The sequence below is a fragment of the Eutrigla gurnardus genome (genome assembly GCF_963514095.1).
Source record: "Eutrigla gurnardus genome assembly, chromosome: 9".
NCBI lineage: Eukaryota > Metazoa > Chordata > Actinopteri > Perciformes > Triglidae > Eutrigla > Eutrigla gurnardus.
In genome coordinates, this window is record NC_139923.1 from 14575537 (window position 1) to 14700203 (window position 124667).

Consider the following 124667-nt stretch of genomic DNA (forward strand, 5'->3'; position numbering starts at 1 on the left):
AGATCTGTGTGTGTGATCTGTGATGTGTTCACAAGGGAACTGCTATGTCAACAGACGTATGGCGTACAGACTGGGATGAAATTACATTACGTGCATAGATCTCCTCTACAGGCATCCATACTGTAGCGGGTAACAATTAACCAAACCTACTTTGTGTGTATGACCTAGTACCAATGCGAGAAACACGTTGATGGATTTCTTCAATGCTCTGAAGTTACAAATGCAGAAAACACCCTGTTGAAAAACAAAATGTGACGTATGAATTATCATTGGCAATTGTACGCTACATTTAGTCACGCAGAAGGGTTCCATGCCAGAGTGCCAAATTCAAAGGCCTTACACTCATTAATATCGCAGATGACCTTTGTGTCATTGTGGTTGCTGGAACCCTAAACCACTCCATAGTCATGCACGGAGTCGAATGGAGCAATGAGCAGGCAGAGATAGAATGATGTTAATGGGAATGCAGGCAAACACATTGTGACTGTCACCAAATTAGAAAAGTGCCTTTTGACGCCTTAAGTCCTTTTCCCCATGATGATGCCTCAGAGCAACTGGATAATTAATTCTCTGAATCTCTTTTCTTAAAATTTGAGTGTAAGCAGGGACAGTGGTTTGGGAACAATGACATACAGATGTGCTCTGGAAGTTTGAGCTTTGCCATTACAAGCCCATAAATAGTATTTCTATCAAAAAAAAAAAAAAAAAAAGAAGTTTTTTTCTCATTGAGCTCAGGCTAAAACAATTATAACTTTTACATTGTCTCTTAGCGGCTGATTTACTCTTCGCTTCCCTTGTCAGTTTAGGATTGTCTCAGACTTAGTACATTAGCGGGCTTCTTTTTGTCTACTTAAATTTGTGTCAGACATTTGTGTTATGATTTTGCAATTCCAAAACAAGATCTTTTCTTCGATTTTATACGTAAGGTGTTAACTAACATATCTCTCGGCTAATAGGAACTCAGCATAACAAACCTTGGTTCCTTACACAATCTGTTTGTGTGATTATATAATGGGTGTGATTGTGACCGCTGTAAGTGATGATTTTAAACATTAACTGAAAGGGCAAGTGCAAACTAAGATTACAAACTTGACACCTCAGATCAAAACATACATCATGTTATGGTTTCCCTTGTATCAGAAATGCCTAAATCCACTGACAACTCCGTGTTTACAGAGGAGATCTCCTTTCTACTGATGTGTTCCCTGCCTGGTCAGTGCTGTGAGATCCAAAGACATATGACACGGTGCAAGGTGTCCACCGAGGGGTGACCGTTGGGTGTGTGTACTCAGCCACAGACAAAACAACACTTTGGCAGACACAGCAAACTCCAAGCTCATTTGAACGCACAATGAAAGCTCAAACATTTGAGCTCCGAAGGCCACTTATGTCAGTTAAGCCTTTCGCAGAAAGTCCGTGTTGAAATAATGGTCATTGACAGAGTATATAGCTCAAGTCCTTAAGGGCCAAGTCTGACCGCTGTTTTTACAGAGCTATGACGTAGGTTGGATCTGGGACTAGAATCCCCTTAAAATCCATCTCAAAATTGCACTAAAACTGAAATAAAATGGCATATCAGCCGTATCAATACATACCTATCAGTACAATGCATTTACTTCCCTAAAATGTTATGGCTTTAGATAATAAAAAAAAAGACAAACTCTTGTAGGCTTTTTTTTTTTTTCAAGAAACCACTTTTTGAAGTGTTATTTCCCATTGTTGGGTATTTTAATCTCATAGCCAGAAGAATGGATAGATTTTCCTCAATAAGCAATGCACTTTTTATCCTTTATCCTGAGAACACATTTGTTTTAAATTATCACCATCTTGCAACAGGCAATAAAACTTTACCAAATATGAAACAAATAAATGCTGCATTACAATCGCCCATTTCATTTCAGAAAAAATGACTTTTCAGTCTTAGCTCAGCGCCTATTTTAGGTGGCTATCACACCACGTTTAGTTGTGGTTGGATTTGTTTCCTTTCCTTCACTATGATATGCATCCACTTTAGCACTATGGACGTCACAGTGTGTTCCGAGCTGCTTGTAACAACAGAGAGACTGCACACTGAATTTTCATGAGTGCAGCCTTGGTCTATATTCCCAAATGTGATTGATCCACTGTGTACTCTGGCAGCAGGTTGAGTTCAGTAGTGGTTGTAAATGGTTACGTTTAAAATCTGTAAGTTATGGAGGGCCACACTTGTGTGCTTTGTGTTTTTCTTTGGGTCAAGGTGGAGCCCCTGTATAGTTGGTGGACTGTCTATCAACATAAAACTTCTAAAGCTTTAATTGATTTAAGGCGAGGCAATAATAGGAGTCCCATATCACAAAGGCTGAACTTGTCATGAAATATAGAGTTGTGGAGCCAATCATTTATGATCCTATTTTGGGTGAAGGTCCCAGTAGATATTTGTATAACATTCACATTAGATTCTCACATTGTTTTTTGTGCAATCCAACACTTTGTCAGGCTTAAGTTGGAATCTTATAGGATTTGAATGTTGTACTATTTAGGTCCCAAATGGATATTTAAAAAGGATGGGCAAACATTTCAGCAAGGTTCAGATTTTATTGCAAAATCTGTCCTACGTGATGGAAGGCTAGATTCATGAGGGGATTTTTTTTTACTGAAAAATAAAAAGAACAAAAACATTGGTCTTAGGTTGTCTGTTTCTGCCATCGTAATGTAAGGTGGTGACAGTTGTCCAGGGAAATATATTATTAAAAGTCTCTCGCTGTGCAGTGTTGTGTTGTATATGTCTGCCATCTATTGGGCTTTCATGAAATACCACTTTGCAAATTCCTTTAAAAGTGCAGAGAGTGAACAGTTTTTGACAGACTGGTGAAATATGTCTAAAATTACTCATCAGTGGAAATAGTAAATGGTAATTGGTTTACAGTTTATTCAGATTTATAGCATGACAGATAATCCATGAGTCACGTTTGGAATAGATGGGCATCTAGAAAATATGTACCACTGTCTCACATTTTAAAGATGTAAATTAACCCACTATCTTTGTGAACATGAAACATACTGCAGTGGGGAATCTCAGTGAGACAGGAGCAAAACCACGGCAAGTTGGTAGTGCCCATTGAAAAGAAACATTTTTGTGTTTATGGTAATGAGGAACAGTGGTTTGTAAAATAGAGGAAAAAAATAAATACCCCCAAATTTATTAAAAGAACTCACTTATATCCTATAACATGTGTTGCGGTGGGAGCTAGGGTAGGACGCCAGGAAAAAGAGGGAGTGGGTGAGTGCAGGAGTCGGCCGAGCACGTGCCTCCTGAGGTCCTCTGGTCTCTGTCTGGGATCAGTCCGCCTCACCAGTCCCTGGGCTAGACTCCCATCATCCCCATACCCCGTCTACTCTGGGCCAGACACCGCCATGACCACTTGTATTGAGAGGCCTGACCACCATTGTGCCACAGCAGAGTACACAAACAAACAGTGCAGATACACACAGGTCTGCTCCCCTGCCATTACGTAGACTCATCAAGCCCACTCGGCTTAGTCATACCATAGGCTTCCAGTGCAAGCAGCTCCCTCTTGGCTCTGAATTGAGAATCTGGCAGAAGATATTTGCTCATTTGTCCCCACACATGTATGTGGTTTGGTAACGCTGCTAGGGACTGCTGCCCCAGCCTTTCGTACTGTCCAAATTCAAAGCTAGCCAGGCCTCTCCTGGGTAATGTCCTCCCACGCAGTCTGGCTATATGGCTTTCTGTTGCTCATATTCAGCTGTTTACATCCTTACAATGTGTTTTTTCTGTGGGTTTTTTGGTATGCAGCAAGGATGAGCCAAAATACGTAGGCATTGTTTCGTCTCGCAAACTACTCAGATTCAATTTATGTGGATTTTGGTCTTGAATATAGACTATGTGTTTTTGTTTTTTATTCTTATTTGCACAAATAAAGGCTTACTTCTGCTAGGTGTATCTCTCAAGAAATTGGACTCATGGTGTTTCCTCCGTTACTTTATGGGGCTGTGCAATTGTCCCTATTTTGTCCCAAGAAAGGGCGAGTCCCCGTCATGTGGTATGAGATGTTTGTCCCCACATGACAGGTAAAACATGCTCACACACACACACACTCACACAGTATTTCTTCCCTCTTTTCATGTCGACCACAAGTCTGACCTGCTGGCCTCTATTTCCTCTGAAGAGGATATCCCTCTTCAGTAGAGCCTTAAAATCCATCATAGCAGACGACTTGAGATCCTCATGTATGCGCTTCTCCACTATTGTCTTTGAAGCGTTGGGAGGCTTTGGCTGGGCCCAGCCACAGTGATGATTACAGTCTCATAGTTAGGCCGTTACTGACATGTGCTCAGCTCACTTTCTGTATGATGTCCCCTAATGTTTGATGGAGAGAGGAGTTCTGGTTCACTGATAAATGTAATTGGGAATGTGGTTGTTGGTATCCATGCCCACGGTCTAAAACTGCTGCTGCCACCTTGTTCCCCTCCTCAGTTACTCTACCAAAGAGGATTTTCTGAAAATCCTTCCCCAGGCTCCCCGAATGACAAAAAGACCACGAGTGAAACCCACAGTCAACATGTTTACACGCATGCACCGAGTATCTTGAGTAGAAGCTTATGTAGACTACAGTCATTCAAGTGAGGGCATTCTGAGGACAAGCTGTAAATATAAGTCTTAACTGCCTCTCAGATATTATTGGGTGCAAAGTAAACAGAATGTTTTAAATGTCACCATGGAAACGGACGTTCCATGGATAATACTATTTACACGTCTGAGTTTGCAAGCTAATATTGACATGTCCAAATTATCATAATCCAGTTTCCTGTCATTGAGTTATGACTTGCATCAGGGTATTGGCTCAAAAACCATGATGTTTTCATGACCAGGGTTCACCAAGTATAACTGTAGCGAATACTCAATGTGATAAAAACATTCTATCATTTTTCCATAACATTTTTTAGGCTATTGGTAAAATAACATTTGAATTTGTTCATTATTATAGACACTCACAGACACAAGTAAAATGAGATTGAGACACTGTGAATGATTAGGAATATTAGGAATATAGCTATATACAGTATACAGACATTAAGACTTGGTTTGTAAAGTAGATTCCCATGCCCTCTTCAAAATGGAAAAATTAGAACAGTGCGTCACATACGGGAGAAGCACCAAGCACAAGTACAACAATTATATTGACAAATCCCATTCAGCTACATGAGGTTTTAAATAATAAGTAAGTACTTATACACATTTGATCAGCTGCCTTGTATTTTTGAACATGCCAAAGGACCATCAACAGGCCAGGACAAAGAGAAATAATGGGGCTCAACAAGAACTTGAATTGTGGTGTCTGTGGAAAACTGGACCGCTCTCTTGGTGAGTGAGTAGCACTTGGTGAATAGCTTACCTACTCTATAGCAATAGTGGAAGTGATGGGGCGCCACCCATGCAGTTACAAATGGTCCTGATTTTGATAGTCCATACTGAACTCATATTTGGAGAAATCTAATACTCCCTCAAATGACCCCTTAACATAACTGTTTTTCATCACAGATGCAGCAGCTATCTTTTCACCGAGCCCATTTTCTCTTTTATTTCTGTTATGGCTTGCAAAATATATACATACAGATGTGTTCTCCCTTTTCATTAACTTGGAAATTCAGAAAGATATCAAACAGTGGTCCTCAAATGTTACTGGGAGGAAATACGATAAACAATACTATAACTAAAATAATGTTTATTCCATAGAAAAAATACCTCATCCAATGCATACAGTAAGGAAGGAAAAGTGAATGTTACAAAGAAAGGCTTATAATGTCATGAAAAGAAAATTGTTGAATGCAATCATCCTATTCTTTAATGGCCTTTCAAAATGCATGCACTTTCAATTAAAAATACTTTCTGGATGTCTCAGTTCTTAAGAGATTTTTAATAACATAAAGCTTCTCCACATTTAGCTCCATTATGCCAGGTGCAATGACTAGCTTGTCATCAAAAGAAAGTGTGCTCTCATCAGAAGCAGCTAGTAGCCTTTCATCTCAGAAACTATCAAAAAGTAATCAAACGTAAAATTAAAACCTTGATGCTGATCTATGCACTGATTTACCCAAAACAGTGTGTATAGTGATGACAATGATCTCTTAACACGTAGTAAAATGTGGCATCCACCTCTCAGAACCAGAACTCCGAAACAAAGACATGAACGTTGATGATGTTCTGGCCGGAGTCGCCTTGAGCTGTCAGGTTGCGCATGGACAGTTTCAATACTGTTGTCAATGGACCAATCAGAGACTTCACCTGACGAACAACACCTGAGGGAGACGAAGAAAAACAATATCAGTGACAATATGTCCTGTAAATACATAGACAAACCTCTGGCTGGCTTTCTGACACATATACATTTGTCGATTTTGTGATTTTTTCAGAAACGTAATGCTTTTTTTAGGAGCAGCAGTTAGCAAAGATAAGACTGTCCTTGTGCTTGTTCATTTTGATTTGGAATGTTTGAATTCATTTATTGCTATTAGGTTTAAAGGGCCACCCAAACAATGTTTCCTCACTTAATCCTAGTGGTATCTGGCAAAGCAGATAGTTTTTGGTTTTAAGTGCTGAGGTTTTGATTTCAAAATTCTGCTGCAGCTCCAACAGAATAGAGGATAATGGGATATTGTTTGTGGTGCTCAGTTCATTCAAAAAGGACATTTGTCTTTCAACAGCAATGCTTCAGAATAGTTCTTCTGTCTCACGCATGTCTGACAGTCCTGTCAAATTTATATATTATTCAATTGTATTCAATACTGCTGACTACGTTCATTGTGTAATGGCTTTTATTCTGACTACAAAATAATCAGTCAATTGTCAGCAGCTTGATTTCTTTGGTAGAACACTTTTCAAATAATTACTGACCCTAACAACAATAAATCTCTGAAGGGGAACATGTGAAAAAGTCACTTTTTCAGTGCTTGTATAACGGGCGGTGTTGGACTCAATGGCAGTGCAGGAAGACTCCACAGGGGAAGATGGCGACGGTCTTCAAGGCAAGGAAGTCAGTCGATGAACAGAAAAACAGACAGAATGCAAACAGTTCGGGAGCTCGTACAGAAAACTGTGACTGAGGCGTCTCACTCAAGGTGCTACGGCAGCACAGTACGGAAGCGTATTGCTGCCACACCAGAAAAAATTAAAACTGATCCGTATCATGAAATAACATGTTACTGATCCTGAAATAATGTGAAAGTTATCATGTTATTACATGATGAATAATGGTCTTGGACGGAGGTATAGTCCGTGTCCTTCCAGCTGATCAATGAGAAATGACATTATCTCCAGAGGGTCGGATTCAGTTTTCCTTGTGAACAGCCCCATGGATTTTAAAATCCTTCTTAATGTACGTATACTTATTGTAGTGGCTTTAAGTTATGTGCACTATTGTAGTGTTGCCATTCGTGGGTTAGTAACTTAATCACTGATATGTACACAGAGGCAAGGATGCGGTACCAGCTTATCATCCATCGTGCTCAATAACAGCAGAATCTCTCCGTGTCTCAGCCCAAGCATGAAGTAGAACTTAATCAACGTGTGTACATGAGCCATATTCCCCAAGCCGTTCTACGAACACTGTTCCATAGATAAATTTCACGTTTATTCATGATACGGATCCCGTTTTTTTTTTTCTTGGTGTGGCAGCAATACGCTTCCTTAGCAGAGAGAATCACCAAAGGTGCACCATATTTTTCTTACAAGCCAATCAGAGCAGGATGAGAGGGGAACCAAGAGGGTGAATACAGGAATATACATACAGACAATATGAGGAAAAACAAAGTGGTTTTTGAACATTGAAGAATGTAACATATTCCAGTAGAAACCAAAAAGTATAAACCTGAAAATTAGCCTGATATCTCCCCTTTTAGGCAAGGGTTTTGGCAAAAAAAAAAGTTATTTTCCCAGTCTTTTGCTTGCCGGCATCACTTACTACTTCCCTGTCTCCAGGTGTACCATGGTGTCTGCTGGTGAATGTGGACGGGCATTTAAATGTGTAGCGTTAACAAGCGATGTTTGGACTGTCCATGACAATCTGAATTGTATTCTTCCCTCCCACCTTCCACCATCTCCATGGATAAGAGACACCCCTCTATCATGGAAAAACAGATGGGAGAATAAACACACTGCAACAGAGCATTACTGAATGGCCATGGAATTCATTGGGTGCTCTTTTTAAGTGAACATGCGATTACACGGGAGAAAAAATGCCAGTGTTTATACAGGCTGTCAGCAGGCCTTTTCTCTGCAGAGGGCTGGTGACATTTCAGCTCTGGCCTGTTTGAACAACAGCCATCGCCAAAGTGCAGTCAGGCAGCACAATCACCACACTGTGCTCCTATCACTCCTTCAGCCATACTCTTTTTCTCATTTCCTCTCTTATTCATAAGTGAGTCAGTGAAGTGTTCAAGCTTTTGGTATGATTCGTGGGTTTAACTCATCGTGGCTGAAAATGACGACAGGCAGACGATGATCCATTATGCGGCATCCGCTGCGTCCTTTGGGACACTGGGATTGTATGATGGCAGATACACCCCCCACTCCTCCTCCTCCTCCCCTCTTCCTCCCCTCTTTTCTCTTCCTGAGGGGGCCTGGTGTTTGTGGCACCATCGCTGTGGTCCACAAGGATAAATGAGTCCCATGTGTTTGATGGAGGGGAGCAGTCGCAGTCACGCGATACCGCCATGGAGGCATTCCTCCAAGAATCCATCCTTAACTGTGGAAGGGGCGAGCAATAGTAGCTTGAACTGCTGTCTCTCTCTGTCACTTTATTTTGCTCTCTCGTCCCTCTCCAAGTCGGATCTGTGGGCACACAACAGATTCCAGCAGATTCCAGCAGATTCTGGCGATAAGCGCATGGAGGAGTGTGGAATGGGGCCCATCCAGGGTTGCCCCCTTGTTTTGGTGTTTTGGGATTCTGTTGCGTAGTGACACGAGAAAGAGCGGAGTGGGACCGAGATTTTATTGTTTCCAAGGCGTCAACTCCATCAGAAAGAGCTAACCTTTGCCTAAACCTAACAACAGCCGCAACGTTAAGAGAATAACCAACATGGAAAAAGAGATTGAATTTTGAGTCTGAAAAATATTTTCAGACATTAAGTAAATTGAAATGGCACTCAACTCTGACTTGACCGATGCAAACTCAAAGCAAGTTCAGAAGGTTCATACTTAAATCAGACAAAATCAATTCAAAAAGCTACGGTTGCGGGTTCAGCAAGCACGCAATGAAGATGAGTAAGATATTATAAGCACTATATGGACCACCGCAATGACAGATGGGATTCAGTCACATTAAGATTATATATAACGAGGCTTTACACTGAGGTCAACTGCGGGTAAGTTTTCCACATAGAAAATCCTAAAAATTGTTTCGATGGGAAAAAAAATCTGAGCAATCTGGCCGCATGATGAATTAATAACGAAAACAGACACATATCACATTGAAATGGAAAATTGATTAAGGACATCTAAATAGTGCAATATGTGGAATGTGTTTGTTTGTTTTGCAAATTTATTTGTGGTCTAATTAGCACACGCAGAGGGCACAACTGTGCTCTTAGGAACAGAAATTCTGGGATAGTGCCGAACACCTCCTCTAAATCGCAGAATTCCCTCCAAACTCACTGTTGGTGATTTGAAACTTAACTCAAAACACAGTTCTAGTTTTCCTCACCTCAAAACTCGGCGTCTGGGTTCTGTTGGGCGTGATAACAAACCAAGGAATGTATGTTAATATGTAAGATGTATCACAGTTACTCTAGTGATTTGTGGCATTGTAAGAAACCCCTCAATTGTCGAAACATGTTTTATACAACTTCTAGCCTTTGTTTAACTTATTTTTTGCACAGCCTTGAGGGCATGAAGAAGGCAATTGTGTTTTTACAGCGTGGGTCCAATTCTGCACAAAGGAGCTTGATTCTAAAGTCAGTGTATGTGGTATCCTCAATGAGGAGAAGGCATCAGCTAACAGCTGGGCCTCAACATACTCTGTGAACCTGAGGTGAAACCACAACCGCATACTCATCTTTAACATTTCATCCGGGCTGTGAGGCAAAAAGCCAACAGCCACAAAACAGGTTGACTTTGATTGGCTACCACCTGAGATTCAAATAAATAAACACAGAGAGGTTTTTAAAACCCTACAGCTGACAATTTGCCCCGTGACTCGCTTGCAAGGTCATGTAAGCTGAGGCCGGAAGTTCCTGAGCAGGAGATCCAGTTGTAGTATTGGGAAGGTCTGTGGTATCTTTCCATCTCGCTGAGGTATCTCCCACAGGGTGCAAAGGTGACTGCGCTGGCTTGAACAGCCACCATCAAACAAACAGCTGTACAATCTGCTCTCTAAAACATTCCGCCACACCATAAAGTAGCCCCTTAAGTAGAAAATAGCCTTAAATAAATGCATGCTTGTAGCAGAGACACTGCCACAAAACAAAGTGAAGCAAATGCCAGGAGGCATTTGTCATCCTTCATGGCCACGAGCGCTGCAATATTGAAGGGTTACATGTAAACAGTACAATTTCTGGGTTTTCTGGTTTCTACAACTCAGTGAGGAAGTGTATGACAAAATCCCAAATGAACGGGTTTAACACCAGAGACAAACGAAAAATATGCATTGGCCTCACCACAGTATTGTATAATGACACACTGGTTGTAGCGCTATGCATGCTCACTACAGTGAAACCATTGGAGAGAATCCAGTTGGTGTACAAAGTTCCAGTATGCAAAGAGGGTGTATTGGAGGGCATTCTTCTGCATCATTATGTCTATAACTGTGATATATTTTGTATCTCACCATATCACCGAGGTAGAGCTGAGCCCTCAAAACATGAACACAGCAAACAGTGTTTTTTTATTCAATTATTATTTTTTTTAACTATTTCTCTGAAAAGTCCATAAAAGCTAGGAGACATGCCAAAGAAATTGCTAACTCGCTCCCTTGTTACCCTGTTAGCAAAGAAAGCAATTACAGTTCCCATAATCCAATCAAATATGCAACATAATTCACTGTACGTAGACCGAGCCCCTTGGGTACCTGATCTGTTTACGGCTTGGTCACTGGTCACTGGTCACTGGCACAATGAACGCTAGTCAGGTCAGGCTGTCCAAACACAACCCTGACCACTCCAAAGAGGGGGTGGGAGCCCTGCCCACCCCTGCTCTAGAAGGCCAGCGCATGCGGCTTGATATTTTAAGGTCAATTAACAGCGAGTCATACTTACAGATCTCTCAAATGGCCCATGGGTCATTGTTGGACCGTGTCGCAAACTGGTTAGTGACATCACTGAAAAGTAGCCATAAGGAATTGGTCGGTTTCTTTTCTTGGTCTTTCTGTTTTAGCAGTTGTGGGCCAGAGCAGCTGAGATGACATAACATGGACCATTATCTTTACCACAACCTTTGCACTATATTACAAGTGACCTTTCAAAGCTAAGACCCATAACTAAGAAGCAGAAAATAGAGTTGACAATGTAGACTAAATGGAAAGGATATGAAAACCTGCTTTGTTTGCATTGTAAATCAGGATTTGATATTATATCCTCCATCTACATTATAAATTGAGGAGAGTACACGGCGTCTTGATAGGCTGTTTAAGTACTTTGCCATATATTTTTGGTATATTGCCACATCAAAGTGGATAAAAACCAGCATTCGTTTTGTGAAATGAGCTATTACCTTAACAAAGTTCTTAAAATCACAGTGCCAGACGGCAAAGAGTAATGACAAGTATAAATGAAATAGATCACCAACCCAAGAGAGATAAGTGTATCATGGTGAATTATTAAGACAGTTTTATTGCGAGTAGTGTGTTCTTTAATGTGTACATACCAGTATCTTTTTGAGCGTGACATATCGCTATCTCTTCATCAGAACATTGGTGGTGGAGGACCACCCGAGGAGAGCGCTGTGCGTTTGACTGTGGAGTTGTTGAGTGGAGAAGACCCTGTTTTGATTAGCTGTACTAATGTCTTGCAGGGCAGACAAGGATTCCTCATGGGCTTGGCGCGCTCTAGTGGGCCCACTGCTGCCATGTCGTTTTTCATCCAAATGACAGCCTCTCAAACGGAGCAAGTTGTCTGCTTATCTCCACTGCTGTCCTCAGCTCCTCACCAGCACAGCCACAAGCCAGAGCCACAAGCTCCGCTGGTTCTGAAGTAGTCACGTCTCACACAGTAGGCTCACATTCCACCAGCCACTGTGGACGGTTTGCACTGAGGACCATGACTACCTGCATAGAGACAAACTGTCCACTTCCTCCGCCATTCATCTTACTGGCTACCTCACCGGCTGCCAGCTCCGTGCCAACGGCGATGCAGAAAGGGATTTATTCTCTGCAATAGGATATAAACCGCAGAGGCACATTTCCACCTGCATTTCAAAAATGAATGGAATTTAGCTGCGAGGTCTCAACTGTCCATTTTTCTCCAGAGGATGGCTATAATTCACAAAGGGAAGGTACTATATTATCTGTTGCTGTCCAAACATAAATATGACATAAATCAGTTGTTCCCGCTGAAAAGAGTTACACAGCAGTGATTAATGGTAAGGTAAAATCCTTCCATGCCCAAAAAATTACTCATGAAGAGTCATTGGACACATTCAAGCGATGACTAAACATGTGCTTACTGTTTGATTTCGCAGTTGGCTGCTGTGTCAAGTAACAGTCACATAATTCCTCACATAGTGTCGCCACTTATAGCTTCCCAATTTGTTATCTTTATACTTCATGTGACGAACAGGAAGAAAATGAGCTTAGCGGGTTGTCACATTGTTTCCCCACATAATAGAAACATACATAATTTCCACAACTGCTGTACCGAGTAACAAAAAACAAAGCTGAAAGAATCCCAGCACGCTCAGGAAGCAGACCTAAAGCAACACTAGCCTATGATCCCTCAGTGGGAGTGGTTAAAGACAATATTGATCCCCACAATGATGTATGTCACCAAGCGATACTAAAACAGGGAGACCACCGGCATTTTATCAGAGGTGAGAGACTCAGCACAAGACTCAGCCCATGCTTCCAGCAGAGACCACAGAGCCAGTGTTTTCAAAGGGAGGACCATCCACCTGCCGACTGCCAAAGTCAATTACCCCTCTATCAACCCCATTCAAACAACCTGTCCTTAATCAGAAGTGGATGTCAGCGTACGCATGAGTAATGCATTCTTGGACTGTTTGCGTTTCCAAATATGTGTACGATGTTATGAGGATGATATCACTCCTGCTAGGCGTCTGCATACCTGCAGGGATTTCCGTTTAGTCGGATGCCGCTGTGCTACTGTGGTCGTCATGGGAATCCGTAACTGTTTGATTGGTTCTGATCATGTTTTCCAAGTGTTGAGGGCTTGTTGTGTTTGCACAGATGTGTGAGGCTGTCAGGGTTGTCTTCCAGATGTGACAGTGCTGAGAAAGCCAATGATGGATGACCATGAACTAGGAAAAAAGAATGGTGCATTTCTCACACAATTTGGTGCACTGTCAGCCTCTTATGTGTGTGTGTGTGTGTGTGTGTGTGTGTGTGTGTGTGTGTGTGTGTGTGTGTGTGTATGTGTGTGTGTGTGTGTGTGTGTGTGTGTGTGTACTGTATGCACATATGAAAAACTAAGAGTCTTTTAAGGCTTTAAAAGAGTGCGTAATTGAGCATAACGAACCTCTCAAGAATCACTTTTTTTTCCAAGTCAGCAATAGATTCTGAGGATTCCTAATTGCCTCTTTTGTCCCTTTCAAAAAACACAAGAAGTAGCCAAAAATAATGTCCAGAGTTAGTTTGAGTTTGCACACTTGTTCATTAGTGGAGCCTCAATGTCTGCTACTCTGCACATCCCCACCAAGCTGTAATACCACTGTTGGAGACACTGGAGATACTGGAAACTAAGCTTCCTTAAGTGACACGTCAGCGAGCCTCGTACAATAGTTACGCAACAGCAGCATCTGTGGGCCAAAGCACCAACAGCACAACCCACTAAATAAAACCAAAGAGGGGCCTTCATCGCGGCGTGGACACCACACTTCAGTGTGCAGTCAGGGACCAAAGGCTCCAGTGCACGGGGGCCTCAAATTTGGATATGTGATGGTGCTAACATGCAAGAACTGCATCCAATAACCATCCAATGGGTTTGGGAGAGAAGTGGCTCCTCACAAACAAGCCTTTCATGTGGTCGTCAGTTTAAGTGCTCTAATGCTTGGCGAGACACTGAGGCCGAGCGTGGGGAAACGGAACAATACTTTTAACCACATGAATCAAAGCGAACCAGGATTACTTCTGCACATATTTCTCTCTCTCTCTCTCTCTCTCCTCTCCCATTGAATCACAGTCTCTCACTTTGTCTTTATCCCTCTGCAGTTTAATTCCCCCTCCATACTTGCCCTTGCAAATGAGCACCACTATAAACAGGGAATTTCTCTCTAAATCCTCTTCACACACAAGCACACACAGCGGATGATATGTTACAAAATAAGGCTTATCACTGATAATTACACCATGGCCCATTCCATTATAAGACAGTACGATATAATTATAACTGCTTTTTGTGGTGACTTATGTAAATTATTGCCGGTTATTAAAAAAAAAAAAATTCTTATGTCTTTGTGACATTACGTTTGCTAAGCGCACTTCTGTTTCTTCACAAGTCTACAAGAGAGGAACAGTCGCGCCTACAATCCCGCCTTGCAACAGCGGCACGCTCTTTCCTCCTCCAGCCCTCCCTTTTCATTCTGTAAAGACAGACGTGCATACTGACGGACCTTTATCAGCGAGAGAAGAAGAAGACGCCTTCTTTACACTATACTGCCCTGCCTGCGTCCCCAGCACAAAACACCAAGATGGACCCAAGCATGTCATCCTTGGGCTCCCAACACCCTCATCCTCCGAGGGCCAAGGCTCAGTTCAGTTCTCCCACAGACCTGCTTCTTCTTCGGCTCTTTTTGCATGCCGGCTGTCACTTCACAGGTAGTTACAATTAACTACTTGTCAACTGCAATCACTCGTGCCTACACAAGTATGGATTTATGCACTCTGTTCCAGTACATTCAGACCGCCGCAACTTATTGTGGAAAGTAATTATCTGCTTGGGCTACGCATGGCCATAGATAAATGAATAAGATGGTACTTTGTTCAACCACAGGACCGTGGAAATTTATGCCAAATATTTTGCGAGACAGAAACAGGCCTTCGTCTGTCTCAAAGAGCCACTCAGAGGACAACTCTCCAAAGACGCAGACACCAAGATCCCCCATGAAGACGATGACAGCTATGTGATGCCACAACACTGTGAAGAACGTAACTAGCTATGTCAGATGTACTTATGTCAGGACCTCCAGACATTCTTTATGGGATATTTTGGGGCACTTTGTCCTTTCTCAGTGTGCACATGTGAGTTTGATTTGTTAAAAAAAAAAAAACATATATTTCATACATTTCAAAATGAGAAATTAATTAAGAAATCCCACCCCTTTTCAATAAGAAAATGACATTTCCAGTCATCGATACTGGTCCGGTGGTTCAGGCTCTATTATAAAGCTGCAATTGTCACATGTTTGCAATAGTTTGGAGCACTCCACAACAGAAGCAAAGTAAAACCCCTGTACTCACCCACATACATTCCATTCTCTACCCGCTTGACGATGTCGAAGGCGTTCTCCACGTTGCCCTCCAGGATGTCAAACTTGACGTCGTAACTGCCTAAGTGATAGGACCCGTAAGCCGGCACTGTGGTCCTTAGGAAAACAATCTCTGTTGGAAGATAACAATTAGACACAAAAAGCTTTTGGAGCCTAAAGCCTCATAATCACACTGGGATTGTGCAGCCGAGCCAGTGCCAACTGTTGCTTTTTTTTTTTTTCCTTTCCAAGAGAAAGACAATAAAATGGGAGATGGAAATGTCTGTGTTTATTGTACACTGAGAGGGTCACAGGGAGGTTGAGGCTTTTCAATGCTGTTGTTCAACTGAAGGGCCTCGAGTCCTTTACACCCCAACTCAGAGCTTATGAGAAATGACAAGAGCTTAACTCCCCGTGACGTTGAGCATGAGTGTGTCTGAAACATGCACTGCATGTCAGCCAATAGATGCTTGCGAGCTGTCACTGTCTGCAAGTGATTACCATGGTTACTCATATCCCACCAGCATGGCACTTACTCTCTGGTGTGGGCCAGCCAAGCCGGGACTGCATGAAGAACATCATGGAATAACTAATTTGGAGGTCAGAGGTAGTCATATGGATTCTGACAACTGCAGGGAAATGCAGTTGATGGGAGCTCGGAGATTAAGGGAGATAAAGTGGAGCTAACATGGGGGAAAAGACTGAGGACCACATTGACACTAAAATAAACCCACAAGTTATCATGCCGTCTTCAAATTCGTTGTTTCCAAAGATTTTAACTGGACATTCTGTCACAAAATGAAGCCTCAACTATGAGCCTTTGTGGGATTGCGGTGAAGAGTGGAGGGATATACAGAAAAAAAAATTGGGGGAGGCTTAGATGATCAGTCATTTTTGAAGCAACATTTCAACATGTTGGGAAATACACTTAGTTGGATGAGAAAATCCCCACTCTTACAATAAATATGAACCTACAGCCATCAACTGGTTAGCTTAGCTTAGCATAAAGACTGAAAATAGGGGAAAATGCTGTAAGAAATCTGCCTATTTACTCCTCTAAAGCTCAATAATTCATGCTCATTTGTCACCTTTACAGTTTTATGTTTTGTATTAATCACTTAACATAGTTCTAGAGGTGCTGTTACTGTAGGTGAGTTATATGAAGATGGAGAAAGCCAGGCTAGCTCCCTATGTTTCCAGACTTATGCTAATATGACCTTCAAATGCACATCAAATTAACTTTGACCTACCCTCTGGCCTCGTGAACTCTCTGAAGGTGGGCAAGGAGATGAAGGTGTGGGACACTGAATGCATGGGGTCCAGAACACAGGCGACGTCATTGGGCTGACAGGTCTTTATACAGCGAATGGTGTCAGAGCGTTGAAGCCTCATCACTCTGAAGGAGAGAATGAACAAACACACACCCACAAAGAAATAAAACACAAACAAACACACACACACACACATATCCTCTGACCTTTAGCTAATGTCTATATAAAGCCTTCAGTCAACCGCCTTTGGTTTTCCAAAGCTCACAATAACAGGGTATCCTTGGGAGCAGCCCACTACATAATCACGAACTCAGTGGGACAACTCCAATCGCGGCTACACAAACACTATCTGAACAAGACAGCAGGGATTCTGGATATAGCAGTCAACATCAAAACAATCACATTCTGTGTGGCTTGGAAGAATAATAAACCAACAATGGCCAAAGATCATGCTGAAGCCAACCTTTTGTAGCTGGAGACTAGCGCTGCCATTGATGCTTTTCTGATGCACGATTTCAAGCTGTGTGGGAAATGAATTACTACACTCACAGAGAATGATCCACAACCTGCTCAGGGGGGAAAATTGGGATTTGCTGAGCATCCCCGGCTTCACATCAGATAATCTCTTGAGGGGGATTTATGGGCTAAGGGAGTGTTCTAAAAGACTCCTAAATTGTGATCAACATGACTAGACAACTCCCCAGCCTCACCCCAGGGCAGCTCTTATCCTATTATTTAGGGCTTTGTTTATTCCACAGACTAATCAGTGACAGGTCGGAGGGAATGGAGGGCCTCTGCTGGCTCCGTAGGCTAACGCCACCTGAAGTATCGCTATTCACTACCTGTCTGCTACATAAGACTTTGAGAGATGTTTCTAAGGCACTAACAACCTTATAAATCAAGACGTTGTCTTTGAAATGATGAGAAACTTGCGATCACGAGGGAGCCATTGAAACAAAATAAAAGCCTCGACTTTGACATTCAAGATGTTAAATTTACGCTTGGTATTCACAAAGGAGACAAGTCAGTACACGGTTATATTAAGTTATGAAAACAGCCAAGTTGCCATGTATAAGTCCAGTTAATGTGCGTGGCAGCCATATAGCCACATTGTGAGTCATGGGCCGTGGATCTCTGGCGTTCCTCACGGGACCTATACGCTGCAGCCCAAAGCCCAGGCCCGACTTGGGTTGCAGGGCTCCTTCCATGGAGAGTGAAGAGAGAAGCCCCTGACAAAAAGTCAAGCCACCACTGGGTAGGGGCTTGTAATTAGCAATTAGCGGGTGGGTCCAAGTTTTGCTTTGGCCCACGCCAAACCCACAAAATGTTCTCCTAGTTTATAATACCACAGCTTGTGCTGCAGAAAGACCCGAGCAGGGCTCTAGAGGACAAGGTGAAATCTCTGTTGGGGTAGAGAGTAAATTTACGAGAAGATAATGACCCAGGGTGAACTGCCCCCTCGTATACAGACAGGCACTTCAAAGCAGGAGGGGGCAAGTGGTGCTAATTACAGCTCCATGTGTGTGTCGAGGCATACCGTATGTCGGCACTGAAAACACCTATATGCGTGTGTGTGTTTATTTGTGCGAGGGTCTCATTGTGCATGCAAAGATGCTTGTGGATATGTGGATTTGCGTACATGCACAGATCTACATCTTCTTCATCTCCCCCATGCCTCACGTGGCCCAGCCCAGGAGAAAAACCCCCAATACTTTCAGACCAGAAAGAAAAACAGACTTTTTGGATGAAAGTCCTCTGGTCAAGCGTAGAGCCTTTTATTTTTTTTGGTAATTATTATTTATAGTCGGCACATTGATAACGACCCAACACAAACACGGCAGGGCATCATTCATTCTGTGCGCGGTGATGTTGCTGTACCACAAATTGTTCAGACCACCGGCCAGAGCCCAGAGCTCCATAACTCAATGTCAAAGGGGAGGAAAAAACTTTACGTGCACCACTATTTCTTATTTTAAGGATATCCCCGCTAGGGACCAAGTGCATCCTTACTGGCCTGACAGCTCAGGACAGGAGGTACATAGGACATCTGAATTTACAGTTATTATAAGCCACAGCCCTCGGGCAGCAGCCTCACAGCATGTCAAACTATTTATACTCTCTCCTGCTGGGGCACATTTCCCTCTCTTTTGCCACTGCATCCCATCGCGTGTCACTTACTCAGCCTTCATTTGGATTATCTGTCTGCTTTGGGGTTTACACCCGCAGTATGCAGTGGAAATCTGTGCATTTCACATTAAGCCTAAAATGTAATGGGAGCTAAAGAGATGTGCATGAAAATAACTGCCACAGAAAGACGTATTTGCGGTGCAAGGTAACTGATTTTCGTCAAGGGGGAGTAACAATGCATTAAAAGGCCCAGCCTGGCTCATTTTTGACTGGAATTTTGGAGGTGTGGAATTACTTAATGGACTTAGTAAATTGTGAAATTTGACATATGCATATATAATTGAAGGCTTTGACTTATAGATGATACATTTGATTTGTATGTGTTTCTTGGCTGAACAGGAGGCATTAATGTGCCATTTATATGCCATTTATAACTAATATTATATTATATAATATTATATATATATATATATATATTAATAAAACTATTGTTTTTTATGAGTATGAGACTACCTTGTGTATCGATGTTTGCAGTTATGTACCTTTTAACATTAAATGTATGCATTACTAGATATTTGAATGTACCAGTGTATTTCCTCTCCACTGAAGCTTTTGGAATAATAGTAAGATGAAACTATGCGAGGAAGTCACATAGCCTCCATCTGTAATTTGGCCTCACATTCCAGCTGCTCCCTTTGCTGTATTTGATTAATCCCCACAATGCACCATTATCAAGAACTGGATATGACTTGAACATGTGTTATTTCTATTTCAATTTTAATAGAAAACTGTTCATCCAACACATAAGCCATAAAATACTGCAAAGCGTCAGACTTTATCATGCGACCATCATCAAATTACACTCAGTTGTAGGCAGGCTTGGGTTGTGACCATTTTATGATTTACCCTGACCTAGAACGCCACCTAGCGGCTATCACAATGCCTTACATCCAAGAAACAATCAATTGGATCTAATTCATACTGCTAAATAGTGATCCTCAATTGAATTTTAAAAAGTACAAAATTACAAACTGTGCTTTTCTCTTGATTTTGTGTTGTTTTTTTCCCACTCCAACATGATGTGTCATCTTCACACACATGCTTAGTGTCAATTAGAGTAATTCTGCAGTCATTTATTACCAAAAAAAGGTGAAATAGAAAAGGCACGGTAATTGATTGGACGATCAGAAGGATCAAAGTCCCTGAAAGCCTCAGAGTCAATAAGGTTTGTAGTATTTTGATGCATTGAACATTTGTGGGAAGGAATAGTTTGACATTTTATCAACACATCATCACATCAACATAGACAGTGTGAAGTGCATGTCGTTACCATAACGTCACCCATTGATTTGAGGACAACCGTTTTGAAGCCTTGCGTCATTTTGGCCATCACCATGGTGATTTTGTTTTTTGTAACAAGAGGGTGAAGCTAAGGAGAACAGAATGCTTAATTAGACATTCATGGGTCACCAAAATGCTACAATCAGCTTTCATGAACTGAAAACACAGTGTGAAAGGGTTTCAGTACTAACACGCTCAACTCCAGACAACACCGTGGTAGCCATGCTATCTTGTGATTGATAGGACAGCTGTATTGATGAAGACCTGAAGTTTAAGCCTCTTCCCCATCGGATTCACTTTCCAGAACCTGAGGTTGTCGCCTGATTATCAATCTACCCATCTTGTTTCAAAAATGTCAAACTATTCCTTTAAGAATATCTACTTATTCACAGTATCACGTGAAATTGGCTTTTTCATAAAAGTCTACACTGTAAATACATTTGTATATTTTGAGGAGACAGGGTAATTCACAGATACTGTCGGCAGGGCCTTTTAGACAAGCCGACACCTAATTGCATAAATCAATGAACTTATAGTTATTAAGATGAATAACGCTCTTATAATGGTCATTAATTGGGAATCATGATATAATGTACTATATATTTACCTCAATACATATATGCAGTGTGCTACATACAGTAATCAATATTGCATCATTATGCTTTGCTATCAACATAATGTATGGTTATGTTTATTTATTTGTTAAGGATGAGCTTTATCTATGAGCTTTATCTGTTTTTTTTTCTTTGAGACAATACATTTCAAATGAAACATCCTATTTAAGAGTGCAGTAACTTGTGTGCCCCTCCGTAACTCCTGTGTTTATTCGAGCAGTGGATTGTAAGCTACTCTGGGCTCCTCCTGGGTAACAAACACCAGCACTTTAGCCAGGTATGTGCTGAGCGTGCCGTAGCGACGCAGCCTTAGCTCCAGAGACAGCTCAAAGTCCTGTGGCGCGTTGATGAGCTTTGCCACCGACATCACGCCGCCGGTGGGCACCTGCTCCGTCTTGAAGAAATCGCCCTCGTTGCCAGCGGTGATAACAATCTGGATGTCATCGCCGGCCACGGTGTGAGAGGGGCCCATGCGGAAGATGTTGGTGAAGACGGGGATGTTGGTGGGGAAGGTGAGGTAGTAGTAGGTTATTCTCAGGGGCATGGCCAGGCACTCGACAGACTCATTGCAAAGCAAGCGTTCACATCGACTGCAAAGAGAGAAGAGGTTTGGGGGGGCAGGGCGGGACGGGACAGAACACAACAGGCACAGACAGAAGAGAGAGAGGGGGAGAGAGAGAAACCAGGTGTAAATTTGATTTGCCGTGCATGGCATGCAGTGGAAGGCACATCAGTCTCGGCAGCATAATACATCACAGGCCAGTCATGGTGCCCTCTGTGCAATCATGCAAGAAGTTCTGTCACTGGTGCCTGCAGAGGCCATACGCAGCCTCTACTGTAACTGAGCCAATGAGAAAATATCCATATGCATTTCATCATTCTAAAACAACAGAACATGCTACAGCCGAATCTTTACAGAAGTCATTCCAGCATTGAGCATACTGGACATGCAGGGTCTTGAATAAAAAAATGAGGTCGGGTTCGAAGGCTTGAAATTGTTAACTGTTGTGCTCAGAGCTCTTGGTAGGACGATCAATTAGACCTGACTGGGCGGAACAAAGACCTTGCTCTCTGAGTGTTTCTGTGCGTGCGCCGTATCTAGTCTCTTTTCTTCACATATTGTTATGAGCACGGAGGACACATTTGAATTTGTCCTGTTCAACAACAATATATACAGATACTCACGTCTCTCCAACGCGCCGGTAATTGTTTGGACACTCGAAGGACAGGCATTTGAATCCTCCCTGTACATTAAAGCAGCTCTGATTCACTGTGCACGTGTGTGTTCCCGCCACACATTCATCAACATCTGAAAGCAAAACGCCAAAGGTGTGATTTTTAAACCAGTCATCAAACTAACATTCAAAGAAGATTGACACAGGCCTGCACTTGTAGGATAGTTTACCCTGGCAGCTGCGCCCATTGGGTGACAAGGTGTAGCCGCTGACAGGACAGGAACAATGGAAGCTGCCAGGGGTGTTGTGACAGCGATAGGAGCAGATGTGACCTCCGGTGGGCAGGGCACACTCATCTATATCTAAAAGTGTGACAGAGACAAAATCAAGTCAGACGAGTTCATTTGCTAAACATATTTTAACTGCTGAGGATTGACCTGTTTCATATATAATGCAGTTTGCTATATTGCATGCTTACTTATAGGCTGCTATAAGCTTTTAAAATGAATTCTAATCAAAATTATCATATCAAATACAACGGCATAAAAGAAAAATTACCTTCATCCTTGGAAGACACAGAAGAAAACAAAATAAAAAAATTGCAAAATAGGGATGTATTACTCTAAGTACCTGTTCGAATGGTTCACTCTTACCTTCACAAGTTATGCCATCTATGTCACTGAGCTGGTAGCCACGGCGACAGTAACACTGGTAGGAGCCATACACGTTGGCACACTCTTGACTGCATGGGTTGCTCTCACACTCATTCAAATCTACGCAGAGAAAAGATGATTACAGCTCATTCATTGACTAAGGAGTAGAAGAACTAGCTCCGGGTGAGCGAAGTACGGTGGTAAGTCAGCCAACGCACACCACTGTGGTCCCGCATGGATCCAGCAGAGCTCTCTGATGTGCTCTGCACTACGCTCACCTGCATTATCATTGGACCCACATAATATCAATATTGAATTCTGGCTGCATTTTGCGTGAAAAATGGATTAATATAATTTATGAGCAGAGGTCCTGCCTGAGGAGAAGACAGCAGGAGCCTGTCCTCCTCTGCCTCCGGCTTAGACTTTCCTGCCCTGCAGGTGTCACTGTTGATGCATTTTTAATCTGATTTTCAATATTTTTTTAATACATCATACTCCGATTCGGTAATGGTGAATTTCAACAAATTAGTCTCTGACATAGTCTCCGCTGTGCTGGACCCATCAGCCTCATGTTTTATGACTGTCTGCTCAGGAACCTCTGAAAACATATTTTGAGTCCTGCTGTATGACACTATGACATATCAACTGAACCAAGAGCTGACGACAACGAAGCGTGCCTTCACATGTCGGCAGGAGAGTTAGTTAGCTGTTAGCAGCTGGTGTAATTGGCAACAGAGCTAACAGCTAACAGAACCAAACACAGCAGGACTTAACATAGTCAGCATGAAGCATCACACAATGAACTGCAGGTTGGCTGCACGGAGCCGGTGCAGAACGCAGCATCTGCATAGATTATAATGTGAGCGTATATCTTGCATGAGACGTGGGACTGAAAGACACAGAATGGATGGTGAAATACTGTCTGCTCTGATGAAGTAGTGTAAGTCAGATATCAAACGGCTGTCTCCAACTCGATAAATGTGTGGTTGGACTGTCAAATCAACAGCGACATTGATGGAAATAAATTGGGATCTTATAACGCTATCCCTTGCAAAGTCTGACATTTTGTATTTTTTTTAAATATATTAGAATTTTTACCAATTTACCAATCAAAACAAAACAGTTTGATTTCATAGTAGGTAGTAAAAACAGACGCGTAATAAAAGATTGTCCATATTGGAGTTGATCAGGGGATTCTATTGTTCCAGTCACTGGGAATACATGCACCGGGATGCCTTCAGGGCAGACAACACAAACTGTACAAAGTATAAAAGTTCACCTGATTAAGATATTTTGTCTTACCATCACAATTCCTGCCATCAATGGCTAGCTTGAAGCCATTGGTGCAGCTACACTTGTAGGATCCCAGAGTATTCTCACACTTATGAGCACACAGGCGGCCGGGGTAGTGCCTGCATTCATTAATATCTAAAAACACACGGTCCACAGTTAGAAGTTTGAGTTCTCTCTTGCACATTTTGACCAGAATATACATTTTGTCTATTCCTGCAGAGGTTACAGGTGTATGCAGCTACTTATGCAAGAACTTCAAGCGGTATCCACCGGCTGCTCACCCTCACAAGTCCGGGTGATGCTGTTGAAGATGTAGCCAGTCTCACACTCGCAGCGGTAGGAGCCTACGAGATTGATACAACCATGACCCGCACAGACTTTTTCAGGGCCCTTACACTCATCAATATCTGTGGAAGGGAGAAACACGAAACTCAGACCACAATGCTATGCACCTCAGGACCTCAGGTAGGTTGGAATGATTATTTTGTTATCAAGGAATTCGTTTTTCAGCCGTACCAACACAGCCTCTGCCCTCTTCATTGGGATGGTATCCTCTACCACAGTTAATGGAGTTCCTCTGACAGAAGTAGGAGCCGTCCGTGTTGATACAGACCTGCCCGCGGTGGCATGGGCTCGTCTGGCTAACACATTCATTAATATCTGCCAACACAGACACAGATGACATTGTTAAATGATGAAAAGGTTGCTCTGACAGGTCCGTGCATGTAAACTTTGGCCTAAAGGTGGCTCTAGACAAAGGCTATGAAGTCATTACAACGATCCTAAACATTCATTAACTTTCCTGCTCTGTGTTTTCCTTTGATACTTACTCTCCCTGTAATTACAGATCCAACCACTCCCTCCCTTCTGGCAGTAACCCCTGTTTCTTCCTCTGCCGACTTAGTCACCTGCTCTTCATATCCCTGGTGAGCCTTGCAGGATCTAGCAATCCATCTTTGCTTGATTATCTAGTGTGCGCCCGCCTATTTCTTAAATCCCAGAAATACTTTTACTCTTGCAGCTGTTGTCAAGGGTGGTTGTAGTACGGTGCTCACCAATGCAGTTGCCGAGGGCATCCTGGATATAGCCGGCATCACACTTGACCTTAGGGAGGCAACGGAAGGACCCCTGGGTGTTCTGGCACTCAAACTCTGGACCACAGTTATGGATGCCAGTCTCACACTCGTCAATATCTGGATATAGAAATCACAGGAGAATTGCCATTGAAGAAACTGCCACTTCACCCCTTATAAAACTCACATACGCAGTAACACAGTCAAAATCAGCACAGTTGGACTGACCTTTGCAGTTGTTGTCATCAGTGAGTTCGTAGCCGGTCCCACAGCTGACCTCTCTCTGACAACGGAACGAGCCCTCTGTGTTGATACAACGCTCTCCCCCCCGACAGTTGCTCGCTCCCAGCAAGCATTCGTTGATATCTGAGTGTGTTTAAAAGCAGATGTTCTCTCACTGTGCTGATAGTGACACACAGTATTACTCTTTTTGTCTAGAAAAACACATGATCTGTTCTATGTTCAGACAAACGGAAGCATTCTGGGTTGAAGAGGGGGAGGAGTACTGCCTACCCTCACAGCTCTTTCCATCTGGCTTGAGCTTGTAGCCTTTTAAGCAGGTACAGGTGTCATTGCCCACGCAGGTATGAGCACATTTCCCTATAAAAGAAACACAAACATGTCGAAAATCTATCACTGCATTTGCCAGATTGGATCAGTCAGGTGAAAAACATGTTCACTGGTGTATTATACTATACCATTGCACTGATCGCTTAATACTGAATTATCTCCACTGTCGCTGGTTTTATCCTTGTCTGGTACTGCATGAGAGAAAAGAAAACATGCCATAAACCATAAAAATGCATTTATTGCGACAAAAGATTATGAATGATTGTGAATTTAGCTGTGGATAGATCTCTAAATAATGAACACTCTTTTTAACTATAACCATAAACTATAAAAACGAGTGTTCTTGAGCATCACACTAAATCCCTAATCAGTGTCGCCTCCCTTGAAAGCAACGACCAAAAACCAATGGCCTCATACATCCAGCAGGGGGGAGTGTGGGCTTATATTTGAACACCAGCTGCCACAAACGTGTCTTCATTCTTGTGCTCATCCTCCATTATTTTGAGACATGTCATGGGTTTGGGCACAGGTTTTCCCATGGGACTTTCTCTTTTTCTACCCTCATGTTAGTTCTCCGCTTGGAAGCAACCAAACATGGCAAAGATGTAATGTTTGGCCAACTTCATGCTTGATTTGTTTCACCCACGTAATGTTTTTGCTTCGGGTGTGGTCTGGTTGTCTGGGGCTCCATCCACGCAGCAGGCCCTGGACACCAGGCCACACTGGTAGCCCACCAACAGGTTGTGGTCACAGGGTAGGCCCTGTTCCTGGTACGCCTTCCCCAGAAGACAACAGTCACAGCACATCTGCACAACACAGAGAAGAATACAATAGAAAAATCCTAATGTGCTTAATGCGGATTGAATACATATATAAGTAGAGGAAAACCACTTAGTTATAGAGAATTATCACCTAATGCGCCAGGGTAAGTGAAATCAAAACAGCGAGTAAAAAAGAGATCGCGGGATGATGTACGAAACATGGTTTTACAGGGGTTTGACAAATGAGGAGGTTTTGATTAAGAAAGACAGCCCAGCTCTCAATCAACCAGACAGACACAATGAAGGCTGATTGAGAAGACGTGCCAACTGAATTCCGGCTTCAGACGAAAAGCAGTTTTCAGTGAGCAAGATGGACAGACAGACAGTGATGAGATGACATCATCCCCTGCAGCTGAAACATGCTCAATCAATCATTATGGCAGCCTGGTAATGCCAGTTGGGGAGGGGGATGGAAGGTGCAGAGCATGGGGGATGGGTGTGTTTGTGTCTCAGGTTGGGCAATAAGAATAGGCTATAGATGTGAAATGTACCTCTGTGGTGTGATGGTGTAGTGATGGTGATAGGACGACTGGACACATGACACAAGTCATTCAGATATCGCAACTCTATTCATTATCAATAGACATTAACTGCTAATCTGATTGTTTATATATTATTACACATTTGTAAGGTAGAAAGTCTAGATGGCAAATACAGATTTCCATATTTGGACCAATGTTTCCCGCAGGACTAAACGTAAAACAAAAACAGGACTAAAAGAAAAGTATATCTTCCATTCAACAGATGGTAAGAATTATGATACCAAATGAATGCTAATGTTGTAAATAAGTAACCTAACAAGTCAGCCATATCAACTGAAAGGATGATAGCATGTCAGCGCTGTGTTTACAGTTTGCTTCAAAAGCTAAGTTAATAACCCTTGCAATATTACATGAGTTGATGCTACCTCACCGTTAAAGAAATTGTTGAACACTTTTAAATGAGACTTTTTCACTTGCTTGACGAGAGTTAGATGAGTCATGTCTGTGCATTCGGTACCAAACTGGAGCCAGGAGACAGTTAGCTTAGCTTAGCATACAGACGGGGATACAGCTAACATGGCTCTGCCCAAGAGTAACAAAAATAGCATAGGCTAGTATTGTGTAGTTTGTGCTGCACTATTTCTTGCAGGGACTTGATGACGTCTGCGCTGCATAATGACAGACTTCTGAGACAGGAAAGATTATGAGTTAATTGTCACACCTACCAGATGCCAGTAGGTGTAAGAAAATACACTTACTGGCATCCCCTCCTTGGCACATTTTGCCATGTGTTGATGTGCAGTATGTTGTGAAACACATAAAGGGGCACTCTCAGGGGTGGGTTGAAGGAATGAAAACTTAAAAAGGTTGAAAAGTGTTTGGACGTCAGCCTGCAGAAGATTCTAGAGTCGGAGCTGAATTTATTATCCATCTGACAGCAACAAACTCCACTCCTCCCCAGAATGACATGCCTCATCCTGCTCAAAGTACACACACACACACACACACACACACACGCACACACACACAAACATCATCGCTCTCATCAATCATTGGCTTTCAAACTGGTTGTCCGGCAGGGTGATGTACATTGATTGAGTAGAGGGAGATTTTTGGGGCACAATGTGATTTAATTCCCTTACAACAAACGTACAAACACACCTTTGTAGTCTTGGCCGCGCAGGTGTTTGTGAATAAAGAATCGCAGGCTCCCTCGTCTTTAGCCATGTTGATTCCAGTGGTGCACACGTTATCCTCAAGTACTGTTACACAGCACTGCTCCTGCACTATCCTGTGAGCGAGGAGAAAAACACAAAACACAGGTGGTGCATTTATAATCTCCTTGGTGAAATACAACTCTGCTGTAGCCCATTAAAATGAGCCTGGGGCAAGCCTGATGGGGATCTTAGAGTTGTCGCATTAAAAATATGTGGATGAGTGGGTTGAGTAAGCCCTCTGTGGATTCCGAGGAGGGCATTGTACGGTTTATTGTTTTGCAATGCTCAAATCACTGGACTAAAACTGGGTTGAGCAAGCACTCTATTTAGGTTCCAAGATGAACATTTGTCCACCTCCACATGTACCTCACTCAGGGTGGGAGAATTAATCCTATTATAATATCACAAAAACAACCCCTTCTTTCCTGTAATAGAATGGAAACAAGTTCCCCACTGATCGGGTGACTAACAAGTACATGCAGTTTGCTTGGGGTAAATGACATCAACACATCCCACTATTTCCTTAGAAATCAGTGATGGTATGTTACAGTTTTGAAACAAAGTACAAACTTAACCTCTGTGCAAACCATCTGTGCAAATGACGATCATCTCCACAGGGATCAATAAAAAATGGTTTCATAATATGATGGCTGCTTAAATGTCACAAGCAATATATTGCTTCTGACATTTAAAATCTAGAACAAGCACAGCCCCTCACATGAGACCACTATCACACTATCAAAATATCAGTTTCTCAATGTTTGTTCAGAGTACATTGAATTGTCTAAAATCCGATGTCTGTTAGTGCACTCCAATCAGTTAAGAGTGGGTGTTTCTGTCTGGTCTGGATATCTGTCTCACTGCAATTTTACAAGACAGAAAGCAGAAAAGCCCCACCTCCCCTTACCTCTCCTCTCTCATTTCCAACCAGCTTCTTTATCAACTTACCAGAAACCTCTCTCCAAATAAACTGATCTCAAATTCACAACAAGACGCACATCTCCTCTGCAGGACCTTTTAAGGGCACAGTCGCCCTCCTGTTTTTCTTTTCTCTTCTCTCCCCTCTTTTTCTTTCACAACTTTCCCCCTTTGGTGTCTGAAGTAATCGTTCAGATTTCCTGTTATTGCCTCTCTCAATCCTCCCTCTATGTCGCGTTTCACCTCAAAGGTATTTCCTCGGTTTCGAAACAGCCCCTGTTCTGACGCCCCCCCTCAACCCTTTTCCACCCTGCTCCCCCACAAACCTCTGCCCTTTTCCTCTTCTCCCCACACACTATAATTTAGACAAATTTGGGATCACTTGGGGTGGCTATGGTAAATGTGTTTGCCATCAGTGTTCACAGCAGAGAGAACTCCCTGGCTTATGGGCCCTGAACCTGTGGCAGCACACCCTCTAGGGTTACCAGCAGACCCGTTATTATCCCATCACTATTAGTGTTTCCTGCTCTCACGTGAAGTGAATAATGTGTCTGGCGATTTACGGGAGGAAGGTAAAGTGATCTCATATTAAGGGCCTGCAGGCATCCCATACATGGTATGGGCCAAATCCCTTGAGGGCAATACTGCAGACGCCTCTGTGGTGCGAACAGAAAATGTAAGGATGTGACAAAGGGTGCAACAGACGATGGCTTGTGAGTCTGGGTATCCCCAGGCAAATCTCCTCACCAACACTTACCTGACGGTGCCTAGATAAGCGATCAGTGAGAGCAAAGTAGCAGATAGCGCCCGCTCACCTGCATGTGATTGACTCGGAGATGAGAGGGAGGGATGCACAATCCTCGTTATCACTGCCACGCTTCTGGCCATCTGTACAGCAGTCATCTATGGACATCTGTTCTGCTCCTAGAAACATGCAAAACGACACAAAGTGTGTCTGAAAAGTCAATGTGTGCACATATTATTTACTGTGCGCTGTCAGATTGACATTTTTATATCTGCCATTGTCTGGTTTACTGCAGTGAGGAGACCCCCCACCCACACAATCCCTGCAGGAGATATCTGCAATCATCACACCTGCCTGCATACTCACAAGGTGGTGAACACGCTTGCCTTGAGACTAGCTTCATGCCCTACAGCTGCTTTTGACAAAGATCAAATGGCATTAACATTAGCATTGTTTTATGACATTAAAGGTGGAATGTGTAGAGGTCCCAGTGTTGACGTTATGTCAAAGATAGTATTATGTTGCAGAGATACCTACTCAAATGAGCAAACCACACAGCTAACCCCAACCGCCCTGCTTGTAATGCCACTTGTTCCCTGAGAGGCAATAGTGAGTCACCGTAGCGTCCAGTCTTCCCTCGGTCCAACATAAGAGCACAAATGTGTAGAGCTGTACCTCATATTGAAGGTACAGGTAACATCGTGATAGGCTACAAGACGCAATGACAACAAGTGTCTTTGAATGCAAGCTGTCCTAAGAAGTGTACAACTTTTACCTTTAACGTTGATGTAATAATACCTTATACAACGGTGTCTAGAAGTTTGGGAACACTAAGTTTAGCCAAACATGGTGAAACAAGTAACGTCAGCTGGGTTAATACTGCTTAGCTTACGTAGCTAACATTATCGGGCTAAAGACACATGTCTAGGGGTGGGGTGATGGTGGCACTGCTAGATGGTGGACAATTCAATGCGGCAGAAATGAGAACGACTCATGACTTTGTATCATCCTCCCTGCCACAGGCTTTGTCTGATCATGGACAGTCCTGACTTAAACTAAAATTCTGGCCATATCAAACACATTGTCTCTTTAAGCAGCTTTATCTTTAGACAAACACATTTTCTTTTGGCAAAAAAACCCCCCAAAACAAAACACATTGGTTGACATGGATTACGATGATTAAATGTGGAAATCTAACCCAAACACAAAGAGGCTATTGCCATTGTCCTCTAAGGCAAGTTGCCATGGCGCTCTCCAAAAGATGGAAAACAAAATAAAAAACCTGTTTGCCAATTTAAATTGCCTGTAGGCCTTTTTTTGTGCCAAAGACAACGAATGATGGATATGTTGTTGCAGACAAGAGATGTTTTTTTGGTTGTTGTTTTTTTCCACTGGAGCACAATCAACTGTGTGATCCGGCTGTTTATTCATGTGGATTAGAGAGTGTGGAATGCCTCCACTCTGTAAACAACAGCCGTACCAATCACATCAAGTCTATTCATTTGACTGTGGCTGGTGTGATCTGCCAAACGTGAAATAGCTTTGGCAGATTGGCTCCTTTGACTTTTTTTTTTTTTTTTTGTCTTCGGCTCAAACCAGGAAAAGTGCATCAACTTGTTATTAACCATAAGTCCCCAAAGATTTTTAAAAAAAAGGAAAACTAACTCACCGTGAAACAAATTTTGTGAACCCATCGTAAAAGAATACAAGGTGTTGCTGGTTAGTGACTGAATGCTCTGAATTATTGGAAATAGTGATTGTGAAATGCACTGAACGGATCCATCTGTTCGAGACACAGCGTCTGACGTGAACGGTCTGGCAACAGGCAACAACTTCAGATAATAAGTTAGATTATGTTGGGAGGACAAGTGTCTGGAATAGCAGTCCTCGGTTTTAGAGATTTGCTGCTTTCTCCCAGAGGGGCAGGGGGGAATTTTATTTTAACAGATAAATCAAAGATGAAGCACAAGCAGGAATATTCATCACCACAAACCTTTTTTTCTGCATCGAACAACTTCGTAGGAACACAATGTAAACATTGCAGTAGAGCTCCTCAGCTCTCAGAATAGTTTACAGGGTTTTTTCTATAAATCTACAGCACAGAACTAAAGAAGCACAAGAAACATCAATAACTAAGAGTTTATTCAAATCAACACATCTGTTTGTTTCTGAAGAAGAAAGGCTACAGAAAAACAAAGCACAGATTTAAAACATTGGCACCATTGCGCTACTACACAAAGGATGAGTAAGCTGACATAAAGGAGTGAATATGAACAGAGGATTTATCACTAGACAGCCACATTAGCTGACTCACTACTGACTTCTGAAAGTCTGGCAGATCCCAGAATCCTCTGGCCAATAAACCTTGTAGCAGCTGGATGAAATGAGATGGCATTTTAAAAGCTTTTCACATGGGTCGACCAAGTGGGTCCTCTCGAAGTCTCTCTGTCTGTGTCTCTGAATGTTAACAACCTCCATCGGTTTGCAAAGTAACACAAGTATGTTCCAATGGGTCTAAAATAACACATTTAGCTTACAAAGGTATGATAATATGGATATAAGTTTGTACAAAGTGCCATTAATACCTCATATAAGGGTGTTGGTAAGATAATGATTAGTCCCACAACAGGGACATTTACCAAAATTCAAATATTTGAACATTTGAAAAGACAGTTGGTCTCACCATGTATCTGCTCGCACTGCTCTAAAATATTTCTCAGTAGCACTCTGCTGATATCTAACTCTAACCCACAAGGCATCACAGAGTCATTCCAACGCCACCGCCGTCTGCTGCTCCCAAACCTAAATTGAAAGACCAGAAGCGCCTTTAAAAACTGTGTGGTGCCGTTTTTATCAGAAGAGGCAAACCAGGCACGGCCGTGCTCCAGCCAGAGACGCAGTCAGTCACGCTTCTGTGTCTCTGTGATGCATTGTCTGTCTGGAGAGGGCTGATTTCCATCTTGGATGGCGGTGCTGGTTGTGAGGGCCATTCTGGCAGAGCAGCACATGGCTCGAGTGCGTCTAGACGCCTCATGTAAACAAGGCTTAATGAGCCCACTGGTGGAGCTCCACCCAGGCAGAGGGGTCGGCCTGAGCCAGAAATCACAGCAGCAGTGAGCATCTCTTTCACAGGCTGCGCTGGAGGGTTCTTATTAGAGGTTTGTATCTATCTATGTCTGCGTTAAATTCTAAGTTTGAGGTCGTGTAACAGGCCGAGCTGCCTTTAACCCCAAACTGACCTGTGTCACAGACCCCCTACGGACAAAGCAGCTCAGAGAAAAGTGGCCCTGCTGACTGTGAAAGTTGCCCCATGTGTGACCAAGAATACCATGAGCATTTGGATTTGTATAAATCACTTTTCTCTGTCCAGACCACCCTGGCCTGGTGAGACACTGCTCCATCTGACCTCAGCATAGCACACCAAGGCACTTGGCCTTTGACTTGCAGGGCAGAAAGTACAGACATGAGGGGCAGGGAGAACTCTTTATGCCATGTGACATCTTTTGTTTATCACTTTATAAATAAGCAAGGTTACAGCATAAACAAATAGAGAGTTAAAATCACACTTTTTAATGACATTTCTATAGTTATATTATCCCAGACAATGCAGTGGGCAAAGCTGCTACAAATGCTTTTATGTCACACTTGATATCATTACATTGTAAGTTGGGAGGGGAAATAATGGCAACAAGAAAAACTTCACAAGCAGTAATTTGGAGTGATGAAAACTTGATGTCACCCTGCCAGCGTTGTGAGCTGTGCTTTCATCACATGCCCCGACTAGTTCTGTGACAAAACCATCGCACTCTTGAGCCTTTATCAGCTTCATTCTTACACCGTCAAAAACCAAAACAAAAGAAAACGCTATAACACCCGCTCATGTGAGCATCGGCACATTTGTGAGCTTGTAGTTTGGATCTGAACTGATTGAAAAGTCGTCGCGTATAGCGGTGATGTGGAGTTTGTTCCGGTGAGGTAACTTACCTTGGCCAAGGAGAACTCCGAACAGAGAGCAGAGCAGCACGACGCGGGGACCCATTGAATGAAAGGAGACTGAACTTTGCGGGTGAAAAGAAGGGCAGCTGGCCGGTGCTGGTTATTCCGCAGTGTGTACGGTGTGTAAATAAAGAGCGGTGCTCAGACTCCTGACTCCGCGGGGAAAGAAACGGACGTGATGGAGCGGAGTGAGTCGCAGCTGCAGCGTGACTCAAGAAGCGAGCGTCCACTTGTGACAGCGCGAGGGGCGCGCGGCGCGCGAGGGGCGCGCGAGGGGCGGGCTGGGACCACAGACCCGCACACACACACACACGTCTTATTGCTCATAAAAAAAGAAAGTTGTTTTGTTTTTTCTCCTCCCGGTATAAACTCCATATTAAATTCATTATACGTGAGCTCATTTTATTACAAATATATTGGGGACTTACAGAGTGTGTTCACTATGAAGTTAGTAGCCTGTAATTCATTACTATATCCCGACAGGAGTGTTAATGCAAAAATAAAGAGGCCTATCCTTCTTTAAATGTTGTATATAACTGACACGTGTATAAGGAAAGTATGGTTAAGAGCTGAAATACTACCTTGGGAGATGTGGGCTATGGGTGAAACTTTTTTTATTGCCTAAGGGAGGAACTGTAAGTGACTTCAGGCTACTGTGCTGTAAGGTATGCATGCACACATGGAAATTGTCTTCCCATCAGTGAAGTAGACTTTTTTTTTTCTGTCTGATGACTAATGATTGTACTGATTGCTCAACATCTGGAGCTGGTTTCGGGGTATTTTGAAATTTTTCTTCAGGCTATGTCCAGACTGTAAGCTATGAACTTTTTGGATATCAATAGGGGGAATTAAAAAATGAATATTGTTACTGCCACTGCCTGCAAATAACTGTGTTTTGACAGTTACATTTTGCTACACCTTATGGAAAACGGTGGATACAATTTGAAACTGGCTCTGTGCTGTTGCACGCTCCTTAATATTTTAATCTTCTTTCTGCGTGGTGGTGTTAAAGGTCCCTGTTGGCCTACCGCTGAGCCTACTTTTCTCCACAGTTACTTAAGTTCACAGCTGTACCAATGAAAATGAGGCAGTTTCCCCTTAAAGTTAATGAATTAAAGCTTTTGTAACAGTGCCACAGATGTGGGTACACCATCAGCCAAAGTGATCATGAACTGTGAGGCGCTGGGTATAAACAAGCCACACACCCGCACACCCGCAGTCTACTGGAATTGGCAAGGAGCGGAGAAATAATTGCTGGACTGCATTATAAACATTTTTGTACCAACTGAAGCCCTCTGCAAATTCAATCAGTCTACTGACTCTGGGCATGGTGACAGAGAGAGGTTAAATGATCTACTAATCAGAGCCACATGTCTCCACCACCAGTCTGTGTCTAGAAACATCACCAAAGATTTGATATCAGGACGCCACAGGCACACAGGAAAGCCCACAAGTATATGGCAGTTATAAATGAGTAACTGCACAACGGTGACAAGCCGTGCCTCAATCTTTGTGCTCTTTGGTGCAACATAGTCTACATTTTATTGTCGGTAATGGCTCTCTGTTAACAATCTTTCTATAAAACCACATTTTAATAGGTGTTTTGAATGCTTTGGTTCATAATGCACACTCATGAATGTTATTTGTTCCAGCAGCAGTGTCACCATTCATTTCACTATTGCAGAGCTGGCTAGGGATATTGGAGTGGGAATTTAATTTAAAAGTTTATGTTATTGATATTCCTTAATGCAACTTTCCTTTTTATTTTTTCCCAATAAAAGCCACGTGAAAAAACAATCCCACTATGGTGTAAAAGTGAGTTTGCAGAGAACTTACAGAGAATGTTCATCTCAGTGAACAACATGTTTGCTTTTACTTTTGTCTTTTACTTAAGAGTTGCATGGAAAAGCAAAAACAATATATCTTTTGGAATCGATATGCCACACTAGTGATTTAACCCCGACAACAACAAAAGCAGACATGCTGTTCATTGTAATGAATTAGCAGGTTTTCTGTAAATTGCTGTTGCAGTTAAATGAATGAAGGTAAAACACTATTCACAAATCAAACGCACTACAAAATACTTTGAAATGTGATTTAAAGTATATTAAATTAAGTAACATGTGCCAAAAACACTCGAAACAAACTGTGCAGTGGAGCTCTTTAAGTAGGTTTAAACTAGACTGTTGCTATAGCAGCACAGATGTGGTTCCTGCAGACGTTTATCAGTCAAGGATGTGGCAACCCCCCTTCTGTGGTACTACAGTTATTACAACAACAAAGAGCCTGCCTTTACTGCTGCCCTTCATCTTATCTCTGCCTTACATGTAAAGGCCATATAACAAATGAAGAATGCCCAAAATGAAAGTCAGAACAGAGCCGGGCTAAAGCACAGTGAACATCTGAGGGCATCTCCTCTCCATCTCCAATCTACATGTGGGCTTTAACAAGAACCAGCAGCGTGAGCTGACCTCCTAGCTCAGAGGTGGAGGAAATCGGAGTGGCCGAGGTCGCATTCAAACAGTGTTAATCTTGTTGACGGGGGTGAAGTACAGTTTCCTTTGAAGTTCAACAAAGCAAGCCATGTCTGTGTCAATCAGCAGAGGGCCACTAACACAGCAGAGGCCTGCCCTGTGGGGCCCAAAGGGCTTGTTCACCGTTACTCAACACGACTGGAGAGACTTATTAAAGGAGAAAGGGTTTTTGCTTAACAGTAAAGCTCAAGTTGAAATAAGTCAAATAATACATTTCTCATTCTCAAGTAGGACATTAATAGACTCCATTAACATTCATTTATAGGAGGTTTATGGCATTAATCTTTCACAGAATCATTACTCAGACGTAGGCGATCAGATTTTATTGTACCCTGTAAACACCTGCAAGTTGACTTGCATGCAAGGAGGTTTGTGGCTCAATGTGCTGGCTCTTGGATCTAGAAAACCATTCAGTATAGTGAGAGTATGGAACAAACTAAAAGTCACTGAACTAAAATGATCTGGGGGGGCTCACATTTGCACTGTGCTTACTTCTTCACAATAAAATCAGAAAAAACATATACATAACATTTAGCTTTACAACAGTAGATAGTAGTTCTGCGCTATAAAAGCCGACCAAGCAGAAATATTGTGTAATGAGGTGTACCGATGTAAAACCTTAAACAGTCAATCACACAACTCTGACTCCTTTGTCTTCATTTTACTGGCCTCGAGGGGCCCCATACCACTTCTTATTTCATAAGACAGACCACAAAAATGATCACTTCTATATTTACACATGGAGAGCTAAACAGAAAATGCACCAGACTCGGCCGACCACGCTGTCTATTAGCTCAGTGTCGATCAATGTATAAGCAGACTTTGAGAGAGCAAATAGATAAATTTAATTAATAACATAACCAAAAGAGACTGCATATATATTAACCCTGTAAATACCTACATTTGCTGCATGTGTGCACTTTTTGCATGAATCCCAGCTTTAATGTTCAAGCTTCAATCCAAGAGGGAATTTTAGTTAAATCCATAAAACTGAACTAAAAGTTGTTTTCTTGGGATATGACTTAGTCAGTAAAGATACAAAACATTTTTCTGACCTGAAGGTGATTTTGTAGCATAATGTTATGTAATATGGTGTAAAGTACCACATATTAGCTGGTGCTGGCAGTGTGGCCAAATGTCCAAATGATCAAGAAGATTTGTGTTTTCATCCCTCCTCCCCGCTGGGATGGCTTGGTATATCCTGGGAGTCTGAAAATGTGCGCTGCCGCTTAGCATGCTGGGATATATTGTCAAGAGATGAGAGTTGAGAGTCAGGTGGGGCAGTAGATACCATCTCCATTTTGATTTCTGGAAAGGTCTGGTCAGGGAAGATGATTCCCAGGTGCTCTTCAAACAATTCTTTAAGCTTCCTGGCTGCCATGGCGACCTCTGTGTCAGCCTGCCAAGCAAGTAGATGAAGAAGAAAAAATAGCAGGTAAAAAGAACTGAATAATACTGAAAAAAACTGCTTTTTGCAAAAAAAGTATTTCAACAGTACCTCGCTGAGTACGGCAAAATTCCAGAAGACGAGTCTGACGTCTGATACAAACTCTGTGGGACTTTGGTAGCACAGACTCTGCTTAGCCTCCAGTCGTTTTTTCACAGCAGAAAAACTCATTGGTCTCTTTATAGTCAGTCTGTTATTAGCACATACCTACAGTATTAAGAAAGGGAGAGATAATAAAACAATGAGATGTCATGGAAAGATGAAGTCAAATCATGATTAATACCTCCTATATATAAAGTATTACATGTAAGCATTGTGCACAAGAGGTTAAGGATTTTTTTTTTTACAGCATTTAGGGTTTCGTTAACGTTTATTTTAAGCCAAAAGTGCACACTGTGGTTTAGTGCCACACACGAGTATAGTGTACCGTACTTACTGTAATGTGGTTTATATTATAATCTACAATTGTTGATGTTCATCCACTCCCATTCACTATGCGATATAAATACTACAAGCTCTGTCAGCAAGACAAATCCCTGGATATTTACAATACCTGATTAAAGTGGAATAATGTCTGTATTTACTGGAAAACACTGCATATCACACATCATTAAAATTACGGTTACGGTAACTCCATGTGGCATTAATCCTGTTTTTCGCCTGTAGTCAGCCAAGCTTCCAGACTCACCGAGGGGAATATATGCCGTTGAATGTCTGAACTCAGCTCGTTGCAAAACAAGTGCAGCAACAGCCTCTCACAATTCTGCAGAGGTTGAAAAAGACAATTGACTTCATATATGACAACTGATAACCAAATACATTTTGTCAATCTCCATCTCTATCGTCTGCACCTTGAACCTGACATACCATATTGGTCAGGTTTGCCTCTCAGAAATGATTGGATGTTGATCAGCTTTGTGTCTTTCACTCATTCTTATCTGTTATTAAATCACTATAGAACAGTGGCAACATTTTGTGTTTTAAATACATTGCCTCAGATACCATTGTATGAAAAAAGTGTATGCCCAAATTCTGTAAATCTGAGATATTTTTCATTTCATTTCATTGATTGCAAGGCAAACAGTTACTGTTTTGTTTCAGTGATACTCCACCCAGAATCACTATAAACATTAGGTATCCCCCACTTTGACTTGAAATATGGCTGTAATGAGATTGTAGTTTTTTCCTTCAAGGAGCATGCTAGCTGTGGCTAACTTTATTTCAGTGGTTTACAATGGTTTCCTACTGTGTTTACAAGGTGTCAGAGAAATCAGAGAAACTTGTAAAACCACTTATTTGCTGCCCATCCATATGCTACACATGGAGCACTCACCTCCTGCTCCTAGCCAGGGGAACTGAAGGTCATGGTGTTCAAATTCATAACAATAAACAAGGAAGGTGCAAGTTTGTGAGGCTAGCCAATGAGTGAGCTAGGATTCGGAGGGATTCTGCCCAGTGAAGGAACAGGAGGAGGGTCGTTATGGTGTAAACTACCATATGCAAAGCAAGGATTGAGAACAAATTTGAGGTTTAGCCATGAAATATGACTGTTTGCCACGGATGAAACTACAAACTTCCAAATGAGGTAAGATGAAAAATAAATATAATAACTATGATTCTATAATCTATAATCTTTACTGTAAACAAATTACTGTCATCATTAAAAAAAAAAAATAGTACTGACTCGTTTGTCCACAGGGGGAAATCCTCCTTCAGAATCAGGCTCCTTTTTTACTGTTTTGGCTTCAGGTTTGCTTTCACAGTCATACTCCATCTCAGGCACTAACAGGTCCCGGCAGAGAGAGCAAAACCATGCGCCACTAAAAAGAGAAAGTCCAGATACTCAATACAACAGTCAGCAAACAGGAACATACGTTAATAAATGCACAATGCTGCTATCAGAAGAAAACATTAAGCCAAAACGTGAAAACAACTTGTCAAAAACTGCTGCATTGTTAATAGCTGAAGAGGTTTCATTCTACTAAGGACCACAATTCCTATTTTCATCAGAGACCATATTTGAATTAATTTCCCGCCTGAGCTTGCCTTGGAGATTTGAGGAGAGTTGGAACATGGCACGAAAGGTGAAAAACCTTGAGACACTTATCGCAGCACAGCAGTTCTCCCCCAGTCCGACACGCAGCACACACGCCTTCATGAGAGCCTTCCAGCGGAGCTTGGTGCTGGTCTAACTGCTGTCCTCCTCCCAGGGGACGCGTGTGGTTTGGAGCATTCGTGTTACTCTGGTCCCGTGGGCTGCTTGGAGGCTGTGAAGGGTCGTGGGGTTTGTCGTCTGTGCTTTGAAGAGGAGTCAGAACTTTGTTTCCCTCACCTTGGGCACTGATTTGGGGTTGGTCACCTGTGCTATCAGGGAGGCTGGCTCTTTGGTTGGTTTGTACCTGAAATTCACAAAAAAAACAAAAAAAACCCTGAATTATTCTCACCAGTATGTAATAAATTGACTCATTGGTGTAAAATGATTGCCATAGTTGAGTCTGCACTGACTGCACTTCTGTCCAAGAAGGGATTATTCCTGACATTTCAGATGCAATCCCTTTTTTTTTTTACCTCCCAATAATGAGGTTTAGAAAATCCGACTAACCTTTTGGCTTGTGTACAACCTTCCTCACTGCTTATGTTTATTGCCCCATCTGACAGATAATCTCTGTCTTTCCAGATCTCATCAATAACTGTGGTGGATATAGTGTTATTAAACCAATTTCTAGATATTGAACAATGATGGCCAAGTTGTAATAAACCATTATTTTCTTTAAACGTCATAGTCTATGTTAACCCAGTGCAGGAGCTTATGAGCTTTGGATAAAAGCGACAGATTTCTAATGAAATTATTGGACTGATATAATAATCGACTTTCTCCTTACGTAGGTACTGTCATCATCTGGCTCATCTTTGATGACAATGATGGGCCTGGGTGACAATCTTCGTCTCTTTTTGACAGCTGAACCCACTCCTCCACTAGCCTGGTGTGTTTCTGGAGGTTTCCAGGTAACAGTCCTTGGGAGCAAAGCAAGAACCAATAAGGATGCAGTGAAATCCACAAAAGAGACTAGTGGAACAAAAGGAAGGTAGGGCTGTGTCCCTACCCCGGTTCCTCCTCCTGGGATACAGCAGCGTACTCTAGTGAATTCTGCTGCCCTTGTACTTGAGAGAAATAAAAAGCTGTTTAATTTGATCTAGAATACAGCGATGCATACAGTCTACCAAAATACAAATGACACTGATGGCACAGACATACCGTTTCTTTGCATACTGTGGAGCAAAGAAGGTGGTAGGCTCTGGGGATAGTTTGGTTTCAGCATATACATCTGACCACCTGATTCGTTCCTCCTATTCAGATATGAAGGCTCAATCTAAACACAGCATTGCATGCCGTTAACTACATGGTAAATACAATGCATATCAATATGGTTTACATGAATGGATGGAGTCACTTGCCGTCTGTTGTAATTGAGGCGAACTGATGCCACCATTGATGGGCAGTGGTGCTATATGGGTGTACACAGGTGAAGTGGAAAATACGTCCATAGGTTTGGGTTGGTAGTTGGTGCTGCTTCCCATCCCCCTCAAAGGCTACAAGACGGAGAAACAGAAGGATTCATTTCCATGTTGTGTTTCTGTCAGCGTTTGTAAGCAAACCCAATTCACAACTTTACCATAGAGATAAACATGGTTACAGCTGGGTACAAAAAAATGGTTTTGGTCCATGTAGCTAATTTCTCCATTCATGACAATTACGGAGCGTGAATTTTTATGTCACTTGTTGGAATTATAATAAGGCTTAACGTTTTGGGCGTGGCCGCTTTGAGTGAAAGGTGGGTGCCTTACCAGCTGGCTGGCTGCTGGCCGGCTGGCTGCTAGCTGGCTGCTCTGCTGCGTCAACCAGCTCCACCTCAGCTACACCAATGATCAACCTCTTTAGCTGACAGAAATGCTGCATTTCAGATAACTTTTTTTCCATTTTAACCTCCCACCTCCAGGCGTTCCAGGTGCACAATTCCAAACGTAAACGACAAACTGGTTTTATGATATGTGCTACCCACTACACCACCGTGCAGCCCCTATAGTATGTATCATTTTAATTAAATTCTGGCAAATATACTAAACGTTTAGTTGATGGTTTACCATTTAAAAAGTGCCATTTAGTTTATTTCAAAACAGTATGAAAATGAACTTGCCCCATCATGTCAGCTTTCCTATTCATCGAAATTACATTAAAGCTTAAAGAGGGATTTTTTCCAAATTAATCTGCACTTACAGTTGCACTACCAAAAAGACAAAAGCTGACATTCTGTATGCTTAAAATTCTTTACTTTACAATTATCCTTAAATCTATATTAGTATGCAGAAGCTGTCTGTTCTGTAAAATACTCAGCAGTATCATTAAGTATGAATGTTTTATAGTAAAGCATGCAAATCACTGACTGCTTTACTAAGGAGACCATTTTAGAAAACAGCTTATTCACATCAGTATGACACAATTTATGTGTGCACTTCACGTGCCAGTATTGTCCTGTGACTGAGCCTTTACTTCAGAGCTGGAACCAAAACACCCTCTGAACTAGACTAAACAACTTGGATGACGAGATATTATCAACCCCTGCTTATGGAACCTTGGGTCGGCTCTCTTTGACATGTTGGATGCTGTTGCACCGCAGATTTAGCTGTGTTTTATTTTATAATTTCGAGTCATAAGCATCCAAGACTAAAATCCAATGAGACAAGTATAGACATAAATTGCCCAGGATGTGAAGGCTGTCAGCTCTATTTAGGACAATGCCATCCGCTGTCTGTGCTTGTTAAAAGGGCTTGTCTGTCAAACGGACACATGCACACTTACACACAGAAACGTGCACTAACCTGGGGCGTAAACCCAGGGCTTGGTAAGCTGGTGGATTGGCCGACGTGGTTGGGAGGAGGCGCCATAAACCGGCGGACTGGTTGAGGAAGCGGGATATGGGAGGGTGAGCCTCCTCCTTGCAGGGGCCCCGGGACAGTTCTCTGTAGTCGGACACTCTGGTACCATGTCCAAGGTGGAGGAGGTGGTTGTGGCTGCCAGTTGGCCTGTGGATTTAGCTTTTCCACCTGCATCTGGAGCTGAGCCAGAGTATTATGGGGTGCTCCCAGGACACCATTGTGGGGTGAGCCTGAGGGGCCATGCCCAGGGTGGGAGAGCTGTTGAGGGATACCCTGAAAGCCACCTAGCTGATGGACTGGTACACTCTCCACCACTAAAGAGCCTGAAGGGAACACAGAGACAGGATGAGCATAGCAAGTTGAAACTAGAGTGCGACCTATTGAAACGGGGATTAATACACCAATACACAAGACGTGTGTCTACTGTTTAAAGTTGAAATGGGGATAGTTTCTAGGTGAAAGTATGCCTGAGCAGAAGACGTTTGAAAAACTCCAATGATTTCTGTTTTTTGCTCTCTTTTTTTTTCGGCCCGTCCCATTCACTTCAATGCAAAATTTTGCGCAGTTTTTCGAAAAATTCGTATTCTGTTGATAAAAGTAATAGCACACCGATCCCGATCGAACCGCACGTTTTGATATATAATTTAGTAGCGAATGGAAATTTGTCCGGAAGATGAAAGAAGAAAAAAATAATGAGTAGAAAAAAAATCCACAGCATAACAATAGTTGCCCCGAGCACTGGTCCCTGCAGCTATTTCATAGCTGTAGGGGCCAGTGCTCGGTGCGCTTGCCCGTGGCCCTTATGAAAAATGCACAAAACTGTGCAAAAAACTGAACTGTGGAAAAGAGAACATTTGGGCAGTAATGTGGTGGAGAGGTTGGGAGACGTTGGCGATTATTAAGGGGGAGAATGTAGGGATCTAACTGATGTATATGTTGAAAACATTTGAGATTAGATTGAGATATTTAGAGTTATAATGACATATTGAAAATGTTGCTCAACAGTCTCCAGAACCCATTGTCATATGACCAAATGCTTTGTTTTGACATTCCAAGACCCAAAGATATTTAATTTACAATGATAGAAAACTAACAATACAAATCCTCTCAATGAAGAGGCAGGACCCAGTGAATATTGTGATTCCTTCTTGATAAACAAAAATTAGTTTGACATGAACAATTATTAATAACGACCTGTTGACTCTTCAAAAATATTTCAGTACAATTATCAGGTTCAGACGAACTCCTCAACATGTTTGATCCTGTTAAGCTCTGAACCCTTTAAACCTTTATGCGCCTTCTCCCCAATTCAGCATTTTTCAGCCAAATGACGAGGGGGAGAACCAACAAATCGCTGGTGAGCTGGTGTGATTTGCATGAGGAGATGAGGAGAAAAGTCCCATACTCTGTATGCAAGCAACAATAAAAGGGGATTTTTGGAGGGCAATGAAATATAAACGGGACTGCTTTGTGGTGGAAAAACATATTTTGCTGCGGCGTCTAGGCACAGAGCATGTGTAATATTCACATTTCAATTTTGATGTTATCCAGAGTGTGTAACTATTGGATCATTGCATTTTTAAAGTGAAACAGGAGACTCTCAAGGGACAAATAAACATGGCAAAAGGCAAGTGACTGATGGAACTAGCAACTAGCTGTACATTCTTTCTGCAAGGTTTGCCATATTAACATTGTCTGCCCTCATCTTTTTTTAATCCATCAAGAGTCGCCTTAACTTGAAACATTTGTGGAAATAATAAGCATGGCTATTAACTTGTGGCATGAGGCTGCGTGGCAGTTACCAATTTTATTAAAATTAGTCCATAATAGGTTTAAATACAGCGAAAAAAAAACCCACACAAAAACATAAATGATAAATCCATTGTAAGAGTTCTTGAGTAGCTTCTATAACATGGACATTTGTTTACGTCTTACCCAGATCAACATTTGAGGCCCAGTAAGAGGATCGACTGTGGAAGCGTACTGTGGTCTGTGGTATAAACGAGGTGCTACATTTTGCCCGCAGGAGATTTCCAATCTGAAACAGAATCTGCAACAGAAGGGATGTGATTAATAATTTTTAGAGGAGGTCACTAATGTGTTACAAAAGGCATATGTTCCCACTTCATCACGTCACAAGATAGAGGAGCCTCCTTACTGGCTTTCAGAGCTAAGCTCGGTTGTTATGATAGTAAAAGAAGTCTGTGATGAGATAATGGATAAATGATCGGACGAGTCTTACCAAACGTTTACAGTGCAAGAGGGCCGTGCCTCCATTCCTGGCTGTGGCCCATTTTGTGAAGTTGATGACATGATCCAGGTGTCTGGATAGATAGCCAATGTCCTCCTGTTGTTTTCGCAGGACACTCTCATGGTCCTTTGTTACAGCCTGGAAATCATGAATAAATGAACATGCGCAGTGTTCAAACAGCTTGAGGGTATGCGCTATGGGCCTCGGGGGTAAACAGTCAACTGAGTTTGCATGCATGTTCTTCTGGAAACAACACCACAGAAATCTACAGGCCTACAGCACAGCATGCCACTGATAAACAACATTTATTTTAATATTTGGTATATATTCAAAAGCCTTTGTCCTACCTCAAGTTGATTAACTAGCATCTTGCCCTTTTTGTTTATCTCGAGGATCAAACTGCAGATGGATTTCTTGATTTCATTGTGAACAGACGTACGGTTCTGATCAACCTGAAGAAGTCTGAAAAGCAGACATTACAGCTATCAATTAGTATTCAAATGTGAGAAATTATTAAGTAAAATCAAACAGCAGCTGATTCAAAACACCTTTTGGCGACATCTCATTATTACATATTATGTATGCTTTGAGGGTAACTTTAGGATTTTTCACGTTTTTGTGTCTAACTATCTAATAGGGACAAGAATTTCTGAAATTGGTCCAGTATTGAAAGAGAGAGCGCCACTTATAGGCTGCAATGTAATCATGAAAAAGTTGTATTTTTCTGCAGGTTCCCTTTCATGTTGCCTGACAGCTTTGATAACAATCTGACCCTGTCAGTGGCAAAAACAAGCACTTTGAGTGGACGTTACATTACATTGATGCTGCAAATTGCCCACGTAGCTTGTTTCACAGCTGCAGTTACACCACTTGACCACAATACTGGACCGATTCAAAAAAAGGTTGTTCCCATTAGTAACTTAGAAACATAAACATATATAGGGGAAATAGGGTCCACGTTGGAAAATACTGACGTTGCACTTTAAACTGTTGTTCCTGTCTATGAGATTCAGAGGTCATGTCAAACAGTTCTATAAACCTAGAATGCGTAACATTTGTCTATATTTTGCATATTTGACACATGGAATCTTGTGGTATGTGGAAATACATACCCATTGTTTATAGAGTTTGAAACCTCTTCAATCAGTTGCTTTTTCTCCTGCAGCTGATGGGTCATTGTCTCCATGTGATGTTTGTGGTTCTTATAAGCATCTTCAAGGAACTGGTAGCTACTCCAAAAAGAACACTGAGTCAGCAGATGCAATATATAAAACAAATGTTCTCTCAGCTGGCTGGACGCGGATGATGGGATGTGCAGCGGAACTCCTAAAACTAACAGGGGCTTAATGAAAATCCAGCAGAGTGCACAATAAAAAAACGTGTTTATGTTGTGATGTAAAAAAAAAAAAAAAATGTATACACAGGTTTATAACCTGTTATATGATTATCCAATATTATTATATTGTAAATAGTGAGCGTACTTGTGGTCTTTGTGCTTTACTAGTTGGCAGTCACGGCAGGTAAGCAGGTCACAGGTCTCACAGAACAACTTCAGCGGCTCTTGTTTGTGGGTGTCACAAAACATCGGCCTCAGAGCCGACACATCGTGGACCTCTGGAGAAAAACAGATGGTTCCTCATTCCGTTTGTCATTTTGGGTGATCGGCAAATACTGTAACTTCTGGTCTCCACTTGATAATAAGGCTTTTGGCTTCCGCTTCTTTAATAACTACACTTCTCATTGTTTTTTGTGTGGTCCTTTATCACTAAAATCTGATCTTTGCTAAACCCAGAGCAAAGTCTGACATCTGCAGCACTAATCACATAATACCATTTCCTTTGTCAAGGAAGCACTACATTTTTTTTTACAGAAGAAGAACAATTTGATAAGGCCACTGGTTAGAATACCTTGTGATACTTCTGCTTTCTGTCTGATGGTGTGGCCTTTGGTGAATTTGACTCTTTGGTGGGCCTCCACACAGGTGGCACAGAGGTACTCAACACAGTCCACACAAAACCCAGCAACTTCAGTGTTGTCGTCACAGGTCATACAGAGCTACAGGTAGAGGAGACAAGCATCAGAGGCACATACATGTTATAAGATTTCCAAGAAGTGCTGGGTCCTGTTTCTAAAATAATGTGCAAAAAATATGTCACAGTGGACAAAAGACATGTAGAAGTATTGCTACACCTCGATTTCAAAGCCTCAGGGCACATAACCTTGCTCATCCAGCAGGAGGATACTATTCCCATGGCCATACAAACTAGCTACAAGGCTGCCCCCACATGGTAATGCATTTTGCCACTAACCTGGACTGTCCTCTCCACTGTGCTGCTGGGAGCCTCAACTGAGTCCTTCACAAAGACATTATCCATCACATCTGCCTCCATACACTCCTGTCTGCACACCAGACAGCGGATCACGTTCACTGGAATGAAACAGAGTCACACATTAGTCGAAATCGGTAATGTGTGTAGTGTATGTGCTTTCTTGATTAAAAATAAATAAATAGCTGACACGTGACAGAAATGATATTCAGTCAAAAGGCAGTCTATGTGTGTCGAAATGTATGCACCTAAAGACACCAGCCCTATGGAGCCACCATGAATTGCATGCAGGGAAGGTGAGGACCCTTCAGTCGATCTGCGGCCATTGTTTGTAAACAAAGTGACTCACGTGGTTTGGACGCGCTGTCAACCTGGGAGTTTGGCGGCTCTGCCACGGCCAAATTCCTCGAGGGCGAAGGCAAACATTTCTTGCAAAACGAGTGGAGACACGGCAGAAGTTTGGGCTCTCGACTGTGAAAGTTAAGGTGGCAAACGGGGCAAGTATCCAAGTAATTCTGTCCGGTTGCGCCGGACTTTTCCTCTCGCACCTGCTTGCTCTCCGCTTCGTTCTCAACGACGGTGGCGGCGGCAGCAGCAGCAGCAGCAGCATCCTCCATCTCCCGTCTTTCTCGGCGTCCATCCATTTGCTGCACTTTGAGCCTTCAAGGCGAGGTGTATCCGCGTGAAGCCTGTGAGATGTACCTGTGAGTCATTTTCCTCCCACACTTCGCAAAAAGAGCATCGTCTCTCACACCTGCAGCTCCTTCCTCACTCTCAGCCAGTGTTATCCCTTTCACAGCGCCGATTCTAGATGAACAATTCGGCTAACATGTTAGCTTTCATTACAACGACAACATATCCACCGGAGTACAAACCTGTGGAAGGTTGCGAAGGATGAAATAGGCTACAATACCTCCGCGGGATCTGGGCTGTCGCGTGAGATGACTCGCTGGTCAATTTGCTCGCGAGCTCGTTGCGGCACGAGAGGGGTGTGGTCAAACAGCGCGTTTGTTACGCTGAAATGTAGTGCGTTATAAACCAGTTAATTTGTGTTTTGGTTGTTTTGTTTTTTTAATATGTATATCATTGGTTTATTTAATTTGACAGGTTGTAGTCCACTGGGTTACACTTCTGGTTACATTACCTTTTACACTTCATCCCTCTGACCCTTGAACTGAACAGTTCAGTGGGACTACCTAAACGTGTAGATTAAGAATAGATCATTGTGTCATTATTTCAACCATTATAGCAACCTATAAGCCTGAAATAGCTCAAATTTAAAGTATTAAACATGTTTTGACATTGCAATGTCATAGCACAATTTACCACACAACACTATGATTGATTGGATATTGTTTTTGTTTTTATGTGTAATGCAATAAAGCTGCACTATTCATCCATTGTGATCACTCAGTTGGTTACTAAAAACAAAACATGACATTCTTTTGTTACCACTTTAAATGATGTATATGAAAACACAACAGTAACAGAACTATAATATTTAGGCTACATATGATTTTAAGAGGGGGTAAACATTTCAGATTACTGATGGAATGAACTCTTTGACTTCATCATTTTCACTCACTGAAAACAATTTGTAAGACCTGTTGAATCAGTACAATGTTTGGGTTTGACTAGCAAATGCTCTCAGTAAGAATTAACTTAAGTCAAACATCAGGGTTCAAGGTTCATAGTCTTCCATTAATAAATGACCCGGTAGGCAGGCAAGAGAGCACTTCAGTATCCACTTTTTCACACACATGAATCTGACAGCCGAAAGCCACAGGATCCCCCTCAGTGATGGGAACCATATTCCACTGCTGGGATTGGGCACCTATGGGGACCCACGAACGGTGAGAAATAGATCTTAAGTGAAGGAGGACTCTATATCAGTGTCAGTGTTTACTACTTGCAGTGACAGGATACAAATCAACAACAAACACACGTGGACATTTATTGGTTCTAATGCATGTTTGTCTAATAATCTACACCGGGTCAAATAATATTTTCTGTGGATTTATGATAGACACCCAGAGGCACGGCACTTGAGTGTGTCAAGCTGGCCATAGATGTGGGTTACAGGCATTTTGATGGGGCATTGGTGTATTTCAATGAGCATGAAGTGGGTCAAGCCATTCGAGAGAAGATTGCTGATGGAACCGTTCGAAGAGAGGACATCTTTTACTGTGGAAAGGTAATGCGTTCTGTCATATGTCAGGTATTTCATTCATCTTGATACAGTTCGAATGCTTTCTAATTAGCTCTGTGTATTCTTCCTCAGCTCTGGAATACCTTTCATCCACCAGAGTTGGTGAGGCCTGCCTTGGAGCAGACACTGAAAACCTTAAAGTTGGACTATGTGGATCTCTACATTGTTGAGCTTCCTATGGCCTTCAAGGTATATGTACACTAATAGATTGCAGTTTACTGTCTGAACATTGCCCTTAGATATGTCACACTGATAGTGTTTGGTTTGGATAACGCTTTTATTGATTAACCCTGTCAAACAGGATAGTTGAAGTGAAGTAAGAAGGTACTTTAGTTTGTAAAAAATGATGTGCAGATTGAAAACAAGTTGTAGAATAGAATTAGAAAGTATGGCAAAACAAACATTCAATCTAATTTTTCTTTTTTAAATTTGATACCAAGACAATTTTATTAGATATTTATATTTTGGCATATTTTTGCAAGATAGTCGCATAACACATCTGTGAAATGTGGCTCATGTTTAGTTTAAGGTTTCAGAAAATATTAGACAAGGGGTGTGTTTGGTTAAGATCTGGCAACTGGAACCATTTGGCTGTGTTTACTGTTTGCACAAGTGGACAGAAGTCACAGGGCATCTTGGTCATAGTTGGATAACTGTACAAAATAGTGAAGTTGAAGCTAACTGCACCTTCACACCGTCACTATGTGTGGTGTTTTAGCATGCAACCAGAATTGAAGTGTTAATGCAAATTATTGAATTGTGCTTGAATTTTAGCCTGGAAACGAGTTCTATCCAAAAGATCAGGATGGAAAATACATCTACCACCATACCGACCTTTGTGCGACATGGGAAGTGAGTACGGTCCTGCTATTTCATGACTTACTCCTCCTTCTTGTTTCCTGATATATTGTTTTTTCAGTTAATAGTTATTCATTTTTTGTTTCCCTTTTGCTTGTTTTTAGATCATATGACGCTTGTTACATGTGGATATGTATTTATGTGATAGAGGGGATGGAAAAAATATGATATTATTATTTAAATATGAAATACATATAAATCAGTATTACAGCCTGGAAAAAAATAAGAATTTAAACTGACTGTTTGGACACGGTTTTAACAGACAAAGTCTTCACAGTAGTAAAATAATTACCCATGGCTCTTGTATTGTTTTGCTTGAGGTTGTGTCAAGTGAATTTAATGTAATTTAATTCAGGTGTGCCTCCTTCTCCAACTTGACGGATCTGCAGTTTTTTCGGAGCATTTTTGTGAATGTCTCGTGCACCAACATTAAAATGACGAATCAAGAGAAACCACATGTGATATTCCATCATATTGAAAGTTGAGGCCAGAACATTCTCTACTGCAGCATCAGAAACTATCATGTCATAAACAGCCACGCTCTGTTTTTTTCCCCCCCTCTTCACTGTGCACTTTTCTCAGTCTCAAAATCTGTAAAGATAATCACTATCAGTCTTTGAGAGGATGTAAATCTTTTCTTCTCCACAGGCTTTAGAGGCTTGCAAAGACGCAGGCCTGGTTAAGTCTCTGGGAGTCTCCAACTTCAATCGCAGACAGCTGGAGTTGCTGCTGAACAAACCCGGCCTCAAACACAAACCTGTATCCAACCAGGTGACTCTAACTTGTCTCTTTAGGCCCCCACTGAAATCTAAAATAGCATAGTAGTGTAGTAGTTTATTGTGCAGTAGTATATCATGCAGTAGTATTATAATAATGATAACGATAATAATAGGCAATCAACAAGAAGTCAGTGCTTAACTTTTCATTTTTTATTTAAGTTATCTTGTTTAAATGCTAACATTTCAGTAGGTGGCGCTGTATCTATGTATGGTTGCTTTGCTTATATAGTTTGCTTAATACTCAAAATACTTACACGGTCGCAAAATAGGCAAAACTATCTTAAAAGACAACTTTCATTTCACTTTGGTATTAAAAGGATTGGATCTTTCCTCTCGTTTCCTATCCAATTTGATTCCAGTAAGAGTTCCAATGTCAGACCACATTGAGCCAGTTTTCTTCTTAATATTTGTGTTCTTACTTGTCTGAAGGTTGAATGCCATCCATATTTCACACAACCGAAGCTTTTGGAGTACTGTTCTCAGAATGACATTGTGATTGTTGGCTATTGCCCAATTGGCTCCTCCAGAGATGCATCCTGGTATGTAGATTTTAAGAGATTTTCTTTTTTCTCTGACAGCTATAATTTATAATGTGTTGTTCCCACTTGTATTGTATTCATGGAAAGGGTGAAACAAAACACTAGCATTTTTAGACATCACATGACACTAAAAACTAAAATCTCAATCTCAACAAATAAATATATCTGTGCAACTGTCAGCCTTGTATTTGACAAAGCAGGACTGCTCAAGATAAAAACTCACTCTGGTTTAGGGTGAATGTGAAATGTCCTCCCCTGCTGGAGGACAAGCTGCTTGTATCCATTGGAGAAAAATACAACAAGAGTACTGCCCAGGTGGCTCTGCGCTTCAACGTCCAGAGAGGAGTCGTCGTGATCCCCAAGAGCTTTAGCCCCGAGAGGATCAAACACAACTTTCAGGTGGGTTTACCAAAGTGCTAAAACCATACAATGTGTACACTGTATGTAGTGTGTAAGGAAGTTTTGGTTATGATGCCAAAATTTCTATTCTGTTACGTTTTGATGAATCTTTTTCAATTATTTAAATAAAGACAAATCATGTATTGTTCCAGATATTTGATTTTTCACTCACTGATGAAGAAATGAAAGCCATTGAGGCACTGAACAAAAACATTCGCTTTGTGGAGCTGCTGATGTAAGTATAAGCTTTGATAAGAGATTATATAAAATCAAAAGTGGGTTGAACCTAATCATACAGTACATTGTAGTTTGTTCTAAAAGAAGTCATCATCATCATGCTTTTTTGTTTTGATACAGGTGGAGTGACCATCCAGAGTACCCATTTCATGATGAATTTTAATTGACTTTTTATTTATTACACCAATACGGTCAACACTGGTACATTTCCACAGTGAACACTAGAGGGCTCTAGCTCACAGTGAAAGAAAAGCAAATGAATGATGTTAAGGAAAGCATACAGCTCAGATGTATGAAGGCAAAGTTGTTGCTTATGAGTTAATGTGAGAGTCACATAAGGCTCATTTATTATTTTAAGAGACTTCATGGTTCATTGTAACTGAATTGAAATTAACTGATGCCGCTGCTGCTGTGAATAAAGTTTGGTCTGAAAATATGACACTGTGAATCGAATGTGGCAAAATGCATCATGTACATTAGTTGATGTGGATAGTTTCTTCTCTGGTATCCATCCAGGTTTGTTTTGACAACACTTCTCAGATACGGTGGGTGATTAAGTTTTCAGATGAGGGTAACTTAAAAACAATCAAAGTTGACTAAAGTCCTGTGCCTTGTTCAAGGTAAGAAAGAAAAGCATACACCATAGATCTTCAACAGGTGGTCCGTGACCCCTAGGGGGTGCACAGAGTTTCTGCAAGGGGTCCCCGAAATGATTTCAACTGAAACTTTTTTCTTCCAAAAATTTGAATGTCAAAAAAAAAAAAAAGATTAACACGTATACAATATATATGCAAATATAAATCTTCCAATTTATTAAATGTTATATTGTGAAATTGTGATGTAGAAATGGCAACATAAAAAAATATGTTATGTTCTATATATTATTATTTTAATATTAGCATTGTATCATTACAAAGTACTTTTATACATGGCACTATGGCACTACATTATTATTTGCCTGGTTTAATAAGCAACACAATTTTATACGATATGGTAGGATTGCAAAGGGGTGGAAAATTCCCGGTAAATTTCCGGAAAGTTTCCGGTAAATTTCCACGGGAACTTAAGCTTGGGACTTTTGGAAATATTCCATATTTGGAAACTTTCCATGCAGGGAATAATGGGAATTATGGGAATTAATGGGAATTTAGGGGAACTAACTGGGAATATATTATATCCAAGCATAAATATGAACAGAAGTCATAAGAAAACATCCATACAAAATGTTTTTTACAGATATTTCAACAGATTTATTTGAAAGTAGAACAGAACATGTTTTAATTAGTTGTTGGTGAAGTCAAAAACAGGAATGTTAGGTTCAATACTCCCAACCCCACTCATTAAAAAATGGACCTTAGACTTTCTGGTACTCTAATCGTTCAGTGGCTTGCGAGAGTGTATCTCTCTTTGTCTTTGTGTGAGCCGTTATCTAGTTGGGTTTTCTGTTTGTTCTGTTCCTCCGTGCCTCATTTATGGTTAGTCTGTTTCCTTTTTTATTTTAGGTTCCTACCTCATGTGTCATGCTTTGTTCAACTTGTTTTTACTACACCCAATTCAGTAGTGAATTAGTTCCTAGCAAATTGAATCTACTTGTTATGTTTCAGAAAAGAGAACAAGCCAAATAGTCCTGCATGTTTAAAGTGAACATATCAAGCTCATTTTCAGGTTCATAATGAGCCTGCATGTGACTTAGGAAGGGGAGCCAAATCTCAAATCTGCTGGTTGAATGATATCCCTCCAGGACCTACTCGTAATACTTAGTGATCTTCGTAGGGACTCTTACTTGTTAAGAGTAAAATGTTACTGATAGTAACAATACCCCAAAAAATGCAAAAAGAAGAATTTATGGCGAAAAGAAAAAGAAAATGAAACAAAATTAAGTGAAGAGGAGAAGCCAGCCGCATCAGCTTTGACCTCCTTCAACCTCCACTTCAACTCGTCAAGCTATTGTAAACGCCCTGTTTTTATGCTACACGCAGTGGCGTGATTTTAGTTGAACCGGATCCCGGTGAGGGGCCGGTCCTGGAGGGTGTAGAACTATTTGTAAAGTGATTCCCTAATTGTATTTCCTATGCTGATCACATACAATCCTTATGATCAAATTTGGCTCCTTCTAACACATTGCATATAGTTCTCACACAGAATAATAGGTCAAAACAAATGAAACATTAGCTGTAAACATTTCTCTGTACAAATCATTTTGAACTAAATATTTTTGGTAGTGTTGACTTTGATCCAACACACATGAATGCAAACCTATCAAGTTAGCCCAAACAAGTTTGGCCCTTTGTGATGCGGGCAGATTAATATATTTTACTTCCAGGTCCATCACAATGACAATGGTAAGTTTGGCGTTTTAGAAACTTCACTGACTGTCATCGTAGAAAGATGGGAAGTTCGCCAGCATGCTTATAATTCCTTAATGATTATTACGGATGGTTTTCAACTAAATGTTGAACGGACATCTCATCTTTTTCTTAGTTGGATCTAAATTCGAACATGGTTCTTGGTTAGTTCGTGTGGATTCCCTCTGACCCTTGGTTTCCACAGACCAAGGCGTTAATTAATGACTCTAAGAGGGGAGGAAGGGTCTTCACCCTGACTTGGGACAAAGAAGGGACATCATAAAACACACTTATATAAACACTTTTATGGCCTGGGAAAGAATAGGGAGGTAGAGATAACGTTCTATCTTTTCACTCCAAGGTTCTGGTCTAAAAGAAGAGTTAATCCAAAACCCAGTTTCTTCCTGTGGGGGTTTAAATGACAAGTCTTCTCCCAAGAGGAGGGGAGAGCACAACTCTTATTCATGAGTCTGATTATTTTCATTGTTGGTCCATTAATAAAATTTTTCCTGATAAGTGAGGAATTAGAGGTATTGATATATTCCTACAGAGGTGAGCAGGGAAGGTCATGGACGACTATTTGAAACACCCCCCTCCAGCAAGAGGCTAAGGGCTGTCAATTAAAAATAGCAGACTGATATAGCTTTGCAAAATTAGATGACTGTCAAAAAGGAAAATGTTGGAAAATGAGAAGTTTGAATTTTCTTGGACAAACAGCAGTAGCAGATGGAATATGCACATTATACCATGGGAAAGTTTCATTACATATATTCCAGGATTCATATGAAGTGTTTGCCAATGTTATAATCTGTCAGTAACATTATTGAATCATTATAATTATTCAATTGAAACAAGTAAATCACAATCAAATCTCAACTGAGTTAAATTTGGTCATTCTTGTGCCTAACCTAAATGGTTACATCACAATTTTCCTTTAAAATACAGGAGAAAAAAAAGCAAAAAAAACGTTTAATATTGTAATTACCCCTTACTTGACAAGTCCCCTCTTTAAAATGTTTGAGTAACTGTTCATACAGTTGTAAAGTGTATTAATCTGGTCCAGCATCCATCGGTGCCTCCAAAAGCTCAAATCATATCTTCATTCATCATTAACAAGTGTGTGAGTGAGCCCCCACAATGTCTGCGTTGCTGTTGACACAAATTGTAATTCTCATGCCAGGAGATCTTACACAAGAAGCTTTCACACATTTCATTTAACAAGCCTATTTGAGTTTGATCTGAAGAGACAGGATGAACCAGTTAGAGTACAATCTGAGCGGTGACCTGTGGCTGTGCAGTCATAGAACAGCAGGACGCTTCAGAGAGAATCAGAGAAGAAATACGGTTCATTAATGAGCCCCCTTGTCATAATCTGCCCTGCTCTGTTTTTCCTTTTTGTTATGCTCATTCATTCATGGCAAGTGTTTCCTGTTTTATTTTGTTACTCACCACTCCTCGTGTCTGAACATTTCACTTCCTTAGTTTGTGCATTTTCCCTACAGGTTTGGTTGTCTGCTCTGAAGGGTTGTCAAAAAAACTCAGATAAAAAACTAAAAATGTGTCATATTTGATTTCAGATTTTATACTAATTTGCAAAAATAGCAATACCAACAGTTTTGTCATCATCATTACATTTTAATTTCTTCAGAAACAGAGTTTTTTTTTGCCAAGTACATTTTCACATATAAGGATTTTGCCTTGGTGTTCAGTGCGCACAATAATTGAAAAGAGTAATATAGCCTATCGTGACTCTATCGTAAATCTACTGCCCCACCCTCAGGAGGCCTTTCCCTATAGCCTACTACCAACCCTCCTCCTTTCAGTCTTTTTCAGTTTGTCATAGTTGTTATGGTGTTCAGTGTGACGGCCTAGTGCAGGCAGGCCAGCGACTGAAATAACCCAGTTTGAAGCAGTATCACAACTCCTAGAATAAGACCGTCAAATGATTATTTAAGTCTAAGGAGATGTAAATGTCCTCGCTAATGAGAAGAGAGACGTTTTTTCCTTCCCTGTTGTTGCACATAAACATTCAGTTTAAAGCAGCAGCCTCATGATTAACAAATAAAAAATAAAACAACAATAGAACTAAGCAGTGTTACCACTAACAAAAGAAACAAAACTAAGAGGTAAAACAGAAGTGAAGGAGCACATCACCTCCGGGCTCCTTGCCACGTTTACCCCTCCCAGTTAGCTGACCGGCCAAACCGCTCCACTGAGGATGCCATCTCCACCGCTCTTCACTTGAGCCTTGCACATCTGGAGGAGAAAAACACTCATGTTCAGATGCTGTTCCTGGACTTCACTTCAGCGTTTAATACCGTCATTAATTTCCACAGCATCTGAAACGGACAGAATTGATAAAAAAAAAAAAATGTTTTTGCCTTGGGTGTCTCTTCTTAAATCTTTTTCAAACCGACCTCAGTAATGGCCTGTTATGTGTAGAATCTGAGTTGCCACCTCAATACTCCTATTTGCGTCTCCTCTCCCCATACTCCCTGGTTGCTCTCTGGACAGAAAGGCCCTGGGAGAATGAGTGTGTCAAAAGGTTACGCAATCAGCCCACCATGCTGAGACAGCACAGACCTCTAGTGTGCTGAGGGTTGTGTGTGTGTGTGTTTGGGGGGGGGGGGGGGGGGGGGGTCTGAATGGAATTGGATAAAGGGAGGGGGTCTTCAAAGAGGGAGAAACTCTCACTGTGGGCTGCACCAAACATTGCAGTTTCTCGGATCTCCACCCCTTGAAGAATATATTTGTGAAACCAAAACGGCAGCAGGCCTGCATTTGGTGGCCCACTCTCTTCTTGTACAACATCATGAAAGGTGAGTGCTTTTGGATGTTGATGCAATTTTATGTTTTTCCCGATCAGAGATGGATAATAAGTGAAATTATTCCTTTTTATGAGATGTAATCCATTACAGACATCTTACATTCCAATTTCATTGTTTCTGCTACTTATTGGCGGTATAGCTTCGTGAAGACTGTTGTTTTAAATTATTTCTGTCTATAATGGTTTCCTCGAGGAATAAACCATGCATGATTTTGTCCAGCTATTGAAATGCATGCAGTAACGGACATGCTCCAGTGCAACTTTTGGTACTTGGAGTATTAAGCAAATGTTCATGCAGCACAGTTCGTTCAGTGCTGAGATCAAGCTGTAACCAGAAAGCAATTGAAATGGGACTGCTGGATTTAAGACGAGTTGTTTGTATGGAGTGTTGCCTAATTCATCCTCAGTGATAAATAACTCGGAAAGCCAGTCATTTTCATAATGATAACCTGGGACTGGCCATCTGACAGACCCAATAGGCCAGCGTGCCTTTTGGGCGGATATAGCTGTCTTTATTTCCTTTTTGTCTGTCAGGCCCAGAAAACAGGTGCCAAGATTTTTGTTGATAAATTTAATAAGAACAACAGAGCAACAGGTGAATCTGTACACCGCAGTCAGACTCAGGGTTTACAACAGGTTAGTAGTGAGCACAAGCTCTAGATTTCACGATGTCTTTATTATATGTCATGTAAAGAATACATACACTGTGTTACTCATTAAACAGTCATTAAATAGTTCACTTTTGCTGAATGTTGACTGTTGGTGTGATTGTGAATGAGGCTGATGATGATCTTTGGGCAAAGGGAAGTTTATGAAAATTTTTATTTTTACCATTAGTATTTATTGGTATATTTACTGGTAACCATGGAATGCATTAATTAAATTTAGTCTAGAAGTGCTGACATGATTCTAGTCACTTGGATGTCCTGTGTGCTTTACACTAGAAAGAAACATGGGGATTCCAGGGGCATCTCAAAATAAAGTAGCCAAGTCCTTCCCTAGAAAGAGATATGTTTATTCTCCTAATCCGATGAATTTGTCTTGCAGAAACCTTCCTCATTATGCACATGTATTATATGTATATATATAAACCTTCCTCATTATGCACATGTATTATATGTATATATATATATATATATATATATATATATATATATATATATATATATAAACCTTCCTCATTATGCCTTTATCTGCAGAACCTTTCTCTGCTCCGAATCAGCCACAAATCTCTTCACAGTACGATGATCACACTTAAGTTTTCGTGAAATATCTAATGTTTTCATACCTTGTCCAAGGTATTGCACTATTGATGCTTTTCAGCAACAGAGAGTTCCTTTTTCTTTCCCATTTTGCTTGAAACCTGTGGCCTGCTTCATAATGTGGAACGCCCTACTTAAGTAGTTTTCCTTTGATTGGGCTCACCTGGCAAACTAATTACCACAGGTGTCTGAGATTGATTTCAATTATCCAAGGAGTCCTGAGACACAATACCATCCATGCGTTTAATTGAAAAACAAAAAATAAATGTTCATCTTAAATCCAATTTGCATAATAATTTGGAATGTGGTGTACATTCATGGGCTGAAAACTATGAGGTGGAAATGATAAAAAGTTTCCAGTTCTGGAAATGTTATAGAGGTTCAATACTAAAATTGTTTTAATGACCATGGGTGTAAGGACAAACCAGATTGCACAATGGCCAGTAAGTCAACCACACATTCATTCAAGCATTCAATAGGTTAGTCTGTCAGTGGCTGTATCCTGAGATAAAGCTCCTCCGTGCCTTAATGGGATCATTCTCAATCTTGGCATATTTTCTCACAGTGTGTGCTCATTCTGACATTCTTTGCGTGTGTGAAAACTATTTCAACATGACGAAGATACTATAAAGCTCATATTTAGTCTCACCTATTAAAAGGGACTGTTGTCAAAGTGAGCTTTTTGGCCCGTGTGTTGAGTTTCCCAGCATGCACAAAGAAACTGTGAAAAAGTGAGGTAAACTGTGATCTGGCTGGACAGCCAGTGAGGATTCTCACTTGCCAGCACAGAGCAGTGGGGCTCCTCAGCTTTTGTATCACCAAGACTTCATTCCCACCGAGTACCTTCAGAAAACAAGGGGCTCTATTTTTACTTCAGGCCACAACTTGGCAGCAGTGCAGAAAACTTTGGCCCCAAAGACGAGTCCAATCCCCAACTCCATGTTCACAGCACACACAGAGTCACAGTTGCTCCACCTCTGCCCTTTAGTAGCCAATTCCTAAAGGTGGCTTCACACAAGGCTTCTGGCTAAGTGCGATGTCCATTCCCATCCCTTGTGTTTTCCCCCCCTACATATCCTGGTGACCGTGTTTGTTTGGAGGAGGTTTGGAGTCCAACATGTATACTTTTAACTGAATTAGTTTGAGCATTTCCCTTGCAGACTTACGTACCAATCAGTTTGAACTTGGACTGCAACAGCAATCACGATGTGCTTGAGAGAGAGGGAAAGGCTAACAGAGAGGCTGGTGAGAGGCTTGTTAATCCAACCTGACAGGAGTGAGCACAGTCAGTGAGTTGTCTGTTTCCTCCACGGAGAAAAATTCTTTCAGCAGCATTGGCCCCTAAGCAGGGTCTGGCTGAGGGCTTGACTAAGTTCTAACGTGGTCACGTAACACCAGCCATTACAGTAGAGTAGTGACATACATTATTCAGTAGCTCAGGTAAACAAAACAGGCATATTTGGCACATCCCATTCACAGTGAGAATTCTCCTTGAGAACTAGCCAAGGTCCTGAAATTCCTTATTCCCCCTCCAGTTTTTAAAGAACACTTCATCCTGAAATACAGTACATCCCTTTTACATTAATATTGTAAACTCTATCATTTGTCTTTTTTGATACATGTTTCTCAGTCTGAAGTCATGTCGCTGTCTTTATTGTCGGTGTGTGTGTGTGTGTGTGTGTGTGTGTGTGTGTGTGTGTGTGTGTGTGGCAGCCAACTCACCGGTATTAAGTTAAGATAACCTAATATTGATACCTCAAGACCTATTGGGTCACATTTCAAGTTGTTTTTCATTAGGAGTCAAGGAAGTAATTTAAGCACAGGACTTATATGTTCGGTTCTAAGAGTACACATGTAGGCCGGCTGCAGTATTTTGAATTAGCTGGCCCTCTTAATGGATGCAATTAACCTACTGAGCAAGCTTTGATACTTCAAATCATGTTAAAGTTAAAGACATAAACAACAATGAAATTGATTCTTGTTGTCATCTTTTTGTGTTATGAACACAAGTTGCACCCAAACGCTGGACACCAACAGAGTGGTGATGTAAAAATAGACTTTTATTGCTGCGGGGAAGAGAATATGAGCCCTAATGGCTTAAAATGGAAATGCACGATCCACGGGAAGGAATAGCGACGGCACAAATGAAGCTGGCACGGCAGATAATGAGGGTATAGGGTGTGGAGTTCTGGGGCCTGCATGTACTACAAAGCAAATTCAGCATACTCAGTGTAAAATCCTGCTCAGCGATCCGATAAAGGTGGCTATCAACCCAATAAAACAAACCCAGGGTTTCTCTTCTTGTATTTTACAGTTTTTCACAATCGTTAACTCAAAGCAATAACAGCTTTCTCAAAACAGCACACACAAAATTAAAAACCTCACACACATAATGCTCAGCCTCACACTCCCTTTGCAAGATGACTCTTTGCCATCAAATCTCTTACAGTTCTCTTACAGTTTTTCTCGATTGACACACATTTTCTGAACGCATGCCTCATACTCTCAGAACTCTACACACAAATCAAAAAAACACACACACAATGGGCAAAACTCCTCAATTTTCCTGCAAAATGAAACTTTACATTCAAAACAATGTTATTTCTTCTCAAAATGGTATTTTGTTTTCAAATGACACACACAAACCATCATATGAATAGACATTTATAAGAACCGGTTGAACACTGATGTGCTCAATGTAAAACACGATGAACACTTCTTCTCCATTTACCATAATGACTTAGGCCTTTTTTTGTTCAGTGTTACACTCACTACAGACAGTACATACATAAATGTGTTGTAAAATATTTTAGAATATTGTTTTTATATATTTTATTTTTCCCACAAGAATACTGAAATGTATACAGTTTCATCCAAACCAACACAAAGTTGCATATACAGTGGTCTACATACAAAACCAGAAGAATTTACTGTATACAGTTACAAAACAACAAAACAACAACAACTATCCTGCATCCTCTCTTCTGTTTCGGTCTGGCCACAGCACCTCATCCACATCACAGGCAATGCAAGCGATGGCCAAGCAGCGGGGGAAATATCGCCTAGCATGGCAAATCCATGCTAGGCTCCTCCTCGTACTCTCACTCCTCTGGCTCTGCCTCTGTTGCCAATGTTGGCATCCATTGCTCCAAAACAGAAGAGCTCACCTGTTGCACTTTTATGCTAATGCTCTGATTGCAAATTGTAAAACTGTGTTGCAGGTGTTTTCCCATGTGATGAGTCAGTGTGCATAGTAGGGAAATTAACTTTAGAATTTTGAATGGCAGTGTGTTCCTTGTGAAAACAAGAGATTTTCTTCATGAAAATTGTGCCAAATGCAGATAATTGTGTGTAGTGTTTTGAAAAAAGTGTGTTTTAAAACTGCAATTTGAGTGTAAAGCAGGAATTGTGCTTGCAGTTTAGCAGAGTTAGTTCAGGGTGTTGGTGTATGAGTTACATGTTGTGGTCATTGTGTCTCAAGTACCAGTATTTGTGTGTAAACAATTGAGAAAAACTGTAACTGTTGAAACTTGTGTTTTAATTTGGCACACACAGCCATATTTTCAAATGACACACACATACCATTCATTGAGTAGACACAACTAACCATTTGCTGCACACTACCAGGCATTTACAGCACACTGAAGTGCATAATTAAAAAAAACAATCATAGAAATGGAACACACAGCAATTTCTCCTTTTGTAAAATGTCTCAGTGTACGCTTTAACATAAAACAGCACAGAAATATGCAGCAAAAATAGTTTGATTTCGGTAGACAGAGAACAGTAGTGCTGTTTGACCTTCCTCCTCCTCCTCCTCCTTGTCCTCTTACGCCTCCTCTTCCTCCTCCTTGTCCTCCTCTTCCTCCTCCTTGTCCTCCTCTTCATCATCTTCCTCCCTGTCCTTCTCCTCCTTGCCCTCCTCTTCCTCCTCTTCCCCATACCTCATCCTTCTTGTCCTCCTCTTCCTCCTACTTGTCCTCCTCCTTGTCCTCTTCCTCCTTGTCCTCCCCCTCATTGTCCTCCTCCTCCTCCTTGCCCTCCTCTTTCTCCTCTTCCCCTACCTACTCCTTCTTGTCCTCCTCTTCCTCTCCCTCCTCTTTCTTGTCCTCCTCTTCCTCCTCATTGTCCTCCTCCTCCTCTCATTCTTACTGCTCTCCTTCTCTGGATGTATCTCTCTTCAAAGTTCTCAGGGCACTTTCATGCTGCAGATTGCAAATTGCTGAACAGACCTGAATGTTTAGATATTTGAATATTTGTGTGTTGTAGGTTGATGCTTTGAGATTTTCCTTGAGATGTGTGTGCAACAACTGAACATTGTGTGTAGTGTTTTGACAACAAGGTGATGTGTAATTGAGTGTAAAGAAGGAAGAGTCTAATGCAGATAAGGGAGTGTGAAGTAGTGCCAAATTGGGTCGAGTGATTGGTACATGAAGTGAAGGTTGTGCAAATCGTAAGAATGATTTAAGCATCAATAGGATCAACGTTGTGGTATAGAACTGTCTGTGCCAAGAACATTCTGTTTTGCTGAACATTCTGGCTCTGTATTAGCTTCAGCTCAAAACCTATGTGCAGAATAGCCCAACCTTAATCTAACTATGAACGCTTTCATGTGAAAGGTTGCAGGAGTCGCATATTTATAAACAAAGAGCAAACTTCAATATTGGACAAGACAAGACGTGCATAATCCAGGCTAAAAGCAAACCAAATCCAACTGCCAAATGCAGGAAGAGTAAGAATAAATCATTTGTGTATTCCATTAAGTGTGTGGTACAGAGAGTACACATGTTTGAGTTACATAATGTTGCTTTGTGTATGTAATAAAATAGAAGAGGCTTTCTTCAGTACAGGAAAACATTAGGAGAATGGGTAAGTTACAACATTTTGGGACAGCTTTGTGCCTTTAGAGAACTTTAAGAAATCCTACGAACATTTAAAAGCATATGTATGCATATTTGAGAGCCTACGTGTTACAAAATAATTGGTTATTGCGTGTTCTTCTATTCTTCAGTTGTAGAATACTGTCGTATTGAAATTACAATAATATTTTTTTCATATTTGTTTCTTATTATTTTCATTATATACAAAGCATGATGGCCTTTTTTTAAATAAAACACTACACTAGATACAAAACTAAATATATATTTTTATTTCAGTATTCAAAGGAGGAATTTATTATCAAGTTAAAAGACTGTACTGACTCAAGCTAAAAAGAGATTCACTTTATGACAAACAACATAGACATTACCAGTACAGGTGAGGGAAACCCACATAAGCAGGAGTCTCTTTCTGTCTCTCTCACACACACACACACACACACACACACTGCAGAAGAAGACACATGCGAAATAAAGTTGTAGTTCGAAAAATGTTCATCTATTTAATTGTCTAAAGAGTGAGTTAAAACAATGGTGATTGATCATGTGACCCACTAATGAAAGACAGGATCGCCTGTGTGTGACTACATTCCAATCTTACCCCATATCTCAGTCACTTTGTTGGGAAACCGACGTGTTCATTACAGTTATTCCACTGCCTGTACATATCACTGTCCAGCAGTGTTGGTAATAACGGCGTTAGAGTATAACGGCGTAAGAGTATAACAGAGCATTAACGGCGTTATTTTTTTGAGTAACGAGTCATCTAATTAATTACTTTTCCCATCGTTGGAATGCCGTTGCCGTTACTGAGAATGTAGAGTTGCGCGTTACTACAATTTGGTTGAATGAAGTGCAAGGTGTCAGGCTTTGGCCAGTGCCACACATCAGCTGCTTGAAGAGAGCAGGGGTGGGGATGATGACGCCATTGCAAATGCGATGATGAGTGTGCGGATCATGCCCTGCTCACGCTAGGCTCGTTCCACATGAGTCAGGCCTGCGCCGGCGATTGCCAGCAATCGATTCGGCACAATGCATGCTGGTTAGTTTTGTGTCTGACTTGATCCCGACTTGTTCTGACGTCATGCACATGTGGGCAACGATAATCTCACGAGATCAAGGTGTCCGCAGTTTTTAGAGCCAGGCACCGCAGTTGCTCTCAACCGACTGCAAGACCTGGGGCATGATGGGAAATGCCTTGTCCTCGCAACATCTAAGAGCTGATTGGCTCGTTTTGACAACAATCAGCACGTTTAGAAGAAAATGCAAATTTCCTGTGTGAGTCTAATATTTAACGCTAGATCGTGGGCTGTTAGTCTTGTGTTGTGCAATTAAAGTTAAATCTGTTAACAATCATATTTCATGTGGTTGATAATATTAATAATAATCACCCAGATACACATTTAATACAGTATAACTGTCAAACTTTACTTATGTGCAAGATTATATCATACTACATCAACACCAGATACACTACTATACCATATAATGTTTTACATTATGTTCATACATTACTTATATCTAGTGGCATTATTTTATACTATTTTTATAATTATTATTTCTTTCCTGACTCTTATGAAGTAACTGCAGCAGATGGGTTACTAAAGTATTCTGATTTCCACTTGTTTATAAACAAATATAAATAAATTCAAATGTGGTCACAAACTAAAGATAGCCTCCAGATCCCGTCTAACAGGATGTAACTTTTTCCAAATTTTCGAAGGCCTATGGAAACGGTCCGACTGGAGCGCAGTTCTTTCCAACGAGCCTATTGTCTCACTGCACGCTCTGACTACCAAACACAACAAGACAGCGACAATGGCGACGAGCCAGGGCAATTCAAAGGTAGCATTCTCAAACTGGAAGTAGGCTACTGGCACTACTTCTCGCTCACTGAAATGTGAAAGTCAAGAATGTTTATGTAACATGCATAACATGCCCAGGAAAAAAAGACTTTATGTACGTCTTCCTACACACATGCTAAGTATGCTTGATTGTTATTTTATATTATCATATTATTATTTTATATTGTATAATATTTTATTTTCAATATTTAATATTGTTACTTTACAGAATATTTAAAAGTAGGGTAGTGTTCTGTTTATTGTGCAGTAGCCTAGGCCTAATATGCAGTTACAGAGATTTGCACTACTTAATGGCCAGATTTTCCTTTGTTTCTTTTTACCCAAGTTTACATTTGTGTCTTAAATTTGCACTTTTCAATATTTATTTGTAATATATTTTTATTTCTATGCATATCATATGGCAGGCTGCAATCTATTGAGTTCAAATAAATACCAAATGTTCTAAAATACGGTATATAGAGTTTTTATTCTTCAATCAGTTAAAGCTATGGTCTACATTCTGAAAATGTAGACCATACCAAACCCCTCCCCTCAGTGTTCCACGATTCAACGAGGCGGGAGTGGGAGGGGACAAGGCGGGATGACGAGGACTGTGCACTGCCATAGTCTAATTCAGGCCGCCATAGTCTCAATGATCGCCCAAAATTATTTTATCAAGGCAAATGGACTTAACTAGCAGCTCTAATGATGGGCCTAAACAGGAGGGCAGCAGCGCATATTATAAAGGGAAATCCTTGCGGCTGGTTTGGCTCATCAACGTTCTGTTTCCCCCCGTCGCCATGGCAAGGCGTCCCCCGCGTCTACCCCCCCTCAGCTGCACCAGTTTGACAGTGCGTGCGCGTATAGCCCCGTTCACATATATCACTTCTCGGTGTTAGTGGGTCATGCTATGTAGAGTCGAGGTGAAGTCTGAACAGGTGAGTCTTGAGCCTTTTTCGGAAAAAAAAGGCAAATGACTCTGCTGTCCTGACATTAGTCGGGAGTTTGTTCCACCACTGAGGCGCCAGAACAGAGAAGAGTCTGGACTTTGCTGAGCGACATTTGTTTGATTTCAGCGATGGTGGTACCAGCCGGCCAGCTGAAGTAGAGGAGCAAAGTGCTTGCTTCGGGGCATGAGGTTTGACCAGTGTTTGAAGGTAGACAGGTGCCGTTCCATTGATGGCCCTGAAGGCCAGTGCCATCATCTTGAATTGGATGCGTGCTGCAACAGGGAGCCAGTGGAGGTCACAGAGGAGGGGGGTCACATGGGAGAATTTGGGTAGATTGAAGATAAGGCGTTCTGCAGTGTTCTGGATACGCTGCAATGGTTTAATCGCAGAGGCCGGGAGTCCGGCCAGGAGAGAGTTGCAGTAGTCAAGGCGGGAGATGACCAGTGCTTGGACCAAGAGTTGCGTTGCATCCTTTGTGAGGAAGGTCTGACTCCTGCAGATATTGTAGAGGGCAAATCTGCAGGATCGGGCCACAGCAGTGATGTTGGGGGTGCAGGATAGTTGGTCATCGAGGATTACACCCAGATTCCTCGCAGTTGACGACGGCAATACTGTGATGCCCTCGACAGTGACCGACAGGTCCATGCGAGGGCAGTCTTTCCCTGGGATGAAGAGGAGTTCGGTTTTATTCAGGTTAAGCTTGAGGAGATGTGCAGTTGTCCAGACAGAGATGTCAGCCAGACAGTTCGAGATGCGAGTTGCAATGTGAGTGTCAGAGGACGGGGGAAAAGAGAGGAACAGCTGGGTGTCATCTGACAGAACCTAGTGATCTGGTGTATAGTGAGAACAGAAGCGGTCCTAATACTGAGCCTTGGGGGACACCCGTGTCCAGAGAACAGGGTTTGGATATAGAGCCATTCCATGTGACCTGAAAGGTGCGCTTTGTCAGGTATGATGTAAACCAGGTGAGAGCAGAGTCAGTTATGCCAAGTTCAGCCAGAGTGGAGAGGAGGATTTGGTGGTTGACTGTGTCGAATGCAGCAGATAGGTCGAGGAGAATGAGAACGGAGGAGTTGGATGAGGCTCTGGCATCTCGCAGGGACTCGGTCACTGTGAGGAGGGCCGTCTCAGTGGAGTGAGCAGTCCTGAATCCTGATTGATTAGGGTCTAGGAGGTTGTTCTGCGAGAGATAGGATGACAGTTGGTTGTAGGCGCACGTTCCAAGGTTTTAGAGAGGAATGAAAGAAGAGATACAGGTCTGTAGCTTTGGATGTCAGTAGCGTCTAGGGTGGGTTTTTTAAGGAGAGGCTTCACGGTAGCTGTCTTATAATCCGCTGGAATGACACCTGAGGTGAGGGAGGAGTTGATTAGGGTGGTGAGGAATGGCAAGATGTCGTGTGAGATGTCCTGGAGAAGAGAGGAGGGAATCGGGTCGAGGGAGCAGGTGGTGGCACCGTTAGATGTAACAAGTGCGTGAACGTCTTCAGAATAGGAATTCTACTCGCTGGTGAAAAACAATTCACTGCCGGCGGCAACTAGTTCAAGCGGCAACTCTCTGTGGAACTCTCTGTTGACGTCAACTGTCAATCATCTCTATTCTACATTCCGACTGGTACTCGCTTCACTCGCATCGCAGAAAGTTAAAATTATTTTCTCTCCGTACCCGCCCACATTACCTCGCCTGTCCTGGCCACATTCCACTAGAACACATTCACATTCATTGACAGCTGTCACTCAGAGATGGGCGAGTGGCGACGTATATGAACGGGGCTTGAGTCAAAAAAACACCAAGTAAGTCACCCACTTGTATTAATAATAATAATAATAATAATAATAATAATAATAATAATAATAATAATAATAATAATAATAGTCATAATAAACCAATAGTATAAAGGCTCAGCACTGTGTTTTAGTCATTTTTGTTTTCATCTTTCTTGAACGTTTAAACTCCTCCACCCCATTTAGTATGTCAACATTTGTTTCAGTGCCAGCAGTTTGTAAGAAATTGGTCAGTGATTGATATGTCATATAACAGGTCTCAAAATTCACCAAATTGATGCATTAAAAGGAAATCTATTCAAAATGTTCTCCCGGGGGGGCATGCCCCTGGACCCCCCTAGAGGATTGCGAGCCCCCCCACCATAGTCTCCAAAAATCCTGTGGGAAACACTGCTGGTTTGAATTAGTCGCTGCTGTTCATCCTGGTTTGGCCTTTGTGCAACGGATTACGCCAGGCTGCTCTCCCTGGGATATGTCGAACCCAGCTATTTATCCTTGATATCTAAAGTCTGCTTTTGTGCAATAGCCCTCTGGGCTGCTAACAAGGGGACTTACAAGCATCACCTGTTCTAACTCTGGGTAATTCACAGGATGTGTGAGTGACGCACGCCCATGGCACCCATCACATTAGGAAGATATTGGTGAATGAGGCCCACTGTTCCTAAATGCATAGGACAGGTTAAGTGCAGAGGTCATATGAAATGTATAATGAATGAAGCTTATTTAGCTTATATTGGCTATTTTCTCATACATCTCTCTCTCTCTCTCCAGATGTCATCATATCCAGTGATGGCGTTACTTTGCTGTTTAGATAACAGACCGACTTGTTGAAATGATCTAATTAAAACGTAGCTGTAGAACGTGTGCTATGGGATTTCTAAATTCTTTCTTTAAGGAATTGCCATTTAAAAAAGCAAACAAAACATTCCCCATTTCTCCCTTTTTAATATGTTGTTTGTTTTTTCCCTTTATGCTTTCGGTCAAACAGGGGACATGGAGAACATGTCCAAAGTGGAGCCGTCCAATGTGCACAACAGCAACCTGGACATTGTGGCCAGTACAGATGGGAAGATGACAGACAGGGGTCAGTGGGCCAACAAGATGGAGTTTGTTCTGTCAGTAGCTGGAGAAATTATTGGCCTGGGGAATGTCTGGCGTTTCCCCTACCTTTGTTATAAGAATGGAGGAGGTGAGTACTGGACTTACTTTATCTTCTGCCTGCTCAACACAAACACTTTTGCATTTAGTCATCAGGGTTGTGGAAAACAACAATTTAAATGATTCAACCACAGAAATGCAAAGTTTCCAGAAATTCTATCTTTGCATTTGCTTGCAATTGTGTGGTAGGCAGCAAAAGCAAAGGTTCTGAGAGGAAAGCTGTAGAATTGATTTGGAGGAGATGATACACGCTATTTCAAACAAATCCACTGATCATTGAGGGGCATGGTTCTCTGAAAATGGGAAAAGAGATTGGTGACAATGAATAAACCTACCAAACATTATCACAATCTTTCAGTCCCATAGGAAGTAAAACCTTCATTTGGCAACTACATGGGTGATTTCAGATTTCTCAGCATCATTTGGCGTAAGATGTAATAAATTCAAACAATTTTCACCAGCCTCTTGTGCTCCACATTGCTTGAGAGCATGTTGATGGGTGAAATGCTCCTTTTTAATCTGTTGATACAGGTGCCTTCTTCATCCCATACCTCATCTTCTTGTTTACTTGTGGGATCCCGGTCTTCTTCCTGGAGACGGCTCTGGGCCAGTACACTAGCGAGGGTGGAATCACCTGCTGGAGGAAAATATGCCCGCTCTTTGAAGGTAATGCCCTTTTTTCTTAAGAAATGTATTGTAATGGATTTTTTATATATACACTATGTATATTTATATTCATATGTATATTGATATTTTTAATGGCCTGAAGGATTTAGTGGCATGCTCTCAACATCTTCACTTTTATGACATCATTTAGATTTTTGTGCTTTGTCAAAGTTTGTGTTTTGGAAAAACATCATCTTCATGGTATTTTGACTGTAAATATGTAATAATGATCACATACACATCTGAAACCATGCATACAAAGATGTATGAGGACAAAGTGACAACACCTTACTGTTGGTAACAATGTGGTATGAAAGAGGAATTTGCTCTTTGTTCGTGTGCCTATCCTTTTCAGTATGTGACATGTAATGCATTTGTGTGCGTCTGCACCTGTGTTAAAATGTCCAGTATGAACGTAGGACAGATGGGGGATGGTGATGAATGTAGTTATTTTTGGCAAGCAGCCAACACTGGGTAACTTTCCATTTTCCTGCCTTCAAATAAGTCTGTAATCAGCCATAATCCTAACCCACATGAGATGACACTGGTGAAGAGTCGACAGGTGTGCAATCATGTATTGGAACAAGCGTTTTACCAAAAAATGGTGCCGGTTCAGTTTACCCTGAATCTAATTTACTCTACTTTTGAAGCAATTAATTTGTAAAGGCAGCAGAGGTGAGCTGAGGATGGGTGCAATCAAACTGTGCCTTTTCCAAGGTGAAATTATACCTCCTGTCTCTAGTGAATCGAACCGCCAGAGATCTCTTGTCACCAATTCAAAGTCATTTCTGAGTCATTTGAGATAATCAGTAATTGCTAAGCATGAAGCTACCAGTATATTGCTAATTAAGTAGAATTTGTGGTGTTTTCAGACTCCTGTTAAATGTAATATTGTAACAGTGTGCTTGTGACATCCAAGCTGCTTTTAAGGCATCGTGTGTGTGCTCAATATACGATGTAGAGCTATATTATAACCTCAAAAATCAACCCAGTCACCAGAAGAAAACATAAGTTGCCTTTATAAGTTTCTGAAATGTTTTGTGGTTAATTCTGAACCAAAACTGTCATATATCAGTCTCGTATGACGCTTGCAGAAATGTGCACAATAGGACATTGTGTTGATTATTGGTTAAGCTTAAAAAAGATTAGGGTTTGTGTTAAAATAATAACAGAACACAACAATCATAAATAAAGAACTGAACTGAGCATTCGTACTACGTGATGTAACAAGCTCAACCATTTTACATTACAAGTGCAAAATAAATGGTAAACTGGCCTCATTTATATAGCGCTTTTGTCCAAAGCGCTTTACAGGAATGACTGACATTCACCCATTCATTCACACACTGATGGCGGAGTCAACCACGCAGGGCAACAGCCAGCTTGTCAGGAGCAATTAGGGTGAGGTGTCTTGCTCAGGGACACCAGACACTCAGCTAGGAGGAGTCGGGGATCGAACCAGCAATCTTGCGGTTACCAGCTCTACCTCCTGAGCTAAACCCCACCCCCCTATAAAATCAAAGTTTACTTTTTGTTCCAATTGGTGGCTTTTCGTGCTTGTTAAACTTGCAAAAACATCTACACTCAACATGGTTTGCAGAAATGGACCATGACGTTTTTCCTGGTAACTGGGCTGCAAAGAATAAAGCCTCATGTCACACTGACTTATTCTCATGGTGTTGTCAAAACCAATGTTTCTTCTATTAAAACTCATCCCAGCCCAATTTTTTTTTTAACTTAAAATGGTAGCACTTTACTGTTCCGTAATAAACTTTGTTTTTCTGTTCCAGGAGTGGGATATGCAACCCAGGTGATAGTAGCTCTGCTTAACATCTACTATATCATCGTGTTAGCCTGGGCCATCTTCTTTCTGTCCCAGTCCTTCACCTGGGATCTGCCCTGGTCCTCCTGCAACAACACCTGGAACACAGGTGAGCCGCAGGACCCTATGCCAAGCAAAATGTAATAGAAAAACGGATAGATAATAATAATTTTGAATCAGGTGTAGCCAAGTTTTGCATGTTTTTTTTAGCCATTCATGGATGCCAATGGGGGGCTGTTGGTCCAACACATTGTTCAATACTTAAAGATCAACTTGTCAAGTTCAGCTAGTCTGTGTAGTGCTAAGGAGCAAATGTTAGCATGTTAACACCACAAACTAATAAGCATCATACACATAGTATGGCTATTTACGACGGCGTATTAGGGCCACTGTAGAGGGGGGGGGGAAACGGAGTCGAGAGAGGTGGGCAATATTCTGAGAAAAAAAGTCACAAATTTGTTAGTTTAAAGTGGCAAATTTGCTAGTTTTAAAGTGGCAAATTTGCGACTTTTGCAACCATCAAATAAACACCCACGGATCAATAAACACCCATAAGATGACAATTTGGCCGACATAATATTAGCCAACAATAACCATCAACAGCCATCAACCTAAGGACCTTAAAAAAGCGACATTCATGGGAAGTTAGCTAGCATAAATGCTGGTTGTTAGCAACGTAATACACTAGCAAATTTGCTAGTTTTAAAGTGGCAAATTTGTTACTTTTAAAGTGGCACATTTTTTAGTTTTAAAGTCGCAAAATTGCTAGTTTAAAGTGGCAAATTTGCTAGTTTAAAAGTTGCAAATTTGCCACTTTAAACGAGCAACTTTGCAACTTTTTTTCTCACAATATTGCCCATCTCTCCTCCGTTTTTTTTTTTTCTTAAACTGGCCCTAATACTTCGTCGTAGCTTTAAGTGTTAGTGTTTTTCTGGTGTTCCCCTTCAGCATTTCATTCATTTATAGTGGTGTTCCTGCACCATTTCTCTCCTCAGTGAGGGCATTGTTTCACTTGCCCTTGTGCAACTTGGAAACCTCAAGAACGCTTGGTTTTCTTTACAGATTGAATGTCTTTCTGTCTTTTCTTTCATTCAAGGATCCTGTATGGAATTTCAGAGGGGGAATGGCTCCATCAATCACCATGAGAACAGCACCTCTCCTGTCATTGAGTTCTGGGAGTAAGTTCCTTTTTTGTCTGGCCATGTCCTCAATAGGCCTCATAGGTGCCAACAAGTTCACCAAAAATTCAACGCTAATCTTGTATTCCATCCGGTTTTAAAATGTGTGATGAGCAGACTGGATACAATTTTTACTACTGCTTTTGAATTTATGTAGTTTTGCTACAAGCCCGTTTGACTTGCTAATAGACCCGTAGCTCCTTCATTCCTGACAGGATGGATACAATGCTACTGGAAAAGTTAGGAGAATTGTGGTATATAAATAATTCTGTATGAAAAAATATTTGTAATGTGTGTGTGCCCCAGACGAAGAGTGCTGAGAATTTCCTCAGGTATCGATAACATTGGCACTCTGAATTGGGATTTGGTCATCTGCCTGGCTATTGCTTGGGTCATCTGCTACTTCTGCATCTGGAAGGGAGTCAAGTCTACAGGCAAGGTGAAACATGTCCTCCATTCACAAGAGACGCATATGCTTGCTTTGTGGTTAGTTGGGTCTTTCATCACATATGCAGGAAGTGTTTCGTTGTTCAATGTAGCAGTAACAAGAGGAACGTCTTGTAAATACACACATCTGATGAAGAAGTACTGCTGTTTCCCTGTAGGTGGTTTACTTCACAGCCACCTTCCCTTATGCCATGCTGGTGGTCCTGTTGATCAGAGGGGTCACACTGCCGGGAGCCTCCAGGGGAATCGCCTTCTACCTCTACCCCGATCTAGGACGGCTGTCCGACCCACAGGTAGGCTGGAAATGCATTTGCTTTCAGATAATTTATCTTGAACATTCACCAAAACATAAACTTGTACACATGCAAATGCTACTGAAAAAGACCATGATCTCATGGTTACCAGCAATTTAACGCTTTACAAAATGATTTGATGTCTTGATACTAAAAAAGTTTCACTACTGAACAGGAGAGTAGAATTAATGAAATCTAATAGAGGAATCCTCTTAAATCCCTCTCGGGGCTCTGAGGATGAATACAAGGATGAGACCAGGTAGGCTGGTGGAGTTTGGGCCTTGAAATACCTGCCTTTGAGTAGTATCCAGAGCTTGTATTGTTGGTTGGACCCCATAGATATTTGGCACTGGCTTAATGATGCCCCATTGCCCTGGGAGCACTTCACCAGAACTGCAAGCACATAGACACACCTCATTTCAACTTTGAATTGCAATTGAGCGTTCAATGACGGTGGAAATGTGCTGCACTTTATCTCTCCGAGAGACAGGGCTGGATAAATAGGCTTTGCTGGGTGGGTGATGTCAAGATGGAGTGGTTGAGGTTGTTAGTTTAGGGATTTACATATATTGGGTGTTTTGTTTTAGTTTTTTTTTTCAGAATATATCGGGAGAATGGCGAATAAAAGTAATAAGTAATGAAACCAGTGTTATTTAAACAATCGGCAGACAGGATTTTCTCAAGTGTGTTATATTTCCCCACTGAGTCCACCAAGCCTCCTGGGAATGTTGGCCATACATCACATGTATTATCAGTCACTTGTAAAGTAACTGGCATGATATACAAAATATAAAATAAACAGTGTGGTAACTGGTTATATTTTCTGTCATTTGAATTCCATATTGTGATTATTCATTTTGTCAGAGCTGATGCAGCTCGGTTATATCGGAAGTTTGGTACCAGAGACACTGCAGGTTCAATCCAGACTCTATGAATACATGTAGGGTTTCTCTTGTGCTTATGTCTGCACAGTTTAATAATAAAACAAAACAAAATTCTAACAACACAGTACATGTAAAAAAAAAAACCTGAAAACTGTATTTTCTCTGCTTGATTATCTTGTTTCTGTTCTAAGGTATGGATGGATGCTGGGACTCAGATATTCTTCTCCTTTGCCATCTGTCTGGGTTGCCTGAACGCCCTGGGAAGCTACAACAAATACAACAACAACTGCTACAGGTAAGCACTGAAATGGTGATGTACTTGGCATTACGGGCAACTGCTAAACACTACCCCTCAATTCTGTCTTATATGGCTGTAAAAGTTACACTCCCATAATTGTTGACAGTTGACCTTTTTATATTTAAGGGAATCAAACCCCATGTGCAGACAGTGTTGACTATAGTTCTAACCACACGCTGTTCCTTATCCTTACATATGCCTCTCTGTGTTATTTCCAGGGATTGCCTATCCCTGTGTTTCCTGAACTGTGGTACCAGTTTTATTGCAGGTTTTGCCATCTTCTCTATCCTGGGCTTTATGTCTTATGAGCAGAACTTGCCCATCTCAGAAGTGGCTGAGTCCGGTTGGTATTTTATTGATTCATTTTTAATTCTACTGATTTATTTGGGTTGAACTATTCTCAAAGACTTAGGAATTGAGTCAGAACTGATGTATGTGAAGCTCCTGCTTGTATTGATTGATTTCCTTCTGTCTAACTCAGGTCCAGGTTTGGCTTTCATAGCCTATCCTCGTGCTGTGTCCATGATGCCTTTCTCAACCCTGTGGGCCTGCTGCTTCTTTATTATGATAGTCTTTCTTGGACTGGACAGTCAAGTGAGTCCAACATAACGGCACACACAACAGAGTCATTTCTGTATCAAAGTTTTCAGTACACATACAGATCAACATGCATCCACGCATATGTACAAATATCTCCTATTTCTTTTCTGATCAGTTTGTGTGTGTGGAGAGCCTGGTGACGGCCATGGTGGACATGTATCCCGCGACCTTCCGGCGTAAAAACCGCAGGGAGCTCTTTATCCTGGCTATTGCTGTGGTGTCCTTCCTTATGGGGCTTATCATGCTGACAGAGGTTTGTCTCAGTGACCTCATTTCGTAATGTTTTTCAGAAAAAAAAGGAGGCCAGAAATATTTCCAGCTTTCCATTCACAAAACGGAATGTAGCTGGTTGGTCATAATCTACCTAACTAATTGTTAAATTGAAACTGCTTATTTCTACTGCAGCTTCACGTTAACAGCCTTCGGTCCATGTAAAGGCTAGCCAATAATTTTTTTAGCTGTGTAATTACTGTGTTACACACTAGAATTGTCTTCAAGCACAAACTGGATGATTGGCTTTCACATTATGCAGAGTCTTTTTTTCTTCATTATTTCGACAGCTTTCTTTTGTGTTATTAACCCATCTCTGTCTCCACAGGGTGGCATGTACATCTTCCAGCTCTTTGACTACTATGCAGCCAGTGGGATGTGCCTGCTCTTCGTGGGTATTTTTGAGACTGTTTGCATCGCTTGGGTTTATGGTGAGTGTGTTCAGCAGGCATAAAGGGGGTATTTAGAAGACAAAGGCTTCAATCTCACAAAGCACTGTTCATTCTAGTCCATGCTGCCCTCATTCAGCCAATGGCTAAACATTGAGTGATTCCAGTGTTATTTCAGCCAGTTGGTTTAGAAAATAAAGTCAATGAGAACATTTATTAAAATAACAAAGTAACTTAATGTGGATCTTATGGTTGCAAAGCATTCTTTTTTCCTTATTTTTTTAATCATAACTGTTATTTATGTGTTTGATTTTGACATTTCTGCTGTTCAATATTGATGTTAAGTCTCCTCTGCTTTTCCCTTATGTCTCCCTGATTTGCAGGTGCCGATCGTTTCTATGACAACATAGAGGACATGATTGGCTATCGCCCCAGCCCTGTCATCAAATACTGCTGGCTTTTCTTCACCCCAGCAACATGCTTTGTGGGTCTCACATTCATTTCCAATGTGCATGCTTTCACAGTATACTACTACTGAAACAATAGCAGCCTCTGCTGGCCAACAGTTAAAATACAGTTTTGATGAGCAAACTATCTCAAATGGTCAAATAAAGCATATTTTTATCCATCTTAAAAAAAAATATGATGAGATTAAGGTTAAAGTTTATCAGCTTTTTGCTGAAACTATTTAATACTATTTCAAATATCAGATATTAAGGCAACATCCTTCCATACAGAACCATGAACTATTTCTCTCTGTCTGGTACTAGGGAACCTTTGCTTTCGCCTTGATCAAGTACTCCCCTCTGAAGTACAACAATGACTACGTATACCCGTGGTGGGGCAATGGGATAGGCTGGATCCTGGCCCTGTCCTCGATGCTGTGTATCCCTATCTGGATAGCAGTGAAACTGTACCACACCCCTGGAACACTGAGAGAGGTACGTCGAAATAGTCCATAGGTGTGGATGTGAGCATGAATGGTTGTCTATCCAAGCCCGCTGAGAGACTGGCGACTTGTGTCTGGTGTACCCTGCTTTCGCTCCAGTGTCAGCTGGGACATAAATGCTGTTGGTGCTCCATATTTCTTAGATGTGTGAATCGGTAACTGTTTGCTCACATATTTGACATTACAACTTTATCAAGTGTGAAATATTGTAGAGTAAGTTCCACTGCGCCAAGGGGTAAAGGTCAATTTAGTATGAACCTGTTATGTATGATTTTTTTAATTTTTTGTTATAGCAGTAATTCTAAATTCTTTATCGAAGGGTGGGTTATTGTGGTCTAGTGGGAAAGGCATTTAAGAAACCAATGTTCTTGTTTTTGTGCCACATATTGCATTACTGACATGGTGCAGATCCCGAAGGGGGAATTTCTGAAAAACATGAATTGTCCCCCTCGATAAAAATACCCTAAACTATTCAAAATAGAAAAAAAAATGTTTTCAGACTTCACATTCTTCACATTTTAGATTCACATCTAAAAAGAAATGATTGAAATGGTGGGTTGGAGGGAGGCGAAAGATGAGACATTACATGCCCAAGACCCTTAAAATTATGATTTAATAATATAACAGTTAAGTGATACGCTCTGTTGGCTGTTTAGGACAAATAAACAAGAAAGGGAAGCACAATAAATGATTTCCTATGTAGTACTTTTTGAATGATATGGCAAATCACTACGAAGTTGTGATTTATGGTGGCATGAGTTGCAAAACAAAAAAATCACCCAATCCTTACATTGGCTCTGCACCCCTGACGTGATCTTGAATAATCTCTTAGATAATGTTATTGATTAGTCTTAGATGCTTTTTGTTCCTAAATGACTAAATGACCTATGAATCCTAAACTGATCACTATTCATTTTTCAAACACTATTGCCGACATGTACCTTTTTTCTTGTTTTCTCTTGTTTAATACGTTTTCCATTCACAGCGCTTTGCTATACTGACCACTCCTTCCATTGAGTTACCGAAGACTAAGCAAGAACAGGAGAAGCTGCTGGCCATCTTTGCAGCAGACGGCGACAGCCTCCATCAGAAATCACCTCCCACTAAAGACGGTTACTTCCCTGTTGATGAAAAGGAGTCCCATTGCTAGAGACTTGAGGGCCAGAATCAGAGCCTTGTGGGGGTCAGAATTTTCAGCGTTGACACTGTGTTTGACCCCAACCTTACTCTCTCCACAATACCTCATCAGACAAGGTGGAAACGGGCACTACCCTGATTTTCAGTCACGCAACCTGAAACTGCTGATCTGCTGTATTCTGAGGTTTCTACTTTATACACTGCCTTCAATCTGATGGCATCAGAATTCATACTTAAAAGGGTAACATCGGTCGCTTTACTATCTCATTTGCCAGGGGCGGAGTCCATATACACTTGAAAAATGTGGCCATTTTTGTAACACAGTGGCAAAGAATTTACATTTGATCGTTTCTGCTTTCTAAGGAAGCTTTCTTTTGTCTGTTACGGACATGTTCATGTTCAGTTAGTATGACTTGACATTCCAGTTAACTTTGATTCTAATGACTATCTGCTGCTTCACAACAGGAGTCACATGAATAAAAGTGTATTGAAATGCACTTCTGTAATGAATACAGAGTACAAGTGTTATTCCATTCATGGATCCGATCATGCGGACAGCTGTTTTTACTATATAATAGAGAGTAATCATCTCAGGATGTAAGATTTTCTAATGAAAAAAACAACAACAAAAGCATACTAATAACCAATGCTTGGTAATGCAAACATTTGATTTTAAATGTATATTTAGCTGAACTGCCCACAACTCAATTACACTTTGCTATTTTTTCAGATTAATGTTATAATAATTAACTCAATGTTGTTTATTTCTCTTTGCTGAATATTGCAGATTTACATGCTACATGCTTTTTTTTTTAAATCCTGTGATTATGGAACGGATTTAGTTTGTTTTGCCTTATTTCTAATGTATGGAATTAAAATGTAAAGTGCCTGAAGGAGAAGCCTGTGCCATTTAGATCATATGAATAGAGCAGGCTAGTTGATCGTTCTTGTCTTTTTCTGTTGTATAATGCGTGGGTTTCTTTAGATGTTGGAATGGGTGTATGGTCATTGATTGCTGATAGGAGATACTTTTACATATATAACTTTTATATTCTAAAAATGTTTTATGACAGAATAAAAATACTTTAATTTGAAACATTTCTGTATGGATGTTTATATTTTGTGGGACATTAAAATGTCCATTATTTAATATGTGAATAATATTTCATGCTCCAATTTTAATCTTCAACAATGTGTTGTGTTCCATAATTTTGCATTTAAAGAAAAACATTACTATGTTGCAACACAACAACGTTGTAGAGTAATAAGCACTAATAGTCCAATTTGTCTTAGAGCAATGGCTGGTATAATTGCATGACTTACACAAATCAACTTCATGCTGTTATTACTTCACAAGAAATGCCATCATGAAATGTTGCAACATACATAAATGTTATTTAATGTAAAGCAGAGCAAAGGAACTCCACTTCACCTATATTGTATGACAATTTGACAATATGACTGTTGCTACTCTCTTGTTGCAGCTCTCAGTGCTGTTCATTTCCCTTTCATTACAATTCAAAAGGATTTCAGGAGGTGTGGAAACCTGTACTGTGACTCTCTGAGGACAAAAGCTGTTTCTTCAGCTAACAACACAAAACTCCAGCAGCTAAAAACATAAAGCCATGGGTGGAATGCTTATTGTCAAATGAGCAGTTCCTTCAAGTTGAACACTGTTAAAGTATTTTATTGTTGCTTGCCTGTTTTTAGATTACTGAAAAAGAAATGAGAAATAAATAATAATATGAAAGACTGCGTCAAATTTTCCCCTGAAAACAATGTAGTGAAAAAAGCACAGAGTTCTGAGCAATGGGACAAAAGGAACCAAGTGCAGTCTGTCTACTGTTATGGCACAATAGAGTGCAGCCTCAGGGAATGGATGCTCCTGTTTTCTGTATCTCCACATTGGTCACATTGCATCTCATCTTCTGAAGCATGCCATTCTAATGATTAACCATAAAATAAGAAAGCCTGCCAACTTTAGTACAGAAGTACCACTAATGACAATTGTACTTAAATTATCAAAAGTAAAAGTACTCATTATGCGAAAGAATGGTCGCTGTCAGTGTCAAATTATTACATATTTTATTATTGGATTAATATGCTGATGTATAAACATGTAGCTGGTCATTTTACACCTTAAAAATGCATCATATTTTATAAATGAGTCATATGTTTTGAATATACTGTGTAGTGGAAGAAAAGCACAATCATTTTCTGTGAGATGCAATAGTAGGCTACAAGTGTAAAGAACCAAAGAATAAAGAATAATTTAAATATTCAAGTAGTAGGCCTAACTGCAAATGCATCAAAATAATACATATGCACAGAAAGTACGTGTTCCACTATCACATAAGTTATACAATAATATGTTAAAAGCAGCTGTGTATAAAACTACAGCTGTAATATATTTTCTAGCCTTTAGGCGGTGCACGTGCCCAGCAGTGGCTCCCTGTCTGTATCAAGCTTTTCCAGCAGGGGTCGCTGTAGTCAGCATTCTGAGAATCAGTCACTGTTTACGGAAGTCCAAGTGACGTGTCACTGTCCACTGAAGCATTGTGGGAAGGGAAGTAGAGCTGACGGCCGCTGATGGCAGACTGCTCAATTTGACAAATATATTCGATTAATTAGCAGCTCTGAGAAACAGGACTAAAGGGGAGTTATGCTACTTCACGAAGCTAATGTCAACGGGCTTTGACGGAGAGCAACATATGCCGGTGTCATCGATGATCTCCTGCGCACGGGCGCTCAAAACAGAAAAGTGGGATACTGTGTCAATGGACCGCGGCGTTTTTATTTTATTTTCCAAGGCAGCCGAATAAAGTAGCAACGGATTATATTCCCGCCGTGGATGGGTGGGGGGCGACTGCGCTCTCGCATTCCTTATCGTTTGAAGTTTCTGGAGAATTCTGTCGAAGACGCCGTCGAATATGTCGACCAGCAGTCCCGAAGCGGTGAAGAAATTGCTGGAGAACATGCAGACGGACCTGCGGTCTCTGTCAATGGAGTGCAAGAAGAAATTCCCCCCAGTCAAAGAGGTTAGCCGGGCTAGTTAGCTTTACTGGGCCGTTACCATGGTGTTCAACAGCGTTCCTGAGTTGTGTATCTGATGTAATATTCGTTATAGTATGGGCATTTACATATTTGTTAGTTTAAACCCGTCTCCCCACCAAACACCGGGCCGCTACTCTGTGGTGGGATATGGACACCGAGTTGCCTTCGTACTGTAACTTACTGCTTAATTAAAAGTTATGGCAGCTGCTGGGCCTTCCTGCTAGCCAGGTGTTCAATTAAAGGGATGTATAGGTGTTTACATTTTGCCACACCTTAAAAAGCATTCATATTGCGAATATTGTCGAGTGCCTGCCTTTTGGAAGTTTTACTTCAACCAGTGGTTTTATTCTGTAGTTAATGCAATAGCTCGGTGGTGTACATCCCAGACATATTATTGTGCAGCCATTAAAACAAACACAATATTTTGCATATATAATCTTGTCAGATGGTGTAAATTCATCCAAATAACACAGAAATATATTTTTCTGCTGTGTTTGAATTATTCTAAATAACTGTGATATTGTCTCTGGGCTTAACTCCGTTGTGTTAGGTTTGGCTGCAGAAATCAGAGATGGATATCTCCTACTCTCCACAACTAAAACCAAAACAATCCGTGTGGCTAAATAAATACCACTAAGTGAGGAAGTATTTTTGTAATTTGTGAAAACGTGACTCTATTCTTTTTGATGCCAAGGCAGTAGAGCATTAATGAGTGGCCAATTCTCAGGTGAGCTATTTTCAGCTAAATGTTATGTTTGGCCTAAATGGGTATTTGTAGGATCTCACATTGCACAATAGGCTTACCAGTACACAGCCAAGAGCAATTTCATATAAGTGCTTTTTTCATTCCTTGGAATGAGTTGCTGTTTGTGGCTGCTGACTGGCTCCGTTGTGTAGCAGTGTTGGTGACATGGTGGCTTAGATAAAGAACAGTATAGTACAATGAGGCGAAATGTCAGGGTCCTTTGCAGTGTATGCATGGTGTTGGATTCACATTGAGAGGACAACAGTCCATCCAGCTTTTATGACTAAATGCTGCCTCAAACAACCCTCTTTATTGTGCGATCTTGGTTCAGTAGTCCACAGTGCTGGATCAGAGTTCATTTACATCAGGAAGTAGGGGTGTGAATCTTTGGCTTCACTTCGATTCGATTAACGATACAGTAGTTGGCGATTTGATTCAAGGACAATTAATTTTTTTTGGAAGGATTCGATTCGATTCAGTAAACCACGATTTGATTCAGTAACTTGTAACCAAAATTCTATATCCATGAAATAAACATGCAATAATGCAAGTGAGACTATCTGTATTCTTCTGAAAGGTGAAAAAATAAACAGACCAAAGAATTAAACATATTTATTCTGAAAAAAAGTAGTCCTGCATAATATTTTATGCTGAATACAAAAATGTAATGATCAGTTATTTAAAAACATTTTTTTTAATAGACTACATGCTGGCAGGGGAGAGAGTGTCTTAAAGGTATTAAAACATTAATCATAAGTAAGAATCATGATTCATACGATTAAACGCATGTATATCGATTATTGGTGAAGCCAAAACGATTCATTCTATTTATTTATTTTAGCGGATGGATTTAGTAGAATCTATAGGACTGACAATCTATCATCGATTACTTAAATGAAGCATTGCACCTCCATCAGGACGGTATTTGTATTTCTTTTGAACCTTAATTTATTAGCTAGAAGATAAACCTAATTATGAGGCTGTTGACAAACACAACCTCCATTCACTCTCTGTCACGGTTTGGCCATGCTACATGTCTTAACTGTGTGGACATATGGATGCTCTATTCTATTATTTATTAGGGAATGAAATGTGCACGTAGAGCAACGGTTGTTTGCCAATGTTATGGGATTTAACTGACACCATCTCCGTGAGATCCTCTTTACCTTAATTCCCTGTAATTCCCAGGTATAGCAAGCTCACTGTATCCTTGCATATGTAACAGTGGTCACATAGGTCATTAGATGAAATGCTGCACTGTAGGCTCTGTGGGGCTTTTGAGGCCAGGGGAATATTTGCTAGCCAGCTCAGTGGAGCAATACATATCAGACTAAACTGGCTTAGTTTGCTTTCCCTCAGGTTTCACCTTTATTAAAGACAACATTGCAATGAGAATGAGAAACAGTGCTCCTGTCACTGCATACAGCATAGCCAACATCTGGTTGTGTCTCAGGCTGCTTGCTGACCCTTGCCTCGGGGCCTCATGAAACATCTTCTGCTCTATTGATTTATCACCAGCCATGTTTCCTGGTCCTTATCAACATCTTTTCCTCAGGGATCAAAGCAGTACAGGCAGCCACTTTGATGTCCCCCCCCCCCCCCCCCCCCGCTACTGTGATTGAAACAACCTTTTCCAATTTGAGTCGTCATGGTTCCATTTACCCGGATGTTATCGGGCTACAAACAAGTACTGGTGTAATTTGTTGCAAATTTAAAAGCTTTTTGTGCCTGTTACAGCATGCATATGTAGTCCTCACTCTATCCTGTCTTCCAATGCAATTTCTTTTAAGATTTATTAAAGGTTTATTTAAAGGAGTTCCACATTTTCAACACTTTCCGCATTTAAATTATTTAGCTGCTTAGATAAGTTAAGTGAATTACTGTCACGTTTGTCCGTACATTTTCAAAACTTCATACCAAAGCATTGCATCCTTATTGCACTAGAAGAAAGAAGCTCTTGTCCTCATTTCCCAACCCATCTACACTCTAGTTCCTCCCCCATTTCCCAGTCCATCTCCCACGGAAACATTGCATGACAGCCAGTGGTTTCTCTGGGTTATGAGGAGCAAAGAAGAGTCCCATTGATTTTTCTGCATCAGAGCATCACACTCAGAAACTCTCTTTCATTGAGTAGAGAAATTAAACCAACAAGGTTTTGCTGTTTGTTGTGTTCTGATTGCTTTTACCTATAGGTGAAAAAAATAAACGCCAGCCCTTCACTCTCTCAGTGGATGAGTCACGTGCCAACTGCATATGGCTCAGAGTGCAAGGTGACTGATTATCATGGGAAAACATGCAGAATAAATGCAAGCATTATAGGCAACCATTTGTTTGGCTCACTAAGCACAACTCATTTTCTAGACAGGTCATGTAAGCTCTACTGAGACAAAGTGACTCACAAGCAACATAGAGTGAGTTTTTGGAACTGACACTATTTTTTCCCTTTTCCTAATATGCTAAGTCGGTTCCAAAAAACTGCTGAGTTTATAGACTCGCAGCATGTTTCTAAGGAAGTCGATCTGTGATGAGCTTCACTAATGTTGTATAATAAGCCGGCACTCAGACGTGGGTCAGTTCCTTTTTTAAGGATCTCCACAAAAAAGGCCTTGGAGAAGAACTGAAAGTACTGAACATTTTCTGATATGGTCTGGTTATGTTATGTCTGTACAGCAGAAACCAGTAATGTCCCTTTCTACTGGACGTTTAGATTTGAAAACGTTGTACTGTACCGGTCACCCAAGTCAAAGTATGTTTACTTATTTGTTTGCATCTTCTAAAATATATAAAAAAAAAATACTTCTACTGCTTTCTGTTCCAATGTCATCATCAAGTTAGCCATTTGAGTATTGAGTGAGTGAATGATCAATTAAAACACCTCCCTTATAGTCACTATTATCATATAACAACATCCTGGCGACCCAATATCTGAATCGATACCTTCAGTACTTCAATTTGATCTTCATTGTGGTCTCGATTTTAAACATACATGGCCACTTTGACAAAGTTTGGCCTTTTGATAGGGGACTTGAAATACTATTTATAATCTGAAAATTGGAGAAAACATGCTCATTTCTCTCACTGCCGTTGGGCTGCAGAATTTCTTGGTGACTCATTTCAGTTGACTAGATTGATAGCTTTAGCACAGTGCAGTAAGCTTATGTTGTGGAATAGGCGTTGCTACAGCATCACAGGGGTGAAAACATCTGAAAACCAGCAGCTGTTGAAGCACTACTCATCTTAGGCTGCAACTTACAATTATTTTCAACATTGATTAATTAACATTTTTAGGATTCAGCTTTGTCAGATCCCTGAGATAATCGTTACAACCCATAACTAATCAGATCACATCTATATTATCATGAAGGTGGAATATCATCTCAGCTTTGTTAAAAACCTCACCACTACCACCCCTTTTCAGTTATACTTCACAGTTACAGTATATTATGGGCTTTGCCTTTGGGAATATCAAGTAGCCACAGCAGGTTTGTAATTATTTGGGACTAAAAAAGCTCAATGTGTTTCTCCCCACTGCCCTGGAAAGTCCTCTGGCTCTATTGGACGAACAAAGGACTTAAGGGAGACGAGCATTTTTTTTCTTTCTGAAGATTAACTTCTTAAGGACCTTTTATGGTAAGAGGCCAGCTCAGTTTTTTTTATTGATAACTCAACCCTCTAACTAGAGGTTGCTTGGGAACCGACTGTTCCGTAGGTTATGAATTGTTATCTTCCACAGTGGCTCGACCTTGTGGCTGTTCAAATAACAAGTTAAAGTGATAGTTATTTTGTAGATACTGTATTTCAGCCACTCTGACTTAAAGAACAATTGCTTTATTTGTATCTATCTATGTTCTTAGCATTACATTGTGCTTGAACATCATACACACGCAGATTGTGTCGGTGGAATGTTTTGCTGCTCTTTCACTAATCTAATAAGACCTTTTTAACCATGTTACCTATTGAAGACTTGAAAGTTAGTAGCCACTTAAATAAGATGTCTTATTTTCTAAATGTATTCCTGTGACTGCAGAGATTGTAGGATTGTATGCTCCAGTCATTTGTTAGCACATGCATGCTTAGGAAGTAGACAGATCATGCAGTGGCTGTATGAAAAATGCATCAAGGCCCAATGGCTGTTTGTTCAGTTGAGGGTGTTGCAGCCACCACCGACTTCAGTGATATGCCATGCTGTGATTAAAAACCTACTGTATTTAAAGGGATACCCATTTGTTTTAAGCTTTGTATCGTTAGAAACCCAGTAGTAATTTTGAATGGTCGTGCATCATTCGCTCATTTTCCCCATAGACGGGAGATCTCCGTATTTCTATTCTGAAAAAAGAGCTTTGGTTAGAGGGTGTAGGGCCACATTCACACACGTACCTGCAAAATGAATCCCGTTATAGCCAGAAGATTGCTGCTATGGGTTTTAATAATTCAGTCCCTGTGTATATACTTGGTCGTACCAACATGGTGATGTTTTTGGCAAGAGTCAGAGTAGTTTATTTGCATATATTTGCATGACACAATCTGATTGGCTGATGGATCCGTCGGCACCTGAAACTTTTCTATTTTTTTTTTCACGCAAGCGATGCGACAGAGCGGACCCTCAATTAATTTCATCATAATGTGATGCAAGCCCATGTAAAGTCTATGATAACTGTCAACGGAAAGGTGTAGTGTACGCGCACTAAGACTAAAAAACTAGTTCAACCTGCCTATAGGGGGCGGGACCCACTGACGTTACAGACCTATTAAAGATCAGTGGTGGGACCTCACTTCAGACTCGGGGTGTGAGCGGAACTTGACTCGTCCTTTTATAATAAAAATTCCAGTCTGTCCAAAATCCGCTGGCCGCCGGTCAGTCTGCACTGACCGCTGCCGGTTGGTCCATTTGTTCTCGGAGCAGTGTGAGTGCAAACAGGCGGGGGACAGCCGAGGAGGGACGGATCAGTGGGAGTGGCATGGGGAGCTGTGCATTGTGGGAGTTGTTGTCTTCCATCCACATGCGCCAAAAAGTATTTTTTTCTTGATCAAGAAGGCACCAAATTTGAAATTAATTTTACATTTGACTACATATATGACCCACTTCAATACAGATTCATGTTTCCACCGGTGAAGAATTCCTTTAAGTATTTCCCAGAATAAAGTAAACCTACCTCTTTTGGTTACAGCGATCAAACACTTATATGGATCAAAAATATATGTCTAAATAATTCACTTACAGTAATCAAGTCTTCAGCTTACTGTGTTCATTTTTGGTGTTTTCATACATGCAACATATGGGAAACAAATGTAAACTACGATAATTGTATTTTGTTTTTTACTTCCAAGACACTGTAATGAATATGTTTGTTTTCAACCTCTGCTACCAGTTACTGCATTTGTAAAAATCACAATACTGTTTTAGGCTATAGTCAAGTTATACTTTCAACTACAGTAAGGCATATTTTATACACAGTACTATACTGTTTAAAAGTGTATTTTAATTATACACATTGTAGTCATTTCAATTGAACAGTAACTTGAAATGCATTTGAAATGTAGTAGCTGTATGTCCAATGACTGTTAATTGATTAAATGCTATATTTTCCTTTTTCAAAAGGAAGTCATACAAACGGTGATAAAACATGTGGAGTTAAAAAAAAATGACAGGACAGACTGCCAGTGTTCAGCATGTGCACCTTTCTTGCTATATGTGGGCTCTGCAGATGCTCGTTACCTCAGCATCAGGTTGCCAAATGAAAAATCCGCATTGAAGTGACTGAGGTGAATAATGTAGTTATGGTCCGTCAAACTGCAGAGTTATAGTACAGTTGTTGTCTCAGTGCACATTGTATCTTTTAGACAGGTAATTTACTGTATGAAAAGTGGTGTGTTCTTATTGTAATGGCATAAATGTCAGAGAATAGGAGATAGCGATTTCATAAAGGAAGAGTTAGATTGAGAGTGAGTAGATGGGGTGAGAAGGGGCTAGTGATGGGGAACAATGCATTGGCTGGAGGGATGGAGAGAAGATCTTACAGGCTTGCCGTAGCTGGCGGTTGTTGCATATACATGCTCAGTATCTGTGTTTCACAGACTAACTCACATTTCTCCTTGGCATCCCCTCCTCCTGCTTTTCTCTCTCTGTCGACAGTCCCCCCCCCCCCCCCCCCTTACCATTTCACCCCTGCCAGACACCTTGCTACGGAAATCACTTCTACTAGCACATCCTTCTCAAGTTGAAGCCCGTTCAGACAGATTTACCAGCCCCCACCTACCCCCCTCCCCGCAGCCAGGCCTTCCTGTTCCTACCCTGTAGCCATCACCACAAGTGTGTCCATTGCTGCACCATCAGCCCCTTTTGATACTATATTAACCTAATTGTCTTTTTTTTTTTTATCCCGTAGGCTGCAGAGTCGGGCATCGTGAAGATTAAGACCATTGCAGCGAGGGGTACAGACATACTGGCAGGTGAGTGACACAGTGAGAAGGGTGGCGGTTAATCACAACTGAGATACAGTCGCCACTTTGAGTTTGTGCAATTCACTCCCATTTTAAAATAATTCCAAAACATATTGTATATTTTTTATTTATTTGAATTATTTTATGTTAATGTGATTATTATTTATAGTTATCTCATGTTTTGTTGTTGTTTTGGATTATAGTTGCTGTAAACAATACAATCGGGTTTTATATTCACATGAATATGTCTTTTGTCGAGACATACAAACTGATGTCATCCACTGTATTTTGATTTATTTTAATCTGCTGCGCAGCCACCAGCAATTACATTGAAACGTTTTGCATTGAGTCTCCATGAACATAAACGAGGGCCACTTGAGCTGAAAATATCTGTATGCATGTGATTAACTATTAATGTGTATTGTCCTTTTTAAATAAATAAATCAAATCCAATCAAACTTCTCATAATAATCATAAAAATAACAACTGTTAAAAAACAAATATATGGCAGTTGTACTTGAGTCTAGGACAGTGTGGGAGTGCTGGTACTTTCTGGGCTCCAGCCATAAATGCATGACAGACTTTAAAGTAAGTTTTAGATAAAAAAAAAATCCTTCAATATATTATTCTAGCGAAAGGGTTCGGCGAAATGTGGGCTAAAACTTCCAGGGAACCGCTGTTTTTAAAGAAAGCTGACAAATCATATCTGAACTGTTTTCAGTTTATTCCTCCCCACAAAAGTTATCTCTCAAACGTATAATACAAAGCTATTAGCTCCTGATTGGTATCGGCGGATTAATTTTTCCTGCTCCAAACTATTATATATTGGCCTTGAAAAATCTACCAACGATTGACCTCTAAAACAAAGCACATGTGGTTTTTCTCTTGAATACTTGAATAGAAAATGCTGTCTTGATGAACAAAGTCCGGCTTTGAGGAACATTTGCAGAGTTGACACATTGTCGACATTTTCTGAGTTCCACTGCTGACTGTCTGACTCCAACTGCCCCTCTGTGAACTGTAGACCACACAGCAGCTCATGGCAGGGGAGCTCATTTCATTCCAGAATGCATTTGTTAGTTGTTGTAGCACAGTAATGAGGTGTTACAAAAAGAGTGTTGGGTCTTGTTGTGCAGGTCTTAATTATGGACGAAACTACAATCTAACAATTTGACATTTCACAATTACCACCTCCAACTTTAAAAGAAATTGGATGAACATATTCTATTTTATTTTATGTAAAGGTTGTGACTCTTTCTCATATTTTATTATGTATTATTGAGTCTTCGCCTTAGTAAAATATTTGTTCTCCATCCTTTCCTCTGTAGAGACGGTGCTTTTTACAGATATTGATTTTAATACATTAAGGGCTTCAGATTATATTATATAAGATGCAACTCGGATACATTAAACAGCCGGCTGTGATTTATGCAAGAATGTTTTGCATTTGATATACACTTTAACTAATTCTAAATAATGTATGTAAATATGGAATCTTTGTACTTTCATCAGGTATCCAAAACTGGACGGTGACATTTATCTTGATCTCCTTTTTCTGCAGCTCTGAAGGAGAACAGTTTAGAGGTCGTGCAGCCTTTCCTGATGGGCTGTGGCACCAAGGAGCCAAAGATCACCCAGCTGTGTCTGGCTGCCATCCAGAGACTAATGTCCCATGAGGTTGTATCTGAGGTAAGCACTTTAGCTAGCCTGATATTTGAAATGCTGGCATTTGTATACAGCACATTAAGGCTTCAGTTCAGAGTTGAGGTATGTGCGAACAAAAAAATTGAGATTCAAATATTGAAGCTGAAGAAAAGTGCAATATGATAAAATTAATTATTAATTAATAAAGTGCAGTAGTGTCATTGAAATATAAAACATAATTATTGCCTTTCTTGATCCACCCACATCATTCTTATTTATTTTCTTATTTAACCCCAACCGGGAATCGAACACTGTCGATTCTCGGCACTGTCCCCTCTCGCTGTGAGGGGACAGTGCTACCCACTACACCGCCGTGCAGCTCCGGATGATAAACATCTATCATCAAATAGTAAAAACTCATATTAGGTTACGCAAGGCTTTTTACAAAATCTCCCAAGCTTCATTTCCTCCATCTTCCCCTTTGGTAGCGTGGTTGTAACAAGTGTAATCATTAACAGCCCCCTGTCCTCATCGGGATTCGTACCTTGTGTCTATGATGACACAAGGGAATTATCATCCCCAAGAAAGCCTAATCAATATACATGTCCTGGTAGTAATTAAGAAAACAAATATCTAAACATGAGAGTCATGGCAGGCAACCTTAGACACATTCTTTCTAATATATGAAGGGTAATTAATTCAGATGGATGCAGGGGTCAATGCCTCTCATCAATACCCAATCAGACAAGTTACTAGAATAATCAATGTAAATTAGGGGCTAACCCCCTTCCTGTTCCACGACCCTTTCTGTCCTGCAGTTGTTCTCCATCTTCTAGTCTTTGCAATACACCTGTATGAATAAAACTAACCATCGGTCTAGAAACAGTATTACCATTAGTTTGACATGATCTATGTGTGTAATGGCAGTTAAACAGTGCTGAATGGATTAGGTGGAACAAGGTATCCATCTGAGGAAATGTGACCTAAATGATAAAACAGTTACAGAAATGTGTAAGCTGATGGGTAAAGAAGATTTGAACCTTTTAAAAAACCAAGTTTGAGTCCTAAGATCAGAGCTGTTTCAAAGCTGACACCCCTGAGGTACTGCACAACTGCCTTGTTAATACACCATAAAAGACTGTTATTAAAAGCTTATGGAGTCATCCCATGCTTTTTACATTTTGATATCAGGCGTTATTTAATTAGGCTAACATAGGTTTCAAAGCTCCTGCCTGTGGTTAGAGAGTCTAAGTGCTCTACACTCCCAGAATAAAGCCTCTCCTAAAATGAATGTGATATGACATTGCATGGTATTTGGTATAGTTTTGATCAATTCTTAAACCAATTTTTTCCTCTTTTTAGTCCATATTATGCGCATTTGGGTTACAACAAATTATTATTACAAATAAATCCGTTAGTTTTAATGTCTCTGTGCTGGCAACAGCCGTAGCTGGAGGCATTATGCTTAAGGTTTGTCTTTCTATCCGTACATACGGGCCATTCTCATGAATGGATATCTCAGGAATAACTTGGACATATTTTTTTAACATCTACTTGGACCCCAGGATGAACCGATTAGAATTTGGTGGTAAATAGTCAAATCCCAGCTCAATGTTATATCTTCGTATGCTGACATTGTCTGAACAACCGTCCCAATCCTTACAATATGTGATTAACAATTATATAAAAAAAGGATTTTTTTTTTTTTTTTTTTAAATCCTTACATTTGAGAAGGTGTGACCAGCTGTTGTTAGTCATGTTTGTTCGGTAAATTACCATGATTATTGGAATTGTTTATTTATTTTATTTCAACTGTCAACTAATCATTTCAACACTTATCAACGCCAGTTCATAATATTGGATGTTTTGTTGAACTTGATACTCCTTGAATGGGTGGTGGTTTTATTGTCTTGTTAAAATTTTCTCAGTGAGTCTCAAGCGCTTGTCTTTTTTTCCACCCTCTTCCAGAGTTCATCTTTGAGTGGCTGTTATCACTTTGTTGCACCAAACAAACACCTCCAACATCTAAGACACACACTTCACATATTCTACACATTTTCTAATCCGTTGAACATCGGAACTCCTCTCTATTTGTCTGCCAGCAGCACTCCACCTCTAAACTGCAGGCTACCCGGGGGCCTCACAAGACAAAAGTCTACTACCTCAGTATTGATTCTTAAGGTCTCACTGGAGGCAACCTAGTCAGATACTTTGTGGTGCAGAGAGAATGTGGTGATTGCTAATGCCGTTTTGTTTCCTTGGGGAAGGAGAGGGTTCTGTTCAAATGTCTTGAAAGAGCATGCTTAAATAGTAAAGAGCCGACACTGAATTGCATCTTACTGATGGCATACCTCTGGAGGTGTCCAACACCCTAAGCAAGACCATCACCAATTTCCCAATCTGGGCATCAACCTCTGCAATGACCATCATTAACACTGTTAATGATGATTGTTTGCCTCTGAACTGCAAAGTAAAATGTGTAAACAGACAACAGTGAGGCAAGTGACAAAATAATTTTATCCAAACCAAATACATTTGTAGGAATATTAAGGAGTTGATATGTAGCAATGGATTTAGGGCTGAAAAAAATAATATTAGACAAAAAATAATAAGACAATAAATTGCTAATCAGTTTCATCACTGAAGCAAAAAATATCAAACATTAGCTATTTATATATGTCCTGTCAATTTGTTTTGGACTATTGATCAGTCATAAGCAATTTTGTGATTTTTTTCATAGACCAAATGATAATTTTGTGAATCTAAAAAACACTGTTTCTTGTTTTTTATTTTCTTTTTGCATTATTTCAAGTTAAGAGTCCTTCTGTGACCATAGTTTAGAGGCGTTGTGTGAAGACTAGTTTTTGACAGCTTGACCCAAGAAAGGACATGCAGTGTCACACTCTGTGAGCATCAAGTGTCATGATAATAACCGGCAGCTAGCTTTGGTGTTATTAAACTCTATGACGTTGAGACCCCTAAGCAGTCGGTACCAGCTGCTCCCAGAAGTGTGTGTTTTTGTGCATGTATTTGAGGGAGCTTGTCTGACCTTGGGCTGAGCTCTCACTTGACATTTTCTCTGTCACAATCGAGCAACTGTGATACTCCCTCTTGACTTGAACTACAAGTTCTTATGTGTGCAAACTTTTGGATGAATGTGGTATAACTCAGATTTGGTCAATGATCAATGTAAACAATTTGTGTTTGCATACATGACAGGCAGCTGCAGGCAATATCATCAATATGCTGTGGCAGCTAATGGAAAACGGTTTGGAGGAGCTGAAACTTCTACAGACCGTCTTGGTCCTGCTGACCACCAACACAGTTGTACACGATGAAGTACTTTCTAAGGTAAATGAACAACACACTCCTATATCACTCAAACTGTAGGAGGTCTCAATATATCCCAGTGTTGTTGCTCAGTGTGTCACCTTCCATCTATCATTAAACTGCGGCTACAATGTTTTATTATACATTTATTTTGGTGACCCTTGCTACAGTTTGTGCCGCATCATAACACAGATACATGGACTCATTCTGTTCACACTACATTTCCCCAGGTTTTCATTAAATATCAAAATCTCTAGAGACTCTTTAACCTATAATGGCTGAGAGTGCACACCATTTGTTTAACCTTTCCTGAAGATGGAAAACCAATGCAGCAGTGATTGATGTAGGCTCAGTTTAGACATTTTATAGATATATGTATATACGCTGCATAATCCACTTACGTTTTGTCCACGTCCAGGCCATTGTGCTGTGTTTCCGTCTTCACTTCACCAAGGATACCATAACCAACAACACAGCGGCCGCCACCGTCAGACAGGTCGTCACTGTGGTCTTTGAGAGGATGGTGGCTGAGGATGAGCGTTGCAAAGGTGAGAGGATGTGATTTCTGATTTCATGGAAGATTTAATTCAAATTGAAGCATCCGTCTTGGAGATATTGTGAGCTCATACATACATAGAAATGGTATACAGGTGAAATTGTATACAGCTTATATGTATGATTCAGTCAAAGTCAAGCAAAAAGCGTATTTATCAGTCATTGATTATTTTTATTGATTGATTGTTAGCATTGCTACTCTGAATTCAAACTAACCCTATTGATGCACTTCATTTCCTGTTGTTCTTTCAATGATTTGCTTAAAAACCTCTACATTCTAATCCCCCCAGGCATTGTGGAGCAGCCTCCTCCTGTCCAGGGAAACACCAACAGGCGGTCTGTTAGTACGCTGAGGCCCAGTGCTAAAGATGCATACATGCTGTTCCAGGTACATCCACCAGGGGGCGGCCACCTTCTACACAGTTACAGTGCCTATAAAATCAATTCACTCCCTTGTTTCCCCCTTTTAGTTATTTTATAAAGCAATCATGGTCAATGTAATTTTGCCGTTTTGACAAAAATAAACCTGCTTTAATGTCAAAGTGAAAGATTTCCACACAGTAATATCAATTAACTAAATATATAATGTAAATTAAGTGTTTGCACAAATATTCACCCCCTTCAAATTGGCTGACCTGGAGCTTTTTGGACATCAGAGTAGATGCTATGTTTGGTGGACACCAAACATAGCACATCACCACAAACACACCATCCCCGGCATGAAGCACGGTAGTGGCAACATCATGCTGTGGGGATGCTTCTCAGCAGGCCCTGGAAGACTTGTAATGGTAGAGGGTAAAATGAAGGCAGTAAAATGTAGGGACGTTCTGGAGGACAATCTGATTCAGTCTGGAGAGAAGATTTATTTTCCAGCAAGACAATGACCCAAAGCATACACCGACAGCTACACAGAAATGTATAATGACGGCATGGTGAATGTTCTGGAGTGGCTGAGTCAAAGCCCAGACCTCAGTCCAATAGGAAATTTGTGGCTGGACTTGAAAAGGGCTGATAACGCCTGATCCACATGCAACCTGACGGAGCTTGAGCAGTTTTGCAACGAAAATGGTAAAATTGTAGTGAACAGATGTGCAAACCTGATTGAGAGCGATCCAAACAGACTCAGTGCTGTGTTTCCGTCCGAAGGTGCATCTACTAAATACTAATTTGAAGGGGGTGAATATTTATGCCAACATTTTTTTTACATTATTTATTTTTACACTGATTGGCATTACTTTGTAGACACCAGCTTTCAACGTGGGTCATTATTTAGTTATTTTTTGCCTAGTTATAATAAATGTAAATTTTATTACTAGAAATCACTGATTACTAACCTCACAACCATTTAAAGTTGAAAATGTGTTAAAAATCACTCTCACCTCAATGCATTTGCAAGAAGTGATTCAAAGGGCCCTTGTCTCAAAGTCATCCCTCACCCACACTGCACTTTTTTGTGATAATACTCCAGCAGAGCTCAGTGACTACAGTGTTCCAACCACTGTGATTTGTGTAGGACATAAGAGTCCATTGTTTTAAATGCTGCTGTGTGACTCCCTGCAGGACTTGTGTCAGCTAGTGAATGCTGATGCCCCCTATTGGCTGGTGGGGATGACGGAGATGACCCGGACATTTGGCCTGGAGCTGCTGGAGTCTGTTCTTAATGATTTTCCCGGGGTATTCCTACAGGTATGCAGCCTTAGGTGTTATGGCCAACACAAATGTAAAACCGCAGAATATATATAATATACCTTAAGAATAATGACCAAACTCGGCTTCCTCTTCATTTTCTGCATGACTTATGTATTTTACCTTAACAGCAGAGATTGTGCTTCCCAATGCAGTGAAACAAATGCTCTTTTGCAGTAGTTTGTCTTGGTTTTACTCGATCAAATTAAGAGGTTTCTCCCCCCCCAGCACCAGGAGTTCAGCTTCCTACTGAAAGAACGGGTGTGCCCCCTCGTCATTAAGCTCTTCTCCCCCAACATCAAGTTCCGGCAGGGCAGCAGCAGTGCTGCCTCACCAGCACCCGTGGAAAAACCATACTTTCCCATCTGCATGAGGCTGCTGCGTGTGGTCTCAGTCCTCATCAAGCACTTCTACAGCTTACTGGTAAGGGACCTATCTGTGATGGTCGACTGGCCAGAACGGTTGCCTGATAGATGCTTTAGGAGTAAGGGATTTTCTCCAGCACAGAGCTGATACTCTTAATTGATCTGGTCTGATCAGCATTGGATTAGCGTAGGAGTAGTGTTGTCTTAGTTCTGCTCCAGGCACTTTAATGAGCTTAGCTACATCTAAATAATTAATCATTGCTGCTGTTTTTATTTACTGATACTCTATTACTCTTTGAAATGGAAATCTGTCTAGAAGCGTGGTAAGCCACAGAATAGCTTCATCAAAGCCCGAAGGGATTCAGGGAATTTGGCAGAGGCCAGCATGCAGTGACAGGACTAAGCTGGTCAAACCTTTGTCCCAATCTGAGTGGTGTGTGTTTCTTTTCCAGGTGACTGAGTGTGAGATCTTCTTGTCTCTGCTGGTGAAGTTTCTGGATGGGGAGAAGCCACAGTGGCTGAGAGCAGTGGCTGTGGAATCAGTCCATAGACTATGTGTGCAGCCACATTTATTACGGTACACAATATTATGCTCTACAAAACTAACCGCACATTGTAATTATCAAGTCTATAATAATAATTATTCTTAAATGTTAACTCATTATCCACGGCTACGTTGTGTGAGTTGTTTTGTGCCTTACACTGCTTGAGTGTGAGTAATCTTTACTTAATGACTCTTCAGTTAGTAGACCAACTGTGTGATATATCTGGCCATGGTGGCTAAATCATTTCTGATTTATTGTAATTATTCTTTAATTATTGTATTATTTATTTCTCTCGATACAACAACAGAGGCTGAGCTAAGCAGGAAAAGAAACCTTAAAAAACATACTACTGTGGTACACATACTTTAGTTAGCCATCTTATCTTTTAATATGGTCAATGCCGCCAACAGGATATTAAATAGCATAAATAGTGTGAATGATTTGTAACCATGGCATCAGCATGACTCTAGGAATAGCAATGTTTCATGGTTCCATAAGTTGAGGATGATATTTGCAGGTTAACATGCTGATATTTTAGCATGATGACAGTTATTATGTACAGCTGAGCCTGACAATACACAACTGGTGCTTAGTCTGATGAAAGTTAAGAAAAGTCAGATGGAGCTGAGTTTGAGCCAATGATGTTTTCCATCACCACGTCAGCACCCAAACAACCAGTTTCATGCTGTTTCTTTCCAGCTGACCTCTCTTCACTCAGTTCTGTGTTCTTTTCCTTTTTCAGTTCGTTCTGCCAGTCATATGATATGAAGCAGCACTCCACTAAGGTATTCAGAGACATTGTCAACGCCCTTGGCTCCTTCATCCAGTCCCTCTTCATCGCCCCTAATGCGGGCAACACTGCTGCCATTAGTGCACCTGCTGGTCAGTTCGCTGATTTTTTTAATAGTAAACAAACACTTATTCTTATCTAGTCTTTTTTTGCTTTATTCAAAAGTTACTATTCCTGGCAAAGTGGATGACTTTTCAGATTCATGTCTCCATAAAGTTATGCCCATGTTATGGGAATTTGTTCAAATTCACCTGAAAGATGACACATTCACTGAGATGCATTTGAAAAATAAAGCATCCTCATTTGATAAGGAAAAATAATAAAAATTAAATCAAAACTTGTACAGACACAAGTTGACATGGGAAAGTGACGGATATTTGGTTTTGCAAAAATGTACGTGATTTTTTTCTTTCCTTTAATCTGGTTCTTTATTCCACTCTGTCCATCTTACTTGTTTTATCCCGTCTTCCCCCATAACACTCTGGCTTTCTGTCCAGGGGGTTTAGGTTCAGGGGCTCAGGGCACAACACAAGGCGGTCCAGGAACAGGAGGGGTCAGCGGCAACCTGACCACCCAGGCTGCATTTGAATACCGTGGTATCTGGATCCCTCTTATGACTGTTAGTGTCCAGGGCAGTGCCAAGGCCACCTAGTAAGTCCTGTTACAGATTTTCTGATTCCCTTTATCCATTTTCTCTGTGCTGCTGAGTGGGATAAATATGAGCTTGTAGCATAACTATTAAGTTAGCTGTATCCTGAAAGCAGTGATAAACATTAAACAACAGGGGTTATAATAATTAATAGGTCAGATATTTAAAAACGTATATAAAAACACTGCTTAAGGAGTCAAAATGCGGTTGTCATTCGTCGTTGGTGTTTCACTGGAAGGTGATCTTTGAAATTCAGCATAAGCAAATTGTCACAAAGAGAAGTCTTAATTGCCCTTTGTGATTATGATTAAATCTATTCCTGTAATTAGGATTCTTGCTGTTGGTTTGGAAGGTGACCTTCTTTTAGTATGAAGGAGAGTAAGGAACACATCTTAGATGCTGACACTTAAGAAGTGTCTTAAGCCGTGTTTTCATCAAGATGTCCCTGGTTATTTTAGTCCCAATTAATCTTGGTTTGTCTTACTGGGACCATATTTACTGCTGCATAGTTATTACTGATGCACATATGATGTAACGGATGAAATTCAAAGGAGGAGAATGAAACTAGTGTCTGTATCCACAGTAAGTCCTCTGTTGAGTGTTTGGTGGTTATTTATATATGCCTAAGTATGTAACTGACGTGAAACAAATGAGAAAATAACTTTTTATTCCTTCATTCACAGTACCGCCATGCTTTCGCTCTTCTGCCGCTCACCGCTAGTTAGTTTGGTCACGCGAATCTCTCTTTTTCCCTTTGTTTTTTAAATGAGTTGGTAAGCCAACAGGAAAGCCTGGCTTTACTTTACATGGTATCAGACATTAGAGAAATGCACTCCTCATCCTAAAATAGTCCTAAATAGGCACTAGAGTACTTCCTTGTTGAAGCTGTCATCGTTTGATCAGTCAGGGGCGGTCATCCCTGCAAAATAAAATATCCCCGTATCTTAATTTAGACCCTGGTTCCTGAGGTCAAAATTCCTAGTGTTCCTAGTTCCTGGGGAATTTTCCTTCGGTCGGAATGCGGCTTTAAATTTTGACTGCTAGTTAATTAGAAGGAGTCTGGATACTTGGGACAACCAATGTTATGTCATGATGGGACTCTCAAAAGAACTGGGGATATATAGAAAATACACCCATGAACACACAAACATCTACAGTTATGGATGGGGTTTTATTTATTCATGGACACGATTCAGTCCACACCAGAATGCACATAAACCCACTTTATCCTTTCTTTCATCCTCTAGTCTAGAGATGCTGGACAAGGTGGAGCCCCCGTCCATCCCAGAGGGCTATGCCATGTCTGTGGCCTTCAGTGCCCTACTGGACCTGGTACGAGGCATCACTACTATGATTGAAAGAGAATTGGCTGCAGAGGAGGAGGCTGCTGCTGAGTTCAGGGAGACCCATCCTGATCAGGAGTGGCAGCCACAACCTGGTGAGAATGGAAACGGGGGGATATTTAAGCTTGAGCAAACGCCAAGTGGAGAAATACCAAATATGTACAAAACTCTACACATGATTACAGTGTACTCTGTGTTTACAGTCTGTGTTTTAGTCTGAGTCATTGCCAAAGCTGATTCTGGGTGGTAGCACTTTTATGACCCCTGGTGGCCAGTATTGTGGCTACATGTAGGCATCTTTTTGAATAAGATGGCATGTTTTGTTTCTTTTCCCAAGTGATAATGAAATCAAATAATTCCCAAATAAACTCAGGAATGCTTTGTGTTTTATGTGTCAGGAGCCCATCTGGTGTGGGAGGAGATGGTCAGTGCCTGCTGGTGTGGTCTCCTGGCTGCTCTGTCTCTGCTGCTGGACGCCAGGTAAATAGCTTTCACAAACTACGCTTTTGTAGTCAGTAGTCATGTTGCATGTACATACTTGGGAATTAAGCAGAAGAGGATGTTTTGTCCCAGAGGAAATTCTGAATTGATATTATAAACTGATCCATCCATTCAAATGTATTTCCTTTTGCGGCCAGCTACCCTGAGAGGAAAGAACACATTAAGCTTAAGTCAATATGACTTAGCTTAATAATTAATTAGCTTAATATCTCACAAATTCTGCTTATTTTCTCCAGAGTGATAATAATCTTCCCCTAATACCAATTCAAATCACTGGAATCTGTTTTAAGGAATTGTTGTTGTATCCAAGTACACGCTATTACTTGACATAAAAAGCGTTAAATGCTGACAATTACATTCTTCCTTTTTTCCTCTCTCTTGTGCTGTCATTTCAGCACTGATGAGACAGCCACAGAGAACATCCTTAAGGCAGAGCTGACCATGGCCTCTCTGTGTGGTCGCCTGGGCCTGGTGACGCCCCGTGACGCCTTCATCACAGCCATCTGCAAGGCCTCTCTGCCGCCGCACTATGCCCTGACTGTTCTGAGCAGCAACGCCACCAACCTCTCCAGCAAAGGTGCAGCTCCACCAGATGAGGATGCCACTTAAAACTAGATAGAAAACGCCATATAAGCATTACCCCAGGGGTCCTGTTATTTTTTATTTACTCGTTTTATTTGTACAAGGTGTCGCCTACGTACTTCATTTCTAGTAAACATGCAAAAACCTGAAATACCTGCATAATACTGCAAACCATTTGGGGCTGAGTTTGGTATGCATTTTTGTACTCCTGCTTTAATGTTGGCATCGCAAAATCCAATACATAACTGTACCACACACAGCTAAAATACCCCCTTTCCTACCCTGAGGATGGCCTCTGGTCATGTGAGTTTATTTTAAAAATAATGAGCACCACTCATCTCCCATATGGTTTGAAGTGCATGCTGCTAAACTCAGCTTAACATGTACAATGTTGGCACACTACCGGCCCTTCTTATTGCATTAATCCATAGCTTTTCACTGTGGCTCCTAATTAGCAACACCGCAGAGAATATCTCTGGGGAATGTAGATGTACACACACACAGCTGCTCTCAAACCAACCACTCAGACATTTGTTATTTGCATATTAGCTTGTAGAGATTAAACCGGCAAATTGTGTCTCTCAACACACAACGGATGTTTGCCTTAGAGTTAATTAGGAGAGCCTTTCTTGCATGTCGTAAGCTTGTTACAAAACCTGTTTTGTGTGCATTACTGACTGTCATCGAAAGACCTGACTCCTGTGTGTTCGTGTGGGTGTTTGTTTGCACTTGCATGTCTTCTCCACAGCCTACTCAATCCAGGGCCAGAGTGTGCAGATTATCAGCCCTTCCAGTGAATCTCATCAGCAGGTGGTGGCAGTGGGGCAGCCACTCACTTCCCAGCCCCAGGGCACTGTGGTGGTAAGGACACACATGCACACACAATGAAGAGGCTATGGGTATTTTATTTCATTTATAATTGAATTAATGTTGCAGCTTTCCAAAAACAAAACTTACAAACGCTTTATCATCAAGACTCATTATACAATAATTATCCAGAAACGATTTAACAGCTGCAAAAAGAAGCCAAAACTTGCTATTTGGGATGATAAATACCCTGAACACTCTCACAAAGAGCTGTTGTCCTGACTTCAAAAGTCCAAGGCGAGACAGCACATTCGAGTGTGACTCAAGATGAGCCCTAACAGAAGGTCAAGTATAGACTGAATACAAATGGGCTCCAGACTCAGACCCAGAGTCAGACAAAGAGACACATGTGCTCTCAGATAAACTAAATGCGGAACAAAGCAATTTGTTTGCAAGGTTGTCAAGGTTACTAATATGCATTAAATGCACAACACCCACACAAAAACAGACACACTTTATGTCTGAAGACATCGTTCAGGGAAGGGACAACTGTTCGGAAGGCAGGTCAGGCGAGCCTGCGCATCTAAATTTCCCTTGAGGGCAATAATATTTAAAAATACATGGGCAGTAACCTTGACCCTAACCTGCGATCATCATATAAATCTCCCCATAGTAATAAGAATATGAATATATTTTTTGGGGGGGCTTAGCTCTTACACTACTGTGTGCACACATATTTCTCCAACTTATGGAGTATTACTAAGCTTATACGTTTAGTAAGACACCAAATTTGATCATTTTCTACCATTTTACTCATTGTGACTTGCTTTGGAATGTATCAGCGAAACCCCAGATGATGTGTATTAAAGTGTACTATAACTATCTGCCACCGTCAGCTGACTGCCAAGAACATCCAGTGCATGCGGACCCTGTTGAACCTGGCCCACTGCCACGGGGCCGTGCTGGGCACCTCCTGGCACCTGGTACTGGCTACACTACAGGTACTGCTGACTGGTAACACCTAATCAAACACACACACACACACATGTACACTTCCTCCTCCAATAAGGCAAAATTACATTTATAGATGTACATGTATGCTTGTTTATTAGACAAGAAACAACCTCAAGTATCAAAAGTTACAGAAACAAACTATTTTAAGTTTAAACTTAAACATTAAATCATTTACATTTCTTCTCATTTAGGCTGAAACCTTTGAATTATCCAGTATGTCAGTATACATTTCATCTCCTTAATTGACCTTTTCAGTTAATGTAAATGTAGTTTCTCCTCTGTACAATTCTCTCTCAGCATCTCATTTTCTCTCCCAGCACTTAGTGTGGATCCTAGGGTTGAAGCCGGGGGTCGGCGGTGCCCTGAAGCCTGGCCGAGCTGTGGAGGGACCCAGTACAGTGAGTTATTTTTTAGGAACTGCACATTGAGCATGCATTGTGGTGTGTTTTTCACCTTGATGTTGACGGTGATGAGCGAACAGGCTGTTGTGTCCTTAACTAAACAGGTGCTGACCACGGCCGTGCTGACAGAACTCCCCATCATCTCCAACATCTTGTCCAGACTATTTGAGAGTTCCCAGTAAGTTCCAGTCCTTTTCTGTGAAAATGAACACTCGTTTTAAAACCCCACTTACTTGTCCGTTTGCAAGGTTTTATTTTCTCCAGGAATATACTTGCTGTTAACGGTTAATCGTCCGACTTTTTCTATTCAGAACTAATAATAACTACATGGGCATAAATAGTCAACTTTTGTGTCTACCGATTCAGTAGCTTTTGTTTTTTTGCATACGAGTTTCAGACACAATGAATAATACAATCTCAAGCTTGACTCTTTCTACTGTGGTTGAGGAAATAGTTGTTAATCTTCATTCATTATGTGCTCTACATATATTTGGCCGAATAGTGTTTCCTGTTCAAAGTCTGAATTCTTAACAATTGCAGTTATTAATGAAATGCAAAATATGCGCATATAATATGCAATATGTTTTGTTTTTATGGAAACTAGGTACCTGGATGACGTGTCCCTGCATCACCTGATCAACGCTCTATGTTCTCTCTCCCTGGAAGCCATGGAAATGGCTTATGGAAACAACAAGGTAAAGACGTTTAGTATATTAGTACTAAGTGAAACTTTGCACATGGACTTTTTGGATATGTCAATAATTAGCATTGGTTAACATGTCAAATGTTCGAAAAGACTAACACTTGTTAGTTGACCATACTGATGCATTTCATCAGCTATGTCAGGGTATAAGTTGTCCACTATTTATATAGAGTTTCTATTTTCTTGTCCATCAGGAGCCATCTCTCTTTGCTGTGGCCAAACTGCTGGAGACTGGCCTTGTCAACATGGATCGTATAGAGATCCTGTGGAGACCCCTAACCGGACACTTATTGGAGGTAACTTCTATTTAAAGCTACTTCCCTCAGGGCGCTCGTCATCTCTCATCTTACACAGAATTTAATGAAAGATGCATATTCATAAATGTGGTGTAACTTTGTCAACCAAGGTCATGCAATATTATCTTTGTAGTCATTTTAGAACTGCAATTTATTTGACTGATTATACTTCAATCAGACTGAATTTCTTTTGGTACAATAAGCGTACACTGAAGTGTTGACAAATTTGAAAACTTGATAATAATAATAATGAAATTTCGGCCCTTAAACAATGTCGGAATTGCCCCCTTTTGCTGTTTTGGTTACTTTACCCAGGACCAAAGCTCTAATAATATTTTCCATGGAGCAGACGTATGGTTTGGTTTAGTCATTATGGAGAGAAATTCTTGACCGAGCTATGTAATGTTTGAAAATTTAAATTAATATTACAGTTTCTGATAAAGATGTGTCTGATGAGCTTAATGTCCAGTTTTAGTGTGCGTAACATTCCCCTCTCTCTTGTATGTTTTTACATATTGGTGAAACTTTCAAGGCTGCAGCATGTTCAGCAGATTTTATTCAAACTAATTTCAACATTTTTGAAAATGAGACAGCTGTTATAGTACTATTATTAGCAGCATATTTGGGTATCTCTGTTATATGGCACCTGGCCAGGGTTTGTGTTGATGACGCAGCAAATCAAAGAAAGAATAAGGAAATCCCAATGCATTCTTGAGCAGAAAATACTTTAAAATGACCTTTAAGTTGAATCCAAAGATGCATGTGCTACTTTTTGAAATGAAAGATGACAGTTTCCACACATACCGTACAGCCCAGGTACATTAATTAACACGGTTACTAACAGATATGGGTTTATGCATTGTGTGTTGTGCTATATAAAGTTGCAGTCAGTAGGTATTGATATCCATGCTGCCATGTCTTTAAGAGTATCCTCTTTTTATTTATGTGTGACAGTGTGTTTAGAGGTTTTCTTCACATTTTCTTTGTCTATCTCCCCTCTCTTTTTGCACTCCTGTGTGTTTTGCAGAAGGTAAGCTCAGATTCCCTCCTCTATAATCGCTGGCTTTCTCATCGTCCTACTTTGTTCCTGATCTCTTCCTCTTAGTCTTCCTTCCTGAGAGGTCGCTTTGTCAAAATGCGTCCACAGTGCATTTGCTCGGCTGCCTGTGTTTGACCTTGCTTACTCGTGGTCAATTTGCAATGTGGAGCTCTGATTTTTCACACAAGCAGAATCTGAAGCTGCACCTGCAAAGTATGTGTTATGCTTGATACAATGCTGCTTATCTTTCTTTGAAGATTTGTTCAAGTTTTTCAAATACTTTTTGTAATTTAAATGCCATCACCTTTATGATGTCCAGATTCACAAAACAATGGTTAATATTAAAATGTGACACATTAATGATTATGCAGGGCTATGGAAGCCGAATTATGACATAGATACACATGGATCATCTGTGTTCTGAAAGGGTACGGTATCTACTTAGCAGTCTCTTTTCATGCCTCTTAGGAATGTACCATTTTCTCCTCTTGGAAGTCTCACGTCATAAATGTGAAACTGTGTTTGACGAACGTCCCCATAGACCAAATATGATTAATTTGGATCACAAATGAACTCAAAATCTTAGAATCTAAAGGTTTTGTATCACACTGGTGTGACTTGCTCTCCTGAGCCTGGACCCTTCATGTGTATCTATTCTAGCTTTCATGATTACACCCTGACACACAGCCTATCTTGTGATCACAGGGGATCTCAGTCTGTATCACAAAGACAGTGGTTTATTTCACTCACTTGTTTCACACCCACCCACTGTGAACACTGCTAGGGACACTGCACTGAACAGCCTCTGCATCAATCCTGTGCGCATGTGTCTGCATTTGTGTGTCTTTGTGATGTGTCCTGCAGGTCTGCCAGCACCCAAACTCCAGGATGAGAGAGTGGGGGGCTGAGGCGTTGACAGCACTTATCAAGGCTGGCTTGGCATACAAACATGACCCTCCACTGGCTCAAAATCAGGTAGATAACATGACAGGTATTTGTGGTCGAAAGGAGGAAAAACAAAAATCTCTTTATGTATGTGTAACACAATGTGGGGTCAAAACATTTAAGCAGTCACCTTTTTTGCCCTTAGCCCTTCTCGATCATATAAACATGGTTGGGAGTATTTTAGTAGATAGGATGTATGGTTTACCTTCCCTGGGTTTCTCACTTAAATATAGTTTGTTTGTAATGCTGACATTTGAGAAAGCTCCTCCACTGTTGCAGTGCATGCCATGATAGATAAGAGTGTGTGCCAAATGCTTAAAATGTGACAAACAGAAATGTCACAGTCGCTTTCTCGAGTCACTCACAAGCACAGAGTCTGTGACCTTCACCTTAGTGAGACAGATAAAGGGAATGGCACAGAGCTTATCTGAAAGATGACAGAAGAACTGTGTGGAGGTTAATAGAATCGGCACAAAGCCATACACATGATGGCTGCCTTGTAGAAAGAAGTGCACTATACAATCACTTCCTCAAAGCTGCAAGCTTTTACCTTTGCACGTTGGGTTGAAATAATGCAATCATCTCTGATTATATATGATATACAACATAACTGAATGGTTAAAAAGCATACTCAAATATGTGCTAAAATATGTCTTCCCGTCAGAGACCCACATTTATGTCTTTTTAAGGGCAGCAGGGGATGGCGGGGTTAGGTAGGGTTGAAACCATTAGTTACCACTCAACAACTGATAAAACAGTATCATTGCTCCAAAATGCCACATGAAGACCATAGAAAATGCTATGCTAAAACTTTTGGTATTTGAATATGTCTGCAAGAATGACCTTTTTTAGTGATTGGATGGGAGCACTTCTGTTGTGGAAACTGCTCAGAATAACTGTTAAGAAAGCTATACATCCCCTGAATGTCAAATATCTGTAGTTTGTGGTTGTAAAGTTACATGAGGCTGTGATTATACTAGCAGTCACAACAGGTACTTTTAAACAGTGAGTTTCAAAAAATGTGAAATGGCTAATATTAGGAGTAACAGCACCACATGTTAATACAATTGGGCTTGTGGGAGCCACAAGAGTTGTAGCTTTCCAGTCAATTTATACTTACTTATTTATGTATGGGATTTGGATAAAATGGACATGTCTGTAAAGGGGACTCTGTGTCCCATAGAACCCATTTTAATTTGCGTATCTTGAGGTTAGAATTCAAGGGACCAGTTAGAAGATCACCATGCCAGTTTTCCCCCACCAAACTTTTGTCCAACTTTGAAGCATTATTCAACACCATTCTGCAAAAGAATACACAACGATAGAGATAATGCCATGTAGACATCAGGCTTATGTGTGCATGCTGTTTTTTCCAGTTTGATAGTCTATGGCTTCAGCAGCTCAAGTCTTATATGTATTTTCCTTTATAATAATATATAATAAATATTTAATATCATAATATAAAAAAGGGAAAAAAGAGAGATTCACCACCTAAAACATACTAAAGGTTTTATAATAAGCAGATGTATAAACAATTGGGGGTTAAATTTGCTGTTTTAGTGGTACAAATTTAATTTTCTACTATGCACCCTGATGTGTTTTGCCTCTAATTAATACTATATATCAAAAGACATTCCCATTTTAACAACCATAACAGTGATCCCAAGCATCTGCATTCATTATAATGCCCCTCTCATTTATTCAGGTAATTTCGTTAGTTTGAAAATTATGTAAGTTTGGAAATTTGCTTAATCTTGCCAAAAAAGTGATCTGTACGGACAACAATTATTGTATAAAGTAAGTTTTAATTAATTTTGACAACCTGTCTCAAGTCCTCATCATTAGACTGTGCAACTGTGTCCCCCCAAACTGGATGTAATAACTTAGTTTAATACAGCTACTTTTATTGGATATGTTACTATCTCCCTCTTTTCGTCCCCAAGCGGCTGCAGCTTCTGTTGCTTAACCCCCTGAAGGAGTTATCCAACGTGCTGCATGCAGACATCCGGCAGAAACAGCTCGAGAGTGTCCTGCAGATCCTGCAGAGCCAGGGAGACAGCCTGGGGCCCGGCTGGCCCCTCGTTTTAGGTGTCATAGGAGCCATCCGCAATGATCAAGGGTAAGAGCACAAGGAAGGTCGAGGAGATGGACAAAGCAGGCATGGCTTCACTTATTTAGTTGTCATTGAAATAGTTATTATATTATGCCAAATTCAAATATGTCTGTTGTAATTACAGTTACACTGCAAGTAACTCAAGAAACTGAGCTCAAACATAGCATGTGCCTTATTTCCCTTCAGCGAGTCATTGATCCGAACAGCCTTCCAGTGCCTGCAGTTGGTGGTGACAGATTTCCTGCCCACCATGCCCTGCACGTGCCTCCAGATCGTAGTGGATGTAGCTGGCAGCTTCGGCCTGCAGAACCAGGAGCTCAACATCAGCCTCACCTCAATCGGCCTGCTGGTGAGATTACTTGTGTGAAAGAAAGCTTTTCAGGTCAGATTCTGTGGCTGGTTCAGATGAGGTTTAATCACGTCAGTGGAGAAAGAAGTCCTTTCTTATGGGAGTGGAGCTAATCAGAGTTTTATACAGAGTTTACAGAAAACGACAGACAAAGGTGTGATGAGTGGATTTGCATTGACTACTTCCTAAAGAAAGACTTCCTGAGAAGTCGAAGGTGTGACTGCTCTTGGAGCGAGACTGGTTTCTTTAAACAATGTCACAACAGGGGGCCATTCACCGGGCTTTGATTAATCAAGTGAGATAGAAATATCAACAGAACACTTGATCAGTACAAGAGAGGATAAATCATAGGATGAGATGAATATAAAACTCATTTTCTTCTACACGTGTCTCGTGGGCTTCATCTTTAAGTGTTTTGCTCACATATATTCCTTCAATCTCATTCTCTATGCTTGCATAATGCACTGCAAGGTTGCTGAGAAAAACATTTGAACTAGTTTACTGGGCTTTGAGAGCCCATCAGTAGAATAATGTGATGTAACCAGTCAATTCAATGAGTGTAACTATCGAGTTGAAGCAGAGCTAGGCTAACAGAGAATGTGGTTATATATATGGAAGAAAATGGGGAATAGCAGAAACATTTGGCCTTAATTGTTTATAATTCCTGTGCATTATTTAAATATGACTTGATTATGAGGGAATGACAGGATGAATGCACATGTTTATTTTCCAATTGTTTTTGTTATTTTCATCAAACATAACAATATTTAAGCACTCTGCTGATGTTTCATAGATATTTAGTATAGTATTCGGGACACACAATACCTGATATTGATCTGTGGTTTGTGGGATCTTGTCATGACTGTTCCTGTGAGATTACTTTATGTGTGCATTAATGTCAAGAATTATTGTGTGCTGCTCACGGCTTCAGAGAGCTTTTAGACCCCAAGGAGAACAGAATTCTGGCAGAAACAACGTCCCAGACCAGAGCAGTAACTTAAAATGTCTATGGGCGGCTGTGGCTCAGAGGAGTCGTCCTCCAATCAGAAGATCGGTGGTTTGATCCCTGGCTCTTCCAGTCGGATTAGATTAGATCCTGATGGCCATGCGGCATCTTGCATGGCAGCCTCTGGGATCAGTATGTGAATGTGTGTGTGTGTGTGTGTGTGTGTGTGTGTTTGAAAGGGTGAATGTAGACATGTGTAAAACACCTTCAGTGGTCAACAAAGACTAGAAAAGCAGGTCCATTTACCATTTCTTTATAGGATAGCAAAACTATCCGAGTCTCCAGTTTGTACCCACACTCTCTCTCCCCACTTCCACCCACAGTGGAACATTTCAGACTACTTCTTCCAAAGGGGCGAAGCCATCACACAGGAGTTGGAGAGGGAGGAGGAGGCTCTACAGAAGCAGGCCCAGGAGAAAGGCGAGACCTTGAACAGACCATTCCACCCGGCCCCTCCCTTTGATTGCCTGTGGCTGTGCCTGTATGCCAAGCTGGGCGAGCTGTGTGTCGACCCACGGCCCGCTGTGCGTAAAAGTGCTGGGCAGACGTTGTTCTCCACGATAGCAGCCCACGGGACACTGCTGCAGCAGCCAACATGGCATATTGTGGTCTGGAAGGTAACACGCAAGAATTGTAACAATTGTATTTGTAATTGTCTTTTGATTTAACTACACTGGAGAAGGCTGTCGACCATTATGTTTGTAAAGAATATTATTGAAATGAACGTTCCTTTCCTTTCCTATACAGTATTTGTTATCTTATTTTAAATAATGTCCCCACTAGGTACTGTTCCACCTGCTAAACTGTGTGAGGGCATCATCCACCACAGCGGACAAAGAGAAGATTGAGTCTGGCGGAGGAAACATCCTCATCCACCACTCACGCGACACAGCTGAAAAACAGTGGGCAGAGACGTGGGTGCTGACACTAGCTGGGGTGGCACGCATTTTCAACACAAGGCGTTACCTCCTACAGCAGTTAGGTGAGCCAGGCATGATCTACGGTATTCTCATACTTACCCGCTGTACCTCATGCTGTAGACTGGGACACACTGCCACAGTTTGCAACTGATTTGTTGGGCTGTAAAAGAATGTCCCAGCTGTTTTTACTGCTATATTACCACATATTAAGTTATGTTGAGCCCAATACAGACATCATTCACATCCCAGAGAGGTCCAGCCATCCATTATTTCTAACTACTTTCCCATTCAGGCTGGAGCCGATCCAGCTGAAGTTGGGCGAAACAGGCTACACCCTGAACAGTCAGCTAACCAGTCTATCATACATAGCTCTGACAGCTTGAAGGGTCAATTGTCAGTCTCACTCTCCCATCTTTGTGTATCTGCAGGGGATTTCTTCGAGGCCTGGGAGGTGCTGCTGAACCACATTCAGTCAGCGGCTCTCAGCAAAAACAACGAGGTCTCCCTGGCTGCCCTTAAGAGCTTCCAGGAGATCCTGCAGATTGTTACACCTGTTAAAGACTCAGACAAAGCCGGAGATGCACTTGCTGCTATGGGCGTCCCCCCAGTGCTCATTGACCCCTTCTCGGCATCTGGTCCTGGCAGACCCCTGGTGCGTTCAGATTCGCTAGTTGAACGGCTGACGCGATACAACGGAGCTGAGCTGCAGGCGCCTCCCCCAGGGGAGGATTCCGCCTTAGAAGACTCTGCGTTGTGGTGGTCAGCATGGAACACGTGGTATCGAACAGGAACAGACAGCACAAGACCACCTAGTGGCCCGACAGAGAAGTTCTCCTTCATCCCCAGCCAGCCCTTCCTCACAGCATTGATCCAGATTTTCCCAGCACTCTACCAGCACATCAAAGCCAACTTCAGTATGGAGGATCTGAAGAAGCTGGGGGTCATCCTCCATGGGGCCGTGTCTGTGCCTATCAGCAGTGATGCCTCGCCCTTCATCCTCCCCTCCTACACTGAGGCGGTGCTCACCAGCCTGCAGGAAGCTGTGCTCACTGCTCTGGATGTTTTGCAGAAGGTGGGAAAGCAAAATGTACTGTCAGAAAACAACCATGTGGGTACCAAAGAGTGTATAACATGTGTTATACATTATGTTTCATTCAAAATAGTATCACGTTAAGAGCCAAGTGGGTTGTCATGTTGACCTAGGAGTCTGATAATGTCCCCAGTTTGAATCCAGCAGGGGGGATTTTTTGCATGTCAACCTCCTATTTCTCCTTTACACTCATTCAATAGAAAATGCCCCAAAAAATATCTTAAAAGACAAGAGCCAGGTAGATGGATGAAGGGAAGAAATTATAGTTATACCCTATAAATTGCAGTGTTATGTGGGAGCAGCCCTAATGCTTTAATGTTTAACCTATATATCCCAATACGAGCTTTAACGGCTTTAACTAACGGTTATTTCCATAATTCTGATGTTTAGTGTTTCTGAAAGTAGTCTGTCAGAAAAGAATAACACAATTTCATGGGTGTTTGATGTGCAAAATATACAACAGAGCCGCAAATCCTCCCATTTGTGGAACACACTTAGTGGAACTAGCAAATCGGACTCAAGTCAATCTTTTCAGCAATGCAATGTTTGCATGGGACTGATATACTTAATACGATTGGGCCGCAACATTTCTGTCTGCCGTTTTTAATTGACACTGATTTGATGAAGCAAATCCAGTCCTGAGTGAATACCATGTCTTTGAGAAAAGCAGACCCTTGCTCCTCCCGTCAACAAAGTTATTTATTCCCAGTTTGTGTCAACTCATTCCAGGAAACAATGTGTCAGTCTGCTAAATTATGCAATATGCAGTCCCGTGGTGGATGTCAGCAGTGTTTGTTCCTCCCTTCCCTCCCTGCTGCAGGCCATCTGTGTGGGTCCGGAGAACCTGCAGGTCATGTACCCAGCCATCTTTGAACAGCTGCTACTCTTCGTGGAGTTCTCCTGCAAGCCTCCTCAGTACGGCAGGATGGAAACCAAACACGTGGCCAATGCCAAATACAACCAGGTAGGGGGGAAATGGAAACGGCTGTTTTTCTGCTTGGTTTTTTGATTTGCAATGTATGTCTTTTTACGGTTTGTTTCATTAAAATGTCGGATGGTGTAAACTGTTATTTGTCGCCCCTCTCTCTTCAGCCATTCTCAACAGATCATCCCTCTTCTTTAGACCCCCTCCAGTTTAGTCCTTACGAATCCCCTACATGAGATTAACAGGTTCTTCTGGACCCCCATTAGTAGCCCCTCATATTTCCTCCCTCACCCTTCATCCTGCTGGCAGCATGCCAGAGACACGTTTCACTCCTTTTCACTGAGTTCAGATTCATTTAAAAACTATTTCCCAGCACACACACAGAGGAGTCTTTTCACAACATTGTTCTGATGTTTCTTATGGATTGTTGTTGCTGAAACCTACAAAATCCAGCAGGTGCTATGTCTTGAGAGTTGTGTTGATTTAACACTGACAGGCTGGCACAGTTAAGAAATGTTAGCGCAAGACATTTCCTGTCTCACATCCTGACTGCCAGTCTGTTAGTCCTGCATGTGGGGTCCAGGACTCAATCGGAATCAGAATGTATTTAAATTGTTTATGTGAGAGGGTCAAACAAAAATCCCACCCAGCCAAACAGTTGTTGGGTGGTCTTTATTGCCTTTTGGTGCCAGGAGTGAGGAGTTTTATCCCCCCCCCCCCCAAATCACTCCTGGTTATTGAATCTCACTTAGCCAACAAATCTGACACAAATTAAACATCAGATTAATTGCGATCTTCTCTCATTCTGTTTCTTGGGACTACTTACGGATAACCATTTTAGATCCAGCTGTTTGCACCGGTGAGTTCCGTCATCTCTTTCAGCCCCCTCTATAGTTTTACTAAGCTGTGCTGAATAGTGACGACCTACCCTCTGCGGCAGATGAGATATCACACCGCATGGTAGGCTCTCACGTCTCATCTGCGTCTCCTCACTCCATGCTCCCCCTCTCTGCCTGCCACTAATTGGCGGTTATGCCTCTGTGTGCACAGTCCCTGTGCAGTTCCATTTTCAGTTGATTTTGTGTTTTTGGTGATGTTCATATGCACATGTGTCGTTCTGTTTCAATATTTCTTAAAGACACACTTTGTAGCATCAAGCCATTTGTTTGGATATGACATTTCAGCTCTGGTACTCATCTAAGCCTAACAAAACGTGAAGCAGACTAACTTTCAAATCCATTTTTTCTTACCAGGATACTGATACAAAGTGTGCCTTTAAAAACTGCTTTAAATGTGGCTCTGCCCAAAAGTAGCAATAATGGTTTTCAGATTTGATTGACTAATATCTACTGCTGCTATGTTTCTCTTCCTAAATCCTCTTTCCCTCTGCAGGCGGAATGGGTTGCCTTAAACTATGTGCCCTTTGCTGAGCGCTCCCTGGAGGTGGTGGTGGACCTGTACCATAAAACAGCGTGCCACAAAGCTGTCATCAATGAGAAAGTTCTGCAAAACATCATCAAGGTATTTTCACCAGGATGGGAATTCATGGTCTCAACAACTCTTACAAACATTTTGAATTGATGAAAATGTTTTTTTTTTCCAAGACTACAATTGGGACAAATTGTCAAAAGCAACAAAAATGAATGTTTACAACATCTCAAGACGTTGGTTGATATTGATAGTTTCAGTTTGGTTCACATGTGCATTCTCTCTAGTGAGGAGTAATGTGTCAACGTTAAGCTAGAAGCAGCTTTGACGCCGCGCTGTGTTTTTATGCCCCTGCACCAGCAAAACCTGTGGAAAGAGGGATTATGATTTAGGGTTATCTATCTGTATGCATGTCATCTGGTCCAATCTCAGGGAATGCCTGGAGCAAATTTCCTCAAATTTCCTGCAAACATCCACTTGTACTTAAGGATGAACTGAATTTTGTTTTGCCATAACTTAAGAATTCACCATTTGACGCCAACGTCTCTTTGTATAAAATAATGACGTGATGAATTTTTGGACATTAGTATTTTCTTTCTTAACACTTTGTCCTGACTGCCTGCTGAGGACTATTGTTGAACGTAGTTATTATTAACACAGAATCACAGGGCAATTGCTGCTGCATGCTATCTGCAGAATGAAACTTTAGGCAGGTTAGGTACTGCAGGTTCTGACACGCAATACACATGAAGCCAACCAGTTCAGTAGTATTGTAGAAATGAGGCAAATGCATGATCCTTGTTCAGTGTTTTGTCTATAGTCATGGCATGTCTTCTCACAGAAGCGTGCTAACATTAAATGAGGAATATACTGTAGTAGGTGGGATACTTTCCAAGAGGGTGGATCAAAATACATCCAATTTATGTGTATATTATTATGAATTAAGCGTGGTATATTTTGAAATCTTAATTCTATTCACAGCCTCTGGGTACATTTCACTTCACTTATCTCTCTTGACTTGATAGTATTGATCTCAAGGCTTTCGTTTTACTGCAAATATAAAGTACAGTGCCCAGTATCAGCAACGTGTTCCGAATGCAACAAAATATTTTGAGTGCAGGTCAGGAACAGCCTTAACTTCTTAAAGCTGACACGGTCTTCCATTCCGTTCCTGTGTTTAACTGCTCTTTTCCCGTAGTCTGCTTATAAACAACCTCAAACAGAAGAGAGGTAATTGGCCAAGGAAGTATTATGATGGTTCCCCCTATGGACAAATACAAATCCGACCCCTACCTTTTTTTTTGTCTCCAAAACAAGATGGGAATATTTATAAATCTTAACCATGGGGAACCCATCTGTTCTCTGAAAAGAGGACTTTGTTCAAACAATGGTGTATTGCTTTTGTCTGGTTTTATAGAAAGAATAGGACCACTGCCTGGTGCAAAAATGTCTCGACATAACTCCCTCGATGTTAACTATGGATAAAAGTCTCTCCACAGCTCAATATTAAAGAGAAGAAGGTGACAGGAATTTGGGGCACTGCAGTTAGTTTTATTGATTTTACCCTGAAGTCTTTGTCTGTATTTCAGTCTAATGATGTATTGTTATTGCCGCTTCCTCCTTTGTTTTTCCCTTCACCCTCAAGACTTTAAGAATGCCCTTGGGTTTGAAGTACTCCTGTCCATCAGAGAGCACCTGGAAGCTGGCCGTTTCCTCTCTACTTAAGGTGCTGTCTATTGGACTGCCGGTGGCACGCCAGCACGCCTCATCTGGAAAGTTCGACACTATGTGGCCAGAGCTAGCCAATGCCTTTGAAGACTTTCTTTTTACCAAAAGGTACATATTTAGACACTCTTTAGGCTGAGTATGCAGGATTTGGATGTTCTGAGGACCAAGCTCATTGTATTGGTGGTTTTCGTTTTCTAGCACACCTCCTGATAACCTTTCCATCCAGGAGTTTCAGAAGAATGAAGCCGTTGATGTGGAGGTAAACACTTATTCCTAGCATGCTGCATATCGACGTGATTTTGTGTGGTAATCCATATCCAGCATCTGTGTCCTTTTCCTTTTAGGTGGTTCAGCTGATCAGCACAGAGATTTTACCGTTCGCCAATTTCATCCCCAAAGACTTTGTTGGCCAGATCATGACTATGCTCAATAGAGGTTCCATTCACTCACAGTCTCCCTCGTTCACAGGTAAGATGTCATTTTGGCAGGTAAAATAATTTGACTTGCAGGGAGACAGCAGACAGCTGTGTTGTTTACTTTCTGTCTGTATTTCTATTGGGAGAGGGTGGCCAAGTGCTAGAATCATACTGTAACCATTAAGCCATTGTTGCAGAAGCCCCGCCCCCCCTGTGGCTCATCACTAACAATGGCTCCTGTCAAACAGCTCTGTCTTTCTACTCATTGTGAATCACTCTGGAGAAAAGTCTAATATGTAAAGGTTTTTCTCTTGACAGAAGCAGAGATTGATGTGCGGATGAGGGAGGAGTTTTCTAAGGTGTGTTTTGAGACCCTGCTGCAGTTTTCCTTCAGCAACAAGGTGTCCACCCCGCAGGAGGGCTACATCTCTCGTATGGCACTCTCTGTGCTCCTCAAGAGATCCCAGGATGTTCTCCGACGCTACGTAGAGGATGAGCGGTTGAGTGGCCGCTGTCCCCTGCCCAGGTACGCCCCACGATACACCTCTAAATAGAGCACATGGTACACTCTCTTCCAAAAACACACTTTACACACTTACACTACGCACCACATTTAAGGGGTTGGCTGTAAGTGTGTTTCCCCCCCTAAGCCATGATGGAAGTTAAATGATGCCCATGGGGAAATTGCGCCATTATCACAGAAGATGGGATGGTGGGGGGGGGGAGTTCAGAAAAATTGCAAAATTAGAATATACACACGAATAGCAAATGCAAGGCTTCTTATATTCAGACAAACATTCAAAAATATGAAAAAAATAAAACTAAGGAATGAGAAGATCATGGATTGCCTTGTTAACGCATGTAAAAAAACATCAGGAGTTAAAGAGAAAAATATACACATCTATCCATCCATCCATTGTCTGTTACCGCTTATGGTATTTAAAGTGATCTCACCTCTAAAATATCTATTTTATATTGCCATGAAGACATCAACTCCAAGCTGTATGTAGTGTATGTTTCTCACCAAATGAACCGGGAGCGCTTTGTGTTCACAATGCAAATCACATTGCAAAGAAACTGTCTTGGTTGCTAAATGGTCATATGAACGTTTTTGTACAAACTATGATCCGTCTGTGTTGCTTGTTTAATAGTAATTTATTCAACATAAAATTGGTATTTTAAAACACGTCATTGGAACAGATCTAAATAAGGTGTTGTCTTTGTTTTTTTTTCCATTTAGGCAACAAGTCACAGAGATTATCTTTGTCTTGAAAGCTATCAGCACTTTGATGGACTCGCTTAAAAAGACACAGCCAGAAAATGGTAAGTAACAAACTGTCAAGTGTTAAGTAGATGTTGGAAAGAGGTTACACTGTGAAAAAACTTGAACAGTACAACAATGCTCTATATACTCTATTAATTTCTGATAATTGTGTCAGAGTACAGTTGGGACCGTTTTTCAAATGAGTTTTACCCCCAATCTGGGTGTAACTGTTTACGGTTCCAGCTAGGTCAATTACAAGAAATAATTTTTTTTTACCCACAATGGATTGAAATGAGACATTCTAAAATTACATCTTTCAAGTGCCCTTCAAGATGTTTGCGTCCTTTATTCAGAGCAAAACTGGTTTCCATATGCCTGTGGGAATGTTCTGAAGGAAATTATTTCTTTGTTTGCCTTCTATCACAATTCACATTCTCTTCTTCATCTCTCTCCCATCCCCAATCCTCCTTTTGTATTTGATTTTCCTCTGGGATTCTTTTGTTTACCGTCTGCAGTGGATGGCAACACATGGGCACAAGTGATTGCCCTGTACCCCACACTGGTAGAGTGCATTACATGTTCCTCTTCTGAGGTGAGCTCGGCCCTGAAGGAGGCCCTGGGCCCCTTTAAAGACTTTATGCAGCCACCCGTCTCCAGAGTCCAGAACGGAGAGTCCTGACCAGGCTCACTCAAATTTGTTTTTTTATAATGAAGAAATCTTGAATGTGTCTTCTGGACCCACATGCTTCACAAGTGCACAGACATGAACTCCACATGAGCCACATCTACGGTGACATGAAGCAACGCTCGGTGAACAGAGATTCGAGTGCTGTTCGGACCACGTCAACGGCCCTGACCTTCATACGCATCATCATGGTATGCTTCTCATGTGAACTGATCACACATCTGCCCTCGCCATTCTCATAAAGACTCTTGTGTTAACTAAAGAGATTTTAAAAAAATGCAGTGTTGCCTCTGGGTTTAGTTTGTTATATTCTCCTGATGAGGCCGAGTTGATGTACAGTGTGTGGTGATAGTGTTGATGATGTAATTAACAAAACAAAATAAATTGCAAAACCGAGGCTTTGTTGAACTAAAGATTGAACACTTAGACTTTTGCAACATTTTCAGTGGTGAAGATTTTATGCAAGAATACAAATCTCACTGTAACATTCCATGTCATCTTTAGCCAGCCATCTGAGAAGGGATGTACTTGTGTGTATAAAATAAATGGGACAATTCTACGATCACGTCTGCTCTGAGTGTGCTCGGTTACAATGCATATTAAATTCCTCACCTTGGAGGAAGTGCGTTTTTCAATATCAATCCAGTTTCAAAAAAATTACAGCATGGCTCGAGTAGTGTCCTTACCCAAGGACTAGCATTACAATGATTTCAATATCATATGGGCTGATCCTTGTTAAAATGTCCCCACCATAGACATGAACATAGTTCATCAAATGTGGTCCTGGTTCAAACAAATAATTGTTGAATAGCATTGTTTTGTATTTCTTCATGTTTATGTTTTTCTTTAGCTACATTTTGTATCCAGGGCATCCAGGTGTTTTAATCGAAGGAAGGGCCCTTTGAGTAGATTAATGCTATTGCTTGCAGGTGCAAGAGTTTAAATGGCCAACGCTACTTTGATCATATGTGGCGCCATTGAAATCTACATGCTGGTGTAACTGATGCCTTCTTATGTGTTACTTGGCATGTGTAGAACTGGTCTGGCAATAACTGAACAGCTCCCCCTCATGGACAATGTGCAACCTGCTAAAGTTGAACAAGTGAGTTTGTGACTGAAGGCCTAAACACACCAGGGTGTGGCGAATAAACTGCGACAATGCAAAATACTTGCATGTGAATATTATATGTGTAGGGCTTTTATTGTGAAAGATAAGACGGTTAGAAATATATCTGGCATGCATTTGCCAAGGTTGAAAAAATAATAATAAGTAATACAGTTTGCAAGCCTCTGAACCCATTCTGCACACCGTGATTGGATGAAAACTTGATTTGCGGTGCAAAAACTCAAGAACTTCACCAAATTCTGAAAAATAATTGCATCACTTTTTTTTTTTAATATTCACTTCTGTGTGAAAGTGTTGATGACAACAAAAAATATTGACGTGTGAATTAATAGCAAAAAAAAAAAAAATGCCATGAGATACAAGCAGATCACACAGGGAAATTAATTTAAAATGGTGCACAAGACACCTTGGTTTTTTTTCTCTAATTAGTTTTCATTGAATTTTACTTAATTTTAGATTTGTCGAAAAAGGCATGAGACAGAAATATTTTATCCATATTGTTTATCACTTAGAACACTAATATCATTCCCAAAGTACCACCACATACTACTAATAATATTGTTATAAAGGTGTGTTATTACTGGTGTATAACACTACAACGCTACTTATTTGTATGTGGTGTTGAATTGTTATCCCAGTTCAAGCTGAGGCCCATTTTAAAGGGACTGAGGTTCAGGAGTTGAAGTCTTTGTACTTTGGGTTAGTGTGCAGTAGGTGGGGATGTGGCTGACAACAGAGGAAGCTCGGCAGTAGAACATTTAATATAATTTACTAAATCTTTGTGCTGTATAGAATACACACACATGAAGTGACCCCTCGGATCCTTCATGTCCCCCAGAAGTCCCCGAGTCTCGGATCACCCAGTAGGTCATATGAGGGGAATAGACCGTTTTGTGGTTTGAAGAAAAAGGGAGAGGGAGGAGGAGGAGGAGGGGGAGGAGGCGAGCGGAGGGAGCAGGTCTGCTTGGGCGGGGTTTCCCTCTTATGTCAAGTCTGCACAGAACGAGGAGCGGAGCGGGAGAGGACGGAGCGTCTCCGGCTGCATGGCAATGTCGCTGAAGTCCAGACGGTGCATTTCTTCCGTCTTCGCTTTGTATTCGGTCTTTTCCTCTTTTTTGTTTTTATATCCGTGCTTTTTCCCCCCCATCTCCGCCTAGCATTCTGACCACGCACTGGCTGAGGTAGTAGTTTGTGCTGTTGGTTGGGTTGTGACACTGCCCGCTATGGAGATGACTGCGCAAGCTACTGCCTTGCTAGTGCTGGTGCCTCCGCTTCAGCCGAGGAACGAGACCCGCTCGCAACGCTCTTTAGACGGGTTGAACAGGTAACGCGCGCCGCTCCAGCTTCAGCTAGCCACCGCGGTGCATTTAAAGCTGTCATTTACTGTTTTATTTAATTGCATTTTGAACCAAAGCCTTTCGAGAACTGTATCGTGCTTCATCCAATAAAATAGCGAATGATTGTGGAGGGAAAAAAACACTTTGTATGCAGTTTTAATTTTTGACTCCTTGACGTGCATTTTATTTTAAAAGACCCCTTTTCAGGATGGAGAAGAAAGCATGTATTAGCAAGGGTATGTAGGAAATAATGTGTATGTACGTATTAAAATGCGGGTGGGGGCGGGGGGTCGATATCTCGAATGGATTTGCATAGTTTTCCAGCACCTCGGGCGGACTGGCTGTGTAGGAAGCATGTAGGTCAACAGGACTGTAGCTATGAAAAGAGGAGTGACGTGGCTCCTGCTGTCCACAGAGGTATCCTACAATACATCTGCTCTGATACACACAGGCTGGCTTTATGGCTCTCCTTTGTTGATAATGCTGCATACCGTCAGACACCGTGCGCCCCCTCCTGCACCCAGACACCTCTTCTAATGCAGGGCAGACCTCCAGACATAAATCTGTGCAGCAGCGTTGGCTCCGTCCTAGCAATAATCTGATTATTATGCTAAATCTGGAGGGTGTGTGCCTCGGTATTTGAACTCTATGCTGTGTGCACAGACAGACGCGCCACATGACCCAACCCCCCCGCGGGCGTTTCAGCCGCGGTGTCCTCACAGAGGTCCGGGAGTGCGGCGCTGATGTGGGTCATGCTTTTGTGGGTTAACCTTTTTTGAAATCCTCCCTCTGCTGACCGAAAAGCATCTGGTTGCACTGTATCACATTAGTATGGGCAGGCAGGGGTCTCGTGATGTGGGTGGGGACCGGAATGAGTAATGAGCTTTGATTGGCTGCAGGGGCCTGGCAGCCTGGGTCGATGAAACCTTGCAGGGGCTGCAGTCTTGAGTTGAGAGAGTCAGACCCCCACAGCCCAGATGAGTCCGCTCTCTCGGTGACTGACTGAGGATTGAATCTTGCGTTTGACCTTCCAAGGCGACTCCTATGAAATATGTATGAGTTCACACTTGATAGTGGGTTAGGCAGAGTTATGAATCTCCACTAGCATCTGTGCTGATATTACATGATAAATTATACACCAGAAATAAACGAAAAAAGCAGTGCTGCTCTTTTTGTAGAAGAAGAACACTAACTAAATAAATCACATGCGAGGTTGAGTAGCAGTCCTACAGGTCTGTTATTACATATATTAAAATCCGGGTGTAAGAAATACAAGTAATCCAGCCTGGAGTAAAACCAAACATCGTTGATCATATCCTGACTGTAAAAGAGAGTCAGTGTATGGACCAGTGAGCAGCTCGGAGGCAGCCCAGGTCCTCATCCATCTTGTGTCAGAGCTCTCATTTGAGCCGAGCTGTAGATAAATCACACTTCAGCAGCCGAAGCCCTAAAGCATTTAAATCGAGCCCCTTGTGGAAAATGCCCCCTCGGATTGGGTATCTGAGCTGCACCGCAGAAGCAGCCACACACTTGTCCTGACAGGGCAGTCGACCCTCGCGTGTTCACCAAATACCTTCACCCACCTCTGTAATGCAACATGTTTAGTGCTGAAACAGATAGTCGATTATTTGATGAAGGTCCTCAAATGTTTTTCTAACAATTTCGCAGTAAAATCTAATTTACCAAGGAAAATGCCATATATTTGCTGGTTTCAGCTTCTCAAGTTTCTGGTTTGCTCCTTTTTTTTAATATGATTTAAATAAGTATTCTATTAACAGTTATGTTCCCTATCAAGTAATCTTTCAACAATTCATTGATATAGTTTTGACTATAAAACACTGGAAATTGCACATCACAATAGAGGAGGCGGGTGTTAAATGTCTTGTTTTGGCCGACCAACAGTAAAAAATAAATGAATAAAAAATCATTACAAAATAAGACCGAGACGACCAGTGATTTCTCACATTTAAGGACTCGTAACCACCAAATGTGAGGAATTTTTTTTTTAAACCAACTAATGGGTTGAAAAATGCTGCAGATATTTTCTGTCAATTAATCTAATCAGTGCTTAGTTGTGAATTTGATAATCTTTGGTTTTTGAACTGTTGGTTGGGCAAAGTGAAAAAGAGACATTTGATATACCAAACAATAATTGATATGAAGAATGAATAAATCGATCAACAGGAATCATCTGACGTATTTTGATTATTAATTCATCATTGAATTCATCTTTTCAATCCAACAATTAATGGTTGCAGCATCTGAAATGTGAGGATTTTTTTTTTTTACTAGACATTAAACTGAATACCTAGTTTTTAAAATGTCAGACAAATAAAATAAATATTGAGAAAATGATTGGCAGAAAAATCCATAATGAAAAAGCCTATATCAGAAAAACAAATAGAATAGTATCTTTTCAATGTATCCTCTGAAAGGAGGCTCCAGCAGCGCTTCACCTTTTCAGTACAAGAGATGAGTATCTCGCTGCAAGCCCACTCCGCATCTCCCTCAGATCTCTCCACGGAGAGGTGGGAGTACTGTAACCTTGGAAGAACCAGCCGCCCACAGGAATGACTGTGTCATCATTGCCGTCATCCAATCTGGACCACACACACACACACACACACACACACACACGTGGAGAGTTGGAGTGGAGTGCCAGATCAGTACTGGAGGAGGATGCAGCGCTGGCCTACGGGGACCAGATGGCCCTCCAGCTCCTGCAGAGGACCCACGATCGTGAGACTCCCACGACAGCACTTCTATGTCCGTCTTCCATGTGATTAAAGGCATCCATTAAGGTGTGGGCTATAAGCTCACGCTGATCTTTACGTGTGGTTATGGGAAATAAAGCCTGTTGTAACAGTGATTGTTTACATTGACATGTGGTCCACCTTTAGCATTTATTCTCCATCCTAAGTGTCTCATTTTCCAAATTTACATCAGCTTTAGACATAACAAAGCCAGAAGAAAAATAAAACAATAGAAGGTACTAAATAAATAAGATAATTGATAAACTACTATAGAACTTGAAGATATGAATGGGAAAGGCCACAGAACCTTGTTTATTTCTATTAGTCCAGATTACCTGAGGAGTTGGAAAAGAATCTTACGTAGTGGTATTTTTCACAAGCATAAATGTAAATATTGAAAAAGATGCTGGCTGAATCTCATATATTGTCCTAACATTGTGAGTGTTGGCTCACTGGCAAGGCTTACTGGGACGCCTATAATATAACAGAGACATCATTAATGTGGTTAGCAACACCTGCTTCCACTATGACAAGTCAAAATGTCCGCCGTGAAAAAGGTCTGTCACAATTCTAGCTACTATCAGCTAATGTGAATCCATGCAGACACATAGAACTCAAACACACCCATCATCGTGTGCAGCCGTTACTGTGATTATAACCACATGATTTTGGGCCACCTGTTTCTGGTTTGGCAGTTTGTAAAACATGTAATGAAACCTACCGAACTCATACTCCTACTGAGCCATATGTTTTAGTGTCACATTGTGACATTTTTCCACTCGAAAACACAATTCTGGCAAGAAATTAGAAATCTCAGATGTACTCAATCATTTGGAAATATGTTGGCTACTAGTTTAAGAGTACTTTCTTTTGAGTGGGAAAAATGCTCTCTGTAGCGTGTTGTAGGCTACAGAAGAGCACAGAAAACATGCTGATTCACACAAAAGGCACATAGAGGTGTATAATGTCAATTATTGCCAAAAACCCATGAAGATTCCTTTTACTACTTTCACAAACCATAGAATATGGAAGGCATTATTTTTCATATGATACCGCACTCTTGCCGTGAACATCTGAAAGCTTCATCCTGTGATTTGATTTCCATCTTTGGTCCCAGGTATTTGGTATCACGAAAATATTGCATAAATTTCACCTCACAAGAACAGACCATGCTGTGCTGAGCCTGCTCAACGCAATCACAAGTCATCTAATGCATCCTAAATGTTATGCCAGTTTTATTTGTGGATTTTAGATTCACATTTAACTCAATGAAAATTTAGATTCTACTTGACTTTCTTTCCTGGCTGCCCACAAGGATACTTTCCCCTGTTCTATTCTCTCTTTTTACCAATGCATTTGCACTTAATGAGAACTATTTAAATATGACGATGATATGGCCGATATAATAAAACAGACCCATCAGGTGCCTACTTAGCACAGACTCTTCAAACATGGTGTCACGACAGCTTGAAATGAATGTGGCCAAGACAAGAAGAATAAATTACCCCCACAAAACGAGACATGAACTTAGAGCCAGCACAGAAAGGATGCAGAAGAAAGCAAGGAGCATCCTGGCAGATCGCTCCCATCTTCTCTTCAGCCAGTTCGAGCTCCTGAGGTCTGGAAGGAGAAACAGAGTCCCTCTGACAAGAATATATTTAAAAAGTCCGAA

The 124667-nt window shown here is 41.1% G+C and overlaps 5 protein-coding genes across 8 annotated transcripts; 3 read left to right on the forward strand and 2 right to left on the reverse strand.

Moving 5' to 3' along the window:
- Window positions 1-5552: 5552 nt before the first annotated feature.
- fbln1 (fibulin 1) lies at window positions 5553-34156 on the reverse strand. Of its 2 annotated transcripts, XM_084016937.1 has the most exons (17): window positions 33916-34156; window positions 30002-30110; window positions 28213-28342; window positions 26395-26554; window positions 25877-25939; window positions 25692-25778; window positions 25407-25544; window positions 25161-25298; window positions 24622-24765; window positions 24387-24512; window positions 24115-24240; window positions 22813-22932; window positions 22390-22521; window positions 22170-22293; window positions 16882-17027; window positions 15624-15764; window positions 5553-6300 (listed from the first exon to the last, which is right to left on the reverse strand). In XM_084016937.1, exons 1-17 carry the CDS (start codon window positions 33968-33970, stop codon window positions 6161-6163), a joined length of 2079 nt encoding a protein of 692 aa, XP_083873063.1. In that variant the 5' UTR covers window positions 33971-34156; the 3' UTR covers window positions 5553-6160. The 2 variants fall into 2 exon arrangements, with proteins under 2 accessions (XP_083873063.1, XP_083873064.1); XM_084016938.1 differs by lacking the exons at window positions 5553-6300; window positions 15624-15764; window positions 16882-17027 and adding an exon at window positions 19790-21574 and having other exon boundaries at window positions 33916-34155.
- Window positions 34157-37203: 3047 nt separating this feature from the next.
- On the reverse strand, window positions 37204-48896 carry LOC311018480 (transcription intermediary factor 1-alpha-like). The gene is made up of 18 exons (XM_084017478.1): window positions 47771-48896; window positions 47404-47522; window positions 47002-47149; window positions 46576-46708; window positions 46207-46323; window positions 45442-45556; window positions 45086-45232; window positions 44779-44893; window positions 42787-43166; window positions 41365-41499; window positions 41165-41279; window positions 41013-41070; window positions 40791-40923; window positions 39955-40307; window positions 39593-39728; window positions 38597-38671; window positions 37960-38115; window positions 37204-37860 (listed from the first exon to the last, which is right to left on the reverse strand). Exons 1-18 carry the CDS (start codon window positions 48063-48065, stop codon window positions 37627-37629), a joined length of 2964 nt encoding a protein of 987 aa, XP_083873604.1. The 5' UTR covers window positions 48066-48896; the 3' UTR covers window positions 37204-37626.
- A 152-nt stretch (window positions 48897-49048) lies between these two features.
- Window positions 49049-53068, forward strand: LOC311018479 (aldo-keto reductase family 1 member D1-like). The gene is made up of 9 exons (XM_084017477.1): window positions 49049-49274; window positions 49448-49615; window positions 49703-49819; window positions 50405-50482; window positions 51137-51259; window positions 51697-51806; window positions 52040-52205; window positions 52358-52440; window positions 52563-53068. The coding sequence occupies exons 1-9, from the start codon at window positions 49182-49184 to the stop codon at window positions 52603-52605; spliced, it is 981 nt and encodes a 326-aa protein (XP_083873603.1). The 5' UTR covers window positions 49049-49181; the 3' UTR covers window positions 52606-53068.
- Window positions 53069-57502: 4434 nt separating this feature from the next.
- On the forward strand, window positions 57503-79228 carry slc6a13 (solute carrier family 6 member 13). 2 transcript variants are annotated; one of them, XM_084018486.1, is made up of 15 exons: window positions 57503-57606; window positions 69318-69518; window positions 70019-70153; window positions 71944-72084; window positions 73072-73153; window positions 73460-73592; window positions 73759-73893; window positions 74969-75072; window positions 75294-75418; window positions 75557-75669; window positions 75791-75928; window positions 76274-76376; window positions 76718-76818; window positions 77105-77275; window positions 78269-79228. In XM_084018486.1, the coding sequence occupies exons 1-15, from the start codon at window positions 57600-57602 to the stop codon at window positions 78431-78433; spliced, it is 1854 nt and encodes a 617-aa protein (XP_083874612.1). In that variant the 5' UTR covers window positions 57503-57599; the 3' UTR covers window positions 78434-79228. The 2 variants fall into 2 exon arrangements, with proteins under 2 accessions (XP_083874612.1, XP_083874613.1); XM_084018487.1 differs by lacking the exon at window positions 57503-57606 and adding an exon at window positions 63726-63745.
- A 1739-nt stretch (window positions 79229-80967) lies between these two features.
- Window positions 80968-118344, forward strand: mon2 (MON2 homolog, regulator of endosome-to-Golgi trafficking). Of its 2 annotated transcripts, XM_084018056.1 has the most exons (35): window positions 80968-81458; window positions 88606-88669; window positions 90222-90349; window positions 93524-93655; window positions 94053-94182; window positions 94480-94577; window positions 95750-95875; window positions 96104-96298; window positions 96693-96817; window positions 97528-97667; window positions 98073-98226; window positions 99472-99662; window positions 99966-100047; window positions 100464-100645; window positions 101399-101511; window positions 102354-102458; window positions 102789-102869; window positions 102977-103050; window positions 103477-103567; window positions 103770-103871; window positions 105775-105885; window positions 107799-107974; window positions 108155-108317; window positions 109647-109940; window positions 110107-110305; window positions 110672-111315; window positions 112154-112297; window positions 113100-113117; window positions 113651-113779; window positions 115332-115522; window positions 115613-115673; window positions 115759-115882; window positions 116149-116356; window positions 117071-117153; window positions 117610-118344. In XM_084018056.1, exons 1-35 carry the CDS (start codon window positions 81351-81353, stop codon window positions 117771-117773), a joined length of 5130 nt encoding a protein of 1709 aa, XP_083874182.1. In that variant the 5' UTR covers window positions 80968-81350; the 3' UTR covers window positions 117774-118344. The 2 variants fall into 2 exon arrangements, with proteins under 2 accessions (XP_083874182.1, XP_083874183.1); XM_084018057.1 differs by lacking the exon at window positions 113100-113117.
- Window positions 118345-124667: the final 6323 nt, after the last annotated feature.

Bases quoted from the DNA above. Each gene is read 5' to 3' on its own strand.
- fbln1 (XM_084016937.1), bottom strand. From the start codon at position 33,970: ATGGGTCCCCGCGTCGTGCTGCTCTGCTCTCTGTTCGGAGTTCTCCTT. The intron at 25,299-25,406 runs GTCAGTCCAACT...TTCTATATCCAG, and splicing joins TGATGACAACAACTGCAAAG to ATATTGACGAGTGTGAGACT. The intron at 17,028-22,169 runs GTGAGTATCTGT...TCTCTCCTTCAG, and splicing joins TACCGGCGCGTTGGAGAGAC to AGTGATGAGGCTTCAACGCT.
- mon2 (XM_084018056.1), top strand. From the start codon at position 81,351: ATGTCGACCAGCAGTCCCGAAGCGGTGAAGAAATTGCTGGAGAACATG. The intron at 97,668-98,072 runs GTCAGTTCGCTG...CTTTCTGTCCAG, and splicing joins TGCCATTAGTGCACCTGCTG to GGGGTTTAGGTTCAGGGGCT. The intron at 103,051-103,476 runs GTAAGTTCCAGT...TATGGAAACTAG, and splicing joins AGACTATTTGAGAGTTCCCA to GTACCTGGATGACGTGTCCC.
- LOC311018479 (XM_084017477.1), top strand. From the start codon at position 49,182: ATGAATCTGACAGCCGAAAGCCACAGGATCCCCCTCAGTGATGGGAAC. The intron at 49,616-49,702 runs GTAATGCGTTCT...ATTCTTCCTCAG, and splicing joins ACATCTTTTACTGTGGAAAG to CTCTGGAATACCTTTCATCC. The intron at 50,483-51,136 runs GTGAGTACGGTC...TCTTCTCCACAG, and splicing joins ACCTTTGTGCGACATGGGAA to GCTTTAGAGGCTTGCAAAGA.
- slc6a13 (XM_084018486.1), top strand. The intron at 75,073-75,293 runs GTAAGCACTGAA...TGTTATTTCCAG, and splicing joins TACAACAACAACTGCTACAG to GGATTGCCTATCCCTGTGTT. The intron at 75,670-75,790 runs GTGAGTCCAACA...TTTTCTGATCAG, and splicing joins TTCTTGGACTGGACAGTCAA to TTTGTGTGTGTGGAGAGCCT.
- LOC311018480 (XM_084017478.1), bottom strand. From the start codon at position 48,065: ATGGATGGACGCCGAGAAAGACGGGAGATGGAGGATGCTGCTGCTGCT. The intron at 46,709-47,001 runs GTATTCTAACCA...GTTTTTCTCCAG, and splicing joins GAAAGCAGAAGTATCACAAG to AGGTCCACGATGTGTCGGCT. The intron at 38,116-38,596 runs GTGAGTCTGGAA...TTAATACTGTAG, and splicing joins AACGGCATATATTCCCCTCG to GTATGTGCTAATAACAGACT.